We start from the raw sequence: 121,896 nt of genomic DNA on the forward strand, positions 1-121,896 counted from the left end.
GTTGGTTTGAGAGCTAACGCATTTGTTTGTGTACAAAATAAAAAGGTAAGACGAACTAACACAACCTTGGGGGGCGGAGGCCTGTACTACTTAACTTGGAATCAGAGAAAACTGAATTTGATTTTACTTTCTAAGATCTTTTTGATAATTGAAAAAGGATTAATCTTCAGCTGTACTAATTTCCTGAGAAGAATGTTTATATGAATGAAATTAAAAGCTGAACTAAAATTGACAATGATTTGTTCAAAGTGATTTTGTTCTTGACGATGCATGTCCGCAGTGCCGCAAATTGTTAAGCAACAGAGTTTGCATCTAGATGCGTCATGTTGATGAGCTCACAAACAGACAGACTGTTGGACTTCAGCTATGGGTAGTTTTATCAGAAGCTTTGAAACTTTAGAATGTTTCAGGTTATCGTTTCAATCCTCAGCTTGGGCTAGATAATAAGTCACTAGCAATATATGTCTCGATATCGCATTTATTTTCTATGTCATCCAGCTAAAACATCATCAATATCAATAAATGATCCATCTTATAAAATACAGAGCTCTGATCTAGAACAGGCAGAGGAAAGATTGTCGCTGCTCAACCTCCTGACCAGATAAACTAGGTGGGTGGCATGAAGTAACTCACTGACTCTTTGGTTTCAACCTGTTGAGTAACTTCCCCGGCATTTTATATGAGGGGCCGTTTAGGACAAAATCTGTTTTGTCTCTCACACACTACAAGAAACAAACGCACACTCAAAAAAACATCACGCACACTCAAAAAAACATCACGCACACTCAAAAAATACTCAAATTGCGTATACACACTACTAAAATGCAGTGGTGGAGAAAGTACTCAAAAAATTTACTTAAGTAAAAGTACAAATACACAGACAAAAATGTACTTAAGTAAAAGTCAAAGTACCACATTAACATTTTACTTAAGTAAAAGTAAAAAAGTCCTGGCTTTTAAAAATACTTAAGTATTAAAAGTAAAAGTACTTGCTGAATGCATTGCCTAATCACTAATATCATTAAGTGAACCAATCGTATTTAATTTTAGTACATCAGAAATGTGCCATTTTAATGAACAATGCCACAGATAAAGCATGTTTTTATTGTGTTTACTCTGTAACATAGTTTAGACTTAGATATGTGATTCTATGCATCATAATTTCAGGGATGGAAACATCTTGTCTCCTGTCCTAACATAACATGAACTTCACTTTTTTTGCCACACATTTATTTTGAAAGAAATCCAACTGGCAGAGGAGGACATGGAACCAAGGAGCCTCGTAGCAGAGTTGTAGTCTAGACCACCGAACCCAAGACCAAATCAAAACCAGCACCCCATGCTGCATGACAATAAAATTTAGTGCACCTATCAAAATTGCTTCTCAAATTGATCCGAAAGATTCACTTTCCCATAAAAACACCTAGATATTAAATACTTAGAGCTGAAATAATTTAACCAGTATCAATTCAAACTCTTCTTCATTCTGTTTTGCTTTCATCTCTGTGCCACAATCCACAGAGGTCTCCTGCCATCCCTAAAAAAATAACACCCTGGGCGGTTGCCCATATTGCCAATGTCAGAAATAATAATTGTCTGCACCATTAAACATAGCAATTAACAACGCTCAACTATGAACACTGTCCAAGGCGCAATAAGCAAGAAGTAACCAGGCAGGAGGAGCATCGTGACTGTTCTCATCCTCCCTCCTGCTGCAACGTCTGCCACCATGACAGGTGACGAAAACAAAGAGCAATGAGCATGCTCTGCGTTCCTACGTTCTTGTTTTATTTATTCGCCAATTAAATATAAAATAAAATAGCTACTGCAGTGTACGCAGAGCATTACAAGAACAAAGAACGGCTCTCAGTGAGGCTTCAGCACTATAGGACTTGGTCAAGATCCGTCCAGAAGAATCAGATCATCCATGAATGTCATATTACTATATTGCACTTTGGTCACAGCGTTGTCCCATATCTGCGACATGTCAGTCAACACCTCCACACAGTAATTCAGAGCATGAGTGACAACTTTTTTTCATCGCAGATGCAACATGTGTCTCAGTACAGCTCGCTTTGCTAGCATCACGTCCACGGAGCTTACCTTTCTTTAAGCTTTCCTTCCAAGTGACGCTAAAAGTTGGACGAAGTCCCACCGTCTGTGAAAGCGAAGCGCTTCTGATTTTACATGTCGCCATATCTTATGACTTATGCAGCGCTATTATATTACTGACGCTCAGAGGAAACCACTGCGCATGTCTTGGAGCTCCGCGTGCGAGTAAAGGGGGAGCCGATGGGTGACAACAGACACTAAGTCACGTTATTGCTTGGATTTTACGGCGCCACCTTAAATCCCTGAACTTCACATTTTAACGGAAAAAAGAGCAACGCGACTTGGATGTAACGAGTAACGCGACAGGCGACAGTTTGTAGAAATGTAGTGAAGTAGAAAGTACAGATACTTACTGTAAAATGTAGTGGAATAAAAGTAGAAAGTACCCATTAATAAATCTACTTAAGTAAAGTACAGATACACGAAAATTGTACTTAAGTACAGTAACGAAGTACTTGTACTTCGTTACTTCCCACCACTGCTAAAATGTCTCACACGCACACACATTTTATCTTTCTCGCACACAAACACTGTACTAACAACTCGCACACACACAAATGCTATCTTTCTCGCACACATACACTGTACTAACTCGCACACGAACACAAATGTTTCTCTCACATACATAAGACTAAAGTTGCGCGCACACACACACAGTGCTTAGACTCGTATTATGCATGTGTGAGAGCGAGACTCGTTTTTTGAATGTGTGAGTATTGTCACGGAAGAGGCGGGGCATAATTTTTTGATCAACTGCGCATGCGTTGATCCTAAACTATAAGCTTCGATTGTTAACTCACTGTATGTTCTATTACTTAGTATATTTGTGCTTTTAAATATATATAGAACTTTAAAATTTCTTGTAACTTAAATGTACTATAGAAATAAATAAATCTGATTGATTGATTAGAAATAGCAAAATTGCTGTAGTACAATCTGTCCACTGGGTGCCAGCATTACAGGAATTATTAACCGGCGCCAACTAGTGCCGAAGAAGAAAGAGTCTGCTATACCGAACATGGCTAACTCTAGTTCAAAACGAGGCGGTATTGGACCGCAGTGAAGTTTGTTTCAAGTTGGATATTCGATATTCGAGCTCCGGAGAGTAGCGGCGTTTAGCTCAAGGTTGATCCGATTAATGAACGCTAATGTCGGCCGGGGGTTCTCCACAACTCCTGGCCGCAGCGCACCAAGGTTTACTTAGGGACTGTCAACAAATTACCGAACCAAACATTCCTGCCTCATCTCTACAGACCAGGGGTCCCCAAACTACGGCCCGCGGGCCGGATCCGGCCCGCCTCCACATTTGGTCCGGCCCCCTGAACAATACCAGAGAGCGTTCAGATTTTTTTTTTATATATTGTATTTTTCGGTTTATATGCGGATTTTTCTTCAACCACCAGGGGGCTCTTTAGCAGGAAATGTGTCCTGTAAACTGTGGATGTTTTGTTTTGCATGACGCATTGCTGCCATCTGTTGGACTTTTGGGGAACTGCTGGACTTTTGTGTTATGTTCGGTTATGTACGGTTGTTTGATAGCGGTAGAGCAGATGAACTCACGTGTCTGTTATGAACGCCGCATTCCAGGTCGAGTTCTTCGAAGCAATGCCTGTAAGTAGCAACTTATACTTCAAAATGAGCCTTTATGTTAACATATGACAAAATAAGTAACTTGTTTATTGAATTAGTTTTGGAAATACCTGCGGGCGATTTGATTATGTGCTACGTCATTGCTAACTAGCAGGCTGCTAAGATTTCTCAGGTCGTTAAATAGCATTGCAGCTCATAGCATTCTGAGGTAGCTGTTGTATCAGTTGTACTATGTATCTGAATATAAAACACTTCTGTAAGCTGCTCTGAGCTCATCCTGAGTTGTTTGTGTTTTGACAGTTTTAGCACATGCTAGTAGCAACACGAAGAATCAGCACTTTTACTGTTAGTTACCGTATGGAAACGACCGTAATCAGTTCAGTTAAATCTAAACTTGGCAACTTTTTCTTTTTCAACACTAATAAATGTGATATTCAATTGACCTGTTATTACTCAAATGTTGGGTGTCCGCCCCCCTCTGCTGCATCGTTGTGGAAAACCTGGAGCGGCAGAGATATCTGAGGCTTATATGTGCATGTTTACTGGGTTAAAAAAGAACTTTGGGGTTGTGGTTTATAGTCCGGTGCGGCTGATAGTTAGGAAAATACGGATTATAATCCTTCCTGGATTTTTTTCTGTGAAGAACCCAGAGAATGTTATTTGATTGTGCTTTCTGGAAAACAATATATTTTTACATTTAGGCACTCCTGCAATCGTCACACTTTTTCTGTTACAAACTGACTCCGGCCCCCCACCAGAGAAGGGAAAAGTTATGTGGCCCTCACAGGAAAAAGTTTGGGGACCCCTGCTCTAAACAGTCTTGATTTAAAGGAACTCAGTGTTTCGTCTGTTTCGCAGTTTTCTAGAAGTTTGTCCCAGATCTGTGGAGCATAGAAGCTGAATGCCGCTTCTCGATGTTTGGTTCTGGTTGTGATGCAGAGCAGGACCAGAAGACCCGAGAGGTTCTGGAACGTTGATACAACAACAGCAGACTGTGAAGACACTGTGACTGTGCACTGTAAAAACACAAAATATTAACAGGCATTTTTTCTGGTGGACTCAGATCTGAGCCTTCAGAGACGCATGAAGACAGTTACAAAGTCGGCCTTCTATCACCTGAAGAACATCTTTAGGATCAAAGGACTAATCGTGTCTTGGCATTAGAAAAGCTCATCCATGTGTTTATCGCTAGTCGCATTGATTACACTGCAAAAATAAAAAATCTTACCAAGCATTTTTGGTGTAGTTTCTTTGTTCACTTGAAATAAGACATGTAACCTTTCAGCAAAATATATTCAGTACTTTTTTTAATATTCATGAAAAAGTCCTAGTGTGAAACAATCAGCCATTTGTTTTATTAATATTACAGTAATCAACAATTGACTTAAGTTCACATATCTTGCTGAAAAGTTACTTGAAAGCTAGTAAGCTAGTGTACTAAGATATTTGCTCTAGAAACTGACCAGAATTACTTGTTAAGCTTTGCAGTGTAATCAATGAGACTAAAGACAAACGTTCTTCTTTTTGCAACATTAGTCTCTTAATCCTGGAAGTGTGTGCTGACTCTATATTGTTAATTGTTACGTATAAAGGTAATAACTTCAGTTTTGTTTCTGGATGACATCTCTAGACGTTGCTTCAAATGTAACAGAGGTCATTTTGGTCAAACAATTCGATTTAAGCTCCATCTGACCTCCAGGAGAATTTTAATGTTTTGTGGTTTTTAACGTTTGTTTTAAATCAGTGGTCCCCAAAAAGCTACGGCCCGCGGGCCGGATCCTCCACATTTGGTCCGGCCCCCTGAACAAATACCAGAGACCGTTCAGATTTTTTTTTCATATATTGTATTTTCCGGTTTATATGTGGATTCTTTTTCATCCACCAGGGGGCTCTTTAGCAGGAAGTGTGTCTTGTAAGTGACGCAGTTGCAAAGGGTTAATAGCTTGAGTCATGCAGAACTGATCTGACCGTTTCCATGGCAACGATGGCATCCTTCCTCGGCTGGGGGGGGGGAGTTCTCCCTGAAAAAAAATTTAGCTCTGAGGACGAGCACACTGACTGTGAATACGATGTGATTGATGCTCATCTTTTCAAGCCTTCCCCAGCTGGGAAGCAAAGTTCACTGGCTGGGGAAGACAATATAGTTGAAAAGACAGCTGAATCAGATAACTATTTATCCAATCGTTCCCCTGCCGAGGAACAAACTTCCTCGAGTGGGAAAAAAGCGGCACCTGAAGACGAGAGCCAGGAAGAGAGATCTTACCAAGGGCATGATGTCTCTGAGCTCAGAGAGCAAACTTCCCCGGCTGGGGAAGTTTGCGGTAAACGTTCTCCCCCAATGTTCTCTTGGACAGGAGTTAAGTGTGATGAAGAGCATGACGACTCAACTCCTCCTACGACGAAAAAGACATCCGAAGACTGGACCCCTGAAAAGACAACTGTCCAAGAGAACAACGTCTCTGAGCTCAGGCTGGGGAAGTTTGCAGTAAACGTTCTCCCCCTATGTTCTCTTGGGCAGGAGTTAAGTATGATGAAGAGATTGACGACTCAACTCCTGCTACGACGAAAAAGACATCCGAAGACTGGACCCCTGAAAAGACAACTGTCCAAGAGAACAAGGTCTCTGAGCTCAGAGAGCAAACTTCCCCGGCTGGGGAGGTTTGCGGTAAACGTTCTCCCCCTATGTTCTCTTGGGCAGGAGTTGAGGATGAGGGACAATATGAAGACTCAACTCCTGCTACGACAAAAAGTAGATTTAGAGGACTAAACCCAGGAAAAGAAAAATCAGTCCTAGAAACAGAATGCCTTGATCTAAAAGAACAAACTTCCCCGGCTGGGAAAGTTTGTGGTAAACGCTCTCGGCCAATGCTCACATGGCAGGAGTTGAGTACGATGAAGACGATGAAGACTTTTTTGCCCCTGCTGTGAAAAATGAGACAATAGACGACTACAGCCATGACGACTACAGCTATGATCTCCAAGAACAATCTTTCTCCCTGGATGGAGAATTTGACTCTGAAAACAATACAGTTGAAGGCAAAAACTTAATTATTAATCTACCAAAAGCGGCATTAGAAGATTGGACATATGAGGCGAGATGTTTACTAAGAGTATCTGAACCTAAAAAGCGGACTAAATCAAAATGGCCAAAACTTTCTTTTTGGCCATTTTGAGTGACAGTATGACACATCTGCTGCGCTCCTTCTAATATTTGGAATGGCAGAAGTAATTACCACTGGTAAAATGTATTTACCAGTGGTAATTACATTTCCTGTTTCAATTCACTTTAAAAATACTTTGTTAATCCCATAGGGAAATTACATGCTATCGCTCATCAAGATTCTTCAAAGAGCCATTGAAGAGCCATCCCAAGACAGTCTCGTCAAAGAGGATGATCAGGATTGTTCCTAATTTTCTTGATCCTACGAAGAATCCTTCTTTCTCCAGAGGTTGCACAGTCGTTTCCAGAACAGAACCAGCCTTCTCTATCAGGCTGTTGAGCCTTTTTAGGTCCCTGGCTCTGATGCTGCTGCCCCAACAGATGGCAGCAGATAAGATGACGCTCTAAACAACAGATCTGCAGCATCTTGCTGCAAACCGTGAAGGATCTTAGCTTCTGTCTGCTCTGTCCCTTCTTATAGATGCTTCACTGTTGCGTCTCCAGTCCAGTCTGTTGTCTTGGGTTTGAATCCCGGCCGGCCTGGGTTCTTTAAGCATGGGGTTGGCATGCTCTCCATGAGCATGAGTGGGTTTTCTCCGGGTGCTCCGGCTTCCTCCCACAGTACAAAAAGATTTTGCGCACATTAGATAATAGATGATGGAAGAAAATGTTATAATTTTATAATAATATAGCAATTATTATAAAATCATAATAATTAGTATAATAATTTGTAATAATTGATTAATATGCTAATATATTAATATTCATTATTATTATTATTATTATTACAAATTCCATCCATCCATTTTCTTCCGACCCCGGATAAGTGGAAGAAAATGGATGGATGGAATTTGTAATAATAATATTAATATATTAGCATATTAATCAATACACAATTTATTATACAGTGTATAATATGATACTTAGTGATATAGTAATTATTATATTACTATATTACTTATAGTAATATAATTATTAGTAATTATATTAGTAATAATTTATATAATTAGTATATTAATACAAATATTATATATGAAATTTGAAATATTATCACAAACTAATTTGGAACTTCAGATAGATACTCCAGAAAATAATGCTGCTGGTCTGAAATATACTGCTCAAAAAAATAAAGGGAACACTTATACAACACAATATAACTCCAGGTAAATCAAACTTCTGTGAAATCAAACTGTCCACTTAGGAAGCGACACTGATTGACCAGACGAGGGTCCCTGTTGTCAATCAGTGTTCCTTCCCAAGTGGACAGTTTGATTTACTTGGAGTTATATTGTGTTGTTTAAGTGTTCCCTTTATTTTTTTGAGCAGTATATATATATATAATATATATATTAATATATAATATATATATCAACCATTTCCAGCAGCGCAGGTGATAAACGTGTAACACTTGTTCTGTCACAAACTGACTCCGGCCCCCGACCAGAGAAGGGAAAAGCTATGTGGCCCTCACAGGAAAAAGTTTGGGGACCCCTGCTACAGACTGATGGAACAATTTCAAACTGGTTCTGGGTCAACGGGTCACAAGACCTGGAAGCTATTGAAGAAAAGCACTCAATTTTGACCCAAAAAAATCCTAAAAAATGGAAAATGGCTAAAAATGGAAAACAAATGTTTGTGCCTCATCTATACAGACTAATAGAACAATTTCTAAGTGATTCTGAGTCAATACTTTGCATGACCTGGAAGCTATTGAAGAAAACATTATATTATTTAGTATTAAAATTATTCAAAGTATTGTATATGACTAAGCATGAGTTAGTTGGTTACAATTCAAGGCATTTATTAACATTTTTTTTACAGGAATGTCTGATTCGGTAATTTGTTGACAGTCCCTAAGTAAACCTTGGTGCGCTGCGGCCGGGAGTTGTGGAGAACCCCCGGCCGACATTAACGTTCATAAATCGGATCAACCTTGTGCTAAACACCCCTACTCCCCGGAGCTCGAATATCGAATAACCAACTTGAAACTAACTTCACTGCGGTCCAATACCGCCTCGTTTTGAACTAGAGTTAGCCATGTTCGGTATAGCAGACTCTTTCTTCTTCGGCAGTAGTTGGCAACGGTTAATAATTCCTGTAATGCTGGCACCCAGTGGACAGATTGTACTACAGCAATTTTGCTATTTCTAATCAATCAATCAGATTTATTTAATTCTATAGTACATTTAAGTTACAAGAAATTTTAAAGTTCTATATATATTTAAAAGCACAAATATACTAAGTAATAGAACATACAGTGAGTTAACAATCGAAGCTTATAGTTTAGGATCAACGCATGCGCAGTTGATCAAAAAATTATGCCCCGCCTCTTCCGTGACAATACTCACACATTCAAAAAACGAGTCTCGCTCTCACACATGCATAATACGAGTCTAAGCACTGTGTGTGTGTGCGCGTAACTTTAGTCTTGTGTATGTGAGACAGTGGTGGGAAGTAACGAAGTACAAATACTTCGTTACTGTACTTAAGTACAATTTTTGTGTATCTGTACTTTACTTAAGTAGATTTAATAATGGATACTTTCTACTTTTACTCCACTACATTTTACAGTAAGTATCTGTACTTTCTACTTCACTACATTTCTACAAAACTGTCGCGTTACTCGTTACATTCAAGTCCCGTTGAGTTTTTTGTTCGTTAAAATGTGAAGTTCAGAAACTTAAGGTGGCGCCGTAAAATCCAAGCAATAACGTGACTTGGTGTCTGTTGTCACCCATCGGCTCCACCTTTACTTGCATGCGGAGCTCCAGACATGCGCAGTGGTTTCCTCTGAGCGGGAGAAGCTGTCTGTCTAATGTCAGTTATATAATAGCTGCATAAATCATAGATATGGCGACATGTAAAATCACGGTGGGACTTTGTCCAACTTTTAGCGTCACTTGGAAGGAAAGCTTAAAGAAAGGTAAGATCTGTGGACGTGATGCTAGCTAAGCTAGCTGTACAGAGACACATGTTGCATCTGCGATGAAAACAAGTTGTTACTCATGAGCTGAATTGTTGTGTGGAGGTGTTGACTGAGGTGTCATATATATGGGACGACGCTGTGACCAAAGTGCAATATAGTGATATAACATTCAGGAACGATCCGATTCTTCTGGACGGATCTTTACTGAATCCTAAAGGACTGAAGCCTCACTGAGAGACGTTCTGTGTTATTGTGTATACTGCAGTATATATATATATATATATATATATATATATATATATATATATATATATATATATATATATATGTGTGTGTGTGTGTGTGTGTGTACATACACACATTTATTTATTCGCGGAATAAGTAAAAGTTGAACGTATGAACACAGAGCATGCTCATTGCTCATTGATTGATTTCGTCTCCTGTCATGGTGGCAAACATCGCAGTGGGAGGGAGGATGAGAACAGTCACGATGCTCCTTCTGCTTAGTTACTTCTTGCTTGTTGCGCCGTTGGACAGTGTTCATAGTTGAACGTTGTTTACCGTTAATTGCTATGTTTCATGGTTTAATGGTACAGGCAGTTGAGGTTTCTGACATGAGCAATATGGGCCACCGCCCAGGGCGTTAATTTTATAGGGATGCCAGGAGACCTCTGCGGATTGTAGCTCAGCGATGAAAGCAAAACGGAATGAAATGAGTTTTAATTGTTACTGGTCAGCTCTTACGTATTTAATATCTAGGTGTTCTTAAGGGAATGTGGATCTTTCAGATCAATCTGAGAACCAATTTTGATAGGTAAACTTAATGTTATTGTGTCATTTAGCGCGGGGCGCTGGTCTTGGGTTCGGTGGTCTTGACTACAACTCTGCTACGTGGCTCCTTGGTTGCATGTCCTCCACCCCGCCCGCACCTTCTTTACATCCCCTTTCAGTTGGATTTCTTTCTAAATAAATGCCACTAATAAAGTTCATGCTATGTTAGGACAGGAGACGAGATGTTTCCATCCCTGAAATTATGATTCATAGAATCATATATCTAAGTCTAAACTGTTACAGAGAATAAACACAATAAGAACATGTTTAATCTGTGGCATTGTTTATTACAACGGCACATTTCTGATGTATTAAAATTAAATACGATCAGCACACTAATCGCTAACCTATTAGCGATTAGGTTATGTATATTCAGCAAGTACTTTTACTTTTAATACTTAAGTATTTTTAAAAGCCAGTACTTTTTTACTTTTACTTAAGTAAAATGTTAATGTGGTACTTTGACTTTTACTTGAGTACATTTTTGACTGTGTATTTGTACTTTTACTTAAGTAAATTTTTTGAGTACTTTCTCCACCACTGATGTGAGAGAAACATTTGTGTGCGTGTGCGAGTTAGTACCGTGTATGTGTGCGAGAAAGATAGCATTTGTGTGTGCGACATGTTAGTAGTGTGTATGTGTGCGAGAAAGATAGCTTTTGTGTGTGTGTGCGACATGTTAGTAGTGTGTATGTGAGCGAGAAAGATAGCATTTGTGTGCGTGTGCGAGTTGTTAGTACAGTGTATGTGTGCGAGAAAGATAAAATGTGTGTGCGTGTGAGACATTTTAGTAGTGTGTATACGCAATTTGAGTATTTTTTGAGTGTGCGTGATGTTTTTTTGAGTGTGCGTGATGTTTTTTTGAGTGTGCGTGATGTTTTTTTGAGTGTGCGTGAGTTTCTTGTAGTGTGTGAGAGACAAAACATAGATTTTGTCCTAAACGGCCCCTCATAATTTTAAGTTTTCCCCACCGTGTCTTATGACTGCTTAAAAATAAACCACAATGGCATGAAGTGAATACAAAAACGGAAGGTCAAGTCACCAGTATTTTCAATAGAAGAGAAAAAGAATTAAAGCAAAAAGCGAATCAATAATTAGTGATATCCACTGATGTGAAATGCTTATATTGTGATCTGTTCTTCAGCAGTATCGTCCAACCCTGTCCTCAGCTGAAACCCGGTAATCTGTGCGCTTCGGCAAAATGCGTCAAATGTGTGCTGAGGACTCAGTTATAATGAAATTTTAGTCATCTGGAACTGTTGTGTGTTAAGGGATTAAACTGTGTGCCAATCCATTCATTTGAAATGGTTGCTCATTTCTCACATACCATGCCTTGCATGACTGTGTAGTCCTACACCAAAATCTTGATGTTCCCACCGTCTACCGTTGGAATATTTGGCCTTAGTTGTTTAACTGCAGGCTAAAGCTGAATTTTGAATGAATTAGCTTTCCGTACAAATAAGAGCCATGAAAGTAATCACAGGCCGAGCTTTGTTTAGAGGTGTGAACTCCTCGGCTAGATTTAGTTCACTGTGAGCTCACAGTTTCAGCCCTTCAAACAAATTTGAAGGTAATACCTGGGTATCATTTTCAACCTTTGCACGGGGCTCTCCTTGCCCCTGGCTTGTGCAGCAATCCAAGTAGTTTCCTCTCCTTGTCCTACTTCTACCTTTTCCTCTCCTCTCTCCTCCTCCCTTGCTTTGAACCCATGGGTCTTTGTTTTAAATGGCAATTCATCCCGCTCGTCCGCTCAGGCACGTTAAACATCAATTTCCTCACCGAGCACACATTACGACCCAATAGAAGAAATAAAATCTCAGCCATTTATTGTGCAACTCCTCCCCTCCCCGCTCGCTCCATCCCTGGCGCCGCTATCTGCCATTAGAACCCTCATCAAAGCGGCCCCACATCCAACAACAGGAGAGCGGCGACACAACAACGCCGAGGCCATTCGACTTCCTCTTAAGTCGTTTTATACTTACTGCAAAACAGTAACAATTTCAAGGGCCTTTGAATTCCTCCAAGAGGCGCCGGTTTTATAAAACATGCATGGGGTGTTCAGTAAACAATGCCCAATGGTCTTATTCCTTTTAAATAAAACTATTTCCATGAGGTGTAAGAGAGGCTTTAATATTGCCTTAAATATTAAAAGAGAGAACTGAGCCTCATCAATTTTTCATTTATTGGGCCTGTGTGTAAGGAGTCATCAATCTCAAAAGAAATTACTGACATTTTCATTTCAAATAAAAAAGGGTACACTTTATCCAGCGGTAATAGGGATTGCCACTCTAACACAGGGAGCACTAAATGGCTTCTGGAGTGCTGAAAATGAGAAAATGTTCTCTCCCCCCCCCCTCTTTTTCACCCTGTCTCAGAACAGATTGTGGTTTTTAAGCTTGTGAAGCAAACATGCATGAAAATTGTAAATGAAATACAACATATTACCCTGCTTAGCTCAAGCCTTTGAGAGGGATGAAGTTTCTTACAAATCGATAATGCTCTACCTGCCTGCATATTACCTTCTAAGTCACCGCGAACCACCTGGATCTTGAGCCCCGCAACATGAATTCGTTGTCTGGAATCCGCTGTTGTTATGATGTATTGTTATAAATGTCTGCATCATTACAGTGCCTCACCGCCTGTTTGCCTCTAGGCTCGGGGGTTTGTAATTACTGCTCAATAAACAAATGGTTTGGGTAATGGAGAGGAAAAAAGGTCTGAGGCCTACAGGCAGCAGGAGAGGATTACAGGGAGAGGAGCCCACTTTTCACTCCCCCAGAACCCCCTCGCCACAAGACCTGTCCCACTCCGCGCCACAGCTCCCCCTGCGGAATCACTCCTCCCTGAATAATAAATCTCCAAACAATGTTGATATATCATCAGCTGAGTTCATACATCGCACGGGGGGGAAAATAAGGGTTACAGTAGGCCGGGATTTATAACAAAAGCTTGACATATGCTGCTAATTCACCTTGACAACACTGTCACTTCCTGCTCAGTGATCGATTGTCCGACGGGGGAAGAGTTTGTCTCAGCCTCACTGCCAGGCACTGCCCAGTCCATGAAACTCCACCCATAATGGATGGCTATTTGTTTATAATTTCTATACACAAGTCTAGTTGCCAGTCCCCTGCATCCACCCCCTCCCCCACCCGTGTCGCCGTCTCATTTGCATAGTTAGATTGAGACGCCGCGAGCATAACGAGGTCAGCCCGTGTGTTGGTGATGGCGGACGCTGACGAATAGAGCTCTCTCCACATCATGGCACCTTTGTAAATGTTTGATTAGTTTTGAATGGATGACTGTTAGATTATCAGGTTTGTGGACCAAACCTGATCATGGCTCTGCAGTTTGGAGACAAACCCTTATGGGTGTCTTGTGACATAAAAAAAAAGGGATTGTGTATTGACAAGATGTGAGAGTGTGAAGGGCAAAGGCCAGGAAAATGTTTCACATGGCCCACATTCAATGATAATCAACTCAACATTTGCATTGGGATGACCTTGAGTTGGTTGGTATTAGTTGAAAATATGTCTCACATAAATCAACTGATTTTGACTAAATTGGATTGAACTGGTGATGTGAAATGACTTGAATAGAAATGATTTAAACTGAATTGAATTGCAATTCAATAGTTTGTTTATATTTCTCTGTAAACAAATTGCAAGATGTCAGTTCTGGTCTTCTGCTGAGTCGTGCCATCATGAGTTGACTAATAAAGCTTTATGGCCCTCAGGACTCCATCACTGACATGTGCTTAACATTGTTTTAATTTGTTTTACATTGTTTTTGGAAAGAAAAAGAAAGGCTGACAAAGTGACATATGATTCCTAAAAAAATTGAGAATACGATGACCAACTAATTGTGCTAAAAGGACAATGTGATTTGCTGCATCTCTTTGCCCAACTTTTTCCTAACTCTGTGATAACAGCCGACGGACGGCTCTAAAAATTAAAGGACAGTAGTTAGTCATTGAGTCCTTCTTGCTCAACGGCTCAAGAGGAAGGGGTTTGGGCCCCTTCTTCTTGAGTTTCTCAGTTTAATGTCAGCTCCACTAAACACCCTTTACATGCCAACTCCCTATTTCCTCCTCCTCCTGTCTGTTTGGCTTTTTTAGGGATTTAGTCCAAAAGACGATACTGTGATAGCTTGAGAAATAATCTGCAAAAGATTTGTCAGCATTAAAAACAACCCAACAGTCTAGTTATTCAGTACTAATGATTCTAAAGGTGTCATTTGCCATTCAAATTACACAATCTGTGCTAAGCTGAATGGCTATTTCACATTTTTCAAAGATTCTGGACCGCATCCGACCATCTGTGGGATAGAATGAAAAATATTTAGACCGATCAAACTCCAGGTGGATAATCTTAAACTGAGCAGAGATTATTTAATGCACTGTTTGAGATGTAAATCTTTCTTCATTTGCGAACACACAACACACAGGGATTCTTAGTTTTCAAAAAATAAAAATATTGCTATTCTCATCTTTCTCTAGTGAACCCAACAGGGCGTATTGTCTCATGGGTTGGGCGTACCATTACAATCCCCAGCAATGAAACACGTCCCTCTTCCTCGTGTCGGCTCCTTATTTTGCTTGTCTCTCTCCATCTCTTTCCCTAACTTTTCTCTCCCTCCGAGGTAGCAGCTGATAGATGAAGCGTGTCTATAAGAGAGAGCGGTAAACCCATCAGTTCCTCGGCCGGTTATGGATCGTTGGGCGCCGGGGCAGAGGGAGCGTTCGTCGCGCGGAACAGCGACACCGCCGCAGCCTGCCTCACAGGTTAACGTTAACCCCGCCGCCCGGCTCTCACGTTCCACCTCCCAATCCAATCAGTTTGCTCGAAAAGCCGTCTTGCCTCCTGACAGCCCTGCTGCCATTCTGCTCCCACTCTTTCAATCTGTTTAGCTTCCTGTTGTGACCTTTCATACAGTCAAATATATTAGCGAGTGGTGCACTCTCATTAAAACAGTGCATTAACCAAAAGACTCTTTGGAGTCTAAATGACAGCCGAAGGAACTGAAAGCTAATAGCCATGGGCAGTTGGGGAAACTTAACTCATGAATCAGTGAGCTAATGCCAGAGCAGTAAGCCCGGAGCGCTGTAAGCGTACAGCACAATCTCCACCTCTCCTCTTATCCTTTCTTTCCCCTGGTTCTTTTGATCTACCTTTTTCTCTCTTCCTCCCTTCTAACTACTACTTATCACTCATATTCACTAACACAGTTATGTTCACCTTCCACTTCTCTCTGACAAATCCGTTCTCTCAGCTGATCATCCCTCCCTGCTCTCTGCTATCTTACCTGCTCATTTCATTCTCTGTTCTTTTCATTCTCCGCAGTGTATTGCACTCATCGGTGCCATCATTTCTACTTTCCGCCTCTCCGCTTTCATGGTTCTTTTCCTTGTGCTCTCCCGGACTCTTTATCCACTCTTACTGTTTCAAAAGAGAATGAAAGGAAGAAGAAAGTACACACGCACACACACACACACAAAAAAAAGGAAAGAAAGAAAGAAAGACGGCGCCGCAGAGCGACAAAAATGGAGAGACAAGAGGAGAGGGGCGACGAGTAAAAGAGGAGAGACTAAAAGCTCATTACTTTCCCCTCTGATGGGAGAAAATGAGTGAGGGGGCAATAATAAAGCTTGAATTTTTCAATACTGTTAAAAATGGGGCTCTGACAGCTCACCGCCAGTGCAAGGGACAGGCGCCGACAACGCATGGTGAGCCACCGAATTAGCAATACCATACATCATAAGATCTAATTAAATCAAGGAACAGAATCAAATTAGTTTTCTGTGACTCCAACCGGCCGCCAAAAGGGCTCTATTAAATGAACTGTAGAGAGGGGATTAAATAATTCACAGTGAGGGATTTTGCATTTATACAAAAATTGTGCACTTAATTGTCCGTGCTATATTACAGATTTGGCCTTATGTTAACAATGAGCCTAAAGCACACTTGCTCGTGTGCACCGGGCACACATTAAGGCCTACATGGTCGATGAGGTTTTAAACAGGGGGATGTTAGAGCAACCACAGGCTCCAAAGCACTAGAGTAGACAAGCATGCTGATTACACTCCCATGCATAGAGCATGGGAGACAGTGTTGAAAACATAGGGTTAAAAAGTAATTCAGATGCGAATATCAAGCAAGAGATTGCATTTTAAGCCTAACTAAAAATGCAGCATAATGCAGGATTTAGACGTATTGAGAAGGCCACAGGTAGACTATCAAACTAAACATGTCAGATGAAGTTCTGTCATGAAAATGGAGCGCTTTTGTTACGGCGCCATGCGAGCATTCAACCATCGCAGCCGCTCTCTTCGTCTCTCACCCCACATACGCCCTTCCCCTCAATCTCTCCATCTCCTGAGCTTCCCTCCCTGGCATCAAAACAGCACAACTTTATTATAGTCGCTGTCAATACCATAATAATAAAAGAACGCGGAGGGGAGAGACTACCATATTACACTTTTAACGAGAATATAGCAGATGCACATGGAGTGAACATTGAGTTTTAAAACTTGTCGGCATGTGATTTGTGGCCTTGTCAGTACAAATATTTTTCAATGTCAAGGCGGCAAGCCGGGCCTGTCACTTCGGCGGTCAGCTGGGACGGTGGGGGGGGGAGGCATAACACAATGATCTGGCCCTTAATGGAGAACCGCTGGGACTGGCATGGAGGTGATGAAGGACTGTTTAGTTTGCGGCTTCCATATTTCTGCTCGAGGACGCTATTATAAAACACAGCGTTATTTTGTCAGATTTCAATCATGAGCCAGGTTATTTGTCACCAGCTGTCACATTGTTGGGGCAAGTCAGACTGACGGTGAAATATGACCTGCCCCGGTCCAACCCCCGGCTCGAAGTGCACCAGAGTTTTCTCAGCAAAACTGGAAGCTAAAGAAACTGTTTCCATCTGTTGTCCCACTTATTTGGAAGAACATATTCATGCTTTTGAAAATATTGTCAAACTTCACTTTTAAATTATTTACAATAAGGTCAGCTTTTTCTCTCACCGTTGCTATGTGATGAATCATACTTCGAGTGGCTGGTAAAAGTATTGATGGTTTTTGAACTTTTCTACATTTCAGTGTATTTACTGTGAATTCATGCAACACAAAATTGCACTTAATTTAGATCTTGATCCTTAATAAATGTTTGCTTGAATTGTTCCACTGTAGCTCTGATATTATGCTGGTTTATTGTCCTTCTGAAATTTTCAAGTCTTTGCAGCCTCAAGTTTTGTTTTACTCTTTTTTTAAGAGTTGTTCAGTATTTAGCTCAGTCTATCCCACAGCATGCTATTGCCACCACCGTGTTTCCCTGTAGGGATGGTGAGTTCAGAGTTCAGATGTACGATGTGTGTTTTCACACCAAAAACTCAGTTAGCACAGGTCCACCCAAAGTCTGACCGACACACTTTCTTATTACGTTCATATTACCTGTAGCAAACTGCAAAGGAGACATGAGTACAGTGGAAGCTTGAGAAATTGTTTTTTTAAACAAAACCAATGTTAAACCTTTTTTACAATTTGTGGTGTAAATAACTTTTGGAGACATTGTTTTCATTTCAGTGACAGCATCCCAGAAAGTCGTCTTCTTTGATAGTCAAAGGTCTCGGTGCATCTTTGTTTAGCTGGAAATATAGAGTCAAGTGTAGTCAAAACACCAGGCAAATTTTGGTTCAATCTGCGCCGGTAAAAGAATCTGTAGTCATATATCTGCCTCTATTATCTGCCTTTTTGACAAGTTACTAGGATAATAATGGCGTCGTATCATTCTCAAGCTGACCGTATGATGTCAGAAATGACAGTTTGGACATAGGATAATTCACAAGCCACTCTGTTGTTGAACCTTAACACCAATTCTCTTTTTTTTTTCTTCTGTGAAGAACATTTGTCTCTTTTAAATCATTTAGCATTACAATTCAGCAATGTGTTGCTAAATATTAGAAAATGTACTGCAGAGAATTATGTGAGCTTAAGCTGCAGATCAGTGGCATCCGATGAACCATGCAGAGGCAATCTAGAGAACTGTACAGGTCTTCATAATTTCCAGTTTAATTTTCCTTTTGAACAGTTACATCTTCTGCTGCACTCTACGGGGAAAACAAGCCGGTCGCTCCTTGATTTGCCTACTGACATTGAGATGTGCTTTTCAGTTCACCGTCCACGTCAATGACTCATACGCCCCTCAGCACTTTCACTTCCAAATCATTGAACTTTTATTTCCTTGTCGCCCTTGTGTGGAAACATTGTGGGCTCCACACAAACATCTAGAAGCCGTATTACTCACTGTTTAAAGGATATATTTCCTTCAATCCAGACCAAATGAACTGCCTGTATGCTCCATTACTCTAGACTGTTTGTAGATGCTGCTGATATCAAACTATCAGCCAGTGTAAAGGTATGCAAATAGAGTTTTAATATTTACAGTGCCTTCGGTTGGTCGACTGACAGGGGTGACATTGTGTATCTTTGTCACTATCTTGCAGTCCCAGAATAAGAGCGGTGTTATTGCCTCTGAAAGCGAGCTTAGTCTCTCCGTAGATCTTTTGAACAAACTGCTTTTGTGGATTCTCAAAACATGCAAAGCGCAAAAAAAAATAAATAAATAACTTTTCCGCCTTAGCTAGTTTTACTGACCATCCAGGCTGAAATTCCAATGCACGATGGTTTGTGGAACGGGTTAATGCATGAACGCAAATCAGAATATCACAAACATACATGCAGAATAAGCTGCAAAAAGCATGCTACACAGCACACGCATGAGCAAAAAAAAAAAAAAAAGCACAACAACCATTAGCTTTGGCTGACACGATAGCCATTAGCACACAGCTCCTAGCTGTCTGTGTTTCATTCCAAAAGAAGAATCATTTACATAATGTGTGTTTTCCCCAAACGGTGTGAACAACCGGCACTCTGTGTAGGTTTCCGGCTGGCAAATGTTTCAAACTGACCTCGGGAAACGGTCCAGCCACAAATGCTGTGCAGTTTCATCCATAATGGGCCTTTTACTTGCTTTTGTATATATATATATGTGTGTGTGTGTGTGTGTCCCTGGAACCATGCAGATGTGTGTTTGAAGCAGTTGGTCTCCATACAATTTTGCATCTGTGTGTGTGTGTTTGATGACTCTGAGCCAGCTGGATGGCTTTTATATGTATTAATATTAATATGTGCATGAGCTGTAGCCCACTGCATCCCTGCCCCATGGAGCAGAGTGTCCAAGGGTCACCATTATCATCCTGTTCTGACTGTCAGTGAACCTGGAGGAAGTAAAACAGGCACATTGACTACCATGGTGGGGTCAAACAGTCAGGCTAATTCAGCTCAAACCACCAGATATTGTACAATATGCCTGGATGACATACATCTATCTGCCGTGCTATTCTGTGTGAAATGCACCCCTTAATAGCTTAAATCCCACACACTTATATTAAATGAGAAAATAAAATATCAACTGCTCACAGTGCTGTGAAAAGTATTTGTCCCCTTACAGATTTTTTTGCTGTTGTTGTTTTGTTGTTGTTTTTTTTGTTCGTCACACTTAAATTTGTCGGATCAAAAAAACAAATCTAAATACCAGACAAGATAACTTGACTAAGTGTAAAATTTAACTGAATAAATCAGAAATCAATTCAAATCGACCAGGCTCTATGTGATAAAAATGTGTGTTCCTTAAATCTTACAACTTCTTGTTCCATCCTTGGAATAACAATTGCTTTCAATATTTCACATCGCAGTGGAGGAATTTTGGCTCACCTTTCTTTACAGAATTGTTTTAACTCGGCACCAATGGAGCATAAATCGCTTATTTAAGATCATGCCACTACATCTTTGTTGGATTTATGTCTGGATGTCGACTGGGCCACTTCAGAAACGTCTTTTTTTTTTTAGCTATTCAGAGATGAAATGTGTGATTAAGTGAATACAAGTTCCTGAACTTGAGGTAGTAAACTAAACTAAAGGTCAAACAGTTTCCTTTAGGTGTTTCTGTTAAGAAGCAGAAGGTATTATTCCACCAATAGAGGCAAATCGTTGTGTTTTTTTTTTGTTTTTGTTTATGTTTTTTTTTGTTTGTTTTTTGGCCGGAGGGGATTCCCAACGCTGACCTTTGCTGATACAAGTGAAGCTTGTAGTGCAGTTGATGTTTTTGTGACGTCCTGGAAGAGTTGCAGATGTAATGTTGTTGTAGTACTGGAAAGAGTCATCATCGTTCCTTGTTTTCCTCTATTTGTGGATCATGTCTCTTAGTGAGGTGCTCTTTTTAGGTGCCAGCCGTTCATGATTTTACAGATCTGGAAATAATCGGGTCTACGTGCAGCTAAGAAAACCTCAACAAAAATAAATTGTTAGTCATTAAGAATTTAACAAATACTGGAATTTATATCACAACACAAGGCCATGCTGTTCTTGGTAGCTTGAAAGGAAGACGTTATAGGAAAATTACATTTGGTGTTATGATTATTAGAAGTAATAGTAGTCATTTTCAAAAAACCAAATACTGACGTTTGCCACTTTGCCTTGTTCAGCATTTGATGAATCCAATCCTTGGGTTTATGTCCTGGTCCTAAGGGCATATTGATGATAATGTTAACTGTGACTCGTAAAAATCATTCAATCAATGGAATATTAAATGTATATGTCTGGAAGGTTGTCAGTGAAGCGCTCAGGGGTGAATCTCCGATAGCCTGGCTTTTATTGGTTTTTATGGGGGGATGCACCAACGCTCCGTTTTCATGAAAATACGTCTGAATGGTACATCACAGAAGCTGACAGACAAAGTGAAGACAACCAAACAGGCTCTTTCCTACTCCTGTTCTCTTTTACTCACGCGGGCAGAAGGATACCCCACCCATACACACCAAAATAGATGAATTTTGCTTCAACAAAGGCAGTATGGTAATTAAATGTAAGATAAGGCCTTTCAGAATGCCCAAGACTGTGCCAAGCAAATATCCTGATCAGCTTAAAATCAACCAAGTGGGACAAAATAGAAAAAAAAATCCAAATTGGTTGGTCTAGATCAGCTTGATATGGCTTTTCATTATAATGCACAACAATGGCTGAAATGAATAGGAATCAAATTACAAGAGCTTTGATATGGCACAGGACTGCATGGGGGAATTCAAGCACAATCACTTTTCAATGCGGCTTCCAATATTGCAGCCAATCCTCGCACAATTCATATCCGATCACAAATAATGTTTATCACCCTCATATCTCTCTCCCTAATGGAAAAGGCCTAGTGTTGGGGTTTAAGGAGCACATTCATTTTTAATGAGCTCTGGGCATTGGCCAGAATGAAATGAACAGGCAGAGTTTTTAGGAACGAGACTAAAGAAAGACTCGCAGTGAAAGGTCAATACATTCTTTCTGATTCTGCCAGGCTAGGTTAAGGTTGGGAGTTGTTTACTGCAATCACTGTAGTATTACAACGCTGTTTAGAAATGATTAGGCATCATTTTAAAAAGCAAAGCATTAAAAAAAAAAAAATTAAACTAAAATAGAATACAACAACTAAATGACTGAGTGGATTCAAATATGTACCACCAAAGTCAAAACCCTTTGGTGACCTCAGTGGTTGCAAGATGTTTTCTCATTCCTCCCACCGTGGCGTAGAATCGACAGCACAAAGGTAGGGCGTTCGGGGAGTTAACCTGACGTTCAACCAGCAAGAGTTGGCTTTTATGAGGATAAAACAAAGGCAATATTCCTTTAAACAAGTAATTCTCCTTACTGTTTGTGAGTTCAGAAGGACCATCAAATTTCATGTAAAATAAGCTCTGTTGCGGGGCGAGACACTCATATTTTACGTCTAATTCTGGAGGAAGACGTATTTCCTGCCTCCCCAGGAAGCGTGATTGGTGTGTGACTGTGTATGGTGATGAGATTACTTGGCGGGCGGGAGGATAAAATGTCGCTTAGGATAATGTGATTGCCCTTAAGGTACAAGGGGGGGGTGAATTATATTCCCTGATTTATAATCTGAAAATTAAAGACTCACTCATTTTCTAATTTAATTCCACCTTCAATGGAACAATGTTCACTCTGAGCCAAATTGGCGAATAATGTTACTAATTCAGATGCAGATGTAATTTCTAGTCGGGGGGCTGTGGCGAGAGGTGATGAACGAGTCCCGGATGGATCGTTGCCACTCCTATCTCCCCGTCTCGACAATTCCCTAGCAGTTGTGATAATAACCTGAGCAATAAAGGAGGGATAGGCAGTGCTACTCTGTTCTACTGCTTACACCCCAAGACATCTGATACTTCGCGTAATAGTATTTCTGTCCTTTCCCGTGTCACTCTGTCTCAAAGTAGCTGACAGGGCCGCTCAGCCGCACAGGGAAAAGTGGTACGGAAAATATTACAGATGTAAAACAACATGACCATGAAGTCTTCTGCTAACCTGTATAATTAGTGCTGCCTGCTGCAATACAAAAAAGTCATTGCAATAAATCCGCTGTTAAAACCTTGATTGAATGCAGGGTAAATGTCAAGGTAATTATGAAGCGGTGAGGGTTAAAAGCAACGTTAAATCCTCCTGCAGAGTGGTGACATTCAGGCAGAGGAGGAAGGGGCTGCGAGGGAAGGAGGGAGGAGAAGGACGTAGAGAAGGAAGAGTTTGTAAATGTGAATATCCCGGTGCGCCTTCTTGTCACAGCGCTGTTATCTACACATGAGGATAGTTTGAGACATGGCCTCGCTCGCTAGGTTGTTTTTTTTTATTCTGCTATTCCACTGAAGATGCAATTTATGACTTAAAAGTAGAGATGTCTCAGTCACACAGTTCTGTCCCCAATAACAACTTGAGGAATTTAGGAGAGACCTTTGTTGACAGAGGCCAAATCTAATGCTAAGCTCAAAGCAATCCTGCTGCGTTATGCTACGTTTAATCAGTGCTGTGTGATATCAGGAAAAGATGCCATTCCTGAATATATATTTTACAATATCGTTGATGATTAACCCACATTTTCCTGACAATTATTTTCTGTCATTAGCCTGTAGGCTTAATGTTTTCGGCTATTAAAATTTTGCTTAACTGTGTGTTCAAGAGCAGTGGAAGTCTGTCCAAATATTAGTAACATGCAGATTTCGCATTCATTCCACTTGAACAACCCCCACTAAATATTGCATCTAACCAGTTCTTTTGGACTCTATTACTCCCCATATGGATTGTAATGGTGATTCCCGCTTGATATGTTGTGGAGCTCTAACATTTAATCAGAGTTCATTCCACTTAACTCAATCACCAATAATTTTCCAGATGCTGCAAGTATTCATTTTTCAAGACAGAAATACCTATTTGGCCAAGAGCTGCAGTCTTCAGTGACATCACACAAAATTTTTGCTACCATGTTTATTATGTCTTTTGACATAACTCATTGACAACTGGAACTTAAAAAATTATTTGGGTCCACAAAACCTACAGACTAAATAGTTTTCTTGCTTTGCAAACAGCACTTAGCTTTGAAAGTAGTAACATTTAACGCCTGGTGTTTCAGCTGCTCTCTGCCTTGCTTCCCACCACACCGACAGCTGTAGAGCTTCAAAAGATGGACTTTCCTCTTATATATATATATATATATATATATATATATATATATATATATATATATATATAGAGACATGTTGTGTTAATACCAAAGACATCTTGTGCATCACATTTCCACAGATCCTTTAAAAGTGCTTTGAACAGAACCCTAACCGGGTCTTCAATCAGATCATCACTTTTTGAAACATCACAATGTTAAAAACCCTCAAATGTGAATGTCAACTTATGACCTTTTACTTTTGTCATTTCCTTTTTAGAGAACTTGACCTGGCTAGGTGACAGCTTAGTACTGAACACAAAGCTCACCAACCCACCCCCGCCCCTAAAAAAAAAAGAAAAGAAACAGGATGGACAAGAGCAAAAGAAACTTGTTCATCTGTCTTGGGGGGATTAAGGAAAAAATGCCCTGCATCCTTTCATTTATTGTCGCATCAAGAACCCGTGTAGATGTTTAGTTCTGTTACTGGCAGAGGTCAGTTTATTTACTCACTCTTAATCCAGGCTGAGGAGTGGAGGGGTCAGGCGGGAGAAAGCTGCGGGTGCTGCTTTCTCTTCGAAATCTAATGATTTGCGGAGAATAATGATGCGGAGAGAACCGGGGGGCTGCAACGAGACTTGACTAGGCCTCTTCTAGCTCCGGCTCACACTTACTTCACTTGAGAAATAATGTCAAAGAAAGATGTCTTCGTGCTGTTTTGTCCTCCCTTGTCGTCTGTCCTCCTCCCAACCACTGTACAAGCTAAAGCTCAGTGACAAAAAGCCTATAGAGTTGGCTGCCAAGGCTCAGAGCCCTGAGAGGGATGACTAGTGCAGAGAGGTTAAAGCAACAATGTGCTGAGCTCCTTTCAGCTGCGCCTTCTCCGCTCGTGTCCAGTGTGCGAGTGAGTGTGTAAGGGCGTGTGCATATCATTAAATAATTGTGCATACGTATGTGTCAAGGGTTGTTAAAATGTGTACGCCGGGATGTATCGAAAAGAGCACCTGTTCACTCGCGTATTCTTTAGCTGCCCAAATAAAGTGGGGCACCTCATTTGATTTCAATCAAACTGCAGTCGTGAGTGTCGGTGTTTAGAACAAGCTCGGCGTGTGTATTAAATAGGACACAGAGAGATAAAGTGCTGCACAAGCTTCACTACCGCCTCAGCACAAATGCAAATTATTTGCTTATTTTTAGTTTTGAAACACAAGCCAAAAGCCATTTGAAGGGGAAGGATCAAAAACAAATATCTGGATCCTTGCAATAAGAAGGCAGCTCTCTCTTGCACAGATATCTAAATTTCCACAGTAGTGCTTTTTTCCACAGAGAGGGGTGCAGGCAGCATGAAAGGTGTGATATCACCTTTCTGCACAGCCATAATGGTGCCTTGTTGGAAAATGACAGGTGTACGAATGAGGCCCTCTCTTTTCCTAAGCACGGCAAACTGTGGTCATTCGCTCTGCTTTGTTTTTAGCGTAATAGCCCCATTTACAAAGCGTCGGCAAAACGAATGTGGGACAAACGCGGCGGTAACCGAGCCAACTAATTTTTGCTCATTCAGCTTGAATTATTAATGGGTTAGAAATATACCATATGCTTTCAGAGGAGCGGCATACATTCATTTCGCACTGAATTGCCGCTGTTTTGTGAAAAGTGTAAGTAGCTTAACTGCTCTTTTCAAAAGGGGTGACCGATATGGAGGCCTTAATGATGTATAAATCAGCCCGCGTAATTACGCTTCCAGCTGCTGCCTTTGGGCCTGGCTGAAACTAAAGGCCCTCAGCACAGAGACCGGAGCCTTATTTCATCACCTGAATCCCTTTTAATCAACCACCATTAGTTTTCTCTCCTCAGATCACATTATTCTGAGTTATTGAGATGGGGGAAGGGAGACAAAGAGATCCGAGTGTGGAACTGTGTATGTGTGTGCAAATGTCCAAAAAAAGCTCCTTTTCCTTCCAAGCACTTTATTTTGACACTTTTTTTTTTTTTTTTTTTACATTTGAACTAAAACCGACCAAAAGGGATTTTAATCGATTCCAGGAAATAACTAAATAAAGACTAGATCTGCTAATATTAATAATGTGACACGTGGTTATACTGGACAAAAAAAAACTTGCACGGAAAACACTTTAATCAGAGCGTCAGTGCAAATCCAAGCAGAATAGTGGCTGTTTTGGTGAAGAGGTGGGGCACCACCTAGTGCACAGCTACTGCTACAGCCTCAAGCTGGTGGTTGAAATATGTTTTACTTTATTTTGTGCATTCTTGATAAAATGGATCCTTAAAAATTGTCTTAAAAAATCTTTTTTTTTTCCTTCAGTGAATTGCATCAAACAACCAAACTGACCCACTTCTCCTACCTTTACCCCTACACATCCCCAAAACAAAATAGCAGAATCACGTTGAAATGTAAAACTATGTTGTTGCTGTTTGTTTTGTTCAGCGTAACTGTGTTGGACTCTAAAGCTTTTTGTGACTGTTCAAGAATCAGATAAGAAGACATCAAAGGTGCTCTATGTCTGAAATGCCATATATTTTGCATACAAACCCCGATTTGCTTGTCGGAGCTCAGAAACATGCAAAACACAACAAAGATATTGACTTGTAAGGATGATGGAAGACCACAAGGGCGAAACCAGGCGCACTGGAAGAATACAACAATGTGTCCAGAAATAATTCCCTTCCAGAGAATAGCTGTGGTTAGGTAACTGGTATTGAAATTTAAATGTGGATGTTTATCAGTGTCCTTTTGTTTTATTATGTGCTGCAACAGTTATCATTTACATGTCCTCCTCGTTCTGAGGTTCCAATGTTTTTCTCCATGCAAATGACTTCTGCATAACCCTGACTCATAATGTGTCCCGTCATTGTTCAAGTAATTGAAAACAATGCGCGACGAGCAAGTATCAAAAACTTGAAAGCAGCATCGATTTGAATCCTCCGTTTGTGAGGCAAGTGCCCGTCTGTCGAGACTGAACTGTTTACATACGGACGCAGAGAAAGCGCTACTTTAAATAAAACCTAAAACAAAAAGAAACAGATTCTACCCCACAACCATGAGAACAAATAACACTTATCAGCCTATTATGTATCTATACATACGATTAGTTTTCTTATGATTATTGACCACCTTGCATGTTTGTAATAAATACAGGCGTATTAAATGTTCACACAGTGAAACCATGTTGGAATTAATGACCAAGCGCCTCCCTGCTAATTGTCACATCAAACAAACAGACACTAATTGACAAATGTCCTGGTCCTGTGCTAAGTGGACACAGAGTGGGCGCTGCCTCCAGATTGGTCTCTTTGTCTGCATTCATTTAAAGGTCGAGCCCCCTACATTAAGAAGCCGCTCCGGAGTTGTGTTTTTCTTTGCTGGGGTAATGAAACACACACCTGCTACTCTCGGGGAATGAATAGAAACTACAATCTAATACCACTGTCATGTGGCTCCGAGTGGACTCCACAATACCCATGTTTTGGGTTTGTGTTGCAGGGTGCACACTTAGGTGTGCGTCTCTGCAGCAGTTTTAATACAAAGATGAGGAAAAGGGAGTAAAAGGAAAAAGTGGGGTGGAAAAAAAGGGGTGGGACAGAGATTTTAACTTGTCTTCAATTGTCCAGCTGCTGCTTTTGGCCTGCAACCACCAAAGAAAAAAACAAACAAACGCACAAAAAAAAAAAATCACTGCTGACAAAAAGATACAAGTCTAATTTATGATTATTCTGCAATACAATTTTTGTTAAAGTCTTTTTTTGGGGTATTCTACCGTATAGATGTAAAAACATTATTTTTGACTAATGTTGCCTTGTTACACTCTGAACAGAACAAAGTGGTATTAAGTCTTCAGATTCATATACAAGCAAAAAAAAAATCCAAACACTCTGCTCCATCTTGAAATGCTAATTTATGATTAGCATCATTATGCAGTAGTGTAATTTCACAAAAGCCTTCCCACAGCGGCGCACAAAGGGCTCATTCACAGCCAGAGCTGCTCCGCGTTAAGAAGAATTACTGCACGGCAATGAAATCCGTTCACACGGATGAGGATTTATTCAATAATTACAGACTTTCATAGTTTTTATGCCACTTAATGAGGAGCTTGCATGGTGTGGGTGAATGGATGCGGCTCTTTAATTTTTGTAACTTGGTGTTTTTCTCATTTGCTTCACACAACCTTTTTATGATGTAAACTAACTAGGATAAGTCTCGCCAATTTTTGGTTGGTTATCTCTTTGTGCTCTAGTTTAAGAAGTTAATCACTAGGCAAATGTTCAGGTGTAAAGGAGTGTAAATATTAACACACACTGATACAAATGCTACTGCTACTCCCCAAGCAGGCAGTGTAAACAGTAGCTGCTTAATGATGTGTGACCTAATAAAAATTTAAGTAAACATCCTAATTTTTACTCTAAATATCTCTCCTACTTGTGCATTAAGTGTTTAAATACAGAGGCTTTCCAATATAATCGTAGTACCTAAAGTTCTTCACCTTTGACACAATAACACTGCAAATGTCAGTGTGTTTTAGTGGGATATTTGCCAGGACAACTCATGGTGGCACTCAATTGTGAGGAGAAAATGATGCATGATTTTAACATGATTTTCCAAATAAACATCCAAAATATATGCCATGTATTCAGCACTAATACCCGTGACTAAAATCCAATGCAACCATTTGACTTAAGAAGTCGTCTGAAAAACATACTTAGTTCACCTGTGTCATATTCCAGGATTTATCAAGACATCACAAAGACAAAGTCATAAAGTCGTAGCATAATCAATCCCATTAAGTTAATTTGTACAGCACATTTCAGCAACAACGCAGTTCAATGTGCTTCACATCATAAATAACACAAAAATAAAAAGTCATAGACTACGCCACACAATCAACAATTGAGAAAACCAGTAAATATTACATTTTATCAAGAGGTTTAGGTGATAAGGCAATTTTCCAAAGTGTAAACATCTCAAAGATCACTTTTCAAAAAGAAGGAGTTGAGACGACCATGGGAACTCTGGAGGAGCAGCCGAGCTCAGGTAGAAAAATCTCTCCACAATAAGGTAATTTTATTTATAAAGCACATTTTCAGCAACAAGCCAATGCAAAGTGCTTTACATGAATTAAAAAGAAATACAAACAAAATAACAAACCGAAAGAAAGAGCAGAAGAAGAAAAAGAATCTAATGTTGATCTAAAGTATGTAAACTAGGTGCTCCTGTTCAGGCCTGCTAGATAAGTATCTTCTGGTCTTCTGGACCCAGAAAACATGTGGAAGAAGGTGTGCAGACGTGTAGAAAAGCTAAAGCTATTCACTCAAACTGAGTTTGAGCTACATTGCAAAACAATTAGTAAAAGTTTCAGTATCTCAATGTATGCGGCTAGTAGACATTCCCTAACTAGTAGCTATAACTGCAGTGTAAACTGGTTCACCTAATTGTGGATTTAAGGTCTGAATATATATGAATGTATTTTTTTCAGACTTGTTTTGTAATAATCTTTCCACTTCAAATGTGTTAGTGTGTGTTGGTCTGTCAAAACAAGGAATAAAATAACAAAATGTGAAAAGTTCAAGGAGTCCAAATATTTTTGGCAAGACGCTGTTCAAACTTTAGCACAACCCATTAAGATGAAGGCTTTAGCTCTGGGAACAATGTGTCTACATCCCTCATACCCATGTTACTATGGAGAGCTAATTATGTTGGCAAAGTTTAATTGCTCAATCATCAGCATTTAACAAAGAGGCGTCATTGCCCCCCTCCCCATACTTTCAGTATACTATATTTATAATGGCCAACAATTACAGAGAGGGCCCTTTAGCTGGGATAGCACCAGTAAAAGCTGCCGGCGCTAATGAAAAGCTGTAATCACTCTGCCCACAGCAGTTATTAGTAGGAAATTATAGGTCATCTGAAGGGACAGCAGTTATGAGCATTGGAATAAATAACACTACAGCTTGTGGCAAATGGAGCAAATAAACGAGGAGCATGTGGATCTTGGATTGTGCACTTAATAGAGGTAATCAATTTTACTCTTGCTCTCCAGGAGACTCACTTTCTGCTTTGCACTCTTGCCTCATCCATACCCAGATTTAACTGTGAAAATCAAGCGATTGCCCATTTCACAAACCAGTTTGTAAGCCACTTTCCAAACTCTTGTTGGTCAGACTTCTGGATCAATGCAAATATTTTATGAGCTGAAGCACGCTTTGCAAACTCTAATTGCAGAAGCACGACGCTGAGAGCTGAGAATAGCTCTTTTCTTCCCATGACCCTTCTCCCTTTATATGTTTTTTTCTCTCCTCGTATGTCTTTCAGGCCACCTCTCCGACCCTGTTCACTCATCTTGTCCGGTTGCTCGGTCAGGCCCTTGGAATGCTGTGTCCCTTTGATCAAGTCTTCATTATCCGTGACTCCGCGACGCTTGGCTGTCTGACGTTGAGGGAGCCTATATAGACGAGGGAGAGAGGCATTGCCTCGGTGCGGACGTGGAGGCCTCTCCACACAAGGCTGAACAATCGCTAGGCATCCTGCCTCCATTAATGAGAAGCATCTCCATCCTCAGCACTCCCCAGGCAGCCTCCACCAGGTGGAATGCTTGGCCCCTGTCACTCATAGCATTGCTGAAGGCTATTAGCAATTCATTAAGTGAGTGACTGTCCGCCTGCCTGTATCAATTAGGGGATAGTTGATATGTCTGTTATTGTTGGAGTCTGAGATCGCGCTGCTTTTCACTCAATGTCTGGCGTTGCTTTCAAGCTCAGGCAGATCTGCTTCTTTTATAGTTTAACTGTGTGTTTGGGTGTGCGTGCGTGCGTGTGTGTGTGTGTGTGTGTGTGTGTGTGTGGTCTAGACTTATAGGAAACTTGATGTAGGAGGAAGATGGGTATTGATTATCAGTTTTCAAATAAAATATCTTTGTATTTTCCTTGATTTGCTCTGGATTATTATTTTTTTCTTATTAGAGACTCTTTGAATGGAAAATAATTTGGCATCTGGAAATAGATTAAACATGGCCACAGCACTGTGAGCATCAGTTACCTGCGTGACCTTATGTTTATGTAATTCAAGGTAGAGGGTAAAGTGGACTTTCCGTGGTTATCACCTGACACCCGCCTACCAGTAAATCAGTTATGTCTTGTTTTCATAAATTAACAGGAACGAGAAGTAAACAGGCTGGATGCTCAAAACTTAAAGCGATTACTGTTAATATTATGAATAGATGTAAGACAGTATATAAAATTTGCTTAACAGCCAACACCCTTGCGGCCTGGTCTGGCTAATATATAAAATATCCCCCCGAAGAGCTGACCATTGTCAAGAGGCAGGTAGGCAAATCTCAGGCAAATTCCCCTTGTTGTTCACAAACAGGATTCCTCTTCTCACTCTATGGATTTAGATAAGAGGACACTCTTTTGCATGCATATCTGATCGCTGCATATGTAGATTCAAACTGCACGACTGCCATCAACTCTGTTACGAGAATACCAGGACAGTCGATGAAAATCTAATATAGTGGTGTTGTTTGAAAGTAGTGCTGAACGTGTCTATTGACTCACGTAGGCCTTAATTTGCATTAAACACTGCGGAGAGGCAGAGTCTGCTTTAGGGTTGGAGGCCATTTACGCCTCATTCTAACTGTCACTAGCAGCGTTTACTGTACCACCCAACAGGGTCTGAACTCTGTCTACAGTACTTAATGTAAGAAATATTTGAAAATCTAAATGATGTATTATTTAATTTAATGCCCTAATCTCTTGATAATGTCAAAAACCTGTCAGTTTTTGTCATCGTCATTTTTTTTTTAAGCTAATGAAAACAGGCATTACACATGTCAATGTATATGTTCCATATTTTGTTTAGCTACATGTAAAAATGTCGGTGCAATTTTTGTTTCAGGGCACTTCAGTATAAATTAGAAGGAAAAAGATTGATGCTTTTAAAAGTCAGAGCTTGTTGGTGTGCATTTAGTGCCGTTGGTTTCACATATGGTGACTGAAGTCTTCCCCAAATCATCTTTACAAATTAGCTCAAGTTCATTTAGATTTAGAATAGGTGCAGAGCACAATTTCTAATTAGTACAGATTCCTAATTTCCTGTAGGCCTTGTTTTTTTTTTTACCACAAATGGATATGGTTCCACTGTCGCTCTGGCTGGTATGTTTGGTATAGTTTCCAGTTTTCTTCCTGGACTGCCTTGATATATTATCACATCAGCTCCTGTTTCCTTGTTCCTATGGACGGAAAATAATAAAAATAAAAAAATCAAACATGTAAAAACCATGAGATCATGTTTTGCTCTGGACATAATGTGATCAGAGTTATGTGTAGCGTTAGTCATTATTTGCTTTCCTACGACAGGTTTGCTATCTGATAAGAAACGGTTGCACTATAATAAATAATGCCATATTTTTCAGATTTCTATGGGTAAAGAATTTTGAAAATTATGTGTCACTTTCCTTCTACTTCTCAATTACGCCCTGCTTTGTGTTAGTCTTTTACATCACATACAAATCAAATGGCTTACTTTTGAAATGCCTGTGTTTTGTAGTTACAAGTGAACAAGTTTGTGTGTGCAGAGGGACAAACATGATGTGTGATTACGCACCAGTCAGGAATCGGTTGAATCCAAACAAAGCTCCTGACAGCCACTGAATCTCTGTGCCACATTCACAGCTCATCGCTGACAGCAGATCTTAATAAAAAAACACCTTGCTGTCTGCAGCATTTTGATAATAACAACACATGAAAAAAAAGGCACACTGTTAAAGATAGTGCTAATTATCACATTTTGCTCACGGGTCAGCCACACAATTAAACAAAGTCACCATTATCTGATGAATGGCTGGACAAAACTCTTATTCTCTTCTGTGAAATTGTTTGGTGACCATTAGCAATGCAGTGTAATGCCGGTGATTGACGTCGTCGTCTACTTAGCAAGTGACAAGGGACGTGTGTGAGAGGAGGGGTCAGTGAGCTTGGTGAGGGGGGGCAGTGCAGGGGATTGATCGGGGTCTGCGTTGTTGCCAAACGGGGGGAGAGGGTGTATTGGCTCGTAGACAATGAGCTCCGGCCAGCGCTGAAAGGCCCATTCTGCGGATCCCTGTTAGCTGTCTATTATCCATGGTCTCCAGGGGGCTGCTAAATAGAGGGCATGTGTTAGGCAGACATTTATCATGTAATTACAGCACTAGGATCCGTTTCTGATGGTGTGTGATGATTACTAATAATTACTGTGCATTTCACGCCTCTAAAGGGCCCAGATGGGGTCCCAGGGCGTCAATACAAAGGAAAGGAGGCAAGCAGGGGGGGTGGGGGTTGGGGGGGAATAAAAGGCAGGATTAAAAATGTGGAGAAATAAAAAGGTAGATGGGGAGGGGGGAGGGAAGAGTGATAGTGTCTCGCCTTAACTATTCTGAGATGCTCATTACCTTTATGAACTGATCCATATGTGTCCAATTACCGATAAAGGAAAGGAAAGAACAAAGAAATAGAACAAGAAATGGAAAGAGATGAGAGAAAACTAAGCTAAATAAAATTAAGAGATGGAAAGAGAGAAAGACAAATAAAACAAAAACAAAAAACATTAAAGTGAAGGAAATATGTCAAATGACAAAAATATCTTCACACATTAGATTTTGCATTGTTTGATTTATTTTATCATGTCATGTATTTTCTCCTAACATCTTCTCTGTGGTGATTACACGTTGAATGGGTTAAGGTTTAAATAAAGAAGAAAAAACTCCCATCTCTGAAAGCAGCCATCGTACCTCTGTCACAATCAGGGGATCTGGTTCTCATGAAAGCAGCGGGGATGAAATACAATGTGTCCTCTGCTGTATTTCTTCAGGAACCTGGATCAATCAAACAGGGCAAGCTTTCACTGATACGCTGTGTATATAGGCATATATTTACTTTAGACTGTGTGCGTGTGTGTGTAAGAGAGAGATAAGACAACAGCTGAGTTTCTGTGCATTATCAGTGCCTGCAACCACAAACAAAACTCACATCAACAGAAGGTGGAATAGTGACGCAATGCCGAAATGTTGCAGTCACGTTTCCATCCCCAATGTTCATTATACTAGATGCATTTGTTGTTGTTGTTGTTTTACATTAACAACCAACAATACATGCATTTCTCAGGCATTTTAGAGGCCTACAGATAAAGACTTTGAGGTTCCCACTTGATCAAGGTGGGCTCAAATGAAATCTTCCGATTGGCGGTGTTTTAACTTCAGCACAAAAGCCACTGGAATCAATATGGGCCTGGAGGAGGGAGGGGGATTGTGGATGGAGAAGACGAGGACCGTCCTGTTTAATAGAAACAAATTGCTCTCCACTTCCCAGTGACACAGATAGCGGACCATTTGTACCTGCTGGCCTTTGTTGGGAACAACAGAAAGGAAATGTACTCATCCTGGCCAAGGATAAAGTTCGGGGCTTTCTGTTACACCCCAGTTACCTTAGCCTCTGTGCCCACCCTCTTGAACAAGCACAGCGGTTAAGTAGTTCAGGTGCCTACTACATTCTGTTAGATTAAAGGTCCCTGCTTTTGGCCCGAGTTGAATTGCTTCAGCTGCAGATGAAGGGAGCAGAGGGAGGGGGGGAGTGGAGCAAAGTTGTAGGGCCAGGGTTCATGAATGGACGTCTTGTGCGTGTTCACAGAGGCGAAACGTTTTGGGACAGCCGGCATGCCTCTCTCTACACTACAAACCTGAGAGAAAGCCTGTAGGGGAGGGTTGGTGTGTATGGGGATGTGGGCTGCAAAGCCCGGCCCCTCCTCAAACTCAATTCACTGCTCACCTTATATCCTCATCCACATTTTCTCCTAGGTTGGTGCATTTGTTTGCAACAAGGGCTAGAACAGGGAGGTGGACGGGTGAGTTGACAGTGGTAGAGGGGGTCTTCTGGAAAGCTGAAGACACACTCTCAGTCACCCCCGTGGAGCGTGGACCTAAAGGAAATGGGACACAATGCACACAGAACATGAGCAGGGGGAATGTGTAATACTGCGCCAATGTGCACCTGTGCTACCCACCCACCCACTCACCCACCCAGAGTGGCAGTAAGATCAGGGTCTGAGGAGCAGTAGATCTGAAAAACATAATAACTATAGCTGTAGGACACATTCAAGGCTTAAGTTACAGAGTCTCGCTTTTGGCGAATGCAGCTCTGATTCTCTTAGATAGCCAAGCTCATTAAAGATTACAGAGATTCATCATCTACTTTAAAGAACAAAGGAAAATGAACTTTAAAAAAGTTAGTTTTCAGTGCCTGGCAAAAATATTCATACCGCTTTCTCTGATGGGAAAAAAAAGAAAACATCCTTATTGCATAACATAACCACCACCAGGTTTCACAATGGGAATGGAAAGACATGGAAAAGCATGCACAATTTTCCTTCAACTTAAAACACTGTGCAGCATTTTGTATTGGTCTATTACATAAAATCAGTTTCTCATTACACAACAAATAATGAGAAAATTAACTGCGTCGAAACACTTTTGCAAGGAACTACACCCCTTTTAGGTTTGCTACAAAAATGTGCAATCGGTTAGCTTATTACCAACAAACCTATGTTACCACAACTTTTTCCTGTTTGCTGTCCAGGTCATGTTGAAATGCAATGATGCACACACAGCGTGAGCATACATGTGCAACTTCTACAACCTAAATCCCAGGTTACAGGGTCAAGTACAAGAGTCAAAGGTGATGTCTGTGTATGGGATTGGATTCCAGTCTGTGAGAATCTACTGAAAGAAATCACTCCACTGACTTTCAGCAGAATGTTCCAAACTGTGTGTACATACCCTCAGCAGAAAAAGACTGAAACTTCTCATTGGATAAATGTAAGAGCAAAGGATCATGAAGGTCAGGGTGCATATCGCTTGATAACGCAAACCACGTGACTCAGTCTCTGTGACATAAAGTAAATGTTCAGTAATCCAAATCTTAATCTTGTGCCGCGCTCAGTGCGGCTTAAAGAAACTGATACTCCTGTGACTTCTTTAGCGGCTGATTGTGTTACCTTTACAATTCCGCTTCTCCTCCTTCCTGTTTTGTACCTTAGGAATTCTCGATAAAAGTATCCCTGCTGTGGGCTTCCACCTGCACAGGAGAGGACAGGGCAGCAGTCTGGGGTCAAAAATAGGATTGTAGCCCCATGGGGAGTAAACACAGCAAATTTGCTACAAATGTTAGGCGTTTAGAGCAGTTACTTAAATGACTTAAATAACTTTTTGAACAGTATCAACAAGATGATAGGAGGTGTAGCAAATTCAAAAATGGTACAACCCAGTTTGTGCAGAAGCGTTCTCAAGTGGTTTGCCAACTCGTCTTACTCCCAATGAAGTTGGAATTTGTCGCACTTGAAGATTCAAAAAGTAATTCTTGGAACCTGATTCAGTTCAATTACTATATTCAGCTTCTTCGACCAATAACTTTTTCGCAGTAAAGACCTAGATCATGAGCAGTTACTTAATCTTTCTACAATCTTCCCTTTAAGTGTTGCCTCATGAGTTGCTGACTGTGTGACCTTTTAGGAAACATTTGCAAAAGTTGCTACAACTGTCTAACATTAGCAGAGCCACTGCAATTTGCATACAATATGTTAAGAAAATAGACCAGTTCAGATAGCTTTTCTTTGTTCTGACAGTAAGTACTAAGTCATTTTAGTTGTAAATGCTGAAAATACAAAGACAAACTTGTATGTTGCATATCTTGCGTTTAAACACTAAACACATTATTGTTAGACAGTGACATGTTTCTTTTTTTTCCCCTTCCAAATTCAGTTTCATTCTGCACTTTGGGAGGCAATTTATCTGTCATGACTTCCAAAGAAGTAGCTCACTTTGCCCCCCTCTGCCCCATTATACTGACAGCAGCCTTATTAGCCATAAGGGAAACCGCCAGCCACATGAATTTGGCTTCTGTTCACCTATGGGCCCCAGACAAGCCTCTTTTTACAATAGCGCCAATGATTCTGAGATTTTTTTTTTCCAGTTATTATTTGATAAATATATTAATTATGACCAAGGGATGACAGTCCAATCAGATTGTCAGGCACCTAGTCGTGGGCCCCCACCCCACACTTTGTTGATAAGTTCTCTCAGGTTTCTAAAGCTGTCATCCAGGAGGCTTGGACTTCTTATCACCACAGGGGCCATTCTAGGGATAATTTCCTGTGTGTCACAATTAAATGGTGGGTTTGTGATGGGGAACAACTGATCTTTTAATGCAGAAAACTCCTGATGTTTGTTTCTGAGGGGATGAGTTGGACGGGTGCATACCGTTGATGATGAAAGTGTTTGAGTTGCTGGATTCCAGATATTTCTTGGGAATCTGAAGTGCTTTGCAAACATATTCATGCTCCTTAACCTCCTTTCATATTTGGTCTCATCGCCACCTCAAACCTTTTTGTGTTGTATTGAGACTTGATTTGATGGATGGACGGACAGACGGACAGACGGACGGACGGACGGATCATATGGCAACATTTGCCTCTGAAACTCTGGAGAAGAGGCAAAGGTTGAGCAATATTTACTCTGCAAAGTTCAAAGTCTCTGAGTAGATTCTGGGATCACCTGAGAAGAATATGATGGTCATATAGACTGCTTAATCTAACCATCATTATGGTTAAGAAACTGCTTTCCTCAAAAACTGCTCAAAACAACAGTCAATTGTGAATCCTTTCAAATGGTTAGGTGGTAGAAGATGCAGAGCAGCATGCTATTCTTGTAGGGGATGTGAAACAGAACAGTCCCTGTGAAGTTTCTTGCCATGGCAAAGCATCGAATCAGCTCCATGGTCTTGTCTGACAGCCGTCTGGACTTTAGAAATGGGTGATAACTTAATTTCTACTCATGTCAACACTACTGCAGGGGCCAAGAGGAAACTGTGGGTCTATTGTGTATCTGTCATGTCATGCTGCATTTTGCGGTCCCAAGAATGAAAAATATTTAAGTGGCTTTGATGTCATGGATCTCAATGAGGTGCTCAGATCGTATGAAACCATTTTACTTGTGCTTTCCTTGACTCTTGCGTCTGATTTCTTTGTCTTTTTTTATACGTGTGCTCGTCTAGGCAGTCTTGACTATGAAAGTTTACCTATGTTTGGAGTAACTTGCCCACAGCCTGCAGTAGATGCGTCGTACCTCAATTGAACCAGACACAAGTGCGAGGCTTATACTGGAACAACCCTGAGTTGAGGGCGCTGACAGCAGCTTCTATCTGCCAATCTCCCTGTGGATATTGTTGCAGTACTGGCAGACAGACAGCCATGGCTTGTGGGCCGACAGATCCTCTCTTTCAGCAGGTTATCATTTCCAATTAAACCCTTTCATCCCTACATACAGTCAGCTTCTTGGCCAGAAAAAAATGACTTGAATAAGACGTTATTAGTCCATTTCAACAGGTCTCCATTTTACCCCTTCGAACTCTGCCGGGTAACAGAAAGGGTTGGGCAATCTTTTAAAGCACAATAGTTCTAGATTCTTCGGGTATCTTCATTCAAATAGCTCAGAACTTCGGCCATCTACGGTGGTTACTGTGGTTCTGTTTATAGATAATCTTTGAAATTGCATCGGACTGACACACCGGCATGTCCTCTCTAAAATGTGTGCCAGGACAAGGGCCTTTTTGTTTTGCTGCGTTTTGGCAGGGTTCACAGTGGCCGGCGCTCTTTCTATCTGTGCTGCACAGCAGACATGAAGGAATGCCTGCAGAGCTCAGAAACTGTCTGTTGAAAAAGCCCTCGCAATGTCTCATTTCCTTTAATAAGGTGGCCTCAAAGGCATCCGGATGAACCTACTAAATACAGATTAACCCGCAGCACCATCAGCAACTACTCAGTCATCAGGACCAGTCCCGCTTGTATTAGTGTGTGTGTGAAAGCTTATCAGTATGCACAACTTGACAGTTTTCTTGAAAATCCAAGAAGCATTTTTTTTTACTGAATAGTTTAGAATCCAGATTATTTACACAAGTCACCAATGCACATTTAAATTTATAATCTAATGACCCCGCCCTGTATGTATTATAAAAAAAAATAAGTTCACTATAGTGCATTCAGAAAGTATTCGCAGCGCTTCCATTTTTCCACATTTTGCTGTGTTACGTTTTTTGGGGGGAGTCAATCTTAGTAAATAATCACAACACTCAAATTTTTTGTCCATATTATTATGATGCAGTATTTTTGTTTATATCATTTTTAACGCAATTTAAAATAGGGCTGTAACATAAATAACAACATATAATACTCACTCCATTTTACTCCTGTTTTATTTCAGGGCATTGAAAAACTTGGAAATCAATTATCTTCCCTGGTTTCAGGTGTAAAACTTCAATACCTGGAGGGTGAATTATATGTCTTTCTTTCCATATGTAGATGATTTATTGCATTAAAAATGGACCTGATAGAAAGGGAAAAAAGTAGCCTTTATACACTTTACAAAAATAACACTTCTCCATAGTTTGCAAATGACCAAATTCTACATCTGTGGTCTTTGTTGGTAGAATAGTTTAAATCCTGCTCCTCAGCTGCCGGGCATCAAAAGCAGCAGTCCCACTTGGCTACAACCTTTAAGCCTTTCTTCGCTTCCTGGCTAACTGCTCTGGTATGCAAGTTTGCCATGTGCCTCGTCTAGTTTTACAAAGAGAGGTTTTAAGTGCAATCCAATTCACAGTTTCCGCTCTAAAGTAAGACACACTCTCTGAAAACGTACCCTCCTTTAACCAGGACTGGCTTCCTGCTCAAAAGGGAAAAGGTGCACTCTGAGACAGCAGTCAACATTCAAGTGTAACCTGTACAACGTGAGTTTGAATTTACCAGCATCCCTTAATAAATATAGACTCGTGTATTGGTTGTTGGAGGAGCTTTAAGAATTGGTGAATTAAGTGAACCTCAGCAGGTACAGAAGAATGAATCCAATAAAGGAGTTGAGGAAGAAAAGATCAAGAGTGTCATCAGAGCACGAGTATCTGAAGAAAGCTACACCGTTAGAAACACTAGGATAATCCTCTGAGTTTTAATGGTTTTGAAATGCTATGAAAGATTAGGTAAACAGTCCATTTGATTAATGGGAAAAGAAGTCAATTGGCCATGGAGCATGAAGAAGTGCACAATGCTCCTTTCATGTGCTGCTGCTGCGAACTGACACGGTCACAAGGATGTCTTGGCAAAGAAGACATTTTGTACATAGCTCCTCTGCAGAGTGTGCAGTCTCACACTTTTAAAGACTTGGAAACTTGAGCGACTGTGAGGAAGTATTCCCATGTAGCAGTCAGACAGACACACACACACACGCACACACACACACACACACACACACACACACACACACACACACACACACACACACACACACACACACACACTCACTCATAGGCTATGGTGATGGTAGGCTAAGACAGAGTTATTGTTTCAGGTTTTATAGCTGTTTTTTTACTGTTTCTAAGCTATTTGTTTTACAATTACATCCCGAAAGCTCCGTAATGCACTCGTGTTAGTGTGTGTCTGCAGGTATCCCTTCCCATTCCTTTCAAATATCCTCTGTCCAGGTAAAGGTCACCTATTCCAGGTGCTTGCCCTCCACTTGACTCCTTTCCAACAGACTGTGGCTAAAGCAGAATCTGCAGTGACCCATTCTAACGCCGTGTCATCTATGCATGATCAAATCCACCCAAAACAGTTTAGGAGAGCCAAGCCAAAAAGACGGTAAGATCAGAGTGGTTTTGAGATGTGACAGAGGAGAATTGGCCCAGACAACTCAGAGAAGTCCATGTGAAGGGTTTTTCCCATCAGTAATGATATGAAAGAAGAATTTCCCTCCAATTCAGTTGATTTGTATAGTGACAATTCATGACAAAAGTAAATAAATGAAAAAATAGATCATCCAATTTATTTTTGGAACTGTATAGTCAATTTAATCCAATCATAAAAACCCAATTTAAAGTTAGTCACATATGTTCTAGACCTTGTTATTAAACAGAGCAGTCAAGTTCAGTTTATCATTCAAAGTGGTTAAAAAAAAAGGTTTCTATCTTTTCTAGCTAAATGCTTAGTCACTGACTTACAGTCATCACTCCTCCTGAATGAGGATGTTATGTATGACAGTAGACAGTCCTGGAAACCAGGAATTTAACATAAGGTCAAACACAATACCTGGATTCTTTACTTTATTTCCAGAGGGTTTATTTAATGCCCTCTGAACGAATTAATTTGTTTAGAAATGTGATTATTTTATGTAATTATTAATGGTCATTTGCCTCATTTTTTGGCTTGATGTTTAAACCCTGGAGGCTACTGCTTGGTGGTACGCACACAGATGCATTCACTTCATAAAGGCCGCCATTAAACACTTTTACGCCTATTTAGGGAAAGATTTGAGTGGACAAGAGGTTAGCTGTTAAACACCGTAAACAAGATAATTTGCTTGGTTTGTTGTGATTCTTCACCTCGACCTCAAGCACATTCTTCACTGTCACTTTTAGATCACAGTAAAATGTCTCACCTCCAGTGCTGCATAAAAAATATATATATTTTGACCATCACAACTGAGGTATGGTGGTTCACTTTTAGATATTACCAACAGATTTGTCATTGCTTACAAAGGTAAAAGCGAGTTTATTTCACCAAAAATTACAGAGATATGACTCAACCTGCCCAGAATAGCATAGTCCAGAGTGGCTGCTAATCCTCCATCCGTAGCTCATAGCTAGAGGCAGCAAAAGGCAACATAAGCTCTCCTATCCTCCCTGCTATCACCTGCCTATTTGCTGCCATGCCATCCCTATGGCGCTTTCAGCCACTCTTTCTCCCCTTCCCCTTTCCATCCACTAATCCTCTTTAAGAACATTACCTGCTAATATATCCAGTCAGAAGGTATAAAAGCCTAGCTATCTCTTTACTGCCATCGGCGGTACGCTAAATAGGCCATTAATGGTGGAAGGTAAATGGGGGGATATTGTGGTTTTGACCCCAAATGCTATTCAGATCTTGGTATAACTAAGTGCCCGTCTGAGGTGTAGCATGTGCTGGATGACAAGGAACAGAGGGAGAGGACAGGAAGTGTGGTGAAAGAGATAAAGATCAGCTGGCATTTTTTTTAAACAATCAGATATTTTGAGTCATTTGTGGATAATGTCAAAAGTGCATACAATGCAAAACCAAATGAACACTCACATTTAAATATATATGTATTTCTTATTATTCTTGATACCAAGCAACATAGGATAACATCACACACTGGCGCCCCCAGGTGGTGAAATTGAGGAACTGGAATTTGACATTGAATTTAAGAAAGCTCGTCACCTATGTGTTTTTTTTTTTATTCCTTCTTGAATATTTAAATACAGATAAAAAAAGTAGGGGAGAGGGACTAAACACATGATGCTTACAACTTCTTGTTTCCTGGATATTAGTGTCAAGGTTATTCACTTTGCCCTTGATATTTTACTCCAAATAATGGTCTAGTTTGAAAGAACTTCACCTGTAATTTATATAAGCCGAATCAGCAGAACACAACGACATCTTAACCCAACAGCATAATTTTTAATGCCACATTAAAATTGTATAAATCTGGTCTTATGACTCAGGGAGTTGAAGACCATAGAGCACAAGCCGTCTGAGAAAATCACCACAATCCTCGGTTGTTCTTTGCTATCTTGAGCAGGTTAACCCCGCAGGCCGCGCTGACCGACAAAGTGCACTTGTTGACTTGGCCTCGAGGCAAGGCAGCTGTTCATTTTACTGCTAATGGAGTGCCACTGACATCACTTTAATGAGACAGCTCTAATGAGTGCTGACAGCTCTGACTGAATCAGTTTAGCTGCTCCAGCTCGAGCAGCCAGAAGCTTTTTTTTTTTTTTACAGAGATCAGATAGCGCCCTCCTGTGGTCATTATAGGGAAAGAGTCAGGTTGCTTTGACAGACGCCTTCAGCTTGTCTGGATGTTGACTCTGTTGTCTCTCATCTTTCTCTTGACAACACAACATTGATTTTTGGTGAGTTTCAGGTCAGACCACCTTGATAGCCAGTTGAGTACAGTGATACTATTGTCATCAAACCTGGTAGTTGTGCATTTTAGTGTCAAGTCATGTCGGAAAGTCAAATCATCATCTCTATAAAAATTGCCAGAAGGATGGAAGGAGAAGGAGAAATTTCCTGTTGGAAACTGTGCTAACATTAGACTTTGGACTTTACAAGCAGATGAGGTAGAAGATATATCATACAATTATATTTCATTTATTTATAAAAAGCAAAAGTAAATAATAAGAATAAAGCAAATGGGAAAGGACTGCCACAGTTGTGTCCTGAACACCTGACTCCAGCTGCAAGTCCACACCTTGGATTTCCTCCAAACTCTTTGAAAAAGCTTTGGTTCACAATCCTCTTAAGGCTGCAGGTATCTGTTGACTGATCACACTTTTCAACTAACCTCTATCCTTTTACTCATCCATCCATCCATCCATCCATCCATCCATCCATCCATCCATCCATCCATCCATCCATCCATCCATCCATCCATCCATCCATCCATCCATCCATCCATCCATCCATCCATCCATCCATCCATCCATCCATCCATCCATCCATCCATCCATCTTCTTTACACCCTTGTCCCTTAGTGGGGTCGGGAGGGTTGCTGGTGCCTATCTCCAGCTAACTCAAATTACCATAATTATTCTTGTAAATATGTGAGTACCCAACTTCTTTATGCGTAACCTTTTGGGCCTTACCCTCTTTGTGGAGTGTGTCAATGACTATCTGCTGCAATGTTAAGTTAGCAGTCTTCCTTACAATCGCGGAGGCCACAACATATTTCTGTGCAAGTGAATTTTGGATTAGTTTTTCGATCAATTAGGGAAAAAAACACCCTTGAAATATCGCCCATCTGTTATATGTAACAACTCTACGTAATAACATAATAGTTTCATGTTTCTAGTTGAATGACCAAAATTAATATCTTGCATGATGTTCTGATTTAATATGCAAAACTAAAATTGACCAATTCTTTTTATGAATACATTTAAGTAGAGCTTACAGCTGAAGAAAAATATGTAATACTTATGTTCGGAGCCATAAAAAAAATAAAAAGTTAGTTCATATATATATATTTTTTTATGTCAAAATGAGTCCTTCCTTTGATATGGTTTCACATCCACTAGAGGGAGGCACTGCATTGGATGTTAAAAACCAAAGGGGTTTATTTCCTCGTTCGTTTGAGTTACTGAACTCTTGAGAAATTCCAGTTTTTACAATCATCATTTGACAAAATGAAAAAAGGAAAGAGCATGCAAACTCCATGTGAAAGGATTCCAGGTTGAAAATCAAACCTAGGATCTTCTTGTTGCTGTCCTGCGACAGACTGGCGACCTGTCCAGGGTGTACCCTGCCTCTCGCCCGGAACGTTAGCTGGAGATAGGCACCAGCAACCCTCCCGACCCCACTGAGGGACAAGGGTGAAAAAAAATGAATGAATGGATGGATGGATCTTCTTGTTGCAAAGTAATTTTTCATCATCGCTCAAACGTGAGAGACAACAGCTGCTGTGGAAGGACACCGAACAGTCTTATTCCTCTTATTAAAACAATTTATTAATCAATGTTTCATCAAAATGAAAAAAAAAAAAACTAAGGATAGTAATCACCCTTTTACCAATAAAGTTTGTTCACTCCACGATGAGTGGGTGATGGAAATTGCATCAGCAGTGGTAGATTACCAAATTTAAACTCCTGAAACTCCTGCTCTACTGATCATCTGTCAGAGTTTGTGTGTAAGTCGCCATTTTTTTTACAGAGTCGAACATCAAACTCCACAGTGCATCTACATAGTGAGGTTGTCAAAGTCAAGCAAGAATAACTGACCTACTTCCCTCTCCCTTAGTATTTTATTAATTAACACTTTTCTCCCGACATTGTAGTTAGTTGTTGTAATGTTGGCCGTCAGCTGTTCACTGTCACCATATGCTTATTTGGAAGGGGAAATGCTGTAAAGTAAATAATTTAATGCAATCTTCTGAGATTTCTAACTCACATTCTAAAGTGACTCTAACCACAGAGTGTTTTTATTAGAAATGAACAAGAATTTATATAAAGTTGAGTGTGCCTTATTTATTGGATTAAATTAATTATTTAAATTTTGGAGCTTTGATACAAATCCAAGAGGACTGTTGTATTTAGGTGGTACGTTAGGTGCTGTAATTTCCTCTTTGTTTTAAGGAGGCGACGTAATGCATTTTAAACAGGACATGCAAAGCTGTCAACAAGCAAGAATGCCTATTTGGACCTGAAACCAGATGGCATCATCTAAATAAATCAATTTTTTGATTCACTCTTACAAAGTCAAAAATGATGAACGAATGTTCTGAAGAGCCTCACAAACTGATAAACATGCTGACTTATCAGGATGACATGTGGGATTTATGGGATGTCTACCGACACCACAACAAACACAGCTGGAAGAATCATATTTTAAGTTCAACATATGAAGTCCAAGCTTCCACAGATCAACGCTAGACAAGAAATTTCCCTAAAGTAGTCGAACATTTTGAGATTTAAACGTGTCACAAAGTGACAAACAGAATAAATTAAGCATTTATAGTTTCTGCTTCAAGTACGTAACCTTTTGTGGACTTTGTGTTTATAATGAAAACCATTGCCCTGAGAACTCAGATTGCAAAACATACTTGCATGTTTGTGAGTGATCTCTTGCTCCCTCTGAATCACCCAATTATATTTAAATGTATGACTCATAGCATAAACAAGCTATACGACTCTTTCCACAGAGGTAAAAGTTGCCCATGCACAAGCAAACGAAGAATAAAAGGAATAGACAGTTTCTGAACTTGGGCAAGATGCAGTTTGGGATGCAGTCAAGCATATTTTTTTTGTTGCGCCTCTAGGACCAGACAGCCAATGCTAAGTCTGTTCTTTGTATTGAGTTATATTTGCACATTTTCATACATAACTGCATTTTATATCTTACGTAATTTATGTCAAATGTATTCTCTTGCTTGTTTCTTAAACAAAAAAAAAAAGATTTTTAATCCAAATCAAAATGTTTAATTTCCAGAAGAAATTAGTCCAAAAATTTTATATACATCCACAACCACATAATGAATCCACGAAGCTAAGGGAGTAAAAGTCATTACATCTAACATCATGATCAGGATACATATTCACACCCTAATTAAAAAAATAAAAAATAATAGGAGACGTCTTGGTTAAAAAGCAAATAATTGGGAGCACTGATTCACTTAGTACAAAATGAAATGTGGAGTGAAAGCAAGGCGTTTACCTCACTGTGCGTTTGAAAATGTATTGGACATATAACAGGTGTACTCGGAGACTTTGAGGGAACTGTTTGTGCTGCCTTGTGTAGCTGAAGCCCCTCACCTCATTAGCTCACAGTCTGTAAGCAAATGAAGCTGAACTTTATCCTGGTCGGGGAAGCACAGCAGAGAATTAATTCTGCGTTAAAGAAAATAGAATGTAGGTCCACCTTCTGTTCCTTTGCTAAGTAGAAAGGGCAGAAGTGAGAAATTTCCCTCTGTGGAATTAATTAAAAATCCTCCGAGCCCCTTACAAGCCCCGTCACAGGCAATTCATCATTCCTTGTTAGTAATGGGATGTAAGACAGATGCGCGTGTGAGAGCCGCTCTAACAAATAGAACAGTTTCTCCAATCATGTAGTGAGACATTGGCAAAAATTTATTTCAATTACGTGCTATACATCACATCAGGACTTTTAATTTTCCTCATGAAAACTGAAGTTAAATGAGTTTTTTGCAAATGAGTCATTTTAAATTCCGTCCTTGCTTCGAAGGTCCCCTCGAATGTGTTAATTAAAACTTTCAAAGGACTCCATATTGAACTCCAATAAAGTGAGAGAAAAGAAACTGATTATTACTGTCGTAGACGTACGGAAATGCTTAGTTCTGCCAGTTTGTTGAGGTGGCTTGGATTATTTTCTTACTTTCTGAACCATTTAGCTGTCTAGTCTAATATATTTAACCAATAAGCTTCAGATATGACACAGGTATTGCTCAAATGATAATAAAACAATAGAAAAGCAGTGGTGGCTGGTGAAAAAAACATCTTGGCGTAGATTTCCATTTCTAGCCAAGCATAAGGATTTAAATGACCAGTAGGAAAATTACTACAATTCCACAACGATAGAACATAGTTAACGCAGAAAAAATAACATAAGGATTAAATTAGAACATTCTTGTTCAAAAGATATTGAATTAAATTTTAATTTACTTTTACTGAATCAGACTCAAAACTGTGAAAAATCGCCATGGCCAATATGCTGCACAGTAGCTTCATTCTATCCATCCATCCATTTTCTTGCACCCTTGTCCCTCAGTGGGGTCAGGAGGGGTGCTGGTGCCTATCTCCATCTAGTGTACCGGGCGAGAGGCGGGGTTCACCCTGGACAGGTCACCAGTCTGTCGCAGGGCAACACAGAGACACACAGGACAAACAACCATGCACACACACACACACACACACACCTAGGGGCAATTTGGAGAGGCCAATTAACCTGACAGTCATGTTTTTGGACTGTGGGAGGAAACCGGAGTACCCAGAGAAAACCCACGCATGCACAGGGAGAACATGCAAACTCCATGCAGAAAGACCCCAGGCCGGGAATCCAACCCAGAACCTTCTTGCTGCAAGGCAACAGCTCTACCAACTCCGCCACTGTGCAGCCCAGCTTCATTATACCAAAGCATACATAAATGACAGCATATCTTACAACTGAAGTGACTGGCTGAAATAATTCACCCTCAAATCAAATATTCTGATCACTCTTTGACAGTAATTCAGACTAAAAGATAAAATGTTCACAGTTTTTTTACGTTAGTCAGAAAATAAAACGGGTCCTCTCTAGAAGCATCACACGAAAACAGATACATACATTTTGCTCCTTAGGTAATAAAAACACTCGACTCACTCTGTTGACAATATCCCTCTGAAGTACTACAGACAGGCATGTTCTATTGAATGCCATAGAGTGTGGAACCGCTGAACTGTGGATTAATACTGTGTTGTGTGTGTGCAGTCTAGCTGAACTGGTTCCTTTCCAAATGTCACTCAGGACTGTAAAACTCACTGCCGAGTCTTTGTTCTTCCATCCTACCAACACCTGAAAAAACATCTACAATCTCAAGGTGTCTATCTAAGTAGGACACAGAAACATAGTCTACATTTGTGGATTCAGCCAGTAAGATCTTTTTTTCTGTTTGTGCTTACAAGCATCCAGACAGTAACAAAAATAAAACCTGACAGCCGACGCTTATCTAAAAAAATAAAAATAAAAAACACTGCTAAAATCATTACCAGCACCAGTAATATAGGAAATAGCAGCAGTATTCACACCCTAGTGGACCACTGGGAGGAGGTGCCACTGGTGAGAGGCGATTCATCTTTTTCTCAAGCAAATGTTGTACTATTGTATTTCTTATATCTATTAACATGCTTCACGTTATGATCTAAAACCATCCCTTGTATGTTTGCGATGATCCTGCTAAAAGATCTGGAGCTGTTTGCAGCCTCAAAGATTCTCTTCCTACCCTGACCAACATGCTAATACCTGAAGAAAACATAAAATCCTGCAGGATTATACTGTTCAAGTATGTTCTGATCTTCCTCTGCATGTTTATTACTTCCACTGTGGCCTGTGACAAACTAAAAACGCAACTTTTTATATCATTTTTTCAACAATTGTTTTATTTGGACCACTCTTCTATAAAGACCAGATTTATAGAGAGCACAACAAATAGACAGGAGAGCGTTGGGTTTTATTCAGATAAGCAAAATACAAGGGGAGAAACACATATATGCCTCACTCTTCATTAAAAAAAAAGAAAACACGCATCCCTTTTCTTTAACTTCACAACTTTGCTACTTTGTGTTGGCCTATCAGAGAAAAACTCCTTGAAGTTTGTAACTTTAACATGTATGATGTGGAAAAGGTTCGATACGCAAACTTCTACGAGCGAGAAATTTCCCTGTAATATAACAACTGTTCATAAATCACTTCACTGGCTTCCAGTTATAAATGGAAAGATTTTAGTGGTCTGTAAGACAAATGTTATTGGGCTTAAATAGATCAATAGTCAGAAAAGAGCTTCCTAAGTCCCTGATGTCACCACAGAGCAGTGATCTGTTTCATTTTTACTAACTCCCTGGAAAAGATAAATTAGAAAAAAATTAAATAAAAATAATAAAGCTATAAAAGGCAGGAAAAACATTGTTTTTTAAAAAACCATTGTCTAAATCTGATTAAATTTCCTATTTTGGTAAACTGTAAAAGTTATGTACAAGATGAGCAAAATTCTAGATGAAAATATTTTAAAGTTTTGTTGTTTTTTGTCTCTCAGAACGTTTTTCATTCGGGGAAGCATCAAAATAATTGTGATGTGCAAAATTAAAATTGAAGTATTTCTGACTTAGAAAAAATATATATTATTACAGGAAAGAAAGAAACCCGATTGAAAATGTTCTTTTTCCAGTTAAGCATTGCATAACTGCATCATGCAATGCAGTTTAAGCATTGCATGAAGATTTAAATTGTGATAATTGCAATTATAAAAAAGTGATAATTGTATCACTTTTTCTATTTTTGTTTTTCTGTTTTAACTTTTTATTTATTTTTAGGGAGAATACATATGTTTTTTCCTCTAATGTGATGCATTATGTGCTTTAATGAAATATCCCATAGTTATATACTGTCCATGTGAAGCTTTTTTTAAAAAAATAAACCAGTGTGACGCTGATGAGTTGATTTCACTCAGTCTAATTTGTCAAACATTTAATTCTCCAAAACTTCCCCTGCGAAAGCAGCAAAGCAAAGCAAAGTTTAACGTGACGCGTATGACCTCACCCTAATCGACAGTGACGTCACATTGCGTCGTATTTCTATTTTTACTCTACGAAAGCTTTATTTGAGCAGGGGTGCACCAGCAGTTTGGAACACCTCCGCGAGGGAAAATAATGGGGTATTAAAAAGTCTGGAAAGCTCAAGACAGAATCCCTTAGCGCTCTTTTTAAGTTTGCCTCTCATTATGCGCAATTGCGCAGCAAGACAGACATGAAATGTGATTCCAGCAGCGTGATGCTCTGGGTTGAAACTACCCTTCAGTTCTGACCCCGTTCGTGGGAAATGCGCATCCAGATTCTCTCACATGACCAGATCGAGCAACTGGTCAGCTAGTTAACGGGTCCGGAAAGACAGAGCGATTTGCTGGAGACATTTATATCTTGGAGACGGTAAGCATGGTTGGGGACTCCTGGCCGTCGTGACTTGTGGCAGTTTGCATGAAGATTGCGGATGCGCTCTTTCCAAGTGTGGATATTCAGGCGGAGGCACCATGGACGCAGCGGACGTAGTTGCTTCTCTGCTGATTTTGGGGATTATCGTCGTGTCGCTGCTCTCCAACGTCGTAGTGCTGATCTGTTTTCTGTACAACCCGGAGATCCGCAAGCAGGTGCCCGCTCTCTTCATCCTCAACTTGTCGCTCTGCAACCTGTTGCAGAGCGTGTCCAACATGCCTCTAACTTTGGTCGGGCTCGTCACTTCGGGGCACCCCGGAGGCAGCGGCTTCTGCCAGATCGTGGGTTTCCTCGACACTTTCCTCACCACGAACTCAATGCTCAGCATGGCAGCGCTCAGCATCGATAGGTGGGTGGCGGTGGTGTTCCCGCTGAGCTATCACTCGCGCATACGCCACCGGGATGCGGTACTGGCGCTGGCGTACACCTGGATACACTCGATGTGCTTCTCCGCGGTGGCCACCTGCCGCTCCTGGCTCGGGTACAACCACCTTTACGCGTCTTGCACCCTCTGCAGCGTCCGGGCAAAGGCGGCTGGGAAGCAGTACATTGTTTTCACCGTGGCTTTGCATTGTCTCACATTCCTCCTCACACTGATCGTGATGTGCGCAACCTATCTGAAAGTGCTAAAAGTTGCAAGGTCGCACTGCAAGCGCATCGACGTGATCACGATGCAGACGTTGGTGCTGCTGGTGGATATTCACCCCAGGTAGAAATACAAAGAAACATCTATCTATCTATCTATCTATCTATCTATCTATCTATCTATCTATCTATCTATCTATCTATCTATCTATCTATCTATCTATCTATCTATCTATCTATCTATCTATCTATCTATCTATCTATCTATCTATCTATCTATCTATCTATCTATCTATCTATCTATCTATCTATCTATCTATCTATCTATCTATCTATCTATCTATCTGTCTGTCTGTCTGTCTGTCTGTCTGTCTGTCTGTCTGTCTGTCTGTCTGTGTTCTGTGTTACATATGCAGTTCATTAAGTCTCAACCTGAGTGAGTCTAACAACCAAACACAAGTCCTCTCCCCAGAGAAGCTCATTCTGCAAAAAAAAAGAAAGAAAAAAAGAAAAGAATAGAAAGGGAAACCTTACAACTTAACCAAAGCATTGAGAGTTAATCTTATATTAACTGATTTGAATAGAGGTATTAATTCAGGTCCAGTTTTAATAATGTTTTAGCCTGAATTGTTTTCATGGTGTTTCCAAATTATCTGTGATCTCTGTGCAATGATCCATTCAGTCACTCTAAAGTGGTTCTAATACAACGGAAGCATTGAAAATCCTCTGACATTTACAGAGCTGCAGTCTAAGTAATAAGCTGAATTAAACTCCTTCAGCTAACTTTAACAGTGATTCCCAGTTAAATCATAAAATAATAGGTAATGTTTTTTCAACCCCACAGGTCGTGGCACCCTGGACAGAGTGACAAATTACCCTCATCAAAGCTAATCAGTCATTACAGCCTGGCATTAATCTATTTTATTTCAGACTTTCGCACCAGAGTCAGTGTTTCAGGTTAAAATGCTATATAGAAGGTGATTGGTCTTCGGTGAAGTTGCTGTGCAGGTTAACCAATCAGGTGCTTGAACCCATCTGATGAACCACAGGGTCAGTTTAAATAACTTCATCATAAAACGCAGCATGTGGTATATGAAATAAATAAATAAATAATGATAACATCTTAGTTTATAACTTTAACATACAGTTTATTCAAATATTAGATCAGTCGATTTTGACTTCAACTGTGTATTTTTAAAAACTATTGACAAATTATTAGAATTCCAGAAAAATGTTTGGCATGTGACTCATAACTGTATGGATTCCTGGAGAAAATATATATTTAAGCTAAGCTCAAGTGTTTGTTTTTTTCAGTTCACCAAAAGGATGAGACGAGTAGGAAAAATCTTATCAGAAAAGGAAATGCAGGGCATAGACAGCTGCTGTGTTCATGTCAGTTCCTAGTATTTATTTATTTTTTCTGTTTAAACTTCCTCCATCATGTCTGCATGTCTCTTGTCATTGCTCTTGAAGTGGTGACGGTGCCTGTGTTGCCTTGGCAGTGTTCGCCAGAAATGCCTGGAGGAGCAGAAGCGCAGGAGGCAGAGGGCCACCAAGAAGATCAGCACATTTATCGGCACATTTGTGGTCTGTTTCACACCTTACGTCATTACAAGGTGAGCTCAAATCTCTGCCGCTTTACAGGGAGAATTTTGAGTGGGTGACTGTGTGGGTGTTTTTTTTTTTGCATGCGCGTCCTCATTGAACGTCTGAGCCTCTTTCAGACGAGGCACAGAAGTTAAAATACATTTCTAATACACAACATCAGCACGGATGTTAAAGAGTTCATATCCAGAGAAAACAAAATGAAATAAAGTAGACTTCCTGGCTGAGTTACAATCGGTAGAATTATCACTTTCAGACTTTCCAGTGACATTTAAAACATTCAGGCTCTCACATCTTCATTATGTTCCAGTTTGCAATGGATGAGAAACATAATCCTTGTCATTATGTTTTTCCTCCAGAAGAGATGAGAAACATAACGATGTTTGACCACCACAGTCAGTGTTTTGCACTCCTGTCAAACCACCGGAGTTCAGGTTTGATAGGCTTAAATTGATTTAAAACAACAGCTAATTTTAATTATCAGTGACTCCAGGAAAAAACAAAGTCAACTTCTGAAATGAAGCAATGGCACAATATTTCTTATGGATTTCTACCTGTGTATTTCTTCTTCTTTCTGCATTTTGCCTTTCGGACTCTACATTGAGTTGTAAACGTATTTATAACTCCTGGACTTTTACACATGCTGTCGTGTTACAGCCACAAACTTTAATGCATCTCAAAAGGATTTTGCACACGTTTTTATTATATTTAGGTCTAAACTTGGACTAGACTCTAACAAATGCACATGAAGTCATTTTATTGTTGCAGTATGTTAAGGGATGAGTTTTACATGTTAACGTTTCATTTTGGTCTCTGACCAGAGCCCTTTCCTTCCCTGTGTTTGCTGTGTCCCCTGAATGACTGTAGAAAGCTGCAGTGGGGATTTCTCATGGCTTTCTTTCAACAATGGCATCTGTCTTCTAACTCTACCACAGAGACCAGATTTGCCAGATTCCTTGGTCAAGATTTGGTAGGTTTGGTGTTGCGCCATTGTAGATGGCCTGAACAAAGCTCAGTCCAAAGATTAAAACAGACCTAAGCCTGTTTTAAACTTATGCACAAATGCATTCCTGACATGTCTGCTGTGTTCCCAGGTCTTCATGAAGTTACTCGGTATTTAGTGCTCCTTATCAAATTACTGAGGACTTCACAGAGCAGCTTTATTTATGGTGATGAGGCCTAAACTTAAAATAAGATTGAACTGCACATGTTTGCTTTGCTTCGCTTAGTAATTAGTAAAGACTTACTTTTGTTTAGGGGTTTCAGAGCATAGGGGGTTAAATACAAACACGTGTCAACTACAAGATTTTATCACACCTTTGAAAACCTTGTATTATTTTTACTTACACGTCACAATTACTTCCTTCAATTTGCTCTTTGACCTAAATACATTATAATTTGTGTGTGTAACATGACAAAATGCAAAAAAAAGTTCAAAGGGTACAAGTACTTACACAAATTTTTTTTATTTTTTTACTTTTTTTGCTGTAGAATTGTAGAGCTCTTCTCCCCAGGGCCCATCAACCCTCACTGGGGTGTCTTCTCCAAATGCCTGGCCTACAGCAAGGCAGCCAGCGACCCGTTTGTCTACTCACTGCTGCGCTACCAGTACAGGAAGACCTGCAGCCTGCTGGCCAATAAAGCTCTCAAGAGGAGTTCCCTGAACTCATCCTCCTTCAGGTTAGAAAGCAAAGCTAGGACTACTGCAGCCAATTCCAACGCAACGGTCAGTATCCAACCACCAACTAACAAACCACTCAGCCAATGAAGGCAGTCACATGTACAGATGTATATCAAACTCAAGACGGCCGATTGACCTCTTTGTAGCATCAGAGCTCAAAACGCGTGCCTCTCAGTTATTCGCCGGGGAACAAGGCTGGTAATACTCTATATCTATTTTTATAGACAAAATAGGTTCATGAAAACATCTGAGGCAAACATGTGTCTCTTTATAATGCCTGACTCACTTAGCTGCACATTTGTTCCTGCACAGGGCATCATTTTTTCAAAAATAGGTCACAAAAATAAAACAACCTATTTTTATTATAGTCACAGTTGTCTTTCTTATTGGCTGACGGTTAGAAAACCTTGCAAGGTTTTACATAGATGTATATACACAGATGCCCACACACGTACACCTTGCAACCTCCGATCTATGGGCAAAAACGCTTCGTCGTGTCAATTTTATTTTCACAATCTCAAGAGCGCCGTCTGTAGAATACAATACTACATTCGCTCAATGTAATGCCATGAGGAAGTTCTTTTGTCCATGTCTTGGTCACAGTGTGGAATGTGTGCATGTGGTGCATATGTATATGCATGTATATGTAAAAACATGCATACAAATTTCTAATGTTTCAATGCTGTCTGCAATTTTAGCTCTGAAAACCAGTGTAGCTCTTTAACTTATGCATAGATTATATGGCATTACTGTCCCAATAACTTTGTAGCCTCATGTTTAATTTGCTCCAAGTGAAAATAGCATAAAGAAAGCAACACTTTCGCTGAAGGACAGGGTGCCTTTTATGGTAAGTACAGGGTATACGTCCCCCATTGCTCTAATATCGGAGAGATGAACTCTGCAGGAGTATTTTCTTGTACCATAGTGGCTCTTATGTACTTATGCAGTCTGAAAATACACTGATTAGTCCAGTACTTGTATAACTCTGTCAAATTAATTTTTAACCTCAGTAACGATTTATTATTATTATTATTATTATTATTATTATTATTATTATTATTATTATTATTATTATTATTATTATTATTATTATGTTGGAGAATTTGCTGTTCATATAAAGTACAGCAGTGATATTGTGCACTAAACTGAGGGTTTTTATTGAAACCCCTGCATATTGTGACTGTAAGGTGTAACTTATGAAGTGCCTTTTAGATGACGAATTCTAGTTTAATCAAAACACAACAGATCGGACCTTATAAATACTATCAGTATTTTGTTGTTTGGTTGAATACTGTATTTTGTGATGCAGCCTCATTGTTGAAATCAGAGCTCCTTCTACACTTGATGATTCTCCTGTTTAATACTTGTGAAAAGCGTTTAACGTAATCTTTTGATAAATTATCTTTAGTGCAGTTAAAACTTCTCATATTATTTTTTTTTGGAACAAAACCACTGGTGTTACACTTATTAACCTCTTTTTGCCAGCGGAAAAGCGCTTAGTCTTCTATTTTCAACTGTATTCATGCCTGGGGGCTGAAGTTGCCATAAAATTCAAATTCAAAACTACTTTATTAATCCCAAAGGCAATTTAAATAAAAGTAATTTTGTCTGTTAAGCAATTTTTGTTTTGATTTGGTCAGAAATTTTGGATAATCCTCATACTGAAAGATTTTAGCATAATAATTTTTTGTTTTACTTAGCAAGGACAAATAGATTTTGTAGAAAATATCCTTATTTTTTTCCAAAGAGATTTAGAATAAATACACTTTAACAAGGTTCTTACAGCCTATGGAAGAGAAACAGAACCACAGCATGACGGGTCCTTTGCCATCTTCACATTAAGTATGACGTACTTTCCCACACTATACTGCAATAATTCTCCCTTACAATCCCTCTTCAATGCGTGGAAATAAATATTTTATTTTCCCCCCTTTTTTAGGAGTAGCTAAGATAAATAGGTCTCAGTGTCATGTCATATGTAAACAATGAGCTATTTTCAGTTTTCTGGCAAAAGTCATCCAATTTTTATCTAAAATGTCCTGGTACTTTAAGCAGTTTGTGATTCCTCGCAGTTTATTAAGTTTCCCTCGCCTGTGAGAAGAGAAACCAGGCCTTAAAGAGTCTCAGTAGGGTGCTTTTCCACACTTTGCTGCAATTAACTTTTTCACCTGGCTTACTATTCTTCCCCCTGTGTGTGGAATGTTCTCTTGTTCTCCCATTTTTAAGGAAACGCAAAGAGAAACAAGCTTCAGCGTCACCTCCTACTCTTCAAAAACAGAATGCAATGGTGAATAAATGAACTCTGAGCAACATAAATAAAAATCGAATTGCAAAAAATAATATTTTGGGGGGATTCCAATAAGTGTGGCATTGGTGTGTTAGTTAAAAACTAAACCACAAAAAATAAATAGCATTTTTAAGAAAGTGAAAAAAAGGTACTTGAGTTGACAGCAGTTTTTTTCAGTGTAATTGTACACTGCTGCAATACAAGATGAATGAATATATCTGAAGCCTTCTTACAAGTCTTTAACAGGGGTGTCAATAAGTGTGCAGGTTCTGTACGATGAAATGTTATTTGAATGTGGTAGCAACTAGAGTTAAGTGACATTCCAGCTCAAGCATCTCAAGAGGGGCTGAGTTATATCTATAATGTAAAAAGTTAGTTATTTTTGACAACACTGGGAAAACAGCATGTTGTTACTGTGACAGTATGGAGCCTTTAAAAAAAGGCTTAAAAGCTATTTATTTTTGTCTAACTGTGTCTGATTTTTTGCTAAGTGCATTGGTGATAATAATGCAATAAATGCTGTGCATTTTGACATTTTAAAAGCTCAGTGGTTTTCCTTTGCAAGTCAACGTGTTTTTATTGTGATTTTAATGATGGACGAGAGAAAGAAATAGCTTTAATGAATTTGAGCAAATGCATTACTTACATATAAGTGTGCCGAGGTCTCTTCTCTCCCACGCTGATTAAGTTTAAGAGAACAAAATAATTTAATAATTACCGCTGTTAACTTGGCAGCAGAACAAAGCCTCTTCACAGAACCATTATGATTCAAAGCTAAACGCTTTTTAATTACAGAAGAGCGAGCAAGCTAAAAATAAACAGCTAAGAAAGCCAGGCATGGGGATATTTTATTTTATTTTATTTTATTTTTTGGTTATGAATGTAACGCATCATTTTCACGTAGTCGTACTCTGCATAAATAAAATGCAATTACATTAAAACATAAAGGGATACTTGTCAGAAGTCACACCTGCCTCCAGTAATTCTCATTACTGGGTAAAAAGCTCAGCTGTTCCACAGCAGAGCACACCAACCGAGAGCAATTAGCAGAAAGTATTCAGAAAGTTTGAAAGGATCCCCTGCCTGGAGGTGTGCGCAGACGGCATTTCCCTCAGAGACTCGGCGTGTGGGTGAGAAGCAGACGGAAATCTGCCACACATAAAACGCTGCGCCCTTATCATTAAGGCACCGAGTGTGGGAAGCACAAGAAACCGAAGGAGTAAGAAAACTAAGATGAGAGTGGAGGTTTACTTCATGCCACCTGAACAACGTGCACAAAGGGCATGAAAAGGTCTCCAAGGATCAATGTCATCTTTAAGCAGAAATTAATGGGTGCTTTACACTTCGGTTTACTAAAGGGCTACTATTAGACTTTATTAGATATTAGTGCAGTCTCTACAACCTTGTGCATTTGGGTTAACATGATAAAAAAATAAATAAAAAGAGAAGTGTCAGAGTGGAGCTTCAGACGGCTTTTTTTTCTACACAAATCAAAACACACTTACTTTAAATCTATGTAAAGTGACTGATTTGTTATGCAGTTAAAAACTTCAGCCTGAACAACATGAGCAGCAACAACTTGCTTTCACAGCCATTTGATATTTGTGCTTTCAAATTAGCTCAGTGAAAAATAAATTGGCAGTCAGACCTCCAGAGTAATTGGAGTCAGTCATGTGCAGCATCTTCCTTTAATCAGCGGCAGCAACACTGAACTCAACGTGTTACAAATCCTCCTCCACACAGACAACGGCGAGCGGCGTGATCTCTTTAACGTCTCTCTCCCGTCTGAAAGTCCAGCAGAACACTTCAGCAGGTTTTGCTCATTAAACAGGAATAAGTTTCATACTACATGAGATAAAGCATCACAGATAGCTTGGCCTCGATGAAACGCGCAGCCATTGTGAATACACCACACTGCAAGGCTCCTCTCTCGCCTGTCTTGTTTTTCGTTCACGTGATCCCTTAACGTCCAGGATGTCTTCCAGTAAACATAATGGACCAAGTGCTCTCAAATAATCTGAGTCATGGGAATGTTAAACTCAAATGTCATAGCTCCCCCTGTGCCCTCGAGCAAGCAGGCTGAGACTGCGTACAGATTGCCCAAATAAAGACCATCTATTTTCGTTCAGGAATGCTGCATCTTGGATTGTTTTTCTTGCCTTACTCCCTTGCTGCAGTGATTTAGGGGTAGCACTGGCCTGCACAAACAAAAACTGATGGATCATTTCTTTAGTCAGAATGCTGAGTTCTCGCCGTTGGGACAAAGGCTGGATAGTTGTGAGAAATTGCTGTTTCAAAACTTGTGACCCCGGTTTGGTGGGTTACAGAAGAGACTCAGACTGCCAATTTGAACAGCAGAATAACCTGATTAAACTTCACTAAACTTCCTCTACATGCTGAATTAAGTAAGAATAAGATGGCGTGAGGATTCTACACAATAGTGTTAACATCAAAGAGTTGTGTGTGTGTGTGTGTGTAACAACTTTAGTTGACAGTAAAAAACTATTTTATTCTGCCGGACGAGGTCACATCAGGGGATCTTTGTTGTCTACATACTTCAGTGAGTCTTTGTTGCCGATGACCCTGTGACCCTTCCTTCCTTGGATCGTATAGATACTGACCACATTGCATCACAAGAGCTGCGGTTTTACAGTTGTTGAGTCGCCACAACGTGGCTTTCGGAACAAAATGTCCACTTCCTCCCTAACATGCACCTTATACTTCAAGGTCTAACCGGTGCCAAAATGAGAAGCCATCAATGTTTTTCTTCTGACCTGTCCGTGGTCATAATGTTATTTGATCTGTAATTTTGCTATCCACATTAAATCATGTAAAGATGCATGTTTTAACACAGAATTAACCTAAAATTAAATATAATTCACAGGTTCACCGTAAGACAGGTTTTGAAAATTGCCCTGTTCATCACAGGGAGGAATCACCAAATAAACCAAATCAGGTTGCGACAGAGTAGTGGAGAATATATCACTGACTAATTTTTTTTTTTTTTATTGTTAATATTCTGCAAGAGTAAACAATGAAGGAGAAGTGATTCAGTTTTAATATCATGTGTAATCAGCCATATAAGGAGAAAGCCTGCACCACATGTCTACGTCCTCAGTAGAAATGTCAGACAAATATTACACTGATTGCATGGCAGGTGTGTTACACTCCAGCCATCTGTCTAGGAAGTGTGTCAAGGTAAGCTTTGTTTCAGGAGCTTGTTCATCTGCATCGGTGATGAAGGGGTTTGAAGCATCTGGGCACTGGACAGCTTATCATTCCTCTGATCAGTGTCTTTGTGCTGCTGGTGGAGCCGTGAGGCACCGACGCTACGTGTTTTCAGCCGCAATGGCGTTGCTTTGTCAGGTAGGCACCTGCCTGGCTACTGTGAATTTGCTTTGACAGCAGGTGACATGGATATTGTTTTGTAGATGTTTGTCTTTCTGACTCAAAAGCTGAGTTGATTACTAGTGGGCATTGCTTGTAGTCCAGAAGGTGTTGTCTAACCCCAGATCTCCCTTGATGGAGGTCCTATGCCTTCCTCTGAGGATGAACGTGATCTGTGGCCTCATGCTGTATTGACTCATAGTTAATCACCGTTTGACTGACCGGTGCAGCATTGGCTGTGTTACTCACTTGTTTGCTCTACGCGCTACCCCCTGAGGGGCTGTGGGCGAGGGGTTAGTCTGAGCTGACGTCTCCACAAAACTGCAACTGTTTTATGGAAGTGTGTGAGAGAGTGAAAATGAAATAATATTTGCTTGATTTAGCTGTTTTCATTTGTAAAACTTGACGGGTTACAGATTAACACTTTTATTTTGAGCAGGTGCAAATCTCAACAGTACCTGGTGGTGGATTTCTTTCAACCAGTTTGTAGTGGTAAGCAGCACGCTGGGTGACTTTTGTAATGTTTGGATATTTTGTTTGGCTACTACTCTGCCTCAGCACTTAAACGTGTTTAAATGTCAGGACCAGTCACAGAAGTAACCACTTTGTTTCTGTCTGAATCTTTGCTTATGTGAAAATGCCTCAATGAACAAATATTCTTGATCTCTAAAATTAATCAAAACTGAATAAATCAAAGATATCCACAAAGAAAAATACTTGCTGCACACAGATACAAGCATCTACTGATGCTTATTATGATTATTATTATCATTAGTTACTCTGTATTGACTGTTTTTATGATGAATAATTTCAGTAAGTACATTTTTTAGTCAGTTGTTAAGTTGCTCTGTTTAATCTATTAATTTTTTTTATTGATTACAAACTACATGAACTCATTATTATTTAAATCAACAAGTTCACTTACAAATCTGAGCCAAATCTGAGGTCTTTAGATCAATTAACTTTTTTTTTTTCTTTTTTGTTCAAAGAGAAAACCAATTCATGTCAGAAAACCTGAGAACTATATTCGGCAGATGAAGACCTTTGTTGTTGGAGTGCTTTAAATCTACGTTCACTGATTTCTAAATGCAGTTCAAGTAAACTACTGAATGTTGAGATATTCGAAGCCCGCTCGCCTCCATCACTTTGTGGCAGCAGCAAAGTAAATGCTGCCCTGAATCACAGAGAAAATAATTGTGCAAGACCATTTCAGAAATGTGATTAAATGAAATTCTGATACTGGGAAAGCCATGATAAAGAATTAATTTCTCCAAAAAAAAAAAAAGAAAAAAGACATATCTTAGAAATGTTCAAGTCTATTATTTTGGTACAATTTCTGCTGTTTTGCTGTATTAGAAGGTGTTATGCAAACTTCAGATTACCAAGACTAATGAAAGTCAGGATAACTGATTCGTCGTTTGAAGAACTTGTTGCTAACAGTAAAATACCTTTTTATGGCAAATGCAGCTCCATGTTGAGAGAATTTTGTCAGATGTTGTGTAATAATAATAGATTGGTGGTCCTGCCAGCTGTTTGGAGAGCTCTGCTTCCGCTGCGTAATGAGAGCAGGATGTTTGTGGCTTCTGTCTTCAGAGTGAGTCATCTGAAACCACCTGCTTAATGACCAGGAAATACAGCAGTGGGGAAAATCGTGGCAAGTGTGTTACCTAGAAGAAAAACAGGAAACGCTTTATCAAAAGTGACCACAGCCAACATTGTATCTGAACCACCACATTCTTCAATGGTAAGGTCGGTCCTGTGGTTAATCTTTCAGATAATTTCAGTAAAAAATAAGTAAGACAAAACAGTTGTATATGTTTTTTTTTCATAGATGTGAAAGAGTAGGCACTGTGTAGAAACATGCTTCTAAGGTTTCCTCTAGCTTTCTTATCCAGTGTTTCCTCGGCTGCTTTGAAAAGTTTAATATCAGCAACTGATCCTGTTTTTTTGTAAATAAGAGCAGCTTTAAAACTCAGGGATGTCCTAATCCAATCCCAGGTTAAAATCCAGCACCTGCATGCATTCATTCTGCTTCTACAAGCATTTTGGACTGATTGAGTTCAGTGGATTCCAGGAAGTGACAAAAGTGACACCTGTACAATAAGTCCAGTTTAGTTAGACGGCTCGAATATGTTTTCCACATATCAGGAAGTGAGAAGAGGGACCCTGATCTCTGACCTCAAAGGTGATGAACTGCTGCTTGGGTTCATCAGGAAGATTTGCTGCTTAAAAAGGCCACCCAAATTTGTCTTTTCATTTTCAACTGTTTCATAAGAGACTTACAAAACTTCAAAATCTGACCTAAAAACCCTATTAGCTTCATTTTTGGTGTTCAAAGTCTTAAACGTATCTCAATCCTGTGATGCCCAGCACAACCAATTCTGTCTTGGATGTTTGCGTCTTTACTGACCTTCATGTCTCCAGTTTGCATGCTGCCCATGTTTTCCCATCCTGCCAAGTATACAAAGCACATATTCAGACTTGTGCCTCCCTCTGCACCCATGCAGCTCTGCATACAAACTCCCAGCACGCTCCAAAGTGAGTCAGTTCTTGCTGAAATCATTAATTTGTTGGGGGCGTTTATGAGATAATTGTCATATTGATTTTGAACCGGCAGCAATCAGTTCAAAATCCACTTAAAATCTGTTTTTTTATTTCTGGACCACTGATGTTTTCAGTCACAGGGCCTTCTCTGGAAATATATTTCCTCTCTATCAAATCAAAACACCATGGTGTTTTTGGTGATTTGCCCTGAAACACTCGATGAACCCCAGGCTGTAAAGTGATCCTGTAAAATAAATCTGTCAGATATTTCTGTCTCTTTCATTATCTTTGTGAGCTGCACTGAAGAATGTGTGTGATAACCATCCTGTCAAAGGCACCCAATCTGTCTTCGGGTGCCATTTAAAATCTTAGCAAGTAATAATTCAAACCAAAGACAGGCACTTTCAAACTGACACAGAAAAAGCGTCTCATATTTAAAGCCATTTATGGTCACAAAAGGTTAAGGCAGAAGATTAGACACCACTCAGTTCCAATATATTTTCACAGACAACATTTCACACTCTAAGAGAAAAGATTCAATACTGGAGAGACTGGCATTCACAAGTAATAGGATGTGACCGTCCTTCACTGACCACATATGTCTACTTCCTGTCTTACAACTTGTCATGTCGACCAGCAAGGAAAACCAGAAGAGGAATTTAAGGAAACCGTCTTTAAAAGAGAGAGAGAGAGAGAAAAAAAAGTCCAACTGATGGGGTTGGGAATCTATGCAGAGAGAAGGAGATAAATCTATGCAATTATCGTTTTAGCCGTCTGAGAGCCCTCGGCTTAGGGAAAATCCATCGAGTCATTTCATTAGTAAAACCTCAGCAGTGAAAAGATGCAAACACAATGGGACCACTTTCTGGAGAATTGTGGTTTACACATGAATAAGCCTCTCTCACAGAGGTCAAATGAACATGCCTGCAGAAAAAGAAAGGAGATTTTATATCACGTGGGAACACAAGACAAGAATGACTAAGAAAAATCTAAAGGTGTTTTGGGTATTTGTCAGATGCAAAGTTTACTGTGCAAATAAAAAACTAAGTATAGATGATGTTATAAAAACCATAGCTGCATCATTTGCTCCTCTGCAAGGATGTGCAAAACTCAGTTATTTGTGCAGCTACACTTCAGAGCAGATGCTTATCATTTTACCCTGATAAATAAGTTGCAATGCAATCCATTAAGCAGTCAGTTCAAGTCAGTCTGAGAAGTAACAGAGTCTTTGGAAAAAAAAAATCTTTAGTAATTTATATGATTTCACCTGATAGAAAAAAAATAGTCCATTATTGTGAAATTTTGCAATTTAACACCTGAAAATACTTTCATCTAAATCATTCTATTGTATATTTGACTGTATAGAGTTGATGACTTGACAGCAGCAATACAGAACTACTGGGGATTTCTCCAGTGGGCAGATGAGCTAGTGGGTCGGTGGTTTAGTCCATAGAGAAGCTGTTGCACTTCCCCAGTAGTCATGCAGCACTTCTTTGCTTTGCAGCATCACTAGTGCCTCAAAGTAATGCCATGTCTACCTCTCTTCCTCTCTAGACTCAGACAGATCTCGGTGCGAGTGAACCTGTAAACATTAATAAGTGCTGCAGGCTCAGCTGACAATGAAGAGACAAAAAAACCCCTCTCTCCATGAAGTCCAGTCTACCACAACAAATGTCCTCTGAAGCACTTATTAAAAACTCAACAGTCACAAAATAGAGAAGCCTTCTTCTCACTAGTGTCACATAAATTAAATCTCCTTGCTTGTTCCTCGCATCCAGCAGAAAGATGCGCAGTGCAGTGCCTTTTGCTCGAGCTTCAACACAATCACTGATAATTGGTTATTATTGCTGAGATGTATTTTTGAACAAACTGAGCTGAAGCACAAAGATTAAACTGATTCAGACTGTATCTAGTTAAAAAAGGAGAACACAATATGAAATCTGTGTTGGGCCAAAACACTGTCTGCTAAAATTGTGAATGTTTCAAGGAATGAGCAGATAAAGGGGATTTTTATCATCCACATGACACATCCGGGAGTAAAACTGAGCCAGCAATCACCAGTGTCAGGAAGACTGGTCAGCTCTGTTGGATATGACCTTTGCACCTCCAGGTCACTTTAATCACAACACAAAACAGCTGTGCATACAGACCTCAACTGTGTATATTACTGTAACCTGGCACGGCTTTCTGGAAATAGGAATATGAAATGGTAAAAGAAAAAAAAAAAAAACTGTGATCCGAGGAGACCTGGCTTTTAATTTTACTTCTGGAAAATATATGATAAAAGATTAGAAGTCCATCAGATACCTGTAAAAGATGTAGCATTTTTTTTTTTTTTTGCAGTACTGGTGTTGACCTTACTACTCACCAAGGACTGGGTATCTGTGCAGAAATGTGAAGGTGTTATTGATGCTTTGATGCATTTCTGAGAAAGGTACACACAGGTTTTTCTATTTTGATATCTTTATAAGCCTAATGTTTTCCTTGGAGGTCTGTAAGGTGTTCGACAGGACAATGGCAGGACTAATTAGGCATTACCCATAACAGCATGACCACACAGGCACATTATGCATGCTTGACTGGTCTTTTTGCGGTTACGATTTTTCACCACTAAAACTATACGGTAAGGTGTATCATTAGCCTTCTAATGATGCGTCTCATAAACAAACAGTGTCCAGCTGAAAACCTGTAACGAGCAACGGCTTTTCTATGCGAAAGTATGCAGTTAAGTGTGCATCATATAATATATTTATACATATTTTATAAAACACTATATGCTGATCATAACAAAACTAAAAAAATTACTTTATTTGCGTTTTAAAAATGGTTATAACTAATAATCCTTCCTTTCACTCCCTCCTCCTAAGACAAGACAAGGTAATCTATTGCTATTTATTCAGCAATAAATGCAAGTGTTCACATATTCTGTCCACACGGGTTTGAAATAATTCAGCAAAATTCTGATTTATTTAATTTAATTTTTTTCTATTTTACTGGGAAAGCAACTGATCCCTGCAGAAGGCTGCCCTATTGTGCAACCAAATGAGATAGTGGGATGAGTTTCCTCTCCCTGAAATTGAAGTCATAGCAGAGTTCAACCATGACTGATTGCCTCTGCCTGGGCTCTGTTGTACACACGGACTTATCTCTATCAGTCCTTTACTGTCTGTGGAAGCGTAAAATTCTGCAGCTCAATGTTTCCAATTTGTGTTGCTGCTGATGGGTATTGAGAGAAAAGCTGATCCTTTAGCCTACACATGAAAACACGGAAAAATCATATTAAGGCACTAATAACTAAAAAAAAAACAAAACAAAAAAAACAAAGCTGGCTTGTAACCAGTTTTTTTTCCCACAGAATGGAAATCATCATCATAATCATTTTATCAGACGAGTTGAAATGTTTAGATTAATTCTTCTCCATCTCTTCAACTGCAGCGCAGGTGCATTTGTTTACCTTGCTAAAATATGTAATGCTGTTATTTCTTTAACTTGTCATAGTCTTCGGTGTGATTAAGCTCCAATCATCTACCTAGTCTATTACATTTTAAATATGAATTCTTCACCTTTATAGAGGGAAAACTCTTCAATATGCTGGTATAAAAAAGATAAAAGAAAAACAATATTCCTAAGGAATATGCTTTATTTTGAAATCAAAATAGAAATTAAACAATACTTCAATTTAAGAAAATAGGACAAATGAACAAGAACTAGTGTTCAGCATAATCTAGAACTAAGTGCATTATTTATATAAAAATTAAAGACAAGAAGCAAACAAAAAAAAGTGAAATAAACATTGACTAACGAATCTTTTCATGAAGGGGAGATTCACTCTCAAATCATAAATGATGAACTGAATCTCTTATAATTGAGAGCTGGTCCTTCTCCATCTGGTAACACAGACTTTCATCTAAGTGGGAAAACTGGGAGGGAAACTGGGAGGTAAAATTCAAAATCTGAAAACCAGTCCAGACTTATTTAAACATTAACAGCACACTATAATACAGCAATGAGCTAAAATTAAAACTGAACATTTACTTGCTAACTGTTCAAAATACTTTCTTTTTCATATTTCTCTAGATGAATCTTCTCATAAAATGCAATAGACTGTTTTTGGGAGAACATCTAGTCCTGACATGTAAGACTCAAGGACCAATTTAAACAAAAAAAGCATGAACATTATGTTCATAAGAGTGATTCAGCCTCAAGTCAGAGATTCATTGTCTAATCACTGTGAGGGTGAACTGTCATCTAATTGGATCAATTGAGCTGGATTAGTCATAGTACCAGATGTCTTTACTTCATGTTTTGAAGACTGATGCTTATGTCAATGCTAAATTAAAAATGAGTGTTATGAAAGATAAATTTTTTTTTTCTAAAAATATCCAATTTGCCATCACCAAGATCTGTTATACAAAATACATATTTGAAATATTTAGATGCAGAAAACGACTGAAATTATTTCAGTCGGAGGAAAGCCTATGGCCAGCTTCACATGCCTAAAGACACACAAACACACAGAACAGACATTAGGTTCAGATCAGTGCTATCTGGAACTAATATGCTCACCTCAGTACAAATAAACTGTTTAAATTTGTAGTGAATTAGACGCCATGCAATCCCAAGTAATTCCAATCCACACAATCTAGCCCATTTTAATTACCTTTAGCTTCAATTTATAAACTCTGATCAGGGGTTTTATGAGGGTAAATCTTGCACGTTCCAGGTCAGAAGCCTCCAGAACTGATCAAATCTTTGCAGAAGGATTGAATTTCAGCTGCTTTGAGTTGAGTAATGAGCTCTCTTTGTTGAATATCCTGAAGCATTTAGTGATCAGTGGAAGCCCCTGGGTATTTCTTCAATAAAGATTGGATCAAGTCTAATTTTTAAATGTATTTTCAAAGCTGTAAAACATCTTACCTATACATAATGTAAATACGCCAAAACAGGTAAAAAATCACCTTTATCAGAGGCAGCTACTATACTAAAAGTATTTTGAACATTTCCTCTGCTCCTACATTCATTTTACCTCCTTCAGCTGCTTTGAGTTTTTGCTGGACTAATGATCTATATCCCTTGCAGTTTTAGATAATTTGCTATACGTTGGGCTGCGGAGAGCTTAGAGCGTCAATTACCTGTTTTCTCCTCCAGCTGAACGGACACAAGGAGGTTTAGACACAAAATCAGATTAATGCAGCAGAATAAGATAATAGCCATTTTTACAAATAGCTTAGTTTGCATTTAGAGGAAAATTTCCTTAAGCTTGCTAGCTTAAGGAAATCATTCCACCTGTGAAGTATACCAAATGTATATCAGCTGATAACCTAGAGAGATAATATAAGTGAAAATTGATTTCAGAGTAAAAGAGAAAAGAAGGTAATGACCAGAAGATATAGAAGTATATTTAAATAATCTCTGGTGTAAGTATAGATCTTACTCTCAGTCAGGGTCAACAGTGGATCTCCTTATTGGAGGTTTGTTATTTTCTTTTTCACATCTATACTGTTTTTTTATTTTCAAAACGTATTGGGATTCTTTTATTATGCGTATTTCCTGTTTTGACAGGTTTCAGATGAAGGTAAAGGTTTGATCAGTATTGTGAGTTTCTGTTGGGTCCTTGGAGCTCTGCAGAGAAACAGGTGGCTGAGAAAACAAAGACGATGATCAGCCAGCCTGAACACATCTTCTCTGTGGATTTGTTACCTTCAGACTGATGATACTGTGCATTGCATCCAAGACAAGAACAAACTGTAATGTCAAGTATTTTTTTCCTGCAAGCTATCAGGCGCTAACAATTTTTAGGTGGCTGATTACAACTATACTTGCCACTTGGAAATAATTTTGCGGCTGTTTTTCTCTCTATATATATAAAGAAAAAGGAAAATGAATTAATCATAACAACATCCCATCCACTTCACCACATCTTCTTGTTCACTTATATAACCACCATGTGCACAGACATGTTATATGGTACCCTAACCCTCTGACTTAATAAAAAAAGACAGCTACCGCTTTCTTTTTTTATTTTCATGAATGCTACGCTGAGTGACAGTTTGGAGCGACAGGAGTGTGTGAGAAATCAGCGGTGCACCAGCATCTTTCACAAAGGCTGGGGCAAACCTGGCAGGAAGCGCTTTCAGAAGATAAGACAGTATTGGAAATTCTCCACACATACACGCATCTACCGGCGATTATAAGAATCTTATGTAATTGATAATGTAATCCATCAATAATGTACCTGTTAGGGAATCATTTTCCCTTTGGGATCAATACAGTATGTTTACATTTTCTGTCCTGAACTTCTCTGACCACGTTCTATGTCCTTTTGTTTAGAATCAGCCTGATCACATCACTTAAGATAAGTGAGAAAGTGTTACATTTTGACAACCTCAAACATTTTGATCTCTTTAAAATTCCTGAACAGGATTATTACAGACACAACACGAAGGAGGCAATCCGTAATTCTCAGTAGTTTGGCTGACAGGTTGTCCATGACACCCTTCACATTATAAATAAATAGTACAGTAAGCAGACACTGTTTGTTCTCTGTTATCTAGTAATTTTCTTTGCTTGTTGATGGACGTCTTTGAACCATTCTTGTGGAAAATACGGGTTTTCTTCATGAGGCTTTAAGCAAACAAGCAGCAGTGGATTCTATTGTGTCCACGCTCTTTGTTTTTATAGAAACAAAATAAAGGAAAAGTTATGAATTATTTTTATGTTGAAATAATTTGAATGGCATGTGCTTTAACAAAGCCTTTGGCCTTTTACCTAGATGTGTACAAAGATAAATATGATCTAGATCTGTGAACTAGACTGTAAAGATAAATAAAAATAAAAGCCAATAACTGTCAAATAGAAATGTGTTCTGTGTTTTGTTAAGTGTTGTTTGTTTTTTTTACTAGAAAGAGTGAAGTTTCTAATATGTAGATAAATGTTACAATAAAATCAGCAGTTTTCTGATGTGTGGTGAATGTTTAGCTTGATCTGTATTTTAGTGCCCTCTTGTGATCAGTGTCTGTTCTTTCATGTATGTCAGCAACAACAAAACCTGCAACCTTTCTTTTCACATTTCACTCTGTCATTATTCCACAACCTTTAATAGGCTGTTTAGTTACTTTTTTTTGTTTAGTCTGTCTTTCTACATCTGTAGATTCCAGGTCCTATGATGTGAGCACATTTCACCAGAATTCAAAATCCTTCAAAATCAAAATGTCAACTCAGTGAGTCGTACATTTGACTGTTTAATATTTCCTCTTAGCTAATCTTTGAGCCAAATTAGGAAATAAATCATGCACATTAATAGATCAACAATAATCCGGAACCATGTTTAGTATTTTACTGAGATCCTAAAGGCCTTATGAACAAGCCTGATCAGTTCAAAGTTACACAGTCCTGCCAAATCCTGGTGGTGAGAGTTCAATGAATGTGAGGCGGGGTAAACATTACACACTGGACAGGCCACAGGGCAACACAGACACACAAACACACTTTAATTTACTGGACAAACCTGAAAGACCCCATGCATACATAAGCAGAACACCCAAACTCTACTCAGAAGGGAACAGTCCTTGAAAATGTTAAAGAACATACAATGTGAACTTGGAGACCCATTATTAAACACCACCAAACAGAAATCTACAGTACATCCCTAAGAGTTGTAGTCTCACGTTTTTAGTTCCTTTAAGCTCAGCTATAGTTGTCTCTGATCAAAATTTTGTACTAATCTACATCATGAATTAGACTGGCTAATATTGTGGAATCCACTTAAAATCAGTCTGTTCTTCAGTTTCCTGTTTACAGTTTTAATGTTTCACTTTATATTACCTTCTTTTCACCATTGTTCATTTTATTTATTGATTTATTTTATTTTTTGTAACCCAAGTAACATCCACAACAGAAAATATGCAGACCAATATGAGAATCAGATTTTTTTAATTACAATCCCCTGAATTGTTTTTTTGATGTTAGGCTTTTTTCAAACCTAAAACCAAATGTGACAGAAATAAACAAACCGAAACAAATTCTGTTTATTTGTACATGTTCAAAACAAACTATTACAGCACAAGACACTTAACTCGTTCTTCTCAGTTATAAATTAGGTGGAAACTATTCAGGCATGTTGTTGCACGGACTCTTAAGAATGCACTTTGTGAAATGAGAGTTTGTTTACTTCATTTTCATATTGACTTGAAGTGTCCTGCTTTCAAAGAGCCGTGAGCATCAGTACTTTCACTGTAGATTCACTTCAGGCGTTTCATTGCAGCCTGCTGTCACATTTCTCTCTGATCTCTCAACTCCATTCGGTTCCATTCCTGCTCAGGCTGCTTCAGCTGAAACTCCAGAGGAAAGCCTTTTTGTTCAAAATGCTGGCCAGTTTACTGTTAAATGGCTGGTAAAACTGACTGAGGAGGATCCTGGTTGCTGGCAGCATGGGACCAAGGATCCTGTCTTTCGCCCGGCGCGTATTGGACATTGGACGTTTGGTAAGCGACGCCTCCACTTGCTCTGGCAGCGGGCCTGCGGGGTCAGGGGAGAAACGAAGAGCCAATGAGGATATTTTATAACGAGTGACACACAAACCTTCCCAGAAACGATGGATAGATGTCACATACCCACACCGAGAAAATCTAAAACTGTCTTGAGAGTTTTTCTGAGGTTGGCTGCGTAGTCCTCCAGTCGAAGAACTAGAATCTGCTCTCTTTGGAAAACAGTCAGCCAGTCCAGGACAAAAACAAAGTACATTCCCAGTGTCAGTCTTACCTGTGAGCAAAAACCAACATAAAAAAACGCACAATAAGAATAAGATGTGTCAGGATAAACACTTTAAATAGCATTTTAAATTAGCTTTATGAAGAATTCAGCTCTTTAAGGAGAGTTTGAAGAACATTAGCAAAGAATAAAGCATCTGTGCTGCATATCTGCATAATTAAAATCTACATCAATCCTGTAGTGCTGCACTGTTTAACATCCTTCACTGCAATAATCATGAGCATTCAGGGTTGATTTGTGTCAGTGCTTGAAAGGCCAACCTGTGGGCGCAAACCCTTTTATATAGTTAATGGAAGTGCAATATTTTTTATATTTTATAATTTGCATTATCTAGGACAGGAGAATTGGGATGTTTCACTCTAAAGGCAAAACTGTTTTAAATCAATAAGTTCAATATACAAAAATACAAGAAGTGCTGAACTCTACATGTTTTAGTTTCTACCCTCACGCCAGTTAATAATCCAGAACTGAGTCAGTTTTCTAACTATGTTCACAAATTGTCTATGAGATTAAGATCTGAACTTTTTGGTGACTCATTTAAATTATAGACTTTGTTGTTCTTAAGCTACTTTGTGTCCAATCTGGTTGAATTATTGGTCTTCCAAGTGGACACATGGACCATTTGGAAGACTATTTGTGCCAGAACTGCAACTACCTGACTGATTTCAGATTCAATATTTCCTCATCATGTTATTTCCTCATTATGCCAACTGTCTTGAAAGCGGCATTGTTAAAGTGTTGTTCTCAAGCTTTCAGGTGTTCACCTTTCCTCCAAATGTAACAACATACATTATGGTCAGCCACATTTTAGTTTCATCAGATGAAAGGATATATCTATAAAAACAAATTTTAAAAAAAGACATTAAATTCCTTATTGTGTCACTGAAAAAAATTTATTTTTTGGTTACAAGATAGGCAAATAAATGACTAGGGTCTTAATGCATATGCTGTAGCACACTGAAGCCTCCAGAGGTCACTAGAACATCTACACATTTGTCAGCTCTTTATGTCCCTCTAGAAAAGAGAGCTGATTTAAAAGGGATCTCATGGTGATTTATTAATCTTTCTCCTCAAGTGATCTTATCTTATGATGGCTTTACAATGTAGCCAATCTTCCAAAGTAGCTGTTTGAGTCACCAACCATTGGAGACGGAAAAAAGGAGGAGAGACCAAGGGATGAGTTTGATAAATTAGAACTTATCAAGATGGAAAGATTTCTCCTTTCAAAGCAAGAACGGCTTCATTATATTTCAAGCTGGGGATGATTGTTTCTTGTTGTTGTTGCTTTGTGTTCTTGCAAATGAATTACAAGGCGGAGAGACAGATATTAAAATATAAGTGGATTTTTGAACAATTCTTCAGTATCAGTAAATATTGCTGTAAGAGAGGGAAAAGATGTAAAGCATCTAAAAAGCGATGCAAGGACATAGCTGACCGGCATGACGTTGAAAAGGTTGGTGTTGTAGACGCATGATCGCAGTGACCTCTCAGAGAGACAGGACTGAAACAACTGGACACACTCAACCACCTTCTGATGAAAATCCTCTGCAGACTTATTGGCCAAGGTAAAGTACAAGTAGTCGGAGTAAAGCCTGAGGATACAATAAACCGAGTTCTGAGAAAGTTGGACATTCAATTGCACCAGATGCAGGGACAGTGTTTTGTTGTTGTTGTTTTAAAGCAATGGCACATTGTAAAAAAGTCTTTATAATGAAGGAGTTGGTTTTCACCTCTCAACTGGATCCCTAAGCATTATGATGATCTTGGCGCCAGGCTGTACTGCATGGATGAAGTCCTGAGCTAGGAACGGAGGTTCTGTCTGCTCCTCGTTTCCACGGAGATAACTCCAGGCTTGATTATCCCACATAGTCGATGCGCTGGCTTCCCCTGCGGATGACACCACAAAAGCCCGAATTACAGCACAGTTTGAAGGCAATCCAGAAAAAAAAAAAAACGCAATAAACTTTTATTAGTGTCTATTCACTACAAAAAGGTAAGTACAGTAAAAGTTCAATTATAATTCCAAATCCAGGAAATCAGTTCAATAATCGGTTCACTGCAAGGAGGAACAAAGTACACCCTGACTCGGTGAACTGTGGAACCACCTGTTGTTGCTTATTTTCTGTATGACATCATCAGTCCTCTTGACAAAATTGCTTCAGTTCATGAAGAATTTTATCTCTGAACGCCTTTTCCAAAATCCCACTGCTTCATATAAATCCAGTTGGGGTGTGAACTTTGACCTGGGCGTTACAACATCTTGGTTCTGTCCGTTTTCAGTCATTCTGTTTGCTTCTGTTTGGGACGTGCAGGGCGAGGCCAGGGGTATTTTTCCACAATGCAGGAGTTAAGTGACCGGACAGAGCTGATTGAGAGTCTGTTCACACTCTTGCTGCTTACTTTGGCAGACCTGTTGTACATTATTAAATATCCCAGCTAATAAGGAAGATTTATTTCTTCAATAATTTGAGTACCTCTATTCATTCCCAATGAAAACACGGACAGAAAAGGAAAACAAAATCAACCTTCGTTGCCCGGTGCGTGAGGTAAAACTAGATGTAAAAACAATCTACAGAGATCCGTAAACTACTCAGTACAAACTGATAACCTTGAAGAAGAAATCTTGCATTTGACTGAAAGTGTTTAACATACTTTTTACACAGAACACCAGCAATACTTCCTTGCTGTCAGGATAACAGTGAAATGTTGACCTTCCTGCTAAAATAATCACCAAACATGCGAAGCAGAACTTGAGTTCCTACATTTGAATGTGAGACAGAAAAGTCTTGTTGACTATTATGTGAAATTTTTAAAAAGAGATTATTATAGTTAATATTTCAAAAACTAGCCAGCTACTGCTTAAATTCAGTGAGGTTGCTTTTAAACATGATGATGCTGTCTAATGTAATCTCTTAAAAGGCAATATGCTAAGCACTATTTTCTCCACCAGTGCTTTCAACTAATGTGCTCTCATTTTTTTTTTTGATGAAATTCAGTTTTATACTTCCCACTCTTTTGTATTCACTGTATGTTTTTAGCAGTTTTTGTCTTACAGTCTGTTTTCTGATTTGCATGCAGGGATGCTTTTATGTAAAAATCACTCAAATGTATTTTCATTTGAAACTATCATCTCACTTTCTCACTTTTTAACTAAGAGTTTTTATGTGACGTCAAAAGTTAGAAATAAGTGTGCCTCATAAATTAACTCTCTTGTGCTGTAGAAATAACAACAAGCTGGATTTAAAGCATTGCCACCAAACAGTTAAACTGCTGAAATATAAAAGACAAAATAATGAACAAATTCTTTCATATTAATACAACCATCGCCAACTTTTCCTAATTGTTCTCACCCACTCACAATGACATACAGCCCCCACAACCCATGCCCACACACACAGAAGCCCGGGCGCGCACACGCATACATACATACATACACACACACACACATTTTTACCTGTTATGATCTCATTTGCACAGTGCTCTCCAGATGAATTCCCACTGATTCCTACTTGGATGTTGATGGCTGCCAAGTCAAACAGATCCAGGTAATCCTCTATCGGAAAACGCTCCTGGAAGCCTTTTTTGAAACGGATATAACCTGCAGAAGGAAATTTAAAACAACCCTCATTATAAGCTCATTAAAGACTGCTTTTCCATAGAACGTCTTGAATGAACAATCCAATCTATCTTTGTTGTACATCTCAAATGGAGGCCAGTGAATATTGGCATCTATTATAACAGATTTGACCAAATTTATGGTTAAACCACACATTTGTGTTGTGGATTTTCTATTAAAGTGCTGAACTTCCTGCCAGACACTCAAAGTTAAAATAACTTATATAATAATAAAACCTTCCTAAAATAATGGATTATGACTTTTGCAGGACTGTTAAAAAATCTATCAAAATAAAGAATCAGAATGTGCTGATTTACTGCTTACATTGCATATATTTGAGGTTCAACTGAAAGCTGCATCTGACTTCACTTTGAATAAATATTTCTAAATTTTAAATCCTTAACTAGTAAGGCAAACTACTACTAGTTCAGCAGTGAGGGGAACCAACTGTCTTACATATTTTTACATATATTTCTTAAACTTTGTCCATACATTTACACACTACAAGTCCTTCTCAAAAAATGTGCATATTGTGATAAAGTTCATTATTTTCCATAATGTATTGATACAAAATTAAACTGTCATATATTTTAGATTCATTGCACACCAACTGAAATATTTTAAGTCTTTTATTGTTGTAATACTGATGATTTTGGCATACAGCTCATTAAAACCCAAAATCCCTTTCTCAAAAAATTAGCATATTTCATCCAACCAAAAGAAAAGTGTTTTAATACCAAAAAAGTCAACCTTCAAATATTTATGTTCTGTTATGCACTCAATACTTGGTCAGGAATCCTTTTGCAGCCTTCAGTGCGGCGTGGCATGGAGGCAATCAGCCTGTGGCACTGCTGAGGTGTTATGGAGGCCCAGGATGCTTCGATAGCAGCCTTAAGCTCATCCAGAGTTTTGGGTCTTGCGTCTCTCAACTTTCTCTTCACAATATCCCACAGATTCTCTATGGGGTTCAGGTCAGGAGAGTAGGCAGGCCAATTGAGCACAGTAACACTATGGTCAGTAATACCAGTGGTTTTGGCTCTGTGAGCAGGTGCCAGGTTGTGCTGAAAAATGAAATCTTTATCTCCATAAAGCTTTTCAGCAGATGGAAGCATGTAGTGCTCCAAAACCTCCTGATAGCTGCTGCATTGACCCTGCCCTTGATAAAACACAGTGGACCAACACCAGCAGCTGACATGGCTCCCCAGACCATCACAAACTGTGGGTACTTGACACTGGACTTCTGGCATTTCCTTCTCCCCAGTCTTCCTCCAGACTCTGGCACCTTGATTTCCGAATTGCATGCAAAATTTGCCTTCAAAGTACGTTGGACCACTGAGCAACAGTCCAGTGCTGCTTCTCTGTAGTCCAGGTCAGGCGCTTCTGCCGCTGTTTCTGGTTCACAAATTGCCTTGACCTGGGGAATGCAGCACCTGTAGCCCATTTCCTGCACACGCCTGTGCATGGTGGCTCTGGATGTTTCTACTCCAGACTCAGTCCACTGCTTCCGCAGGTCCCCCAAGGTCTGGAATCGGTCCTTCTCCACAATCTTCCTCAGGGTCTGGTCACCTCTTCTCATTGTGCAGCGTTTTCTGCCACACTTTTTCCTTCCCACTGAGGTGCCTTGATACAGCACTCTGAGAACAGCCTATTCGTTCAGAAATTTCTTTCTGTGTCTCACCCTCTTGCTTGAGGGCGTCAATGATGGCCTTCTGGACAGCAGTCAGGTCAGCAGTCTTACCCATGATTGTGGTTTTGAGTAATTAACCAGGCTGGGAGTTTTTAAAAGCCTCAGGAATATTTTCCAGGTGTTTAGAGTTACTTTTTTGATTCAGATGACGAGGTTAGTTGCTCATTCAGAGAAACTTTTCATGATATGGTAATTTTTTGAGACAGGGATTTTGGGTTTTCATGAGCTGTATGCCAAAATCATCAGTATTAAAACAATAAAAGACCTGAAATATTTCAGTTGGTGTGCAATGAAACTAAAATATATGACAGTTTAATTTTTATCATTACATTATGGAAAATAATGAACTTTATTACAATATGCTATTTTTTTTAAAAGGACCTGTATGTATGTTATTGGGATTTTAAGTGACAGATCAACACTTATATAATGAAAAACAGAAAAGGTAAAGGATAAAGTTGTGCTGTCAAAAAAAAAAGAAAAAAAAATGCAGTGTACCAAGAACCCCAAGGAGAACTGTTATTATTATCTGAAAATAGAGTAACATATGACAGGCTACCTAAATTGACCAGCTGCAAAGTACAACATTAATCAGAGAAGCAGCCAACAGACCAGTGGTAACTCTGAAAGAACTGCAGGCATCCGTGGATCAGGTGGAATATCTGTCAACACAAGTTTGAGCTGTTTTAAATGGCCAAAAATTAATCACCTTTCTCTCATTTCACAGTTATGCGTTATTTTGTGTCAGTCTATCACATTAGATCCCAATAAAATACATTGCAGTTTGTGTATAACCTGACAAAATGCAAAAAAGTTCAAGGATAATGAACACTTTTTTAAAGGCACAGTGCTTAAAATTCTGGGAAAATAGTTTCACATTGCTTGACCAACAACAAATGTCAAGCAATGTGTAATATTTCCTTTAAAAATCGTGCAGTGTTGCTTTCCAATATGCTATTAAAATATATTTTTTCTGCTGCAAATAAGTCACACATTACGACATCTTCATTGTAAAGTATGACCCCCGTACTATTAAGATTTTATAACTTGAATCTCACACCACGTGACATGTATGAGTCCTTCATGATTTTTGAAACCGCACAGTTGCAAATGTTAGCATCACACTTCCAGATCCAGATCACTTTAGCCTTACCGAAGCGTTTCCTGGTCCACCAGTGTGGCTCCTTTATGGTGTTAAATTTAAGCTCTGGAAGCATCAAGAGTCTGTGAAACAAGTCTGTCGTGCCACACTTTGGCTGACCGATGATGTAAAAGTACGGCAAGCAGCGCAGGCGAAAGCGTTTCCCGTCTATGTCGCACACATTCTGGTGGAACCTGGCTCTCATGTGGTCGCACACGTTCTTGAAACTCTTGGAGCGGAGACTGAAGCGGTTGTTCTTGTACGGGTCCGTGCCAAGATCACCGGAGAGCTCCTCGTACCAGCATGGGCTCTTGACGTGGGGCAGGAAATGGCGAGGAATCACTGAAAAGAACTAAAGAAAAAAGAACATAAAAAATGGGAGCAGGATTCTGTTTTTCACTGTGTCAAATCCTGATTGCAGGTATGTTTTTTTTGTGTGGCACTATTATACCTGAAGTCATTCCACAATCACATCAAAACATCAGTCATTCATAATTAAGGGTAATATTACAGGATCCTCCAGCTTTACCCCACATGAATCATCACCTACTTGGCTCTCTCTGTCTAACCGTTTTTCACTTTGATATATGTCTGACACATGGCACAAACTGATATTTAACTTAATGACTCACACGTGTTGCAACATCTATCATTGGTATTTCTACAAACACTGCAATAGTGTGGGTTGTACATGGAAACCTATAATGAGGGTGTAATGAGCAGAAAAGCATTAGCATATTATACCAGAGGGTATTACAGATAAGCCTAAACCAACACTTAGAAAGTGTATGTCGCTTAGAAAAACAGGTCATTATAAGCTTCATCAAACAAATATTTACTGCAGAGATTATTCCAACGTGAAGTTGCTGTCGAGTATTTGCTTACTGCTGTGATTTACCAAATGCTGAGTACAATTTCTTGCAAAAATCTTCATATTCCTTGAATGCTTAACACATTTTGTCAAGACAATAAGATAATTAACCAGAGAAGGAGCCAGGAGACCCATGTTGATGCTAATAGATTCAGATGAGAATCTCTTGATAGTCTTGCTCGCCACAAATCTGCCCTTTATGTAGAAGGTGTAAAGAAATTCAGAAGCAAGTTCATTTGTAGTTTTCAAAGGTGTTCATGTCAGATGAGTTGAAATGTTAACTTTTTGACACACTTTTGGGTGGTAGCCTTCTGGCCGGAGCTAAATACAGGGTGATCCTGGAAGAAAAACTGGTAGAGGCTATAATAGACTTGAGTCTGGGTGCAGGTTGACCTTCCAGCAAGATGTTCACTCTAAACATGATTCCAGAAGTACAATGTAATAACTAGTTTGACACATCTTGTTGTGTTGCCATGGCTCAACTAAAGTCCATACCTGAAACCAATTCAGAATCGGAGGTATGAGTCAAAGATTCAGCTTCACAGACACTCTTCAGTCGACATGAGAAGACAGATTGACAGACATTTCAGTGTCAACGTGAACAAAGCCGGAACCAAAACATTACAAAAGTATTGGCGTTTGAGTCCTGAAAACCATTTCACGGCATAATTTCTGAATTTCTAAACAAAAAAAAATCTATGTGTACTTTTCCTTTGACTTTAGAATCACCGTCTACTTTCTGTTGGACAATCACATGAAAACCACAAAAATAAGCTCATGATAAATTGTGAAATGGTTCAAGAATACATTCACAAGGCTTTGTGCCGTCTGCTCCTATAATACTAACAACATCTTTAGTCATTTACTTGGCTAACGTGCATAATAATGTCTCTCAGACTTACACGTGGGTCTGTGTTGATGACGTCCTTTTCGTCAGGTACCTTCCTGGACGTGTTCTGCTCATTGGAGTTGATCATCTTTACCAGCGTTTTCACATCTATAAAGCTCCTGTCAAGAGAGTCTTCAGCAGTTGTTGCACCGGTCATGATAACCACGGGCCTGAAAGGATGGGGGAACGCAGAGAGCAGAAGTCCTTTTCTGTCCCACATCAGGAGGTACGAAGCCATGATGAGAAACATCAGCACCAAGCCCACAAGGAAGCTAACTACTTTGACTTTCGAGACACATGTCAAGTTGATTAAACACAACAGTGGGAAACCTTTTATGTCCAGACCTTCAGGCATGTTTGTGTGCCTGAAGTCCACAAATGTCCTGACGGATCTTTTCCCAAAGTTGTCAGTCAGGGGCAAGTTGTGGGGCCTGTAGCTGTAGTCGCTGTGTGTGTGGCTCCAATGTTTGTTGTGTTTTAGAGGCATGCTGACTCAGAAGTGGAGCAGCAGGCATGTGGAAAAGGAAGCCAGGGAACCATTTCCTCAAAAAGGTAGGGTTTCCATAGAAGTGCTTGTGTTTACACACACGTCCTCATTTGTCTTCATTTTATGTCAATCCATCGCTAGCATAAAAGCTCCTCCTGTAGAACAGAAACAGGTGTTAAATGTATGGCTTTGAAACCCAAAAGCAACAGTAGCTGCCTAAAAGTGCTTCAATAATCTTCCTCCGTGCCTCAAACAGGGAGGGGGATATTTTTGAAAGTTTTATTTAAAGACATTTTATTTTTATACATAATACATTACACATGCATTAGTATTGGCATTTAAAATCATACATTTCTATAACAGGAGTCACCCCAAAGATGTTTGAGGTTACCTGCAGAGTGTGTGTGGTCTGCTATGTAAGGACCAGTTCCCTAATGGAGAGGGCTGTACGGTGCCCACAAAGCCTGGCTCAGTGCTAGGAGTTTCAAGGATATAAATGTAGTTTGTTCTGTAACGCAAAACTAAAAACACACCATTATCAAAACCTAAAAGTTCCAAACCTATGAAAAATACAGCATTAAGTTAAATTTTTGTTTGTCTGTTTTTTCTCAAGGCCTTTCTTTCTTGACTTTAAATGCGAGACAACTGTAATGATTGAGTTACTTAAGCCAGATCTGAACTCAAATGTGATAAGGAGGTTGATAAAAGTTATGAAAGGTCACATAGAAAGTGGTTACACACATCTGCAGATGTCATAATGGGATAGATCAGGGAAGATTTATCAGGAATCCATGCAAATATCCTCATGCCTGTGTGGATAGCTGCTGGGCTTGGGAGGAGAACTTATTTCTGATCCCTCTAGAGGTACTAAGGACCTGATTTAATGAAATATCAGTGGACAGTAATGCCCTCCTTGAAATGACACCGAAAGCCACTCATAATAAAATACTTCAACTTTTTACAGTGGAGGTGTCTCTGATTGTAATCCTAAATTCAACATCTTTACATCCTACAAACAAAGCTAACTAAAATATCAGAGAAATATTTTATATAGCAAAGCATAAAGCAGGGGGATAGATTCAGAGAAAACACAATATGGTGGGTTGAGGGGTGAGCATTTTAAGAATGAGCATGAGATATGACCCTGGGATTTATTTAGTATGAAAATTGATCTGTGACAGGAAGAAAAGAAAAGATGGGCATAATTAGGTAAAGTCACATCAAAAACCTAAAACAAAATAAAACATTGCACTCCTGTGCATTAAACAATAATATGTTGCCCTAAAACGGCTTGGCATCTGGATTGATGTGGAATCAAAGTCAAGATGAGAAGCAACTATTTTATTTTTAGATTAAATTGGACATTTTCACTTGATTTTTTTGTATTCTAAAGATAAAGAAATGACAAAATCTTAAGGGCATTATGTTATATAACTTCAACACCGTAAAGCAACAAATTACATTTCATTAATTGCTTGACGATATTCTTATAAGAACTCAAGTGAACACACACACTACATTGAGTAGCTTCTCTTTACATATTACAAATATGAACGCTATTGTTCATGTGCACTTCATTCATATTTTTGAGTTGCTGTTTTTTGCATTGCACCATTTTTTTCCCCCACAGGACTTGTTTTTTTTTTTTGTTTGTTTTTTTTGCTACCATGATTTTGGGACCATTTTGTTCTGGATGCCTTTAAAATCTTTGTGGCAACCAGCCATTTTCTGGTCACGGTTCTGCTGGAACAACAACCCTTCTGATTTTCAAGCTTTATTCCCATTTCTTTTATCTTTGTCCCTTGCTATCCTCAAATTGAATAGCCTAATTTAAATCTAAATGCCTTAATATCATTTTCCAGAGTGATGCTAGGAGTCACTGTTTTGTAGAGACCATCACAAAGACTGGATCTGAATCCTATCAAGCCTTAATGGGCAAAGCTGAAAATGCATGTGTGACCCAGTCAGCATACAAACAAGGTTCAGATACACCAGTTCTGTCAGGAGAAATGGGCCAAAATTCCTGCCAACTATTTTGAGAAGCTTGTGGAAGGAAAGCAAATACATTTGACCAAAGTCATACAGTATAAGGGCTAAGGCATACTAATGAAGTGTATTTAAACTTTTGACTTTTGATGAAATAAATCAAAATAACCTCAAAAAATTATCTCTGATTTTCTGGAATTTAGCATTTAGGGAAAAACTCTCTGTAATCCTAATTGACCTAAAAGCAGAAACGTTTATTCTGATTTCACATCAGACAGTGTGAAAAACAATTAATGTCTCTTTATATAGTGTTTGCAAAGTGTGGTTTCAGCTGTAGATGGGCCTAATTTGATTGTTTTTGAACTATAGATCTGTATTTTTTTCATCAAATGTCGCAAACTGCGGTTCCATTTAATTATTAGTAATGACAACACCATATCAGTACCTTGCAACTGTAAAATAGAAGAATGATGGTCCTCATTATTTTTAATCAGCTGTGGATCTTCAGACTCTAAAGCTGTGATTTGGAACTGGCCTTTTAATTAAACTAATGATTGATATCGGTTTGGCTCTCCTCTGCATAGGAAAGGAAGAATATACTCATAGTTCTTGACAAAGGACATAAGTTTGACAATTAATTTAGCAGTATATGTTCTGGTTGTTAAGATGGGTGCTAGCTATGACAATAAATGGGAAGTTAAAGTCCTGCACGATGATTAATCGTATGCAGGCAAGGTGGAAAAAATGGCCACAAGCGATCTCATTATATATTTGACCCTCCATCTTGCACTCATGATAACATGATGCGCATCTCATCCTTCCTAGACAGCAGAAAAATGGCACTGATAATGAAGATTTGCCGACGCAAATTCTGCATGACATGCAGAAGTGCACAATTTTACCTTTGCTGTGCATCATAAATCGGTAGGACTGAAAGCTCTCAGAATGTGAAGGGTTTCTCATGAGGATCTTTGTTAGTTAAACAGAAGAGGCAGTCAGAGCCAGCACCCTGCACAGTCACACACATGCACTCCCCTGCCTCACTTGAAAAATGTTTAAATCACCGTCCGTATGTTTACAACTATGTAAGCACATCTTGATCCGTTACAGTACATTGTGTGACGGAAGCTTGGCTGCAGACCATGGAAGTGGGAGGCAAAACAAAAATTCTAACGCTACTAAAGGAAAGCAGACTGGCCAAACAAAGATACATGAGAAAACTGAGGTAATCATAAAATATTTACTGTGTGGACTGGAAATACATCAAAAGTTAAAGTAATGTGAAAGAAATGAAATAACAAAAAAAATCTTTTTTTTTTTTTTTTTTTACAGGAAATCTCAAACTGCCCTTAGAGCACAAACAGCTCAGGAAACCACCTTAATCCATCGCTCCGTGCTGGATTATTGCTCCAATCTCTTTTCACTCTCCACAAAGAGAGAGAGAAAAAAAATAACTTAGTGTAGATTTTCAGACTATTGAGCTAGCTGGCTATTGAAGCACAAAAGTACGGTCTCAACAAAATGGACACAAGCCTTACAAAGGGTCATATTAACTATTTATAACCACAGTCCACAGTGACATCTGGAGCACAGATATGGTGTTTGTAAAAGTAGAAGTAGATTTTGCGTCTGTGCGTGTCAGTTTATACATAAGCATTCAAATATTTTTGTTATAGCCACGTGTCATTTGGTCCGGCGTTACTTTAAAATGAAACATTACGTTAGAGGTAAAGGGAAAGTGCTGGGCGAATACATATGGCAGATCTCGTGTCAGTCTGGGTGGGCAATGCAGAGTGGTGGATTTATGAGGGCTGTCCTGTTTTTTTTGTTTGGTTTTTTTTTATGTTAGTTTTGATCACTAACAGCCTTTTCTATGTGGCAATTTCTCAAAGAACTCTGGGTAAAAGTAGAGCATAAGCTAAATGAATCAAGTGTAAAATCAAACAAGAATTATAAATGAAGGATCTTCACAATTCTAACATCTAAAACAGAATAAATTAAGGGGATATGATGCAGATTTTAAAGTAATGGGATTCGCCTGAATGTGCATTGGCAACAAAAGTGTGGAATTCACAAATTTCTGTGGACGCTATTCCGTATTTATGGATCATTTAACAATCTGCCCATGAAATTTGAACTAACCCCCCCGAGTGCAAAGATAAATATTAGTCTAAATAATCATAAATGGGTTTATGCAGACAGTTTCACTCTTTACACAGAGTGACTCAGTGCAGAAAGTATGGAGTACTGTTGCATTAAGTAATGTTCTCATAGTTCTTTGCTGTGATATTACAGAAGAAGCTGCTTAAATACCACAGTGGTGCACATGTGCAGGATAAGTGTGGGAGCAACTGTGACCTGTACACATGTACTCAGTTACATCTCTGTTTTAGGAGTACATTGGTTCAGCCCTTGAAGGAACTTGTTAGAACAGTTGAAGTTTTGCTTCCTTTGTATTGTGTTGCTGTTAAAACAAGACTTGTAGCTGCAGGTCTAGAGTGAAGAATGTTTTACTTGAAATACTTCTTGATATAACAGAAAATATTTCTATGTGCCCATGACTCTTCCTTGCAGCGTTATAATTATAGTAGTACCTCTTTAACCAGTATGAACTGACTTAATCGCACGTGCAATTTAAGTCACGATAGTTTAGCTATGTTATCTTAAACAATTTGAAAAGTAATCTGAATTAAAGGAAAATCAAGCAAATAAAATCTGTGATGGTTTTAGAGAAACAGTGCTGCAAAATGTGACCCTGCAGATGTATAAAAACAACATCTTAAATTCGTAAAACTCTTAGATTTCAGCCGCATAAACACAGCACTTATGGTCTTAATCGTTGCGTTTCAGCTTTTCTCTGATGATTGATGAGATCAAATAATCATGAAAACATTCAGATTTCACATATAATTTAATTAAATTGCAAATTGTTTTCCAAGTTTGTTTGAACCGTATCTCCATCGATTGTCAAAGTGTGCATATCTGAAATAAGACAGCGATGCGCCACGGCTATTGCTAAAATCTCTGGTAAAACGTTACTGTCCTGAAGCTCTGGGACATTGCCATCATGTTTCTAAATCACTCATCTCTCCCACATTCCACCTAATGAATGTTTTTGTTGTTTTTTTTTTTTTTTTACAGAATCTCTTACTTCCATTTGTGGTGGATCCCAGCATCCAGCCCAAACAATCTAATTTGGCACAACTTATTCCTTCTTTCTTATCATAGCTCCCCCATTATATAAGCCTTTCTACACAAGGCCCTGCCAAGAAAAGCACAGCTTTGACAGCTTTTCAGCTTAGGCATTTGTTCCACAAATTCTGTGTAAAGGCTCTCCACCCAGCGGACCAAATATGCTGCAGGGCTAGGTGCAGTTGAAGTTTAACTTTGGTGTGTGAAGACTTATGGACTGTGAACAGATGCTGTAACTTACCCCTCTGGATCTGTCTCTCTGTTCCATTACATTAAGGGTCAACTCTTTCCCTCTCAAGCTGTCAGTAAATAGGCAACTTGAGTGATTTAGAAGCTGAACTGGAAGTCCAGTCAAGAAGGGTGGGACTGCGGAAAGGTCACCTGCCTACCTGTCAGGGCCTCAGCAGAGGAGGAAGAGGGAGAAAGTGACTACAGGGTCAGACAGTAACACTATATGAAGATACATTTGATAGGCTACGCGATACTTGTAAACAAGTATAAATTAGTCATTTGTTTTCTGGCATGCACAAGTGTCTTGTTTCATTGTGTCCAAAAATGCAAAGATAAGTTTCAGTGTATTTCATATGTATCTATTCATAAATAAATTCATAATAAATGTTCATAAATTTATTTCTTTTTTTAATATAAAAGACGTAGGATTTCCTTCTATCTCTTCTTCTTCTGGTGCCTCCATTCCTGCTCTATCCCTGGATTGTCTGCTCAACATCGACATCTGGTGTTTAGTAGAGTGACTGCAATGAGTATAAATCATAGAGATACAGTCACACTGCCACGCTGATGCTACCAATCCTTTATTCCATTCCTCTGCTATTTCCAGCCTTAACTTGTTTACTTTTTAGTAATGTGAAAGACTTAAAAAATATATATCTTTGTTGCCACAACCTGTGATTCTTCAGTGTTTATTTCACACAACCAGCTGGTCTCCAGATTCAGTTCTAAATATTGAAACATGTCCGACTGACTGCAGCTGAGGTGTGGCTCCCCCACACACACAATCAGATTTTTGTACCAGAAAGGCATGCCTATTAGTGATGGATGATGGGAAACTCTGGCAAACTGGAAATCGTGGGGAAAATCTGGCATGCTGAATAAGCTAAAAGTTTAAAGGTCAACCTTTGGAAGAACAAAAACCCAGAATATTTTCTGATTCAAGAACAAGCAATTTAAATATCTTTGGGTAGGGAAATCATTTGAAAAGCTTTTTTTTTCATTGCTCAGTGGCTCTGCAGTTCCCATTGTTGCAATTGTGTGACAAAAACTGAATGACTGAAAACAACTTTAAGTACTCTTCCAGACTTCCAGAGACGTTTTTTCAGAGAGCAGGGTGGATAGTTTTAAGGAGCAATTATCCGAGGCCTTGAAGAAGGGCGAACTGTTGGACCAAAACACTGAGCTCCCCCTGATCTGTTCTGGTCAGAAATTCTGTTTTTTTGGCTTCCAATAACACGGAAAGTATCTGACGTCCTGCAGCTCGTCAGTCACTATTTCCTCCTTCTTCTCCAAACTTGTGAACTCATAATAGTTGTTCTTCTTTCCACGATCGTTGTGTTTATTACACTGTTGTAAACCACACATCATGATAAAGTACCTTGATGGACAGTGCATGGGAAGGGTTTCACAGAAGCTAGGCTTGGTGGGGTGTATGCAAAAACTAACGTGCATCAACTGTGGCATCGACCCGACCGTGCTGGGCCCTTCAAACCTGATGAATCTCTTTGTTCCATAATGTTATTTGGGCAAAGAATGGCAATTGTTTGTTATTGTAAAAAAAAACAACAAAAAAACAAACACTGTTATAATTTATAAGAACACTGCAAATGTCCAAAATGACACACAGATAATAAGGAAACAACAGGAACATATAGTTTTTACATGTGCATGAGTAGGAAGGTATTAAAAGTGGATATTGCCAAGCCACAAACTTTAGATTTACACACATGTCCACTGCTTACGATTGACTCATAACAGAGCTGTTTGCGTGTTACAGAACCCCCTGGAGAAATGTCACAGAGATATTCTCCAGCTGTTCAGAACTGGAAACAGTTTAACCAGGACTTGCTTTTAAACAGAACTGGAAGCACGCAGCTCACCTTTGATCAGTTTGCAACGATGTAGTACGTAGGTGACGTTTAATCCCATCTAGCTTAATAAACTAAATACAAAAGAATTACCTATCTACTCATAATCTATTAAATGACAAATAAAAAAAAATCGGGTAACCGTTTTAAAAATCAGGTACTTAATGTTTTTGTATCCCCCAAGCTCCTTTCAAAAAGAAAGGAAAAAAAAAATCAAAACTCCAAATTTAAGCTGGGAAAAATATATACATTGACCGTGTTCGTGATTTAAAACAAGAAAATACTCACATTGGAGTTGAGTCGATTTTATGCAGCCGCTTTCATGTGATTAACCCAATTTGAACTGACGGTAAAGATACAGTCCGCCTATCCTCAGTGCGATCCGTGTTCGTGCGGGCAAACGCCGAAACGAGCAGCGACGTCACGTCAGGAGCTTCTCCATCAGACTGCGCGCTCCGAGGTCTGCCGCGCGCAGTTCGGAGGGGAGGCGGAGAGAGCGCGAGGCGGGGAGGGCGCGAGGAACATCTAATAAGAATGTGGGAGATTTCAGTGAATGGGTTTCACGTTTGAAATGCATTCTTTCACCGAGAATCAGGCAGATTTTGATGATGCTTCTGAAAACCGTTAGGCGAATATTTTAAAAGTAAATACGCACCAAAATGAAGGTAAATAAATCTGCGTTTGCTGTTTTTCATAACGCACCCATCTACTCATACTGGAAAGTATTGGATGAGAAAAGGGGTGCTTGTTAAAGTTTGTTTGGGGAGACATTTTCTCACACTGGTCCAGTTTTTATCCCTGGTGAGCTCCAGCAGACTTTATTAGCTGAACACTGAGAGAGTATGCAGTACATCACAGTTTGCCACAGACTGCCGGGTGACAGTGGGCACTTAAGCAGCAGAACTCGATCACAAAGCAAAGGAAGCCTGATCTGAAGAATTATGTTTAGGTGCAAGGGCATTTGCTAAAGTGGTTTGGTCAATATCCTGCCCCAAACTATGCAACCAGTGTGTTAAAAGAAAACAAATTTAGAGTTTTGATTTGGAAAAAGTAAGGAAAATTAAGATAATTTTATTTTTATTGCACATTTTCAGCAACAAGGCAGTTCAAAGTGCTTCACGTGAATTAGAAGGAAATACAAACAAAGCAACAAAGCCAAAAGAAAGGCAAAAAGGTAAAAGTATACAATATATTGGTTTAATAAGAATAAGTTATCCATAATTTATAAACTAGTAGGGAAAGTGGGGAGAAGTTTCACAATGTAACATATACCAAATTTTCATGTTTTTCTACTTTATTCCTAGAGACAGCTCATAAGCTGTTATTTTGCTGAACTTGGCCATCTTTATGACATATCTATATTTCATTGTTACTCGAAGACTCAATACACGATAATAAGGGCAGCTTAGATATTTTTTTTTCCTTACTTTTCACTGGGGATGCACAATATATCAGCACATCGGCTAATATTAGTCATTTTTAAACAAATGACTAAATAAAACTACATTGCTATGAACAGCCGATATTTATTTTCATCTCGATGCCATCTGTTTCTGCTAGTTCCTTTTAAAGTTTTCAAAATGGTAGAGAAATATTTATAATATAATATATGATCGGCAAACATCGGTTTACGGCCACAGCAGCATTATTAATATCGGATATTGATATCAACCCAAAATTTCATTTTAGTGCAGCTCTACTTGTCATCAGTCTTACTCAAAAATGTGTTCAAATTGATCAGGTGTAGGCCCACGTTCATGCATGTTATTACATTAAATAAACTGTATCCAGTATCCATTGGTTAAAACAACAGTGCAATTCCTGCATCTTGTGGCAAAGAATACCACTGTCAGATGTTTTTGTTTTTCTTGAATGATCTCCACATTAGGGCTGCACAGTGGCGCAGTTGGTAGAGCTGTTGCCTTGCAGCAAGAAGGTTCTGGGTTGGATTCCCAGCCCCAGTCTTTCTGCATGGAGTTTGCATGTTCTCCCTGTGCATGCGTGGGTTTTCTCCAGGTACTCCAGTTTCCTCCCACAGTCCAAAAACATGACTGTCAGGTTAATTGGCCTCTCCAAATTGCCCCTATAGGTGTGTGTGTGCATGGTTGTTTGTCCTGTGTGTCTCTGTGTTGCCCTGTGACAGACTGGCGACCTGTCCAGGGTGAACCCCGCCTCTCGCCCGGAACGTTAGCTGGAGATAGGCACCAGCAACCCTCCCGACCCCACTGAGGGACAAGGGTGTCAAGAAAATGGATGGATGGATCTCCACATTATTTTTGACATAGATTTGGCACAGATAGAAAAACTGTCTTGCAAAAAATGGAAACCTTGGAGTGCACATCCCACATAATACAGGCCTCTCAAGTCGGTGACACGTTTCCTCTTCTTTACAGGAAGGAAATTAATTATCTTGTCTCGAGCGGACTCTACACCCATTTGTCATGACATCTGGTTCTTGCAGGGAGTAAACAGAAAAATAAAGGACGGTGAAATGAAATGCTAAAAGCCACCGCCATATAAATCTTTGGAGCTCCGACCATTTGTGGCTTTAAAGAGGCAAAATGATTCCTTTCTGACACGTGAAAGAGCGCGCCCTGGGAATCGGCTGCTGCTAAATAAAGATAAGTCACATTTGAATAAACTTGCCTCCCTTTAGAGTGTATCCATGTGCATGAGAGCATGAGTGTAATTGCTGTCAGTTCTCGGTAAATTGATTGGGATCCCAGTTGCGCGTCTCTGGGTGTTAACAGTCGGTGAATTTGTTTTGATTGTCGCAGATGTTTCGCAGGTTTTCACTCTGAATGAATCTAAAGGTTACGCCAAAGGTTTTCTGGCTAAATCAGATGTTTTGGTTTTCCCTATGTGAAACTTTGCTCCAGAGAATCAAGCATAAATCTAAGAATATTTATATTGTTCTCATTTAATTTGATTGTTTTCTTCACAGTTTGCTAGTCCAGAGATAAAGCAATAACCTTTTAAGGTTGGTGATTGTTCAGTTGCTGTTCCTTGTGTGCGGATCTCCAATCTGGAAGGCTGTAGGTTGCAACGATTCACATAAAGCCTTAGAAAGAGTAATTTTGGTTGATCTCAACATGTAATGAAACTATAGGGAGACTTTTATTTGTTGGAGAAGCTGTCTTTCAAGTCTGACCTTTATAAAAAGAAATTCCAGGGATGGATTTTCCATGCAATGACTTAAAACGGAGGTTTTCCAGGTAATAAGCCCAGAGTCTAAAGGAGAGCTTCAACAAGGAAGCAACCAGTCTGCCCACCAACTAGAGAATGTTAAGTGAGCACTAGATCCTCTAAAACACGTGTCAAACTCAAGGCCAAGTTCGGCCCACCATAACTTTTTATGTGGCTATGTTTTTATTCTTTTATGTTAGATTCATTTCCTAGTACCCAGTGTACTCACCTTTGCTACTGTGTTACTTTCTCTCTCTATACACCTTTTCACCTTTTCTCCTCTCACTCCTGGCTGGTTCCTCCTGTTATATCCCGTTATTTCCCCATCAGTACTTTGCCGGCTTTATGTTCCTGGTTCCTGTTTTTGTTCTGCTCTGGCTCCCTGATTTCCCTGTGTCTTTTGTACATCTTCGTTCATCATTTTCATGATGCTTTCGTCACCTACTTGCTGCCTCTCCTCTTCTGCATTTGGGTTCACTTTAAAACCCAGCAACCCTGTCAAACACTTACTGTTATAACTAAAGATAATGATGGCTATATGTAATATTTACACAGTGGTCCCAAATAATAGAGCACAACACACTTTTTAGATTTTTATTTGCAACGTAGTTTGGAAATCATGCATCCTTTTTTCTTCGCTTGTCAGCCTATCACGTAAAATCCTTCCAAAGCACACAGAGGTTTGAGGTCGTAACGAGACAAAATGTGAACAGTTTCACAACCTAATCTGTTTTCTTCTCAAAGACTGCAAAGTAACTGAGGTGGTGAGAAGGATTCCTGCGTGTTTGCACGACGCGTAACTTCATTTCGACTTTGCATAAGATATTCTGTACTCGTAAGCACAGCGCACAAACAATCTCGCTGCTGATTGCCCGGATTTCAACACGCTGACTGACCTGTCACCGAATGCCTGAGCAGTTTCTCCACTTGTGAATAAGAGAGGACAGATCGTGTCATCCAGCCTTGCGGTTCTTGACTCTCACAAAGCGTGTTATTAACAACTCTCTGTCTGTGTTATTAGCAGGCTGCTGAACTCTTTGTGCTCCTCTGTTATTAGCGCCGATGACCTTTGAATGCATTCAGTGTGAAGCAACACTTCTGGTAGAGTTGGGAAGAAGGAGGATAAAATCACACATGGAGCCGCTGAGGAAAAGTCTAACCACAAACTGAAAGAGATTTGATACTCTCTGACCACAAAATATGTCAAAACCCAGATTTACCCAATCGTTATGACACCCTGATAATAAAGCTCCTTCGTGTTACAGTGGGGTGAGAACTGCAGTAAAATATCCAGTAGCTCAAGGGTGAACATATTAAAGGGTCGACTGTACATTTGTTTTAATATTGAGCATTCAAGAACCAGTCTTTAGTTTAGGAATTCAACATAAAGGTTTGGTGGATTCAAGCATCTGGATTTCCCCTTCATTTCACCCACTGACTCAAGCCTCTTCCTTGGAAAATTAGCTTTTATCTGCTGCTCAACTCCTCTGCCAGAGCTCATGTAATCATAAGCGTGTCTGCCTTGGCCCGCATCCACAGAATACAACACATGGAGTCAAAAGGTTTGTGAGGGAAGGGGAAACATGGATTGGACCGCACGGCATACCGCAGATTAATTGAAGACATCATTCGCAGAGAACATGCATTTTCCAGACTTTCTTGTGCAAAACCTTTGCTGGGACTTTTTTCCAAAAGAAAAGTTCCCTGGAAAAAGAAACTCCTTCTCAAGTTTCTAAATCACATTCAGTATTACTCCGGTCTATTTGTACTGATATAAATCAGGTTTTATCCTAGAAATGTGCTTCCCCTTTGGGGAGACATTTCAACTATAGCACCATAATTGGTCTATTAAAATGATGCTATAAATAATGCATTAAAAAAAGTCAATACAGCTGGGTAAAGATGGCCTGAAGAAGTCAGAGTATTGACTTGATTTGACAGCAAAACAAAATAAAGGCTTAAGTTTTACAATCCTGTTAAAATAGCTTTAATTTGACATAAATGCTTTATATGTCAGCTAGGGAGCACATTTATTTAGGAAAAAAATATAAAAACAGAGAAACATCTGCATAAATGTTCTCATTCCTGGTCAAACTCTACGTTTTATGCGCGCTTTGACTGAAAAACCATATCCAGTCCTCTTTTATGGCAGTTTATCCACGTAATCAACAAGGATTTGATAACATTTGCCTTGCAAAGATTTTCTAAATATGTCAAATGGTGAGGTTATTTCTTGTCCATAGCGCTACTTAGGTTACTCTGGATTTTCAGACGAATTTTTGCTCTGAACTCAGGACCAGTCATTGCAATACTTAGCTTTCTTAGCATTGTGTTGTTGATATGGATGGACGTTTTAACTCTCTCTGTGGTGCTAAAGGTGTGCACTCTCATGAAAACTTGTTACAGAAGCTCCTTTTTTTTTGTTTTCTGCTTTTAAACCCCTGAACCTCAGCAACGACTTGACACATTGAAAGTGGAAATACTTTTGAGATTATCTATCTTTTTTTTTTTTTTTTTTGCTGACAGTTTGTGTGTGCAGATATTTGAGAATGATGTCATCATAATACAGAAACAGGAATGTTTACTTGATGCTAACGTGGTGATTTCATTTTGGTGCATTTTTCTTGTAAATGCCAAAATGAAAATAGACTGTAGGCAATACAAAAGGAGTGTTTGGATTTGGAAGGATACGCATTTGGCTTTAGGGAGGTGAACTGCTGTTGCTTTAATGTGGTTCTTCTGAAAAATGCATATAATAAACAGTTTATTGAGGTTTCTTAGATTACAGATGCTACAGAGCTTAGCTTCTCTGTTTGCAATGCTAGCCCCATTTAATCACTTTCTATAGCTGACCAACAAACCATTACAAGTTGATGCTTTTGAGCCTATAATGCTGCCTGCCACTGAAGAAATCAGTTTTATCTCCTGCTGCTTTGACTGCTCCCCTACTGTGCTGGGGGTATGCATGAGATGAGCCACAAATATCTCAGAGGGATGTCAAAAACTTTAACAGGAAATCTGCAAAGTCTGAAGGATAAGCTTGTACTCTAAAGACGCCCATGTCCTTCTGTCTGTCTGCATTACAACCATTCATTCAAAGAGCAAGACAGGTTGATATAAAAGAGTTCAGATTTATTTGAAAGCTGGCAAGAGCTGACATGCTAAAGTAAAAACCTGGGCTTACGTGTTGAAAAACTAAAACAAGAGAGAATAAAGGCCAGGATGCTTTTTGGAAACATGCCTTTTCATAAACTGGCCTCAATAACCCGAGTAATACAGGATAGTGAAGTTAGTGTTTTCTCGCCCTAATAAGAGCACAAACAGCAGGACAACGCAGCCCACGTACTGCACGGTACAGAGAGAAAGAGTCAGACTTTCAAATATGCGGCAGAGGCGTAGGAGCAAAAATCTGAACCGTTGCCATCTTGGTTTGTAGAACAAATCTAAGGGATGGTGCCACCGTCTGCTCTACAGTCTGCACCAATGTACACAAATTAGTTTATATCATTTACAGTTCTCTGTTGTATGTTCGACACGCGGATGCGTTTTATGCTGCTTTTGCATGAGGAACTTGCAGTTTATGTATTTCTTCCAGTTTTAGGTCAGGTTGCAATGACAAAGGTAATGTTTCCATGACAACAGAGTGAAAAACCCTCTGAAGAGGAACATTGAATTCACTGAGTTGCTGTTTTATCCACCACTGTCATGTACATGTTTAGTAAAGTTGTCGTCTTGCAGTAGGAAGGTGAACCCCTGGGATATGGTCTTAACCCCAAGATGTCTACCAATGTGTGTATCCATGTGTAGATGTGTGTGCTTTTGTGAATGTGATGGGTCAGTGTGCTTTCTCATGAGGCTCGTTTAGGTTGAAAGTACGTTTTGAAAATTACACATAAGCAGATGTTAAAGATACTTTTCATTAAGCTTACATTCAGCATTAAAAAGGTTTTATTTAATTGGTCTGAGATAATATTTTAACATTACTGTTATCCGTCATGAGCAGAAAATCATCAAAAGTGGAAAGCTTTTTGTCAATGAGTTCATTTGTAAACTGTAATCTGGCATTTTGTTGCTTTGAGCTAATGGTTTCTTCTGCTTCTCTGCAGAAGATCCTGAGTGCCCCCAACAAGCCAGAACATTGTAATTTTTATTATTCATAAGTGTTCAAAATAGTGACCTCAGATGCTCCATCATTATAGGGAAACAAAAGTGTCACACAATAAGCTCCAATTCTGCATGTTTTCTTTTTCTTGCATTGATTCAACATTTGTCAAAATTGTGTATTTAAGAAGCAAATAAATGTGGAAGTATCAATAAAATATGTTAATGCAGCCTTAAGATTTGATATTTACTTGATTTTTGTTATAAAGTAGGTGTTAGGTTTTACTCTTGGCTTCCCTCAGTGTGGACCCCAGCAGGTTAAAAGTCTTGGATTTGCACAATTCTAAGGACCCAAAGGGCCAATCGAGCCAGACTCTTTTACCGGTATTTACATGCAGCTTTAAACTTTATTCACCCTTTCACTCCAAAGCACTTCTACTCTTCTCTCTGTACAACTTTCTGCTTGCCTGTGACCTGTGATCCTCGGTGGAGAAGAGTCCAGTCCCTGTGGACCACCGCAGCTGAAGATAACATCCACACATACCAGGAAATCCTCTGCTCACTTTTATTTATTCAAGCCTGCAACTCGGGTAAGTACAGAAAACGGGGGCTACAGATGGAATTTTCCTCCCATGCGCTGGCGGCTCAGACGCACTCACAAAAAAAAAAAAAAAGAAAACATAAAACATGTACACAAACACACCCACACGCATGCCTGCATCACAGACCCGGTGGTGACCTTGTCTTTGCAGAGTCACTCAAACATGAATTTTAAACAAGCACCCTTTCCGCCAAGACCATACGACCCCCTCAAACACACCGCAAAATTATTCATCGTATTGTCATGTCAGAGCTGCCTGAAGCCAAAGTACGGTGTGAGTTCCTCATGCTGGATTTCGGAGACTATTGATCAGGATGCCAAATCTCCTGCATTCTACACTTTATGCAAGTGAAAAATATCCCTGAACCAAAGGGCAGACATTTACATGCGCCGGGGTAAAATTGAGAGCTCCGTCAGAGGGATACTATATATTTACTGCTTTGCTGACTCTGTGAGTTGGTGAGCTTTTGCAAAGACGGTATGCGAAAGCACATATGGGTTGATACAAATAGAGAGAGTCAGGAATGTAGGAGAGAAATGGTGGGGGGGGGGGAGGAGGATGAATGCTAGCTCCTCAGTGACATGAAGACATGTTTCGAGTTTTGACAGAAGTGACAAAATTCCTTCCAATTTAAAGCTTCTTGACACCCATCTAACAATCAGAGTGATATCAGGAGACTTTTGTCTGCCCTCCAGAAACAGTACCTCCATCAGCAGGATGTTCACCTTCTCAACATACAGAGAAAGGTGCCTTCCTAGACCAGAGAGTCAAACAAATGAAAGCACAACACACTGCCAAAATGTCAGCTAATGATGCTGGCTGACAGGTTTGAAATCGGCCGATCCTCTCTTGATGGACAACATGGATCAACGTTGCTCTTGTTGTCGGTCTTGCTCTGTTGGCTTGTTGGGTAAAATGTTGCATCAGTCAAACAAAGTGTGAGTGGAGTAATATAGTGTCTTACAGAATGTCTTCCTAAACTTTTTCACACGTTTTAAACGTTGCTAAAGCGCACTTTAATATGTTTAGTTGGATTTACATACAATGTCATGCTGTTAATTGACAGCGTGAAAAATTGCGCAACAAAAAGCTCTACAAGTAAGCGTAGCATGTATTTGCCACCAGCACTTTTTAATCTGATACCCATAAATAAAATCCACTGCTACCAGCTTTTTTTCAGATGTCCCCTTAATTAGTTCAATCCAGTTTATTTATATATTGCCAGTTCACAAAGCGTGTTGTCTCTTGGCACTTTGTAACAATTCCAAGTATTCAAGGAGGCATAAATACTCAATAAGGGTTTTTTTACTATTTGATGTAATTAAATCCAGTAGTGAGTAATCACCAGCTGTTCTGTCAAGTGGTCTGTTTGAGAAGATTTGTGTGACAACATCATGAAGAACAAGAAGCTGTGTAAACATATAAAACGGGATTAGGTTACATAAAATTACTTACACTTTGAGCATTTCACAAAGCTCTCTTCAATCCGTTATTGGACAGTGGAAGGCTCATGGTGTAAATGGTTGTGCAAAGAGCTGGACCAAACAAGGATTTAAACGCAAATATGTGATAACCAAAAATAATAATAAAAAGGTTCAAGAGTCCATAAAAAAAACCTAAATCAATAGATCAAATCTTTTATAATGAGCATAATAATTCCTACATCACAAAGAACACAGCTGTACTCCAGTTGTTGATGAACACAGAGGAGAAGAAAATGACATTTTTATATGCAAAGAAACAGCGACACTCTGTGGTTGTATCGTGGAAGTGAATTTATCAGGTGGTGTCCAAAGTGTTGCCTTTTGGGTGAAACTCAAACCAACGAGTATAATTCTTATTCTAGGTATTTTTTCAGACTTTAAAGAGTTTAAAGAAACAAGTTTTGCAAATTATACAACTCTATAGTGCTTTAAAAGAAAAAATGTAAAAGATATTTTAGTTGTTTTTTTTTTCTTTTTGAGTGCCAGTACGCACATCTTACAGCAAAAACAACAAAGGAGGCTACATCTAAAGCTGAAACTGTGTTTAAGACCTGTTGTCTTGTGCAGCCTTTCTCTTTGAAAAGTCAAAAATGTCAACATTGAACATATGTATGGATTTTAAGGTTGTTTTGTGCATTTCTTATTCCGTAGTGCTATTTTTTGTTTTGTTGTTTGGTTTTGGCCAAAAGTATGTCAAGAAAAACAATCTCCCACTGCATCACATCACCGCCTACAGCCTGAACTGCTGATACACGGCAGGATGGACCCAAACTTTCATGTTATTTATGCCAAATTTTGACCGAACAAATCGAATTCCACAGCTGAAATCCTGACTCATCAGACAAATATCCCCCAGAAAAGTAAGAATTTTCTCTTGAATGGTGAGTGCCGGGCTGCACATTTGCAGTGAAAAGGTCATGGATTCAAATCCTGGCTTGGCAGCCTTCTACATGGAGTCTACGTTTAAATTGATATTATGTACAAGTATATGGACTCATGTTTATCCTGACTGTGTGTATTGACTTCTAATGGAGTGGTGATCTGTCAAGGATGTATCCCACGTCTGGCCCAGTAACCACTGGAGATAGACACTCCTTCCGATCCACGGGTCTGTGCAGCTAAGCCTATAGAATCAACCTATCATGTGAACTATTAGATCTCCTTTTACAAGTTATTATGTCTAATAAAGAAAAAAAAATCAGCCCCACAAAAAAGACAATTAGATCTTAGACAAGGACAGCCATGAAAAGTATCATCATTATGTATTTTTTATCTAAATGTTTTTCGAGGTCTTTCCAGAACAGCAGCTTGTTTTTGAAATGTTCTTACAGTGTATTAAGCAGACACACACACACACACACGCACGCACACACCCACACACACACACACACACACACACACACACACGCAGACACGCACCCCCCCCCCCACACACACACACAAGCATGTTTTTACTGTTCTATGAAAAGTTACATTTATGTCATTTAGCTTAATCATACAGGTGAAACATGTCAGCTTTCAAGACAGATATGCCACAGTTGGAGCAATAAAACAAAAGAAGGGGGATTTGTTAGCAACTACAGACGGAGAGGCTTTTGTGAAAACGAAGAACTCAGATTGGTTCATATTTCAACTCAAATGCATTATTAATATTTTCATCAAATTAAATCCTTAACACATTTCAAAACTCTGGATAAATGTGTAAACTAGCTGTACATCAATGAAACCTTAAAAAGTTAACATAACATGAACAATTAATATTTTCTGTACTGAAAATATTTTCACCAAAAAAAAAGAAAAGATTTCAAAAATGATTTGGCTCAAAGTCTGAGTCAGTTTCATTTGTTTTATGTCAGTTAAAGTAAGGTTGAACGAATCCACTTGGCATAAAGGGATGCAAGAGCCCCCCAGTGGATGAAAGCGGAACACCACCGGCTGTGTGGAAAATCACACTCCCAGAGCTGAAGTTAGAGAAAGTTTGGTGGAAGGCGCCGGAGCCTGAGCTGCAGGACGGTGGGTTTGGACTGACACTGACCAGGGAGCTGGAGCCGGTCTGTAAGGTGCTGTCCGCCCCGGGGTTCTGTTTTTTCCACTTGGTTCTCCTGTTCTGGAACCAGATTTTCACTTGCGTTTCGGTCAAACTCAGGGACAGAGCCAGGTTCAGTCTTTCGCACACGGACAGGTACCGAGTAGCGCGGAACTTGTTCTCCAGTGCCACCAGTTGCTCATATGTGAACGCTGTTCTGGCGCGTCGCGGTTTGGCGCACGCCTGGTCAACACGTCGCCGCTTGTGCGGTGATGAGTCCCGCGGGGTGACCACGGCTCTCCTGCATGCGTCCTCACGCTCGCTTGAGGAACACGTTAGAATGGGATCAGGAAGGACCGCTGGGTCTTCATCGCCTGTCTCTTCTCCTGTAAAGACAAAATAAGGTCAGCGCAGTGGCGCCACCAAGGGAGGGAAATGGGGGGCAAAGGACCCCAACATTGCAGGCCCAGTCAAGGAGAATATGTCCTATTTATATTGATTATCACCAGGGGTGAAAGTAGTTTTAAATTCTTTGGGGTACTATGACAAAAAAAGAATAATATATAGCTTCTTTGTGTGCTTTGGAGTTTCTGTGCTATTTTTTATTTGCAAAAATATAAAAGCTGGGTAGCTCTTCAATTGCTACAGAATAAAGCTGTATTTCCCTCAGCCCACTGGCTGCAATGCTGACACCTTGAGATGCCATGAGACCTAAATCCTGAACATCATGGCATGGAGAGCATCCCAGTTTTCCATGTCTGGCATATAACCATTCATTTTAGCTTTTAAACTGGTTATATTGATCCTGTGTCCAGACAGAGGGACAATCAGTAGCCCAGCATCATGACCTGTTTGTTCTGAAGATCCTGCAGCTTCCACTTCTCTTCCTAACATGGCGCCTCCTCACCCTGACTCTCATACTGACAGGAGGAACCACAGAGCTCTGTTAGGTTAAAGCTCATCTTCTGAAGTTGGGATATTTTTCCTCCAACAGGTTCCAGAGGAATCACCTCAAACCAGATGTTGGACTAGATTTTATTTCAATGTCATTTGTAAATGTTAGCTCCTCATTTTCAACAGTGGAGCTATAAAGGTTGAAAAAGGTTATCATTAAGTCTCATCAACATCAATATTTCCACTAAATAAGAGGCAAAAAAATAATTAGTTTGATAAAGGAAAAGCCTCTCAGACTCTGAGCCCGACAGCACTAAACTATTTTTCATATTAGACAATTTATATAATTTCACATAATTATCGCAGTAGAAGCCATTTGTTTGTTAAATACTTAATGAAACATATTTACCGTGTTTGATGTTTGTTGTAAATGACGTATACTCACAAAGAACGAGGTAATTAGTTCAAGTTTATCGTTTATTGAACGTTCAGAAACTACAGCGGCTGTGATGCACAAAGACAAAGGTAAAACTACCCGAACAGGTGATCAACCCTAAACCACTCGCACCTTTTTACTCTCCATTTAAGCACAGCCGTTGCCATGGCAACCTCCTGCGCTCCACAAGCCGACCAGAGATTACGTTAAAAACATAACATTCAGTCCTTTACGATATTAGGTTTTCAGGCTTGATATTTATTTTGCAAGTATTAATAAACCTCTCATGAACACAGTGGAGGTTGATTAGTTTTAATTTTAAACTCCTGCTCTGCTCGTTATTTTGATAATGGAACCGAAACGCACAGAATTGCGCAACACCTTGTTGAAACAATAATCACTGAGATTATTATTGTTGTTGGGTCATTAATTTGAACACGTTTTGTTGATTTTTTTTGTTGTTGTTCTTTAATAAAATTATGAACGTTTTGATAAGGAGTCAGAGGAGGACGTGCTGCTCTCAGCCTCCTGGCGGCGTTCAGTTTGTCACCTAATGCTGAGATCGACTCAAAACCTTCTTCGATCGACGTGTTGCGGCCCTGCTCTAGCAAAGCACGAACAGTTCAGAAACAATATGAAATGGGAAAAAAGGTATTCATTAACTCATTAAGTCGTGTTTTAGATTGTTCTTGAAAAACTAATCAGTCACAGCTGATTAGTGGTTGCACTCATGGCTACATTGATTTTTTACAGCTGACAGCCGCTCCCATCTCTTGCCGGTACTGCGTACCCCCGCTAAATCTTTTAGGGGTACGCAGTACCCTGCCGTACCCCCCCTACTTTCACCCCTGATTATCACACAAAAGACCCCAGAGGTTCTCAAAGGCAGGTCATAAAAAATTAAACATGCAAACAAGACATTGAATTTAAAAAAGAGAGGCACAGTTGCTCATCCTATAATAATCAACAGATTTCTGTTGCATTATAACGTTTGAGGTATAAAGGACACTGAGTTTTTATATCAACTGAAATTACGTTGTTTTATCACAAAAAAAAAAAACAAGAACACTTTTGGCATGCGTGTTTCACTTTATTTTCATTTAACACAATCTTCACAATCACAATCAGGCAAAGTGGATTTGACTGGCCTTTCACTTATAGAACAAAGTTTTAAAGGCGGCCTTAAACAGCAGCGCCTCCAGAAGGTTGTCAGGTGGGCGTGACGTATCGGGGCCATTTGAAATGCAGTTCGGATCCTGAGACATCGGGGCCACAGCTCTCTCTCGAAAAGTTACATTTTCATAAAACATACATCTTTGTTTAGGTAGTTATAAAATAACCCATAAAATACTTTTACAAGTTCTCTGCCTACAAACTGAGTTTTTGAATGAATGTGAATCAAGAAAAAAATGAGCCCTACAACTAGAGTGAAGGGCTGATGGAAAGAAATCTTTGGCTGAGGTAGTGACATTTTGCTGAAGTTTTGAAAATGTGTCTGACTTGGAACTTTTGCTCATTCTGTGTGAAAATGTTGCTCTAAAACTGAAAGAAACTGCATCTGCTCAGCGTCTTATGAATCTGATCCTTTCCTCATCTACATAAGTTCCCTTCTTTAGATTTTAAGCATGAAACACAATGTTCATCAAGCTCCCAAACCTCCATATTTCTTACTCCTTCATCTGCTAAAATAAATCAATATTCACACATTTTTTTTACTCATTTGTATTTGTTTTGCTGTCTTTATTTTTCACTTTTTTCAGTACCTGCTAAGTTGACTCTGACCATGCAAATTAATCTTTCAAATAAGCATGGATAATTCTGATTGTAAATAAGCGTTGTTGTTTTTTTATTGACAGCAGGTGATTCTCAATATAAAGTTTTTTCCTTTTTAAATTTACTAAAATAAAAAAAATAAATAAATAAAACCCGCAAGGCTTTTGCAACAGCGATGAAAAACTTGGATTCAAATAATAGCGTGCCGCCCCCCTCCCTCCCCTGTCCAGGTTTGCGGTGCTGAAGGACAGCTCTTAATAAGTTAGAAATCTGTCTAAACTTGACAAAAATGATTATGCCGAGAAATTTCCATAAGTATTCTTTTATGATAAATTTAACTACAAACTCAAGGATTTTATTTTATTTATTTATTTATTTATTTATTTATTTATTTATTTATTTATTTAATCTAAGAAATATTTGATTTGGGGTCAGAGGTTAGTGGAGCGTAAAGCCACATTCAGAGGAGAAGGAAGACTTGGTCACTAATCCTTAAATAATTTATAAAGCGCCCGGCGCTTCAAATGTCATGTTGCGGAAAGAAATCCCGTCTAAATCCAGCTCCGCCACCCCAGCCGTGACGTGCTAATGGAGTTTCATATTTGCTGCGGGGATCGATAAATGTCATCTATTTAAAAGGAAGTTTTAATCGAACGATATTTAGGATCAGACATGGATGGGGTTTGAGGTTTGTACCTGCAAGGTGCTGGAGGGAGATATGCAGGAAGCAGTAATGGGATATCGATCAAAGGGCGCAGAGGCATCCTCAATGGGACGATTTAAACAATTATCTGGCCTGCCTGTCCCGGTGCCAATCACAGGCGGGGGCTCTGGGAGCAAGCCTTTGTGGCTTCCCCCAAAGGAAACGCAGCTTTGGAAATTAAGGGAAGGTCATCCAGAGACGACAGCAAATCTGATACCAAATCACTTTCCTGCGTTTTAGGTTCAATTCATTTCATTTTGAAGAACCCAAGAAAAGAAAAAAGATATATATTTTATTCATTTTAGTTTATTTTATGCGTGTATAATTTACTTTTTTTTGTGGAAACCTCTCCGTATTTTGAACTTAAAATAATATAATTGTTTAGGAAAAAAATGTGACGCTTTCTTTACCTGCATCTGTGCGCTCATCCCTGAAGGCTCTTGCCGCTGCGCTGGTCCAATCCAAACTTGTCCCCTCTGCATCCGGCTCAGTTAACTTCTCCTTAGCGATGGGAAGTTCGTTTGCTCTTTTGCTGTTGAATTTGTTGGGATCCAATATATCAGCTATAGAAAAGGAAATCTTATGGCTAGACATCATTATCGCTCCACGGGTATAATCATCCTTGGACGCTTTTTTTAAGACCTGGAATGTCCGAAGAGGCGGTTGCTGTGCGTAATTACGCGCCTGGAGATGAGCTTATCGTTTCTTTTTGCAGCGGGCTTGCAGTGCTCAAACTTCATGTGGAGCCTGGTTTTGGAGAGGTTCCTCGTCAGAATGCAGACATCACTCCCCTCTGCTGCTATCAGTCTGTCTCGCAGCGTGAATGAAATGACCAGTGCGCAGTCTTTAAAGCGTGTGAGCCCCGACGCACCCCCGACCCCCCCTGCCCCCAATTCTCTCAACCAGACACGTGACACAAACACTATTAGTGTTTCACACGACCACCTAATGGTCTCAAAGCGTCCAATGATAATCACCCATATCATTAAACCCAATAATTGACGAGCTGCATGTAAATTGGGCGCAGATGGCTCTTGATTCATTGGGAATCGTCCTGCCTTTGCACCTTTGACTCTATTGAACACGTTTTAATCGAGAAAAAAAAAATATATATATATATATATATATATATATATATATATATATATATATATATATATATATATGGTTGCAGTGTTTTTTATTTTGTACTGCAGTTGTAATAGTGTTAATTGCAAACTGTAAGCTTTGCTTTTCCATACTTTGAAAATGAGCATTATAAATAGATATATTATGTCTTTGATGTCCCATTAAGATCAGATAAACTTTAAAAGAAATTTCCAATATACCAGCCAAACTATAAACACACTTGAAAAATACACAATAAACAGTAAAACAGAATGATGCAGCTATCCAAAACACAGTGACTTCTAAAGAAAAACAATGTAAGACATCCGTAAAATTCTGCGTAAAAGGTTGTTTTTTGTTTTTGTTGAATGCATTTTTTTGTAGATTATTCCAGGACCATGGCACATGGCAGGAAAACATCGTTTCGCTCAAACCTTTCACATAGTATGTTCAAAACAGTTTTCATACCTGCTGAACCGTTTTATATTTTGTTATGGCTTACCTGCAAATTTTTGGAGTCGAAGGAAAGTTAGGGTTTTCAAAACTGCATTTTTGTATATTCAAAATGTTCTTTTGTGAGAACCTAATGTCTTATGATCCTGAATGCACTGTTAGTATATTATGAAGGCAGCTTCGTGCTGTGGGTTTGTTTTTTCTTCAGCAGGTACGAGGAAAGCTGGACAGAACTGGGGGGAAGGTCTGCAGCAGACTTCATACTGAGATGAAGGTTTTAAGGTCAGCTGAAACACCAAACAAATTACAAGTCACGGCACTCAGACCTGGACATACTTCATTTTCTTTATATGATTCACATGAAGAGGTATTTACTTTCTTTATTTTTACAAATGTTTTTTATGTATTTGTCTATTTTAAGTCTTTGCTTGCATACATGAATGCCTCTTCACACTGCTTTCATGCTCTTGACAGTCTGCTGTGACACTTTAAGGTTTAAATTTCTACTTATTTTTTTTCCTTGTGTGATGTTTTATGGATAACAGGAACTAGCGATGGCTTTGCCTGAGTTGTAGTCAAACTCGAGCATAAATCATAACTATTCTGTGTACCGCATTGTTTGTGGTATTTGAGTTGTTATTTATTTTTCTATGTTGTTATGCAAGCCATGGAAATCCAAAGAGCAAAATTTCTATATTTAGTAATTGTAAAATAAAGAACAGGGCATTTACACGTCCAACATCACAAAATAAAGCACATGAGGAGTGAGACCGTTTCTACAGAACTAATGCAGCCGATTACTTTTTCTACAAATCCAATTGATTTAAATTCACAGCCAATCTGCTTCTACGTTTTTGTGATGAGAGTTCAACACAAAGGGCCAGTGTGCTGTTTAAAACTGGATAACTGGCTATGGGTAAAATGGTGAAACCAGCACATAATCAATATCCTCAAGCAGGTGTCCAGTACAGATAAAACCTGACGCCTAAGACATTTTGAAGACTTGAAAGGTAATCCGCAGCAGCACAAATACGATAATTTGAAGCGATTGTTGGTCTTTTAAAATATTTTCAGTTAATTATCACTTTTCAGTTTAATTTATTTTAATCTAGACTGATTTTATTTAAGTTTTCTATTCCAAACTCTACAAAAACCATACAGGACAATTTTGCTAACACGCTGATGTGTAAAATGACTAGCAAAAGTTTTCCCATATTAGAATTCACTTTAAAATTATTTTTAAGTTGTTGTTTTGTTTTGTTTTTGGCGCTTTCCTACCTCTGATTTATTTCTGATTTATTTATTTTTAAATATGCACAGTGATCAAGGCTTACAGATAATGAAAACCTAAAATTTATTGTCTCAGAAAATCAGAATATCTTTAAAAAAAAGTAATTGTTTGCCAAAATCAATCTATTTATGTCTGATCTGATCACCTTTTTCATATTTGCTGTTTCCCCATGACCATGGCTTTATTTCAACAGTGGGCCTTTCCCCTCCTTTTCATTAAGGCCATATTTATATTAGTTATCATGTCAAAAGCCTTTCGCTCATGAGCAGTGGATATCTGCAGCTCCTCCAGAGTCTTTTGGCTCCTTCTCAGATCAGTGCAGTTTCACTTCAGGTGTGCAGTCATGTCTTAGTAGGTTCAGATCAAGGCTGAGGATCAGATCGAGAAGAAAGCAGAAAAAAAAGGAACTGTGTTTGCAGTTTGTGGCGGTGGAAACATGGAGGATGCAGCCATGTTTACAGGCTAATAGAAACCTCCCTCACAGTTTCCTGTCTTTGTGTGATCGCTCTGCTGCTGATCTACATGCGGCTTTCATTGCCCCCCTGTCATTGTACAGTCTGTAGGTACATAGTCAAACATTTGTTGAAACCTCCACCAAAGGGCTGCCTGCATGCCACCATTTGCATGTCTATCACAGCTGCATGGGTATATTGTGGGCCCTCCATATGAAAGGAGCCCGCTGCATGCTGGAGGTTTACAACTTCCTGCGAGAAAGCCCAGCGGCCCGACATCTGTTTGTGTGGGTCAGCGGGACAAAAGGACGAGCCCAGAGGACAAAGAGGCCTGCAGATAGACTTCTGAGAGCAGGAACAGCAGCTGGTACAGCTCTGGGGTCTGCTTGAGCCACAGAGAGACTTCAGAGAGGAGAGATCACTGTCAAACACAGCAGGGAGCTGAAGAGACACACTTCCATTCAGCGGCCCCCCTCTGGGGTCAATAAAGTTGCCACTTCCCATGGATGCTGCTAAAGATCGGATAATTTGTCTAATGGCAGGAGCAAGATTATGAGTCGCAGTCGTGCTCTTTGACTTTTGTCTTCATTGTTTTCTTGGAGCTCCAGCAGAGCCTCCTCCTCTCTCCTGTGAAATGGGACTCAAACAAAAGAGCAACAGGAGTCTGGTCAATCATTAAGGAAGGATATTTCATCTAAAACAGGTAATTCTGCTGATTTTTTTCATAGCGCAGCTATTTTCTGTTGTTCTTTTTTACCGTGTTTGATTGCGCTTGATAAGAGAGAGATGAACAGGAAATTGTGCTTTGACAACACACATTCTTCCAGTGAAGCCTGATGATTTTGGTGACTTTCCCTCTGCATTTTCACTTCTAATTTCCCCTACACTTTGGAATGCTACCAAACATCTGGACCACTAATGACATTCCCATCAGCATCATCTGAACCTTATGTTTAGTGCTAAATAGGAAATGTTGCCATCGCATCAGACGGGAAGGACTTGCCAAGCCCAAACAGAACAAAGATGAAAACTCTACATTTATACCACATTTCCCTGAGCCTGTCCTTCTAAAAAGCTGACGATCTCCCCATCGATCATCACCAGTTATCCGAGCATCACAGCAAAAAGGGCTCTGTTGCAAACTCAGCTTCCAGACCATTCTGTGTGGAATATGGAAGCTCTTCTTGATGATTTATAGGTTTCACTTGGTACTCTTGCAACATCCCAAAACACAAAAGGTAAAACTGACATTAGGACCAAGCATGTTTGGCCTTTTATTTTTGGTCTTCTTGGTCTTGGCTCTTTATTTTTGGGACCTCATCTAATTTGGAGGTAGAAATGATCGATTGTTATATCTTAGCAAAAATAACTGAACCAAATTGATCCTTGATGCAGAGCTTTTCTCATCCATTCCTCTTTTATGGGATGGTTTGCATCTACCAGAGACATTTCATGAGGCATTTACAGCACAGACTGTACTGCTTTATTTATATTATGGCCTACTCAACGGGAAGGACTGCTGACTTCAGAGTTGTCCAGCGGGCCGTCGCTGACAACATCCACAAGAAAGGAAAGCCATAGGTTGTTTCCAAGATCGGAAAGTTGAGTGGAAGGAAAATGTGTATAACTGTGAGAAGGTTTTGAAGCAAAGCAGTTCTGGAATCACAAGGCATAGACTTCAGATGGTGTCACTCAAACTTACTCCGGACATGGGCAACAATGGTCACATTCCTTATTATGAATCTGACTGTGGACTTCAACCATCTCACCACTCTACTTTTTCTCAGAACTTGTTTCATGTTAAGGAGTTGTTTGATATAAAGCATACTACAGTTCCTGCCCATGTCCTGGATACATCCAGCTGCAGTACGTGAACCTCCACAATCTCTCTAAGGTGTTTTTCAAAGCAAAACACCTTGAAAATTGCTTGTGCACATTTTTCAACCACACTTTTTTTTCTTCCACTCAACTTTCCATAATCACACTTACATGCAGCACAAAGGTTGTCTGCAGGTTGTCTGCAGTCTCTCCAGTGATTGTTTTGGCCATAAAATAAAATGATCTTAAGTTTTTTTAAACTACTGAAATAAACTGCCTGTTCATTGATAGTTAGATTGGATCTGCCTATATGCATTGTTTTTTGAGGAGAATCTCTGTTTATTTCTCCGTAGTGGGATGTTTATCTCTATTGAGATCTGTTTGGTTTGCCTTTTGTGAAGTCAGTGAAGCACTAAGCTCTGCAGCATCCTCACATCTCAAATTTTCCTTTCATTCTAAAGCAGATGTCATTGACGGGTGCTTTTTGAGATCAGAACAGCATCTTCGTCACAAGCGGCAGAGCTTGAATCCTGCTGCCAGGCTCCTTTTCCGTCACACTCCTCTGTTTGTTCGACTCTGTTCGACAACAAGGTCAGCGGCGTTGCCCGGTAATTGTCCTAACGGCCCCGTACCTGTTGGGTGGAGGCGAGTAATGAGAGTTTTTCATTACAGGCGGGACGGGTGAGTGCGCCTGGCAGATGCTGACAGGCAGCAGATGTGTAAAAGTTGGTGGTGATTTGTAAAGGGGTCAACTGCATCACAGAGTAGATGGAGGGCAATGCAGGGTGGGGGTAAATTGTTCTGAGGGACACTGTCAGTCATGGTGCACCTCCTGTCACAACAAGGTAAAGGTCAGTTCAAACACTGCTGCTGTCAGCTAACGTTCCTCTGGTGTGTTCATGTGGGCTTCTTTGTGCTGATAGATAAAGCTGTATACATCATTGCTCTATCAGTTTTTTGACCTATTGTTAGCTTTTTTTTATCTCAGACTTTCATCAACATCAAACTTTTACTGATTTATTTTATGTACAATGATTTGGGACATTTAGTAGATCATCACAGTTGTATGTTGGCAGCCACATTGACTAAAAACACAGAGAAAATTAAGACACCAGCTAGTTTAATGTCTAGTTTTTAACTCTGAGAATGTCATATTGTTTATGAAGTTTTTTTGAGGGCAGAAAGTGGAATGTGAAGTCCGTCCCAGGTCTTTCTCTCCCTTTTCTCTGGCTTTGCCAGTGTCTAAGAAAGAATCCTGTGTCATTTTGCTTAGTAGATCTTTTATTAGACAAAATTCATTGTGTTATCGGAAGTTCTGGGTTTTTTTGGTACTGAAAATCACAAAGATGTGTGTTGTTAAGAGAGAAAACCTAAACCTTTCAAGTACTAAGATGTGGTCTGACTTATCCACAAATAACACCCAACAAAAACAATGTAACATTAAAAGAAGTAATATTTGACAGATCCATCCATATTAGATGATGTTTAAAACCTTAAAAATAAAAATAAAATTTAACGGCAGCCCCTTATTCTCAGAATGAAAATTCAACCTTTAATTTGTGTGCATTTCTTCAGCGAGGAAACCAATCTGTTCAGAATTATTAGGTTTTTACTAGGATTATCTTTTTTATTTTTTTATTTTTTTGACAAAGTTACCTGACAAAACCTTATAGTACCCCAATTAGTTCCTTTCAAATACATTACATTTTCATGATTCTTTGAGGTATTAAAGTGTAATGTGTAACACTTTAAATAAACATCTGGTGCATATATGTCTGAAAATACATATGAAGAAATAAAAGCTAGATTTAGAAGATTGCGTATGGATCTAGTCTACTGACTTCTCAGAAAAGTGATGTCATATTTGTGTTTGCAGTTGCAATGCTTGACTCTAAAGATATCAGCATAATTTGTGCTAGTTGTCAAGATTACTTGCATGGCCTGCAAGTTGGATTATAATCTGTGCAGAATTACTGTAAATTAAATTCTCATAGCATTTTTGTATCATGTTTGAAGTGGTATTAATTGTCAGCATTCTGTTTTTAGGTCATTGCTTCAAACACTGAAGACTCCAAGAACAATAATAATAATAATGAAAGTGCCTCAAACTATAAAACAACTTCATCCACTCTGATGTTAATGTAGATACAACAGCATATCCAAATGTCAGCGATCAAAGAAACAACTGATGTTTTTAAATATAGATATAATAAAAAAATGCAGGGTCTAAGACAGGGGTGCAGAGTCGGTCCTCGAGGTCCGGCATCCTGCATGTTTTAGTTCTCTCGTTGCTGGTAGCAACAACCTTTTCTTCATGTCAATGTTCTTCTTAGGCCTCTACTGAGCCATCATCGGATCCAGGTGCGTTAAACCGGAGAGAAATCTAAAACATGCAGGATGCCGGCCCTCCAGGACCGACTTTGGGTACCGCTGGTTTAAGAGTTTTTAAGATTTTCCGTGGAGTAGTTAATTAAAATTTTCACAACAAGATGACTTTCAAAATAACAGCAATGTTGTTTTAAATCTACTTTTCTTGTCATCAGTTTGTGTTTTTTTTTTTTTTTTTTTTTTGCATAGTTTCATTATAGAAGAAAAGCCTCTCAGTTTTAAAACCTAAGAACATATATGGAATGACGGCTCTTCAGAAATCCCAACAACTTTCTAAGTAGTAGATATTTATCAAGAAATAGGTACGTTGTCTTCTTTCAAAAAAGGTCATACACACAGTTCAAGCGGGATTTATGCAGATATTAAATGTAAATAGTGTGCATGTGTTAAATTGAAAAGAAAAACTGTAAGCAACGGTGGGACTTGCTTGTTGTCTCCCCATTGCACCTGCTAATGCTGTGTTTTGGAAAAACATTTTCTTTCTCAGTCTGTAAACTAGAATATAGATTGTGAATGTTACATGACCGGTGTATCTCCTACAGACAAAAGCTGTTCCTACATCCCAAGAAAGATCAGTGATAGACTTAGAAAACAAGAGTATATAAAACAAACAAAAAAAACAAAAAAAAACTTTCAGCTGCCTGTTTTTATTATTTAGAACGGCTAAGATCTGCTAGTATAAGAGCTCTGGCATTCATATAGAGCGTACTGTCACTCACCGGGAGCATTGATTAGCCATTGTTCTGAGAAGGTCACATCATAATTCATTTAGCATAATTAGTCCCACAGTGCCACCTGCACTCCTTCTCTCGTTTGCCGCGTTAAATTACGAGCAGCCATCACGGTTTACGCGCGCCGCAATGAAGATGTATCCACAACGTAAAGACAAGAGCTATTAGTTACATTATTTAAATGGACCTGTTTAAACCTGGGGAGTTGACTTTATGAAGGGCAATTAGGCACTAAGTGTAATTGATAGTTCGGGCTAATTGCAATTAGAAAATATAAATAGTGAGTGTAGGATTAATCATCATTGCGGTTAAGTAGGCAACAGCCATGGCGCGGGAGGGGCCGCCGAAATGGAAGGAAACGGATTACGCTCCATTCATCTCCATCTAGTGCATAAACAGATTGTCTTTGTCCCTTTGTATTTCTCCCTTGACCATTACCTTGTTTGGGTGCTCTTGCTAAAACAGCTCTGGAGGCTGGAGACCTATTTGGTGGATGCTGCTGAGATTTCTGTTGCCTTGCACTTTTTATTTCCGGTCAAAAAAGTCCAACAAATATTTTTTTTTTGTACAAAGACTCAAACTGTACAGAAAATGTAGCTTTATTTGATGACAGGATTTAAAGGTACGTTCAGGGGAAGTTTTGTTATTTTTTCAGGGTTGAATTATTCTCTCCCTTATCTTCATAGTAATGACAGTTTTCCAACCCAGGTTTCTTTTCACCTCATGAAGCTGCCTTGCAAAAATTTCACTCCTCTCTAGATTTTTCACTTTTTTTTTTTTTTACGCCTTGAGCACAAACTTTAATGTAATTTATGGAGCATTTATGTGATAGACCAAATCAAAGTGAACAAACAGCCTAATGAAGCACAAGGAACACAACAGACAGTTCAGAGATAATGCTGCAGCAAACTTTAAAGCAGGGTTAGACTGAACAATCCAATATGCAGCTCCAAAAAAGCTTCAGGCTGGAGAGAAAGTTAAAAGATTAGCAGAAATAAACGGATGTAGATGTTAGCAGCTGGTTGAGACGTTCCACAAAAAGCTTTAGTTGCAGCAAAAGTCTTAAAAATGTTGACGGGTAAATAGATACATATGCAACTCATGCTTTCCAGGTTTTTATTTGCAAACATTTTAAAATATATATGTATTATTTTCCTTGTACTTCATAGTTGTTCCCAGTAATATACTTCTAAGTTTGTGACTACAATGTGACAAAATCTTAAAAACTTTAACAGGCGCTGTAGTTTTTTAATATTGTTTGTCGCAAAAAAAAAAAAACAGTCTTCTCAAAAGTGCAGATTTCTTTCTCAAATGACCTTTGACCTCTCTGCCACACTGATAAAAATTCATCTTGTAATTGTACACATTTTCATGCCTCGCCAGGCGAAATCACAACCCAACCGGCAGCCTGGTCCCTCCTACGAAGACATCCTAGTTCTAGTTAATATGTAAGATTTGTTTTGGGGGGCAGATTAAAAGCCCCCCATGGAAGAGTCTGCCATCATTGTGTTGTCAGTGTTGGTGTAAGAGCAGGCATCAGCCCCATTTAAATACAAATAGCTGAGCTGAGCAAACAAACAAACCACGAATGAGCTCTCTGGTAGGTCTCTGTTTGCTCAGATGTGGCCCTATTAGATTTTATTGCTTTATTCACAGTTTATTTGAATAAAGTTGGTTATTGGTGATTGCGTGTGTGTTTATATAAAGGAGAGACAAAAGAAATAAGACAGTCTGCGCCGCATATTTCAGCTTACTCTAAACATTTTCGTAAAAAAAGGCAGATTTATGAAAATAAAACAAACTATTGGGGGGAAAATGTATATTTTTATTTACAAAGCAGTCATACATTGTCATGTCTTCCTCCTCTACCCTATTTTATTAGGATCATGCGGCTACAACGCTTCCTTGAGTGACGTCTGCAGCATCATTGTCTTTCGATGGGCCCCTGCATGTTGAGGCCCCCCACTTTTGCTGGCAGCCAGTGGTAATTGCTACAATGAGAGCTGGATCAGTGGAGCCGCTCTAATCAATAAAGTCTTCATCAACCATTTCCCCCGATAATTCTCCCTCATTTCTCCCTTAATTGTTCTTTTTCATCAAACAAGCTCTGTGCCGTGAGCCCCGGTGTGTGTCTGGTTGCTGGTTGCGTGTGTGTGTGTGTGCGTGGCCTTGTATGTCTGCGCTGTCTCCCAGGAGCTCATGCTTCAGGCCGGCCTCCCTCTCAGTGGACTGTGGCTAACAGATCGCTAATGGAGGCTTGGCTGCAAACAGCGGAGGGAAACCTTTGCTCCCTTATAACGAGAGCGTGACCTCCATGGAAGAAGGATTACTGCTGATCCAGGCTCAGACTTCCCCCGAGGAGCCGTCGTCCTGACACTGAGCGTGACCACTGCCTCAAATAAAGACCTGGAAATGTTTAGACAGGACAGCTGTCTTCTGCTTTCACCCAGAAAACCAAACGAAAAGCTGCTGCCAGGCCGGATGAATTAGACACAACTTTCCTTTTGTGCACTCAAAAATTACTGTCACTTAAAAAAAAAAATATATATATATATATATATATATATATATATATATATATATATATATATATATATATACGTGAGTGTATAAGTGATAAAAGCTTGAATCATCTATGTTTCTATGTGTTTACTACTTTCATCACTTTTGCCCGAATTCTAAAGTTTGTCAGTAAAAGATGCAAGCCAGAACACAAATGTAAGCCATGATTAAATGTTACTAATGCAATGATTAAATGTTACTACTGCTGTAAAAGTTATGTATAAATATTTATTTTTAAGTGTGGATAGAGGCTGCCAGACCATTTCTGAGTCTTAAAGCTGCTGTAGGTAACTTTTACAAAAATATATATATATATATATATTTATTTTACATATTTGTTGAAATTGTCACTTATGTCATGATAGTTTTGCTCTTCTGCCTTCTCCCAGTGCTCCCAGTTCTAACTAGAAACAACCAATCAGAGCCAGGAGGCGGGTCCTAGCGCTCTCAGCAGCGCTGCGCACCCTCCCGTCCTTTCTTTTTTGCAGCTAGCTTAGCATGTTGTGAATGCTCAGGCAAGTTAGCATGACCACTGATGATGGCAGATAAACGGTTTTTCTGTAACGGTAAGTTGTTTCTCCCCCCACTAGCACATTTAGCAGAATTGATTGAAAGCGCTAAGACCCTCCTCCTGCCTCTGATTGGTTGTTTTTGATTGGGAGCGATGCGTTTCTTCAGAGGGCAACAGTAGCTCAGGGAGTAAGTGAAGGAAATAGAGCTTTTCACAGCTTGTCTGTCTCATAAACTATAACGACATGGTAACATACACATATTTTTTTAATAAAAGCTACGCATTGCATCTTAAAAAAAAAGAAAAGTAGGATTTAGTTTGGCGGTTGAGAAAATTTTAGAGTCAAAACTTCAAACCCAATGTAAAGTGAACTGAAGTTGTGAGTATCTTGCAATATGTTCTCATTTTAAAGGTGAAACGGGAAAACAATTATATACCAAATATTTCTGTTTTCTCCATCCACCTTCAGGCAAGATAACTTAAAGATGACTGTGGTGTAATTGTTGTACTTTAGCACATAATGCCCCCTCTTTGCTATTAGCACAGCTGGGGTCCTCTGCTCCCCCCAGAAGTGGCTTTCATAAGCCCCTCCACCCGACCCAGCCGCCCCTTTGTGTTTTCGGCACCACTGCCCATGTGGTGCAGTCAGCCATCCATGGAAGAAATGTGGAGATGTTCAGATGACGTGTCATACATGACTCGCTGAATCGCCAAATTCACCGCTAAGCACAAATACTGGATTTTTACAATGATTTCAATTCTTACAGAAAAGTATCAAATTAATATGGGTTGAATAAAAATAAATGCTACTTCATGATAAAACATATAAGACATTAGATGCTGAAAATGTAGGTGGGAAGATTCATTAAATAATCTTAAGAATATATAAGGTAAAATGTCTAATCACAAGAAAAGAAGCACCTCATGATAATCCTCAAATGTTATAATTTGGAAAATTTTAAATATCTGTAGACGGAATTATTTTTAAGCTGTTTTTTTTTTTTTTTTTTTAATAAAATAGCTAATACTACTATTACCAAAAGATTTACTGCAGCAATGGGGCTATGCCAAAAATAAACATATTCTTGATTAATCTGTCTTGTATTAGGATTTATGAAACCTTTAGTGTTGTTGACTTAAAGGGGCTTTATTGAGAAAATTAGATCCGGGCTGCCTAACAGCCGTGTCTCTCATCTGCTCAGTAAACTGCCGTAGATTGTGAGTTTTATCGACATATCCCATTTCTGCAGTCTTCACCTTTTATGACTATTTCCATAAATTTTACCTTGCACAATTCTCCCCTTCCTGTTTGCCCAATATGAAAATCATCCCAGAATTGCAGTTTAATGCTTCAGCAGCCTCTCCAAGCACATTTACCCACTCACACAAACACACACACACACGCACAAACACACACACACGTTTATTACGGGCCGCTCAACTCGCTCTCCTCCCTTACGGTCAGAGATGTCCCCAGGTTCGATGATAGGCATGATTCAGACACTCTCAGACGTCAAGCAGGAGGACAGAGAGTGTTGAATGAGTTCACACATGATGAGAGTCTTTCTCCAGGTCGTTTTATATTTACAGCTCAATCACTTAACAGCACAGGTCTCTCTATTAGACCTCGATCTATCTGGCCGGGTGACAGTCAGCTGCAAACAGGGCGGCATAAAGGACAGGAAGGGCAACTGATAAGACCTCTGGGACACGAAAAGCACTCTCAAGGGGAATAACTCAATTTTCCTTCCATCCTCACTACTATTTATTGCAGAAAACTAACATCAAATTACGGGAGCATTACAGCCCATCTTCTTGCTTATTAATGATTACTTTTTGGCTAAATTGTCTATTGAAAAAAAATGTGGAAAAAATTCCTTGAATTTACAGTATATTCGTTCGACAGAGGACGGTTTAGCTCTAATTTAACAAGTATTTGCCCCCTTTTGTGTAAAGAGGTATTTTTCCAAATGGCAATTTTGTTCTCTAAAGGAAAAAAGCTACCCAAACCATCCTGGTTCTCGGTGCAAAACAATCATATTGGTGAATCCCAAACTGTGAATTTTTGCTTTAAATTTATAAATGTGATTATTGATTTGATTTCCCTAGAAATCTAAACATAATTTTTCCTTCTGCTCAAAATGATACTAGGTAGAAGTGTGCCGATCGATCGGTCACCGATCATAATCGGCCGATTTTCGTGAAAAAGTGCATGATCGGTGATCGGCGATCATTGTCTCTTGTTGCCGACACCGATCACCTGCATCTCATTTCTCAGCCTGCCTGTGCAGCTGGTCTCCTCTTTCCTTCACACTGCGCAAACGCGCAGCAACAAACCCTAAGCGATGTGGAACTATAACGCACTGAGTGAATGGGGAAGTTTGCGTGTTGCGGCGGAAAATTGAAGCACGTCAAAATGCATCAACACAACGAAGCTAATACGACATAAAAACAATGCCATACTTGACGGAGTTTGGCTACATCGAGGCTCACTGCAGTAAAAAAGACATATGGAGAATCAGACAGCAGGTAAAGCAGCGCAGCTACAAACACTCACCCGGATTAGCATGACGGTCAGAAAGCTAAACAAATAACCCGCAAAATTATTTAAGTCTTCGAGCTGCGATGTAAGACGCTGGTTCTGCTCTCGCTGCTGAACCTCTGCTACGCGCTACAGGTAGTAATATTTCACAGACGGAGTGCGGCTTCTGGTCCACCTGGTAGTGACTCTCACACCGAACCTGTTTAAAGCTGCAGCATCTAACTTAAAAAAAATACATTTTACATACGTATTAAAACTTTCGCTGTCCTAACATGAGACAGATAATCTCAAAAAAAAAGAATCGATCTCCTCCCTGCTCTGCATAATTACTCCGCTCGGTCAGAAACAGCCACTCAGAACTAGCAGTAATCAGCTAGCCGCCATGCTATCAGGAGGTTTTCATGCAGTAACTCAGGATTGTTTATTGTAATGGATCCTGTATTTGCCTTTGAATGCTAAGTTTTATACTTGAATTTCCTTGGCAATGTTGAGAGGTTTTATTTTGTCTTTTTGCATTATTTAGCCTCTTCAGAGCCTTCATATGTTATCAGTCTGTTAAAGATAGTATTACTGATTGCAGTACAATTTGCACAATGCCTGTTTTGTTTAGGTTTCTTCTTGGAAAAAGTTATTAAAAACAAGTTTTTGTCTAAATTAAGGTGAATTCATGGTTCCTTTTTCCACATAATGTAACCGGTAGTGTTGATGATAAAAAAAATAATAATAATAATTATGTGATCGGTATCAGTGATCAGCCCTCATGGGTGAGCGGTATCGGTAGGAAAAAACCTGACCGGCACATCTCTAATACTAGGTGAATAAAAATCCTGCAGATTCTCATACAAAAGTTGAATTAAACCAAAACGATTGTCCCCGAAAGTCAGACAACAGAGGAGAAAAGCAGTGATTTTCTTTTTGTAAAGAAATAAAATAAATTCAAATCAAATCAATTGGTAGTGCGACTCCACTGTTTCCACAGGATGTAACAACTGGTTGTAACAAACCGCATTTACCAAAAACACAGTCTTCTGTTTCAACACAAATGGGAAGACCAGATAGGACTAGAGTTAACATGGCAGCAATGATATATCATATTCTTAGAAATCAAATGCCCAAGAACTGAATATTTTACTTTCTTTAATTTTATCTACAGATACTTTGAAATATCTCCAAGGTGTCTACAGTTTTATGTTACATTTGTCCTATTTGTTGAACTTAAATATTGCCATTGTTCACCCAAAGACAAATCCAGTAAGCACTTTTCATACAGCAGAGAAAACAGCTATTTTCTAAGACAGAAGATGGAGCTATGTGACTTAAATTGTGTTTTCCAGCGCCTCGTCTCACCTAGAGACGGTAATGTAAAATATTATATATATTATATATTATAATATTATTATAAATATTATATATATATATATATATATATATATATATATATATATATATATATATATATATATATATATATATATATATATATATATATATATATATATATATATATATATGGAAAAAAATATATATATATATATGCAGACACTTTTTTTTTTTTTTAAACTATGTTGATCAGCGGGAAAAAGTTCAACAGCTGTTATTGAGTCAATGAAACCTGAGGAGCATTTTAAGTACTGTAAAAATAAAGTAGAGAAACAGAAATAAGTGCAAAAGACGTCAGAATTTCTGTCTAATTATCAACAAGTTATTGAAAGTTTGCTTGTAAAAATGTGATCTCCCAGAAGTCTTGCATTTGGCCCTGAAGAACACACATTGTCATCAGTTCAGACAGATATGATGTGTCTTTATGCTTCTCTGAATGTAATTCAGTGTCATTATTGCTAAAAAAATTACACAACAAAATGTTTTTACTCATTCTGAAACTCAAGCGGATGGAGTGAAAATGCACTTTTAAAAGTGAAATGCCTCCATCTAGTGGACCTTTACTTGTAATGACAGAGAATAAAGAGTAGATTATGATTTTTCACTAATAACCAAATTTGTTAGTGTTGTAGTTCTGGATTAAAATCCCTAAGTGCTCTCTGCTGAAACAGCCGCTGCGCTACATGAAGATCGGCGGGTGTGAGTGTATGTCTTGGTGCTGGTTCTCCTCTTAAGTGTGAGCGTCGCTGGCAGCACAACCTGTTCTCTGAAGAGCATGAACGTGTTGTGCAACAGCCTGCGAAATGATTAGTGGCCTTAACAAAGACTATTAGAAGATGAGCCAGGTCGGAATGAGGTTATATAAAGAGACATAAACACACTCATACATATGCACACCCTTCACCTGTGTTTGCTAAACATTGGCTGTGCTGTTCTGGGTCATGTCTGCTGGAAGCTGGAGGAGGGTCAACCGTTTTATTGTTGCACACATGCACACAGAGATACCCACCCAGCGTCCTCTATCCGCAGCCACAAAGGCTGCGCTCAGGTTCAAAGCCACAGGGACTTTTTGGCTGCATATCCAGGACAGCTGCATCTTGGTCAGTGTGTTAAATAATCACCACTGGGATTATTGGTTTGGTTATAGCATCTCAAATTTCCTGTCCTTCTGCCAGATTGGTATCTAAATGACATTTTCCTGGAACATGGTGCAACAGAATGACATTTCATTCTCTGTAAATACATTATGTTTCCATGTAAAATTAACCTTGCGCACCTGGATGCTAACCATACGTGTGTTTTATTGTTCGTGATACAAGAGCTTAAGGCTGATCTGTTTTTCCAAAACAGCTAAAGTTGAATGCTGATGTGCAAGCTAGCACAGAAATAAAGAGGAGTTTTATCGTTGCTCCTGAAAATAATATCCCCTCCCCCAGAAGTATCATGCTCTTCTTTTTTTTTATCACACTTGAATGTTCCAGATCAGCAAATGTGTTGACATCAGCCAAACATAAACTGAGAAAATACAAGCAGCAGTTTTTCAAACAATGATTTCACTTAAAAAAAAAAAAAACACTCTATTTTTTCTCTCCAAACCTAATTTGTGCCTCCCTTGGTGTAAACAACCAATTGTGTTCACTAGTAATAAGTCTTTTATAGGCAAACATTAGGCCATGTCTTTGCAGAATTGCTTTAATTCAGCAATACTGGAGAGACGGAGGGCGTTTCCGAGCATGAACCGCCTGTTTAAAGTCATGCCGCAACAGCTCAATCAAAACTATTCCAGACTTTGACTAGGCCACTGCAAAACCTGTGTTTTGCGATTTCGAGTCATTTAGGGGGTGGATTCTCTCATGTGTTTTGAAACTTTGTCCTGCCACACAACAACGTGCATGGGTTGAAGGAGATTAAAGCCTGTTAGGCGGTAGAGCACATGTTGTCTTAGAGCATATGGCACTGGCTAACTTAATACAGCTGAAGGAAGGAGGGATGCACGCAAAGCATTTACTGGGACGCTCTGAACCTGAACATGAAATGAGTGTGGCTTTCCAGGCAAGCGAATAGTCCCAAACGCACAGCCAATGATAAACAATTGGTTTTTGAGAAAGAAAAATAGAAACTGCTAGAATAACCCAGATAACAACCTGAGTTTGATCCAAATTGCAGTCCTTTCAATTCTTTACCCATAACTGCATTTTGGGACTTATTTGCTGTGATTTATTTTTATTTCTGGGTTACTTGGGTTTGTACCAACATCTGTTGCGAATTTTATGTCAGTGGAAATATTTGACCAGAGAAAATGTTGACTAGTTCAGCACCAATTTTACCTGGTCTAGGTTTAGGATTTTATTATGAGGAATCTTTTCTTTATTAAAATATGTTAATATTTTTAAATGTCAAAAAATAAAATAGTAGGTTAATTAGGTGGATGAACTATTTGTATATTACATGTACCTGGAGGTCTGGCGCGGGGTGGGGGAGGGGGGTTGGGGGGGGTTTCCCTTGTGAAAAAAACCAGACAAATTTTACGCTAAAATAGTGTTTTAGTTTAGTAAAACAACTAAGCTAATGAAAATTCAATGAAAATGAAAATGTTCTCCCCCTTTCTGTTATAATGCAGCTTTGTGACCAACATAAAATGTATTTCAATGTATTTAAACACTAACAAGTAACAAAACAAACAGCAATGTGATTCTGATCTATTGTGTGCATAACAACAAAGAGTCATTCATCTGAGACTGAATAGGACGCATTTATAGCTACACTTATTTGTCTTGTGATCCAGATCTGATCCAGTAAATGGTTTCCAGGTTTGGTCAGGTTTGGGTTGTCAAAATTTGGGCCAATTTGGGCCAAGGTTTGACGGGCTTAGCACAATTTGCATCAATTACAAACATGGGTTTGTTTTACCACCTGGAAATCAGCCTGTGTAATTAAAACAATCCAGCTAAATTGCCTATTTAAATAAAGCCTAACTATTTTCCTTTTTTTTTTTTCTTATTTGTTTAGGACTTCTTCCTCGTTTTAAGTTATATAATTAAAACAACAGCAAATTTAAGATTTGCAACACTGTGTATGCGACACTTTCTTATAAAAAGTGAAAGCTGAATTTGTGTCTCAATATTATACCGACAAAATATCACATCCGTTTTGTCTTATTTTAAATTACTCTGCGGTCCAAGGTTTTCTAGTCACTTATTTCTTGCTGCTGCAGCTCTCACTCACACACACTCTCAACTAGTAGCACAAGTCTTAAACACTGCCATTAAAAGTCAACATTGATTTACATGTTATCTGAAATGCATGACTAGTAATCAGCATTCAGAGATCACCCATGTATGATTTATAGGTCGATAAATGAATCCTATCTGGTTGCTTAACTAATGCTGAAGCATTTTTCAGGGGCAGAAACTTATTAACTGGAACAGTTAATAAGTAATGTCACATTACTTGAAAATTAAGGTTGTTCTGATCCAAAGGAATATTTGTGTGTGCAAAGGCACTCGCTGTTTCGCAACCTTTTCTTTGGCATCTTTGTGTCGTCTTTGTTCTTCTGCAGGAGAAATGAAAGGGAAAATCTATGATACTCTTTATCATTGTCTGTTTTTTTTTTCCAAGAACTTTGACGCCAGACTCCACGTTGGGTGGACCTCTATGATCTTGTAGCTAGATGGGTTTGTATCCTGGTGTCCTTGTGCACAGATCTAATATGTTCTCCCTGTGCACATGTTGGTTCTCTTTTAGGTACTACGACTTCCTCCCACAGTGGAAAACATGACTGTTTGGTTAACTGGTCTCTTTAAATTGCCCTTAGGAGTGTGTGTTTGTGTGTAGGGTTGTTTGTCCCGTGTGACCTGTCCAGGGATGTTACTTACCCCCATCACCCAATGACTGCTGGGAATAGCCACCAGCCTCCCATTGACCCTGCAAGCATAGGTGGATGTAGGTGTTTGATGACTGGATGGATAAATGTTGATGCCACCAGATTGTTTTGGCTTAAAAGAAGTCACTCGTCTATACTTTCAACCGGTGGTTCAGTGAGGCTAAAGGTTCAGCTGCCTTGACATTTTTAAGATTCGTGGGGTTTTTTCTGTCACATCTAAATAAAACCTAACAAGAAA

At 39.2% G+C, this 121,896-nt stretch overlaps 3 protein-coding genes and 1 long non-coding RNA gene across 8 annotated transcripts; 2 read left to right on the forward strand and 2 right to left on the reverse strand.

The window, feature by feature from the left end:
* The first annotated feature begins 3,053 nt into the window (after nt 1-3,053).
* LOC145555225 (uncharacterized) lies at nt 3,054-31,103 on the forward strand. The gene is made up of 2 exons (XR_014091329.1): nt 3,054-3,723; nt 30,489-31,103. It is a non-coding gene; the product is annotated as an uncharacterized LOC145555225 (long non-coding RNA).
* Nucleotides 31,104-47,467: 16,364 nt separating this feature from the next.
* On the forward strand, nt 47,468-57,199 carry LOC103476750 (G-protein coupled receptor 26-like). Its single transcript, XM_008429293.3, has 3 exons — nt 47,468-51,218; nt 52,597-52,710; nt 54,191-57,199. The coding sequence occupies exons 1-3, from the start codon at nt 50,548-50,550 to the stop codon at nt 54,465-54,467; spliced, it is 1,062 nt and encodes a 353-aa protein (XP_008427515.1). The 5' UTR covers nt 47,468-50,547; the 3' UTR covers nt 54,468-57,199.
* Nucleotides 57,200-70,513: 13,314 nt separating this feature from the next.
* On the reverse strand, nt 70,514-87,939 carry LOC103476751 (carbohydrate sulfotransferase 15-like). 5 transcript variants are annotated; one of them, XM_008429296.3, is made up of 9 exons: nt 87,624-87,939; nt 85,478-85,621; nt 79,585-80,213; nt 77,824-78,163; nt 74,822-74,965; nt 73,098-73,254; nt 72,803-72,959; nt 71,211-71,358; nt 70,514-71,115 (listed from the first exon to the last, which is right to left on the reverse strand). In XM_008429296.3, the coding sequence occupies exons 3-9, from the start codon at nt 80,056-80,058 to the stop codon at nt 70,925-70,927; spliced, it is 1,611 nt and encodes a 536-aa protein (XP_008427518.2). In that variant the 5' UTR covers nt 80,059-80,213; nt 85,478-85,621; nt 87,624-87,939; the 3' UTR covers nt 70,514-70,924. The 5 variants fall into 5 exon arrangements, with proteins under 5 accessions (XP_008427518.2, XP_008427516.2, XP_008427517.2 ...); XM_008429294.3 differs by having other exon boundaries at nt 85,478-85,625; XM_008429295.3 differs by having other exon boundaries at nt 85,478-85,635.
* A 9,327-nt stretch (nt 87,940-97,266) lies between these two features.
* On the reverse strand, nt 97,267-99,139 carry nkx1.2la (NK1 transcription factor related 2-like,a; the record flags this gene model as incomplete). Its single annotated transcript, XM_008429966.3, has 1 exon — nt 97,267-99,139. A coding segment is annotated over one exon (579 nt), but the record flags the coding sequence as incomplete, so codon positions are not given.
* Between the last annotated feature and the right edge of the window lie 22,757 nt (nt 99,140-121,896).

The sequence above is a fragment of the Poecilia reticulata genome, chromosome 15, assembly GCF_904066995.2.
Source record: "Poecilia reticulata chromosome 15, P_reticulata-male-v2, whole genome shotgun sequence".
NCBI classification, from domain to species: Eukaryota; Metazoa; Chordata; class Actinopteri; order Cyprinodontiformes; family Poeciliidae; genus Poecilia; species Poecilia reticulata.

Excerpts from the sequence above, each read along its gene's own strand:
- LOC103476750 (XM_008429293.3), top strand. The coding sequence starts at position 50,548 with ATGGACGCAGCGGACGTAGTTGCTTCTCTGCTGATTTTGGGGATTATC. Across the intron at positions 51,219-52,596 it reads CTGGTGGATATTCACCCCAG|TGTTCGCCAGAAATGCCTGG; the intron begins GTAGAAATACAA and ends TTGCCTTGGCAG. Across the intron at positions 52,711-54,190 it reads ACACCTTACGTCATTACAAG|AATTGTAGAGCTCTTCTCCC; the intron begins GTGAGCTCAAAT and ends TTTTTGCTGTAG.
- LOC103476751 (XM_008429297.3), bottom strand. The coding sequence starts at position 80,058 with ATGCCTCTAAAACACAACAAACATTGGAGCCACACACACAGCGACTAC. Across the intron at positions 73,255-74,821 it reads TGCAAATGAGATCATAACAG|GGGAAGCCAGCGCATCGACT; the intron begins GTAAAAATGTGT and ends TGTCATCCGCAG. Across the intron at positions 72,960-73,097 it reads CTTAGGGATCCAGTTGAGAG|GCTTTACTCCGACTACTTGT; the intron begins GTGAAAACCAAC and ends TTGTATCCTCAG.